This window comes from Marmota monax, unplaced genomic scaffold, assembly GCF_021218885.2.
Source record: "Marmota monax isolate L192 unplaced genomic scaffold, Marmota_monax_Labrador192_F-V1.1 WCK01_AAM20220418_F8-fsc00144, whole genome shotgun sequence".
NCBI lineage: Eukaryota > Metazoa > Chordata > Mammalia > Rodentia > Sciuridae > Marmota > Marmota monax.
The window spans coordinates 1,194-145,372 of NW_026694618.1; positions in this window are offsets into that span (position 1 = coordinate 1,194).

Genomic DNA, 144,179 nt, shown 5'->3' on the forward strand with positions numbered 1-144,179 from the left:
GAAGATGGCGCCGGCTTCCACTGTGGCCTGTGATAAACAACTCCTTATATGGAGAATTGGCACGCAATCCCTTACCACCCTATGAGAGAGATCCACGTGGCAGCTTGGGATTGGTATGCGGGAGGCTTTATTAGGCTGTGCTTGGGCGCTTGGGGGGGGGGGTCACTAGAAGATGATACTTGAATCAAGGCCTGAATAAACTGCTGAAAGAAGATTCCCGAGTTGCGTCTTCCTTGCGGGCAAGGGGTCGCGACACCCCCTCAAGAAAGAGTCTCATTAGACATTTGGATGATCTGCTATAGGCTGGATTGTGGAAGACATGAAGTCAAAAGGACCGAATGCCTAACTATGGGAAATGTAGTCAGAAGGGAGCTTCCACTTATAATTTCTAGGATTTATCTCAGCTGCAAAAATCTCTTTTCTTGAAGCCAAAGATTTCTTGAGAGTGCTGTATCCAGTGACCAAATGAAACAGGTGTAAAAAAAAAATGGCCACATGACCTAGTGGACAGATTAGGCTTCAGCGCTCCCCACTCGGTTTCCCTATGATGGATATCCATCACTGTTCAATTTCTTCCTTTTATTAATTCCCACATTTTCTCTTCACAAGTATTGCTGATAAATATTTTTGTGACCCAATTTCCAGCTTAGAATCCTGTTTTGAAGAAGACTACTAATGATATTCACCTTGTTCTGGTCATACAAATCTTATTATAAAAATAGATAATTGATCAATGTTTTCTAATAATACCAAATTTATCCTCTAAGAAAGGAGCAACTTAGCCAAAAGTAATTGACTCCAATTCAATTAATAGTTACTAAAATTGAATAAACTGAGAAAAAAATGAGTCATCATTTTAGATGTAACAGTTGTAAAAGAAAAGGATTATGAAGACAAAAAAAAATTGTTCAAGGAGACTGAGAGAGAGTTGGATTGGGCTATACAAGGAGACTGAGCCCTGTTCATGAGCACGGATTCATGCATTTGGTATATTGTCCTCTAATATTATTTCCTTCCATCTATAGTCCCTTTGACTAATTAGGATACATTCTTAATACATATAGGACACATTCTTTGAATTAGGAAGATTATTTTCCCAAGGGATATTTCTCTTAAGAGATTTTCCTAAAGAATGGCCAAATTATATTGCAGATACATTTATTACCAAGAATAATGTCTTTGTTAATGGGTATGCAAACATTTAGGCTAAGTGTTGTTAACAGATTTATTTTACAGAGGTACAGAATCAGCCAAAGAAATTTTCATTACTCTATTAACAACTCAAAAAATGAAAAATATTTATTTAATTTAATATATTATGTTGCATGCTTTCCATTTATTGGTAATAAGAATAAAAAATGTAGTCTTCATAGTGCCATTTCTATCATGGTAATGGCTTTCCCAAGCAAAATTTGAGCACAAACATGGGACTTTTGCACCAAATAATAACAGCTAAAAGGAAAATTTTTGAGACAGTGTAATGGGTTCTGGAAGACTTTGAGCTTCTGGATGTTTATTAGGTACATCTAAGAATAATGTACTATTTGTACAAAGAAAAATACATCTAGTTGCTTACTTCATAGTGATTAACTTCTTCAACTGATAAGAAAAGGAAAAACAAACCAGGCAATAAAATGTTACTGAATCTGCAGAAACAATTGCCCAACAAAACAGATCTAAGCAGAAGGTGAAGAGAGGAACTTCTAGGAATGCTCCACCAGAATGATATCCACACTTAGCATTAGCCCTTTGGATTTTTTTCTTTTCCTGCTTCTGTTTCTCTGATTGATTTCAGATATGATGTTTAGTATTACAGCCCTTTAATATATGATGTTAAGGTGAAGATAGAAAACAAGTGCTGAGGACAATAGGAAGAAAAATGAAAAAGATTTGGGTACTGATGACACAATGGAGTTGTCATACCCACCCTGGACCACCTTTCTCAAACTACTAGGTGAGAGATTTAGTCTTCATTCTTGTTAGAGCTGCTGTTATCCCTGGATGCTGTTACTATCTTCTGAATGAATCCCTAAATGATAGTGTACTTTAGTTTAGCAACCAAAACAGAAGTTCTTAATGCAATTATTAAATGAAATGGACTTTATTTTGGATATTTGATTCAAATGAAATTTTTAAATTCTATAGAAAATATTGTCTTTAATAATATATAGATAATAATATATAACATTAAAATCTTCAAATACCAAATATTTTATTAATAGGTAGAATGATTTTTCATTCATTGTAACTAGGTTTAGGATGTCAAAAATCAGAATACTTTAAGGACTCTTCAATGATCACTCATACTTTAAAATTAATCTCACACAAGAGAAAATTTTTATTAATTTTAACTGTTTAATTAGTCACTTGTCTGCATTTGGGGATTTGCAACTACATGTTGAGTTAATTAGAATGTCTTTAAAATCTTTAATTTCTGTTTTTCTTGCATACAAATGTATTATTCCATAAAGTTTTTTATATATAATAATAGAGTCTATATAATCAGGTTGAATTTCTTTTTCAAATTTACATTGGATAATTCACTATTTATGGGTCAAGTACTAAAAATGAACAACTATGTATATAAATTAACTTTGGGTCTAAATTAGGATTTAGAGGTATAGGATTTACTTAATTATATTACATTAGTTGGTATCAAGGACATTATAATGTGATAATTTACAATTTAAAAAATATAAACCTTATATTTTATTTTATTTTATTTATTTTATTTTATTAGAGAATATTATTTCATAAAAATCTGGTTCTTCAAAATATTTTCTTCACATGTTCACTGTGGTGTGCACACCTGTAATCCAAGCTACTTAGAAGGCTGAGGTGAGAATATGGCAAGTTCAAGGCCAACCTCAGCTATTTAGTGAGATCCTCAGCAACTTAGTGACACCCTTTCTCAAAAAAAAAAAATTACATATGGAGATGTAGTTCAATATTAAAGCATCCCTGGGTTCAACCCCCAGTAACCCCCCTAAAATTTCTCACATTAAAACACAAAGATACTTCCATTCTTTCTCTAATTATCATAATTCAAATAATTCTAAATATTGTTAATTACAAAATATTAGAATTATAAGCATATTGTTGACAATTATCAAATTTGCCTCAGATATTTTATTTAATAGTATACAGAAATATGAACTCTTCAGTTGGCAATGATAAAATTTTAGAAGCCAAATGGTACTGTGATTCAGAATAAAATACATAGTATGAAGCTTAAATAATTTAAATAGTTCATTTCTCTCAGATCAAAAATAGGAAAGAACAACTTTTTGGTAAAGACACAACATAAAATTTCTTTCTTCTGTTCTTCTTATAGTCTAGCTCAAATCTGAATGTAAGGCTAGTGCCATTTATTTAAGCCAAGAAAAACTCTTTCAATAACCAGCCTGATTTTAGACTTATGTAATCTATTTACTAATTTATGCTTCTCAGATATATTTTCCTCCCAGTTTTGAGTTGTGATTCTAGTGTTATATGGTAACATCTTTAGGCTAATGATTTGTAAGAAGGAGGTAACTGCTATGTTTGGTAACTGCTTTCTTTTTTTTTTTAATTTTTTATTGTTGGCTGTTCAAAACATTACATAGTTCTTGATATATCATATTTCACAATTTGATTCAAGTGGGTTATGAGCTCCCATTTTTACCCCATATACAGATTGCAGAATCACATCAGTTACACATCCATTGATTTACATATTGCCATATTAGTGTCTGTTGTATTCTGCTGCCTTTCCTATCCTCTACTATCCCCCCTCCCCTCCCCTCCCCTCCCCTCCCCTTCTCTCTCTGCTCCCTCTACTGACATTCGTTTGTCCCCCTTATATTATTTTTCCCCTTCCTCTCACTTCCTCTTGTATGTACTTTTGTATAACTCTGAGGGTCTCCTTCCATTTCCATGCATTTTCCCTTCTCTCTCCCTTTCCCTCCCACCTCTCATCCCTGTTTAATGTTAATCTTCTTCTCATGCTCTTCGACCCTACTCTGTTCTTAGTTACTCTCCTTATATCAAAGAAGACATTTGGCATTTGTTTTTTAGGGATTGGCTAGCTTCACTTAGCATAATCTGCTCTAATGCCATCCATTTCCCTGTAAATTCTATGATTTTGTCATTTTTTAATGCAGAGTAATACTCCATTGTGTATAAATGCCACATTTTTTTTATCCATTCATCCATTGAAGGGCATCTAGGTTGGTTCCACAGTCTAGCTATTGTGAATTGTGCTGCTATGAACATCGATGTAGCAGTGTCCCTGTAGCATGCTCTTTTTAGGTCTTTAGGGAATAGACCGAGAAGGGGAATAGCTGGGTCAAATGGTGGCTCCATTCCCAGCTTTCCAAGAAATCTCCATACTGCTTTCCAAATTGGCTGCACCAATTTGCAGTCCCACCAGCAATATACAAGTGTACCCTTTTCCCCACATCCTCGCCAGCACTTGTTGTTGTTTGACTTCCTAATGGCTGCCAATCTAACTGGAGTGAGATGGTATCTTAGGGTGGTTTTGATTTGCATTTCTCTGACTGCTAGAGATGGTGAGCATTTTTTCATGTACTTGTTGATTGATTGTATGTCCTCCTCTGAGAAGTGTCTGTTCAGGTCCTTGGCCCATTTGTTGATTGGGTTGTTTGTTCTCTTATTGTCTAATTTTTTGAGTTCTTTGTATACTCTGGATATTAGGGCTCTATCTGAAGTGTGAGGAGTAAAGATTTGTTCCCAGGATGTAGGCTCTCTATTTACCTCTCTTATTGTATCTTTTGCTGAGAAAAAACTTTTTAGTTTGAGTAAGTCCCATTTGTTGATTCTAGTTATTAACTTTTGTGCTATGGGTGTCCTATTGAGGAATTTGGAGCCCGACCCCACAGTATGTAGATCGTAGCCAACTTTTTCTTCTTGAAGACCTCCTGGAGGCAGCTTTTGTGAGGCTGGGAAAGCTGAACTCTTTCTGTTGCGCTGTGCAGCCCAGAGTAGCAAACAACACATTCAGGATGGTTGGAAAAGGCCCCAAGAATCAAGGAACAAGATGTCTACTTATACTTTCTTGTGAAGATGTTCAAGAAAGAATCTGGGTGTTGGGGACAGGTCCTTGTCAGTTCTGCAGAATTTTCCAAGTAATGCTTTGAGACGTGAAAGGCAATGTTTGGAAAAAAAATTCTAAATCTGAGGAAATGAGAAAAGATGCTGTGATTGGGAAGTGAAGGTTTATGCATTCACTAAGGGAGGCAAGAAGATAAAGGACCTCAGTGCTCTCAATACACCATTATTAGGATTTATCCTGTTTTGTTATGAATCATACTCTAAAATCAAATCCACAAACCCAGGCAACACCATTGGAGGGATGGAGAAAAAAATAAAAACTGGAATAAGAATATTGAAATGTTTTTTGAAGTTGCATAAACAGTATTACGGTTTTAACACTGTTATCTATTTTTACATAAACAGTATTACAGTTTTAAAACTGTTATCTATTTTTTAAGAAAAAGACATTTCCCCACCTTTCAGAGATGTTCACAGGTAAAGTTATGCTACAAGGAAGTGTTTACTATTTTCCATATTAATCAGCATGTGTTACTTAATCAAACAATTTTTGTTTGCTTCTTCAAATGTTATAGCAAATTTAATGACTGTCATGACCTTAAACTATGTTGTTTCATTGTAAGTATAATCTAGCTAGTGAACAACATAGTGTGAAATTTAAATACATAAATGAATGCATAAAAATAAAATATTCATTTGTAACCAAGAAAAGTAATGAATTCATCCTAAAAATAATGATATATTTACAAATCAAGGAATCCTTAACTTAAATTGGGTAACTCTTTGCTGTAAGGGGCTGCCATGTGCAAAAGAGTATGTTAAACAGCATTCCTTACTTCGGTAAACAAGATTTCAATAGTGCTGCCCCAGTTACAAGAACCAAAAATATATGTAGAGATGGCCAAATATCCCCAGAGAGGAGAAGCCACAAAATCTTCCTTGATTGATGTTATAGTTTGGATGGAGGTGTTCCAAAAATTTCACGAGTGAGACAATGCAAGAAGGTTCAGAGAAGAAATTATTGGGTTGGAGAGTCTTAACCCAGTCAGCGAATTAATCCCTTGGTATGGATTAACTGAGTGGTAACTGAAGTTGTGGAGTATGGCTGGAGGAGGTGTGAATTGGGGATGTGGCTTTGGGGTATATATTTGTATTTGGCAAGTGGAGACCTCTCTCTCTATCTCTCTCTCTCTCTGCTTTCTGATCATCAGGTGAGCTGCTTCCCTCTACCAAACTATTCTTCCATGATGTCCTCATCTTGAGCACCCAGAAATGGAAGCAGCTGTCTATGGATTGAGACCTCTGAAACCATGAGCATTCAAACAAACTCTTCCTCCCCTACAGTATTTCTGGTTGGGTCTTTTAGTTGCAGTGGTGAAAAAGCTGACTAAATGATTTACATAATAGTTAATCTGGATTGTCAATTTGATTAGATTATGAAATGCCTCTGATTAATCATTTAATTAATCATTCCAGAGATGATTGGCATGTGGAAGAGCTAACTGAAAGGGGACATCTGAAATGAATATGGGCAGCATTGTCCAATAGAATGGAGACAAGGATGGAACAAATGGTAGAGAAGGAGAAAATCTTATGAACTCTATTATTTCTGAGCGAGTGAATTGATGGCTGCTGCCATAGCCCAAGGATACTAGACTCCAACTTCTTTACTCTTCAAATGTAAACTCTTAACCAAAGATTCTACAGGGAGTTTTCAATATTTGGGTCTTAAACTGGAGCTGCCTCATTGCTTGTTTCAGCTTCTTGGACTGAGCAGCTATGGTTTCCTCTGGCCCTCCAGAGTGCAGAGGTTATTGGGGGACTCTCTAGTTTCTAATCATGTAAATCAATACCCCTTTAATATTATATATATATATATATATATATATATATATATATATATATATATATATATATATAATTTGTTCCTCTAGATAATCTTAATAAAGTTGATAATCAGTGCTCTAGAGGAACTAAGATACATATTTTAAAGTTTTATATGTAAATACACTGATTAAGCTTTGATATTATAAATCAGATTTAGCATGTCAACAATTTCAGATATAAAAAAATCATATTTTTACCATATAGTCTGGCTTTTACAGGAATATCTTGTAATAGCAATTTTATTTTTCTTACTGAGCTAGATGCTTGGAAAGTATGCAATTGCATTTTTCTTAGATGTAATCAGCTTACATATCATATGCTCCATTGAAATGTATGTTTGTGTAGGAGATGGAAGTTTTCTATTTAAGTTTTCTTCATATGCATTTTAATAGTAATTTTAAATATTTTTCTTAGTTTAAAGAAATGTTTCCATTTTTGTACCTGCCAGTCCACTGAAGAGAGATAACTTGTTTATGGGTTAATTGTTATTTTTTTTTAATTTCAAATGATAATTCTATTAGAGAATTAGTCTAGTTTATTACCTGTTTCTAAACCAAATGAATGAATAAATCAAACACTTATTATGCAACTTGAATTATCATAAACTGTTTTTTTTTACCTTTTCTTTGTCTTTGTTTTAATAAAAATGTTAATATTTATTATGAAACAGCATTTTCTTTTTCATTTATCATAGAAAACTTACAACATAAAAACACAGGATGCTGAGGACACAGTTCTCAGGTAGAGCACTTTCATAGTATGCACAAGGCCCTGGATTCTATTCTCAACATTGACAAAAAAGAAAAAAGAGAGAAAAAAAATAACAATTATCCAGTTTCATGAATCAACTGTATGATTATGTGTATATCTGAATATGTCACAGTGAACCCAACTATTATGTATAATTATAATGAACTAATAAAAATATAAAAATAATCAACTATACATCATCAATACCCCATATATTTCCCAAACTACCTGCATTATTTTAAGTCAAGAAACAGATATTTGGTTATTTCGTCTATAACTCTATCCGTATGCATCCCTAAAATACTATCATACCTAAAAATTAACAAATAACCCACATTATCAAATGTTTAGTCAATGTCTAAATATTCTGGTGGTGCTTTCATAAGTTTTATATTCTGAGTTTAATTAGATATCCAAGTAAGCACTACACATTGTAGTTTATCACTTTAGACTTTTTATTTATAAAATTCCACCAGTATCTCTTAGTTTTCCTTACAATTTATTTTGAAGAATACAGATTGTTTGTTCTACAGTTTCATATAATTAGGATTTGCACAGTGCATCCCAATGTTATGGCTTCCACATTCTGGCATTTATGCTTATAACAAAGTTTGAGGAAAATGCTTCACAGCTGTATTGTGCATTTCCATCTGAAGACACACATTTTGGGGGACTGTTATCAGCCTCTGGTAAGGATTTGTAGAATTTGTTAATTCATGTCACAGTGTAAAATAAAGATACTCTAATTCAATCATTTCTTCCTTATTTAGTTTTTAGAATAATTCTATACAAAGAAATTTCCCCTTTGGTTGCCCTGAGTTAGCATTTATGTGGGAAAGGTAAGATAAATTCTAACACTATATATACCCATTTTCAAAATGAGTTGCTTTGCTAGCATTCTCTATAAATGATCGAAAGACTATCATATTTAATTGTCTTTAGTTAATACTACAGTGATACCATGAATTGAAATATGTATGCTGTATTGAAATTCACAAATTATCCCTGCTGATGCTTATGTTCAACTAATCTCATCTTTGGCCATTAGGAGCCACTTTAAGTTGGCTCCTTCTGTCCTTTTGACATAACTCTTGATGCTAATAGTATTTGAGAATTCTGTTGCCTTTTGAGCATATGGCAAGTATTTCAGTTAATCTCTTCTATTTTCAGTTCCAGACTTATAACACTACTGACCCTTTGGGCAAAATATAAAATGTGTACATTTGTAAAAAACGATTCATTTGTTGAAATGTGTAGAACAAACTTCCCAAAATTACATGATTAGTAGCTTGATTATTCAGAGAAGAATTCATTTTCTACTAAAAGAATAATTATTTTCATATCTCTATACTTTTGTATTATATATATATATATATATATATATATATATATTCATGTTTATTTTATGTTAGATATTTACATGAAGTAATGATCTAAACCTATTCCCCCAAAGTTTTCTAGTAACATTTATTGAAGCATCCCCGCCCACCATGTTGTAAAATTATCTTCATGATATACTAAATATTTTTATTCTTATGTCACTTTTGGAATTTTATATTACATTCTATTAATTGATATTTCTTTCATAGTACTACCATTGTCTACATTTTGGTAAACTTTTAAATATTTTAATAGTTTCATAACATTAATTATAAGTAGTTATAATTAATGTTATAAAACTTTATAATATTAATTTTAAACATTTTTATAACTAATACATTAAATTTTACTTTAAATTTAAATATTATTTGTTAATTTAAATTAAATTTTAAATTTAAATATTTAAATATTAAATTTTAAATTTAAATATTAAATATGACACTTTAAATATTTCACTGTCACTCTCTTCTTCCTTATGTTCATTGTTCCTTCGGACCATTCAGATATCATTCTTATTTTTGCTTTTCTATAGGTAATAATTTTTTTTCTTCCATCTTCTTTTAATATATTTTCTATAAATTTGATTTTCTGCACCCTTGTAGGCTTCCTATGTATATATTTTTGTTTGTTTTATTTTGCTTTTATTCTGCATTGTATTCTCTGATGTTTTTAGTATCTGATAGCATTTTTTGTTTCTTATTGTTATTATTCTCAAATGTTTTATTGTTTACCATTGCCTATTTATCCTTCTGAATAAAATTTAACATTTCTGTTATGCTAAAAATTAGTTTGTGATTTTGATGGAGATTTTAAATTAACTTGGAGATGAAATTAGGGATAGAATGCTTTAGGAGTAATTGAAATCCAAATAATTTGAAAAGTCTGTATCCAACAGCATTGCATATCTTTGCAGTTATGCAAAGATTATTAAATGACTTTTTAAAGTATTATAATTTAATTTTTAGGAAATGTACATTTTCATTGCTAGTAAAGATGAAAATTTATTTTCATAGTGTTTTCTAATTAGTATATTTGAAGACTTTTTTGATGTCTTGATTATGTAAACAGTTACTTATTGTCAAAAACACCTTTTTGCTAGTCTGAGCAGGACCCCTCCTCATGAAATTCATGACATTAAAATAGTAATTTTTTGCTACCTACTCTCTGTTCAGATATAATCAGATTATTATGCAACTAGACTCCCTACCTATCTTTAATCAAAGCTTAGATAAAAATCTCTTATGCTGTCCATATTGGCACTTCTATTAGCTTTTTGTTACTGTGACCAAAATACCTAACTAAAACAACTTTGAGGAGAAAAAGTTCATTTTGAACATGTTCTTAGAAGTTCAGTCCATGGTTGGATGACTGCATTGTTTACGCCCAAGTTGAGGCATAGCATCATGGTAGGGAATGTTATAGGATGTTGGTGGAAATCTGTTCACCTCATGGTGGCCAGGAAGCAGAGAGAGAGAAAGAGAGAGAGGTGGGTCTGGGGAGGAAGGAGCCAGTAACAAAAGACCTAATTTCCAAGGCATGGCCCTAGTGAACTATTGCCCCCTGCTGTGCCCCATCTGTCTACAGTTACCACCCAGTAATCCATCCAAATTATTAATCCAAATGAATTAATTCACTGATTAAATTAATCTTGATCATTTTACCTCTTGCATTAATACCTCAGATATGGGGGGCCACCTTATATCCAAACCATAACAGTACTCTAATTCTATTTTAACTCAATTATTTACATTTACAAAGGAACAGTTTCTGAAATTCAGAAGAGAAAGCATCCATTGATTTTAGAACTGGTGTTCATTCAACTACTAAATTAGTAGGGGTGAGTTGTCAACAAGAATGTCAGGATTCCCACTACATGGTCTGTACTTTAGTACGGGAGGGTGCTTTTGTCCTCAGATGTGAGAATCAGTTAACCATGGCAGAATTCCCTGTCTTCTTTGAAATTTAATGCTAGTGGATAGTGCAAAAACATTGGCTCATATGAAGCTTCTAAAATCTTTAAGTGAAGTGCAGACCTTTAAGTGAAGTGCAGACCTGCCAGGAAGTGCAGACCTGCCAGGAAGGAAGGCAACCAAATTGATTGGTAAGATATGATAGTGTGATTATTTTATTTTGTAAATTTTTAAAATTATAAAACCATGAATGTATGTAGAAAGCATTTTACATATAATTTTCTCATGCCTTGCCTTTACTTATTTATTTAAAAATTTTTATTGTAAATATTTGACATATTCAACATGATGGTATAGCATATATAGAAATGTTCAAAATAGTTACTACAGTGAAGCATATTAACAACTCTCTTGTTTTTATAGTAAGAGCAGCAAAATGTACTAATTTAGCAGGAATGTCAAATATGGAACAATTTTATCGACTGTAATCTTCATCATGAGCATTGGGTCTTTCCACTGGTAGGTATATCCTATCTATCTGCTACTTTGTAATGTCTAGTCTAAATCTCTCTACCCTCAATTTCTATACATTTGATTTTATTACTTTTTAGACTCCACGTAGAGTAATGTAATGTTTTAGATCATGTAATGTTTTTTCTCTCGGTGGCTGGCTTGTTTCACTGCCTCTAATCTCAAGGATTGTGTGAGATTGATTATTACAGACATAACTTTTACTACTATTCTTTTGGCACAAATTTCTTAAATACATACCAGTTGCCATGCTGTAAACTAAACTTGAGGATTTACGCAAGGTGAAAAGGAATAAACTTTCTTCCTAGGAGCTCATAAACCATTGAGAGAAATTAATAAGACAATTGATAATTAAACAGTGTGGTGAATATTTTGAGATAGGTAAGTAGGAAGGAATAAGGGGACACACATTACCCAGCATGGAGGTATGAGGAATCCTATTCTGAATTTAGTGGTTAACAATGTGAGATATATTGAGATTTTTATATTTATTTAGATACAGTTAATAATGATGGATGAATAAAATTTGCAAAGAAGGATTATTGGTGAGGATGATGGAATTAATATAGGACATACAAAATATGGATTCTTTTTCTCTTAAAGCTTGCTGTGGTTGGAATGTAATTCTGCCACAAAATGTTCTCATCATAATCTCTCAATCTGTTGTATGTTGAATTACATGCCAAAGGGAATCAAATTTATCAATAAAATTAAGGTTCTTTATTAGCTGGCCTTAAGATAGGCAGATTGTCTTGATCCTGTATTTTCCAGATGAATCTAATGTAGTCACATGAATTCTTTAAAGTGGAAGAAGACTTGACTCCTCCACCACCAAATTCTTGCTGACTCTGAAGATGAAGAAGAGGGTCCCAAGAAATGTGATCATCTTCTAGAAGCAAGGAAAGAACAAGCCACAGGCTTCTGTCCTGGAGATAAAGAACTGAATTTTGCCAACAACCTGAGACAGCAGGAAATGTATTCTCTTTTGGAGCATCTAGAAAGTTACACAAGCCTATAACTTGATTTCAGTTCAGTGAAACCTATACCTATCAGATTTTTGATCTTCTGATCTGTAAAATAATAAATTTATTATTTTAAACTACTTGGTTGTAATTTATTATGGCACCATAGAAAAATACACCAAAAAGTTTAACAAAAAGAAAGAAAAAAATTAGATTTAATCTTGTATGTATGTTCACTCTTATTATAGTAATATTTTCTGTGTGGCGGACTTTATATTTCTTTTCAGTCATGGTCTCTAAATTTTTGCATACATTTGTAATATATATTTTCAAACAAATTGTATTTTCATTTTTGGAGATATTAATTTTTAAACATAAAATGCATAAACCTCAGTGCAGTTTGAGGTAGGTTATTAATTCCACCTTGTATGTGATGAAACTTAAGTTTAGTGAGGAAGTACCTCACCTACTTTCAGAATCAGTATTCAAATGTAGACGTGTTCTTATCCACTTTGGGATCTATTTTGTGTCCAAGTTCAGAATGGTATTAAATTCAGTCAAGAAAACCATTCTATGAATGATGCCTGTATTTTTCTTTGGTAACAGTTCAGTTTTTACCACAGAATTCTTGCATTTCCCGTGAGGACTCATGTAGTTTCTGCTCTGAATGAAGTAACAACCAGTCAATTGAACTTCATTTGAGTTCCAGTAATTCACAATGGCAATGTGACCCTACCTTTATTTTTTTTTTTCATATAATTTTTAACTTCAAAATTCTCTAGTCTGAGACTATTAGAGAGAGTAGATTTTTCTATGTATCTGCAATTGTGGTAAATGATTACTGTAAATTGTGCCCATTTATTTTGAATTTCAGCTTTAATGTTAATAATAAAACTGTAATATATTTTCACAAAACACTATTTTTTTCTGGATGGCTTATTCCCCTTCAGTTTTGCTCTCCTTCAGGCCCTATTTTATTTTCCATCTCTAAGTGAGCCTGACAAACAATGGAACAAGAGAAAATGTTCCAAATTCACTGTTTAAAAAAAGTGGTTAGTTCTTTTATAATTGTGTTATGATGAATACATGTAAAGAGGAAAAAAAATCTATAAACATTTACTTTCTTAGGGAAGCAATTCATTTATTTTATTTATTCTAATTTGTTATATATGATATCAGAATGTGATTCAATTCATATTACACACACAGAGCACATTTTTTCATATTTCTGACTGTACACAAAGTAGAGTCAAACCATTTGTGTCTTCTTTTAAATGCAAATATTATCTAAGTAAAAATACACACAAAAATCTTCACGTTATAATGACCTCATCAGTGGCATCTGTAGCAGTTGATAGTTTTCCTTTAAAAAATAAAATAAATGATTACTTTTGGAGCAAATAAAAAGTACTGAAAAGATATATATCCCAACATTTTAAATTCAGGAGTGTTAATAGCTGTTGTGAAGGAATAAACTACTTAATTCTCAACTAAGTTGGTAAATGAATCCTAAGGGGCTAATAGAGATCTAACACTTAGAAAAAGAAGATACTTTCAAATTATTGCTTCTCATGAGCAATGCACCAGGTCATCCAAGAGCTCCAATGAAGCTGTGCAAGAAAATTAATGTTGTTTTCATGCTAGAAAACATGAAATCCATTACACAGAGCATGGATAAAGGAATAATTCCAACTTCTAAGTCTTCATTATTCAAGAAATATATTGTATGAAGATATAGTTCCCTTGGATAGTGATTCTTCTGGTGGATCTGGGGAAAGAAAATTGGAAATTCTCTGGAAAAAAAATTCCATTCTAGGAGTCAAGAAATGAATGTTTAGAGGCAAAATGATTGGATTTTGAGGAAGTGGGTAATTGGGTCATACTTTTGGAGTACATAGTTTGTCCATGAAGAGTGGAGCTCTCTCTCTCTCTGCTTCTTGGTGCTATGTCCTGAACCACTTTCCTCCATCATGCTCATTCATAATGCTGTTCTTCCTCACCTGGGGCCCAGAGTAATGGAACTGGCTATCTGTGGACGGGGTCCTCTGAAACTGTGAGTGCCAAATAAACTTCCACTTCTAAAATTGTTCTTATCAGGTCTTTTGGTCAAAGCAGCAGGAAAAAAAAACTGAATAAAATGAGATCAAAATATCAACATTTACAGGAGTTTGGAGAAGTGATTTCAATCTTCATGGATGCCTTTAAGGGTTTTAAGACATCAGTGGAAGAAGTAGCTAAAGATGTACTGGAATTAGAGAATTCAAATTAAAAGTGGATCTTAAGATGTGATGGAATGGCTTCAATTTTATGAAAAAACTTTAATGAATTAGTTGATTCTAATGAATGATTATAGTATTTTCTTGAGATAAGAGTCCATTACTAATGTAGATGCTGTGAGCATTTTTGGAGTTATAACAAAGGATTCATAATATTACATAAACTTAGTTGATAAAACAGTGGCAAATTTGAGAGGACTGACTCCAATTTTGAAGAATATTCCTTTGTGAATAAAATGTAATCAAAAAGCATCACTTGCTTCAGAGAAATCTTTTGTGAAAGGGTGAATTGATGCAACAAACTTCATTCATTATTTTAAGAAATTGTTACAGTCACCCCAAATTTCAGCCAACTATTACCCTGATTAGTTAGCATCCAATGAAACCGCATCATGATCTTCCATCAGCCAAAAGATTATGAATCTCTGAAGACTCAGATAATTACTACAATTGTCTAGCAATTAAATGTGTAAATTAGATTATAAATATTTTAGACATAATGCTATTGCACACGTAATGTATTAATTATGGTATAAACATAATATTTATATGCACTGGGAAACCAAAATAAAATGTGTTTATAAAATAAGAACATATGCACTGTTTGGAAGACATTTATTCAGGTTGTTGAATCTAGACTTTCATAATCTTTGATAGATTTTAATATGGTTACAAACTTATAAAAATAATTGACAGACATAAAAATTTTATCCTGTCTGGTGAATGTTTATTTTCTTTCTTCTATCCTGTGGAAAAAAAATAGCTTTATCTTCATTTACATATTCATTTTAATATTCTTGATTCAAATATTTTTCTGTTTTCATATTCTGTTTTGAACCAATTGTAACATCTGCCTAGTTACTTTATGAGTTAAATACAGTCTTTAACATGGTCTTTTTAATAAATGAAAGTTATAATCTTGCCTTTTTATTAAAATTATCTCTTAATAGATATTGCCTACTATGAATTGTGCATATTTTATATTTCACTGACACTAATTAAATAATTCATTTTGAAATATCTTTAAGCTTTTATCTAGCCTCTAACTTTTACAGACTAAGCTATCTTAAATACTGTATTGTATATTTGACTACAGTATGATAAAAAAGCAAAAGAACATGTACATAAATGGTAGAGAAACATTTATAAGTAGGTTTTCATGCAAGAAAATTAACTTCTTCGTGATGCTATTTAGACATTGCATTCATTGGGATCATCCTTTATCTCACATTTGTCCTTTCATCTCCCATTTTCCATAATGTCTCTTCCAAACATTCATTTGTCCCCTCAAGCTGTGAACTCCAATGTCTTCTTTGAGGTTGAGCAAATATTTGCTGCTCTCTTCACAAAGAAAACCAAAGCTATTAACTGTAGTATTTCTAATAATCATAACAGTTGAAAATTTAAATATTAACCTTCTTCTTTAGATAAATACTTCTAAATTTGGAGAAGTTCACTTTTCTCAAGCCTGCATGGATTCTACCACAGTCACCATGGGCAAGAGGTAGTACTCTCTGCATAGTAGTTTGGTAGGCCTATCATAACATCACCATAGACTGGGTTTTAAACAACAGACGCTTATTTGCTCACATTTCTGGATGTCTGCAGGTTGAGTTTCTCTTGAGGCCTCTTTCCTGGGCTTGTAGGTGGCTACTATCCTCACATGAGGTTTTTTTTTTTTTTTTTTCTGGTATTTGTTCACATCCCTTGCAGTTTCCTCTGTTTTAATATTCTCTTTTTATGATACCATCAGATTGGTTTAGGGTTCACTGTAAAGTCCTCATCTGAATTTAATTATCTCTTTAAAGGTCCTATTTTCAAATAGAGTAATGTTTTGAGGTACAGGGTTTGGGGATTCGATGTAAAAATGTTGCAGGACACAATTCAGTCCATCATACATTCACTCCTCTTCCAGTAGGCTTGTTTCAAACAGTACTGCCCAAATTAAATTACTGAGTTGGGCCTTATCAATAAAATTTTATATGATACTTTTTATTTTTAAACAATGCATTTATAAGGGAGATACAAAAATAGTAGAGACATCTCTTATACCTCTTACTCAGCTTTATTAAAGTTGACCATGGAATATAGTATTAGAACAAAGAAATTGACATTGTCATAACACTATTGACTAACCTACAAACATACCCACATATTATGAGTTTCCACACTAATGTCATTTTCTGCAATGTACATCCAGGATAACACATTACATTTAAACATCATGCCTACTTTCTTTCAATCTGTGCTGGTATATCAGCCTTTTCTTGTTCTTCATGTTCTTAATAATTTTTAATATTTTCAGTCATTAAAATTTTTAAATGACCCTCAGATTGAATTCATATGTTTTTTTCTCATTATTAGATTAAAGTCCTGCATAACGGCAAGAAAGCTATAAAAATTATTGTAATTTTTTATTTTATCATATCAGAGATTATATGAAGTCAATATATAATATTACTGATAAGGTTTGCTTGGTCATTTGTTATATTAGGTTGCTAGGGCTATTGTAGCATATTCCATAAAATTGAAAGGTTATAACTACAGAAATTATTTTCTTGCAGTTTTGGAGGCCAGACATTTCAAATTAAGGTGATAGCATGGTTGGTTCCCTCTAGAGGCTCTAAGTGATAATCCAATCCATGCTTTCTTCTAACATCTGGTGATGGCTGGTGAATTTTGGTGTTCCCTGGCTTGAGACGCGTACTTAATATTACACCGAAGTCTTTTTATGGCCTCTCCTATGTCCATGTCTCAAGTCTCCCTGTCCTTAAAAGAACACTACTATGAGATTTAAAGTCCAGTATGATCTCATCTCAAGATATTTAATTTCATCAGTAAAGGATACATTTCCAAAAAGCCCAGTTTAACAAGCATACGGAGTTAGGAGTTTATGTATTTTATGAGGAGACAAATCAACAGAGAGTTATTATTATTATTTGTAATTAATAAAAACTTGAGAAAAATATTTAGAGACTATGTATCTATATCTTCCCCCAAAACTTTAATCCATTAATTTCAGGAGCCATCTGTTGACCTTATCTAAGACAAATATTCCTCTGATATTGTAATGGTAAATTTTTAATTCTCTCATTTCTTCTACATTAACTCATTGAAATTATTCTGTTATGAAATGCTGTTCTCTATATCATCCATTTTTATATCAGTATCATGATTGCCATATTTTATAAATAGGAACAGGACATGAGTTCAGTTTTAATTTCAGCTAAGCAAAACATTTTGAGCCTAAGTACATAATATGAATATTTGAAACACATTTATATAAATTATCTATTTTCAACTGAAATTAAAATTTAGTTCTGTGTCCTACATTTTATCTGTACAGTCTATTAAATATAGATACTTAGATATGTATTTTATCGTAAAAACTGTAATTCAATGCTATGATTTATTTTGTTGACCAAATTTTCATGGTACAAAAGCTTTGATCATTGGTATGTCTTTCAGATTAACTTCAATTTCATTTTAGAACATCCACTAACAGCCTATTACTTTGGGTCCCTTTAATATTTTTGTACCATAGAAGGCTGTACTGCTATCACACATTTTCAGTGCAACGTAGTTTTGAAATTAACAGCTTTCACAAACAGCTCTAAGATCCTTTCAGTAAGAATATTATTTCAAAGCCAAATTCTGGAACAGAGAGGTGTTTATTACTACTGAGGTCTTGTTGCTTACAGGCCCTCTTAGCAGCCAGAGCTTGCAATTATATACATATGTAATATAGATAGGGATTTGACATAATGTATCATAATTATATATGTGTATGTACACATGCATGAATACACATATCTATATTTATTTCTAAATATCCATTTGTGGTAGGCCAAATAATGACTCTGTGAAGATGAGGATGTCCAAATACACAGACTCTTGTGAATGGTTGCTTGCATGGCAGAAGAATCTTTTCAGATATGATTAATTTATAGATTTTGAGAAGGAGAGACTATCTAAGTGAGCCCAATGTAATTACAAGGTCTCCTATAAATGAAAGGGAGATATGACAAATATTGAAACCAGAGCAAAATTTGAAAATTCTGTGCTGCAAGCTTTAAAAGGGGCAGGATGTCACAAGCCAAGGAGTGCTGACAAGTGCTGAGAAAATGATTTTCCAGAATGGAGTGCCATCCTGCAACAACTTGGTAGTAACTGGACACTTTTGGATGTATGCACTCCAGAACTGTAAAATAATAAAAATGTGTTATTTTAACCCACTAAATTTGTGACGGTTTGTTACAAGAGCAATAGGAAACAATGGAACTATCTGCATTAATATTTAGAATCCATGAATTCATACTGATTCTTCCAATTCCAGTCTAAGAACAAGGAGTTCATGCTTGTCTTGCCTCTTTCCTTATTTTTAACTTCTTTCTTCAATAATGAGTTATCTGGCTTTAATTACATACAGAATATATATTCATATATTCAATCTAATATACCTATAATTTAACTTCAGTGTAACCTCCAGTCAGAATACTGTTTTCCAAAAATAAAATTAGATTTATTGTTTTCTTCTTTCCACTTTAATTTTCCAAGTTATTAATTTACATAACTTTTATTTTTATTCATTAACTTAACTTTAAGATTAGGAGTTTTACTAACAGCTCTAAGATCCTTTCAGTAAGAATTGTATTTCAAAGCCAAGATCTGGAACAAAGAGGTGTTTATTACTACTGAGATCTTGTTGCATACAGTCTGTAATTCATTAGGACCTTCATCCTCATATCCTGGTTAATTTTTTTATAAATTTATATAAAATCACTCTTTATGAAAATAATTCTATGAGTTTTGATAAGTGGCTAAGATCATGTATCCTTTTACGGAGACATGATACAGAACACTTCCATAAATCTGTCATTTCCTTATCCTGTGCATATGTCCTCTGTCCCATTCTTTACCATCAACCACTGGGAACCATACACAAGTTGTCCTTTCCTATAATTCTACCTTTTCTAGAATGTCTTGCTAATAAAGTAAGTGAACAATTTTTCAAGTCTAGCTTCTTTCAATTCATAAATGCATTTAAGATTTATTCATTTTATTGTGCAATTCAATAGATTTTAAATTGATAATAGTAGTTAACCTTATGAATATACCATAGTTTTTTATCCATTTATCTGTTGAAAGACATCTGTATTATTTCTGGTTTTCACAAATTATTTCCTAGGGCTTATGATATACATTTTACTCCATAGGAATTATAATGTAATATAATAATATGACATAATATTATTTTATATTATTTATGCTTATTATTATTATTATTTATTATAATAAATATTATATTAAAATAATGGCACTTGTTATAATAAAAAATTTATGACACTATTTTCTCAATTAGTTCTTATAATATATTTCTCTTTTTCATATATTTTTCTTGTGTATCTTTTATAAGCACATAGTATGTTATTGTTACTTTTTCTTTAGTCACTTCACTTTTAAAGCAATAAAAATAATGAAAATAAAAATAAGTGACATATTTAGCTTCATTGGATTTCCACAATGTCCATATATTTGTAAAACTCTCAATTTTTCCCTGGTGTTTTACTCCTGCCTGAAGAACTTTTTCATTGATTGTAGGTTTAGAGTTATAGAAGTTATTGTCATTATTTTTCTGAGAAAGTCTTATTTCTCTTCTATATTGAAATACATTTTGTGTGGAGTAGACTTCTAGTTTAAGTTTGTTTTGTAGCATCTTATATATGGCACTCCCTTCTGGCTTGCATAGAATCTAGAAAGAAGTAAATGATAAGTCCCATACTGTTTCCTATGCACGTACTGTATCTATTCTTTAACTACCTTTCAGATTTTCTCCTTGTCTATTGTTCCCAGCAATTTGAATGGCATTAAGATATCAGAGACTCAAATAAATTGTTTGCAAAAGGGATTGTGCACATTTTTCCCACCCATAATTTAGTTTGTGGTTTTATTAATTTTCTTGGTAATTAATTTGATTTTGAAGTTTCTTGCCATTATTCTTACCCTCAGAGTATCTTTCTCAATATATTTTCCAGACTTGGATTTAGAATTTTCTTTTTGCTTGTGTCTCAGAGACAGCCTAGTCTGTTTCTAAAAGTATTTTCCTCCGTATTGTATTTTTATATATGATGCTTATTATCTAGGTGGTTGGAGGGAAAGATTATCCTTTGAAATTCTGAGTAAGTTTCAGGCATGTAATCTGTCCCTAGATTGCAAGGATGTGATTTCCACAAACTTTTCTGCCCTCTTGCTATTGTAGTTTTGGGACCTCCCTACTTCAGATCAGAGGATTTTTTTTTTTCTGCTTCTTTCATAGATGTTCTAAATGTGGCGATTTTATGGTCTCTCAACCTAACAAGTTAATTATTATTCCATAGAAGGGAGAGGAAATAAGAGTCTGAGCAATTTCATGGATTTTTCTGTAGCAGCTGTTTGTCATCCTCAGGTCTGAACTGCAAGAGATGTTTTCTCAGAACTCTTCTCAGTTTTACATATAAGTTTCTTAAGGGTTTCATGGAGGAGAAAAACTTGAAATGGTGTGCTAACAACCTTTGTATCTGTAGTCCCCAGGGACTTCACATGCTCCTTTTGGTTTACACCTGACCTCAACCAATCTGCCAATTATTCTAGCTGCATTTTCCCTACTCTTGTCTTCTACATGTAAGCAAGGGTTCATCCCCTGACCTTCCTTATAGGTGCCTGCCTTTCTTCAGATTTTTGTTTAGCTGGTTGCCCTGAAACCTCAGTTTTTTGATAAATTCAGAAAAAAATAGTTTGCACTTCCAGTTTTCTCTTTTGTGTTTTAAAATTGAGAATGACACTTTGGTTTTTTTTTTTTGTCATTCTTCAGTGAAAATTGTCATAACCAAAGAAATAAAAATTTCCAAGGTTCACGCCAATCTTCAAATAACTCAGCTACCTTGCTTTTGTGATACTGATTTCTAATGCTGCTTGTAATTAATAGTCTTGTGGTCTATAGCACTAGAAATCATTGATTTTGTTTCTATTATTTTTAATTATAATTTTAAAATACCATAATCATTTATATTTGTTGTTAATAATTTCAAATTAATCATTTCTTAAAATATTTTGCTGAAATTTTTGTATGAAGCCAAATAATGATGGAACCAAAAAATTCATTAGTTGGAAATTATTACTGTATTTAGGACACACTGTATAGAATTAAACAACCTACTATAATATGTTTCCTTAAAAATCAGGGTACTGATATTCAGTATACTATCCTCTTCCTGTTTTGTCTGACTCTGAAAGGCACATTTAAAAATTTGTTCTTGAAACCTTGTCCATCTGGATCCATCTTTAAATACTATGTCATTGCTATGCCTCACTCTAATGATTTAGTGGACTTATAAATCATTAGAAATACTGATGTGTCTGATGATGCATCTAAGTAATACATCATCAGAAAAAAAGGTGCTTAAATGATCTATGACTCCAAAGATGGCACTGTGTAGAATGGAATCCAGGATCATGTGTACTTACTTCATAAGTGTTCATGTTAGAGATAGGTTCATTTAAAAAAAAATCACTGTCTTTTGGCTAAGTTTTAGTTCATCATTAAATACATTGTTATAAGACTTTCACTCTATTTGTTCCTAAAGCAGACATTCAGAAGCAATTGATCATGTTTTACAGTGAAAATGACTCTCTTTCTTCATCAAGAAATGCCCTGACATGACATTTTGGACTTTTATTGAACAATAATTTTCTACATTTCAGTGATACTATGTGAGGCCATATAATACAGATATTTTATCATCAATATTAATCATAATTCTGCATACTCTAAAATAGCAATACTAGGATAATGTGACTCTGGAGATACATTTACAATCACTATTAACAAAGAGCCATAGGACTACCATGTTAGCGTCTTTAAAATAGTATAATCTAAAAATAAAAGCATTCTCAGAAATCTTTGCATTGAATTGGGGTCACATGTAGTTTAAAAGTCATAGTTTTTCAATGTTCATAGTTTTTCAATATAATGAAATTGTAGAACATTTCAAATATTATTCAATTTCAAATATTATTCCACACGAATAATTTTTTATTTGTAAGAAAGTGTACAATGTTTTTACACTAACATATTAGACACAATATTGGTGCTTTCTTTTCTATATTTTAAGAAAAAGAATCAATATGGCAACTTAAATTAACACCTAAAGATTAGTGTAAAATGATACAATGTTGACTTTATACCAACCTCGCTCTACACTGTGAAATTAAACTTCTGAGTTCTGCACACTTTTCTTCAATGATTCAGACTCACATTTAAGCTCATTAAGCATTATTATCTAGTTTTTCAGGGCCCAGGACTTTGGAAATATTGGCTCTATGGTCTTAAAGGAGGAAGAAGTTTCTTTTATTTCCTACCAATATACTCTACTTCTACCATGCCTAACCTAGGACCCATCTAATTTCTTCCCAAAGATGCTGGGTAGAAAGGATACTCTTTCTTATGATAAATCTTTCTTTGTATTAAGAAAATGCTAAACACTTGAAACACAGTTTACAATTACTATAGCCATAGATGACCATTCTCAGGAATGTGAGCTATGCAGTATACATTGTACCTTTTGTATAGACACAGTCCCCACTCTTTGGCCAGTAATTCACCTATGTAAGGGGAAGAGAAGGCCAGCCTGACCAATCCAACTGCACAGTCCAGTCCCTTCTCTCAGTTCCCTGTCAATAAATAACATACATTCTGAGAAGAAATAATTTTTAGAAATAGGACAACTTAAATCCAAATTAACAAGAATAACATTGAAGCATCTTAAGTATGTGATATAGTGGAACTTATTTTCATTATGAACAAGAATATTTGACATATTTCCAAATTCTCCATTTGGTGAACTTTCAAACACTCAAACTTTTCCAAGGATAATAGAGGGTATTTACTTTAAGTCTACTTGATTAAATGACCTGATAAAGTGATTTTCCCCATATAAAGAAGCCGTTAACTCCAAAAGGTAAATTCCAATCTTCTTTTTACATGGTAGAAAATGCTTATAAATTTGAAATTGGCAGTTTTTTTTCTGCCAGGCTCCACAGGATATCTCATTATACAAGCTTCAGGAAAGAAATTTCGACTTATTAAAAAAAAAAAAAGGAAGAAGAAGAAGAAAAAAACATAAGAATGCTTTGTACAGAAACACAATAATTCCACTTTGAGAAATACTAAACAGATAATCCAAAATATAGGAAATCAATATTTAAACATATTCACTGAAATATTATTGACAATAATGAAATAATAGGAACGATCTACATGTTTAACAATAGGGAAAGAAAAGAAGACTCCTTGGAATGTCCTTCCATTTAACAATTGCTCAGAGGAATTTTACCTGCTTTTTAGTATGGAGACTTTATTTAATGTATGTATTCTTCATTGCAGTCATGTAGGTAAGTTTTAGATTTGTATCTCTAAAATATACACAACATTTTTACAAAACAGTATTTGATATGAATCTCATAACATTCCAAATACATCAGTATTGTAGTTATCCACTCTATAAAGTGTGCTGAATATCAACAAGGGCAAGTACACTATGGATGTGAACATAAGAGAGACATCTCAGGGTTGGACCCAATGTGCCACTGTCATGGACTTTCCTTTAAAAAGGGACCTAGTAATATTGCTTTTTAGTACTGACTTAGAAATTTGTGACTGTAGTCAACAAGAGTCAAAGTCACATTTTGCAATATTTTCATCCTAAAATATTGATCACCTCCCTGGAGATTAAGGAAAGACTTCCTCTTCAATAGTCTCCATGGACATGTCATCACTTGCTCTGTGCCTCATGATTTTTCTGAAGAAATATCCTGGTCATCATTTCAACATCAAAATTGCCCTCTATAATCAGTGACAAACAGTGAAGTGTCAAGTCTTCTCATTATCTTCCTTCTAAATTTTCTTCAGACTTTCACCTTATTGATGAATTAATCATTAATTTTCAAAATTCTGAGTCTTATACTGTGCAATGTGCATTTCCTTTACATATTTCGTTATTGACTTGTGTTCATTACTGGGCTGTATTATAAGTGTTAATGGTATGACATGCAAACTCTACAAGAACAATATTTAAATTATTTATCAGCAATGATATACATTGTCTATGTGCAAAATGGAGAAACATTTAAATTGTAACATGAGCATCCATTACTTGCCCATCTTCAAATTCAACGTGAATCTGAAGAGAGCTCTGCTACCATGCAGTCATTGAAATACCCAGGCTGACAGAGATCTTGCTATGGAGGAAATTGTGTCAACTCCACACCCACTTCATATGTTGAAATTCTAACCCCTAATATAACTGTATTTGGATATAGACTGTATAGTAAATAATTAAGATTCAATGAGGTCCTAAAGGTGAAACTATAATCCAAAAAGATTGATTGTCTTTTAAATGCACTATGAAAAGACCAGGTGAGGTAAAAGGGAGATGTAGTTGTCTGATTCTCAAATGAAGATGCCATATTAGAACCCCAAACCTCCAGAACATTGATCCAAGATTTACCAAAACCAGAACTGTAAGAACTAAATTTCTTTTGTATAAACCATATACAGTCTGTAGAATTTCATTACAAAAATCCTGGTAGATTCACACCAGTGTTATCTAGACTGATGCTTCCACAATCACAACAATCAAAGGAAGCTCAGAGGATGAGGTATCAGAAATATTCACCATTTCTATATCAACACTTTGGCTGGGGGTCTTTGTTCTTCCAACCACAGAAGAACCTTAAATGGGAAAAGAGTGACTCTCAGAGAGCATTCATGATGATCATCATGACCATGGTGCTCCTTAGTAGAAATTAACACCATTATTCTGCTATTATTTTAAATATAACATGAATGACACTGATAGCAAACATTTCTTTAGCACTTATCATGTGCAAGGCAATGTTCTATGTGCTGTATTTCATAGCTAACTTCAGCCTCACAACAAGTACTATCAGTAGTTAAATTTGTGCATGAGAAACCAAGGCAAAGGGAAGCAAATTTTTCGAGGATATTAGATTAGTAAACCAGAGATCTGTTTGCCTCTAAACCTGTGCCATCACTCTCTCAGCTATGCTAACTTCTTCTTCAATGTAGCAAGTACTTCAGAAATGAAATATTTTTTTTTTACTTTCTAAAGATTTCCTTTTTATTAATTATAACACTACTTATAGATTTTAAATAAAATTTTGTGTCAGATTTATTTTAAAATATATATGAAGAGAACTGAAAAATGAATGTGTGTATTGATATTTTGGTTTATGCTAAGAGACAGAAAGTTTTCCAACTGCTAATACACATCCTTGTTAGATTAACTAGCATTTGCTCAAAACACTATATTCCAAAAATACCAAGTACAAGTGTTATATATTTTTAATCCATGATCAATGATGAATATTTTTATTTATTAGGATGTTAAAAGTTAGTAAAGAATTTTATTAACAGAAGTAGTAACAATCAAGATAGAAAAACTGACTAAAGTTGTTTTTTTTAAATCTCTGCTTTGGCATGAATTTATAATCAGGTAATTAGAAATCAGTTCCTCTCTCATGTTTTATGATGATATCCAATATTTATTAAGCAGAACCTAAAAGCTATGTATGATCAAACAAATAGATCAGTTGATAATGAAAAGAGAATGAGTTTACATTGTTTTATTACAAAGGATATATATTTTTTAAAGTGGCCTGCATGTTAAAAAAATGATGTTTTCTAGCCTGGCAAAGTGGCTCATGTCTATAATCACAGAGGCTTTGGAGACTGAGACAGGAGGATTCAGAGTTCAAAGCCAGCCTCAGTAACAGCAAGGCACTAAGCACCTCAGTGAGACCCTGTCTCTAAATAAAATAGAAAAAGGGCTGGAGATGTGGCTCAGTGTTTGAGTGTCCCTGAGTTCAATCCCTGGTAACACCACCCCCCAAAAAAACAAATGAATGATGTTTTCTGATATTTTGGACATTTTTTAGATGTTGTTATTTTTAAGGAAAAAAATATTACAAGCATTGCTAAATAAAATTACTAGTACCCTGCTTCTGTATGTTTTGCCTCTCATTCTTTTCCTAGATGTAATCAGTATTAGGAAGTTGGCATTCCATTCTTATGCGCATATTGTTACATTTTAAACACAAGAACTATGTATATTTTATATGTAATATAAAAGCACATAAACCATATATGCTTATCTTTTATAATTGTTTATTTCCATCAATATAATGTTTTATAAAATATCCATATGACTACATATAAACATAGTTCATTCATTTTATCTAGCATATTATATTCTATTGTAAGAATAAACCATTCCCCTATATGTGTGATTTTTCAACTTTTAAAGTGTGGAATGTTACAATAAACTTTTTCCAAATCTCTCTCTGATGATACATATTTATGCTGGGTTTAGAATATAATGGAACATTAACTTGGTTACTTGTTGACAAATGGCTGTTCAAAAGCAGTTGTACCAATATACACTTCTACCAGCAATGGATGAGATCCTAGTTCCCTACAATCACTGTGGTTTGGATGTGGGATTTCTACCTCCATCTAACAGTGACAAGGTAGCAGCCCTCTACTCCTGCCAAAGCAGTGTCCTTGGAAAGCAGCCAAATCAGAAGCTTTAATAACAAGATTCAGAGTCTCACAACACAAAGTCCCTGATATCCAGGTTACAGTAGAAAACCGCTTATCATACAAAGAACCAGAAGACCCGAAATATTTTCACGATAATTTTTAAAGCAGGCATTATTAAAAATGCTTCAATGAAAATGTTAAAAGTAAAAATATAATAACAGAAGAAAAAAAATCCTCAGTGGATGACTTCAGCTGGAGAATAAAAGACCCCATGAAAGAATTGGTGAATTGGATGACAGAACAATAGAAATTTCTCAATCTGATCAACAGAGAAAATTGAGGCTGAAGCAAAACCTCAGGGACCTGTAGGAGAATGACAAAGGACTTATTCTCATAAAAATCTAGATAAATATCCAGATAATCATACTGAATGGAAAAAAATTCAATATCAAGTTATAAACTAAATCAATCTTTTTATATAGTATCTCAAAATTATATATATATATATATATATATATATATATATAATCATGAGGAGAGAGAGAGAGAGAAAGCAGATTAGTGGTGGCAGCCAGGAATCAAGGAGAGGGCTATAAGATACCATCAAAATAGATGCATGCGTCTACTAAAGAACAACATTGAAGGACCTAAGTGGTAAAAAATGATCTATCTCTTTACTGCATCAATGTCTGCATCCTTATGGTGATAGTGTACTGTAGCTTTTATCATATGCTACCACTGGGATAAACTAGGTAAAGGGTACACAAACTATATTATTTCTTACAAAGACCCATGACTGTAAAACTATTTCCAAATTATGCACTCTTCTCTAGATTCATAAATATTATAAATTTATTTTTTACATAACACATTGACTTGAGCTGAAATTGCTTGTTGCAATTGTATGTATGTGGAATTTCACCTTGATTCTACATTGGTAAATCCTTTTATAAATATGGTAAACTCATTCTATCTCTAATAATTATCATTTATTCACACTTTTTTCCTCAGTAAACTTTGTGTTAATAGGTCTCAAAGTACTGTGACAGATTTTTGGTCTTTTTAGTAGCATTTGAAAAGCATTGATTTTTTTTAAGTATTTATTTTTTAGTTCTAGGTGGACACAATATCTTTATTTTACATTTACCTGGGGCTGAGGATAGAACCCAGTGCCTCACACATGCTAGGCGAGTAGTTTACCACTGAGCCACAATCCCAACCCCTAAAAAACATTAATTTTTTAAAATATTAATTTAAATACCTCTCTCTCTCTCTCTCTCTCTCTCTCGCTCTCTGTCTCTCACACACACACACACAAACACACACACACTATGTAGTTACAAAATACCTCTTTCGCTATGATGTTTTTGCCACAAATCATTAGCATTAATCAATATTTCACTAGGAAATTTACATGGCAATGAGACAAATAGTTTTGGGACCATTCAACCATCAAGTGAATGTTACAGCAGGATGGAGGACAGTTCTTACAGAGACCTATTTCACTTTTCTGAACTTTCTTGTCAAACTTCATGACCTTGCCAGATCAGACAGCCTTCTTGTTCCCTGCCTCAGTGATACCACAATGAGGCTCAATCATAAGCAATAAAATCAAATAGAGAAGAACAATCAGAGAACCCAGAAACCAAGTGAATGATGGAGGCGTCAGCAAATTTCAATAGTTTGGGGCCACCGTCCAGAAAGCAGTCTGCAATTTAACAACTTGTGAACAATGTGGGCATCCTGAAACTCCAACACAGTTGCATAACAGCCTCTGATTTGTCTGGGGTGGTTCAGAATAGCTACCAGAAAAGTGAAGCCAAATATTTCCATTGATGTGTTATTTTTGTTGTTATCAATTACACTATTTTGATGCACATCTTTGACAGATACATTCTTGATATTAAAATCCATATTGTAACCAAGAAGAGTTATACTCAATCAAAGCACACTTTATTTTAGTGAACATTAATTCAGCAAACTATTAGGGGAAAATGAATTTGTACAGTTGATTTTAGGTTATTACTGACATTAGACTATACATTTAATATATTTATATTTAATTTATAGATATACACACACATATATATGTACATATATTCTCCCTTTAAATGAATTAAATATGTAAAAAATAAGCAATTTATATTTTGAGTCTTCATGTCATCTTTATTAGTTCATATGAACTCTAAATGTTTTAATCATTTTTATATTTTGATAATATTTTTATAAATATTTCCTGCCCTTTTGTTTGTTTGTGATATATTCATGTTGTTTTCCCCTAAAGTAGGTGTTTTGAATACATAGAGACATAAAAGATCTCTGTGTGAAACAATGTATCATTTATTCTGTGACTTTTTTTCCATCAATCTGATGGAAAGTCCTCATATAGCCTATGATAAATATCTAAGTATATTTTGCTTTGAAATTTTCATATTTATTTATATTATACATTTAAATTTATATGGTATTCATTTTGGTAAAAGCTAGAGATTTCAAACAATTCCTTCTTCATGGGAGGTAGGCAGAGTTCTTTGATTTATAACCATTTTGTAAGATAATACATTACTTTCTAAATTACTGAAAACAGTAGGGTCTGTGTCTTCTTTGACATCCTCTCTTGTATGTATTCTTTGGATAAATGTCAGAATGTTTGAAGCTCAGAGTTGAGTACATTTCCCAGGATTTTCATGTATTTTGGAGTGTATTATTTACTATTTGACACCAAAGATACTTGAGAATTGCTTCTCTCTTTTTAAAAAAAAATTTGTTTCTTTAATTTACTTTGTAGAGCATTATAATTATTCATAGTATTTGGGTACATTTTGACAAGAAAATACAAGCAATTTGATTTAATCCCTCCTCCCACTTTTCCCTTCCTTCCTCTCTTCCCATATTCTGTCTCTTGTCTTCTATTGATCTTCCTTTCACTTCTTTATCAATTTACATTTGATTAGTTATAAATATGTATATATATATATAAACTACATATATAACTATGTGTGTGAAATCTACTGTAATATATATGTATATATATATATATATATATATGAATAAAATTCTTTATAGTAAATTTGTATATGTATATTACAAGCTATTACTATTGCATATTTTATTCCATAGTTCTATTTATCTTCTTATTCTATTTTCCCTTCTTGTTCTTCTTCTTCTACTCTACTGATTTATCTTATATCTTTATGATATCCAATCTACTCTTCTGCCATAGTCTTTCCCTTATTTTTGCTGAATCTGGTTATTTAACTTAGCATAATTTATTTGTTTGTTTCCGTCCATTAACAAGCCAATGCCATTATTTCATTCTTCTTTATGACTTAGTAAAACTACACCACTTTCTTGATCCATTCATTTGTTGATGTACATCTGGGTTAATTCCATAAATTGGATATTGTAAATTGTGCTGCTATAAACACTGAAGTGGGTGGTTGTTATCACTATACTATGATGATTTTAGTTTTTTTTGGATAAACACTGAGGCATGGAATAGCTGAGTCATATGGTGGTTCTACTCCTAGTTTATTGAGAAATCTCCACATTGCTATCCAGAGTGATTGTTCTAATTTATACTCCCACCAGCAATGTATAAGTGTGCCTCTTCCCCCATATTCTCTTCAGCATTTACGATTGTTTGTGTTCTTCATAAGTGCCATTCTGATTGGGATGAGATAAAATCTTTGTGTAGTTTTGATTTGTACTTTACCTATTGCCATGGACGTTGAATTTTTTTTTTTCATGTATTTGTTGGTCGTTTGTATTTCTTCTTTTGCGAAGTTTGTATTTAGTTATTTGGCCCATTTATTAATTGGGTTGTTTTTTGGCATTAAGTTTTTTTTTTAATTTTTTATATATTATGGATATTATTTCACTGTGAGAAGAGTAGCTGGCAGAATTTTTTTTCCCATTCTGTAATCTCTATGTTCACTCTCTTTACCATTTCCTTTTTGTGCAGAAGCTTTTTGGTTTGATAGCATCCGCTTATTATTTCTTGGTTTTATTTCTTGAATGTTAGGTATTTTGATGAGAAAGACATTGACTTGCTTATATGATAGAGCTTTGACTCTCTATTTTCTTCTGCCAGTTGCATAGTTTCTGGTCTAATTCCCAAGTCTTTGATTCATCTTGATTTGCCTTTTGTGCAGGGGAGATATAAAGATCTAATCCATTCTTCTACATGTGGATATTCACTTTTTTCCAGAATGATTTTTTAATAGGTTGTCTTTTCTCCAAAATACATTTTTTGGTACATTTGTCAAGAATCAGATGGTTGTAAGCATTTTAGTTTTTCTCAGTGCCTTCTATTCTATTTCACTGGTCTTCATCTCTATTTTTACACCAGTACCATGCTGGTGTTTTTGTTTTTATTTTTTAACTACAGCTCTATACTATAAATTAAATCAGGTGTTCTGATGCCTCCTCATCACTTCTTTTGTTTGTTTGTTCATAAGTATTTTGGTTATTCTAGGTCCCTTCTTCTTCCAAATGAATTTAGGGACTTTTGTTCCAGTTCCATGAAAAATGTCATTGGTATTTTGATGGGGATTGCATTGAATATTTATGTCGTTTTGGTGAATAGGGACATTTTGATGATATTAATTCCACCTTTCCAAGAACATTGAATGTCTTTCAAGATTTTGAGATCTTCAATTTCTTGTGGGTGTTTTATCATTTTCATTTTAAAATTCTTTCACTTTATTATTTAGATTAATTCCTGATAATTAATTTTTTGAGATTATTGTGAAGGGGACAGTTCTTTTCATTTCTATCTCAATTGAATTGCTATTGATTTATGAGTATTGATCTTGTATTCTTCCACTTCATTAAAGTTGTCTTCTTTTCCAATTTGTATCCCCCACTTTTTTTTTCTTTCCTGATTGCTCTGGCTAGAGTTTCAAGGACAATATTGAATAGAAGTGATAAGAGTGGACAGCCTTGTCTTGTCCCTAATTTTAGAGGAAAGGCTTTCAGTTTTTCTTCATTCAGTATGATGCTGGCTTTGGAATTGTCATATATGTTTTAATAATGTTGAAGTAAATTCTTTTTATCCATAGTTTCTCCAGTGTTTTAAATATGAATATTTTCTGCATTTTATCAAAGGTGTTTTCTGCATTTATTGAAATGATCATATGATTCTTTTCCTTATTCAATTTAAGAAATGAATCACATTTATTGATTTGCATCTGTTGAACCAGTCTTGCATCCCTGGAATAAAGCCCACCTGATTCTCATGTATTATCTTCTTAATATATTTCTGAATGTGATTTGCTGGTACTTTACTGAGAATTTTTGTATTTATGTTCATCAGGGATATTACTATATAGTTTTCATTCCTAGATGTGTCTTTGTCTGGTTTATGTATCAGGGTTATACTAACTTCATAGAATCCATTTGGGAATGTTCCTTCCCTTTCAATTATTATTCTTGCTTTGATTTCGAGTTTTATTCCATTATAATCTAATATGATATGTGGGAGTATATCAATGATTTTGTGTTTTCTTGGGCTCACATTATGATCTAGAATATGCTTTACTTCTATGAGCTGCTGGGAAGACAAATTCAGCTGTCTGGGAGTGAAATACGTTATTTTTTTTTCCTGGAGGATTTGGGGTTTTGGTTTGGAGTTGCATAATGTTTAGGAAGGATTGGATTAATTTTGGATGAGGTTCCATGTTGCTTGGCTGAGTTGTGAGTTTTTCTCCACAGCAGGGTTTCTACTCTGAAAACTGAAGTGTTCCAGTCACTTTCCAGACCCTCTTATTGGGAGTGGGAGCCGGAATAGTACTAATGACAGTGAGAGAAGTATAAATTTTAAGATAATTGTTCAGTGTCTCCTTTGACATATGTAGCCCTAACTAATACCAATATTTTCTTAGAACCTATCTGTGCTAATACTATACGTTGAAGTAATGTTTACAGAAAAAAATTTAAAAGCTAAAAATTGAAAATGAACTAAAAACATTAAAAGCAGGGGAATGTCAAAGAAAAGAAGAAAGATAAAAGTAAAAAAGAAAAAGAATAAAAAAAGAAATTTCTTTCCAAGAAATAAAATGCTTCTTCCCACTGGGGTGGTGAAAACTACTGGCAGGGATACGCATTCTTCATATTTTTTTTTAGGCTTTGCTGCCTTTTGGTGTAGCTCTACAATTTTGTGTTCCGCACACAGCTGCCAGCCTTGGTGGCCAAGTGACACACCTGATTGTAGTACATCTGTTTCTAGTTTATAATGGTTTAGCATTATTTGGGTGATGACCAATTGCATTTTTTCTGTGACTGGAGGTGATGCTGAGGTCTAAGTTGAAGATCCAGGTAAATGGAATTTAGATTTTACCCAACTTTGGAACTCTGTGAGTGGGAGTTTGAGGGTTAATCCTCTTTCTCTGTTGCAGTTGGCTGAGGAGGCATGCTAATCTGGCCTTGTTGTCCTGTCTGGATCAACTTCTTCCTTGTTAGGAGTGTGAAGTACTGTGTGTTTCTCTTGTTGTGCCAGTGCTCCTGTGTGACCCTTGTAGCACTTGCAGGAATGTGGGCTTTCTCCATTAGGGTCTTGAGGATGAAGGATCCAGGTCAAAAACAAAATTTACTGCCTATTTCATTCTCTTTGGTTCAGGGACTCAGGGAGTGGGGCGGGGCAGGCTGCTCAGATTGCTCTCCCCTGAGAAACTCTGAGGTTGGGGTGAGCCCTCTGAACTTTGTCCCCTTTCCACTGATGTGGGGCATAATCACTGGAGGGCTGTGTGAGTACTCTGGCTGTTCTTCCCATGAGAAGGTCAAGGGCAGGTGCAGCGTGTCTACTGGAGACATGGAGCACTAAGGTGAATTCACCTTCTAGGCTGCTGAGGACAGCTGTGGTGCCCTTTTCCTGGAGATCTCCTTGGCTAGATTTACTGCCCAGGAATGTTTTCCGGGGAGAGGAGTGAGTCTGTTTTTTTTTTTCTCCTCCAAGCCACCTACATGCACACTCAGAGTCCATTAAAGTAGGGCTATTTCTATAATCCAAGGTTTCTCCAAGGCAAGTCAATTTTTCTTCTTTTTTATTAAAATTGAGATTGGGATGCTTAATCCCTGGCACTTTTTAATCTTTTAATTTTGAGACAGGGTCCTGCTAAGTTGCTTAGGGTCTTCTTAATTTACTGAGGCTAATTGAATTTGTGAAACTCCTGCCTCATCCTCCAGAGCCACTGGGATTACAGCTATGTGCCACTGTGCCACCTGGCTTCTTTTTGTAAAATAAATTATTTATCTGCCCATCATATCTTGTTCTATGTCTGGGCCACCCTGTCCCTAGCCACCACTTCTGATGGCGAGCTTGGGACATCCAAGGCATCACTTCTCTTACTATTTTTATGTTCAGGCAATTAAACCTGTATGTCTATTTTTTAAATAATTTAGTATTAAATTTCAGTGTATTATCTTAGCTACCCAGTTCACAGAGAGGTCATCCTCTGCCTTTGTAGGTCTGATGTTGAGGGACTGCCTGGAGATGCTTGTTCCCTGTTCCTTGCCATCTTTCTCCTCCTGTAGAATTTTTTGTAACTGCCAGTTCATGTGATTTTGTTTCTTTTCTTTTATTATTTCCTAATTCTATTAATTTATGCCAATAAAGAATGCCTGCTTTGTTTTTCAAAAATTAGTTTTGTTTTTCTTAATGACAAACATAATGTCATAGTTTTAAAATAATTCAAGCCTTTTTCAAATGTCTAATACTCTCTATGTGTGTGTAAGTATATACATATATGAAAAGGTACAATGTTAACATAGGAAGAAAGGTCATCTTAACATATCCTTAATACTCTATTCATTATTAATTATAAAACTAATAAATATTGGAGACCAGAAAGTCTAGAAACCCTTTGGAAATTTGTTCAATATGAAAGGAACATTTTAAAAATCTGCTATTTATAATTGTGAGAAACTGAATAACGGTTAAGAATTATTGATATTGGGATTTTTCTGTTACACATAACATTACTAATTTTACTAACAGAAAAAAATGAATGTTTCATTTTAGTTAAGTATATTATATAATTCTTTAAGTCATTTTTTAAGAGGAAATGTGTTGGGGCAGTTTAGTGCACATGAATAAATACAATTTCCCATAAAAATGTCAGCTTCCTATTTCTTGGAAAAGATGTCCTATCACTTCACATTTTTTCCTCCAAATTCAGTAGTTTGACTATGTACAGGAGAACATTTCTCTTAATTTCCTTCTGGATTATCTAGCTCTCTGGGCTTAAATTTAAAGTTTAAAAGAACCATTTGATTTTAATAACTTTTATGTGTAGTGCTCCATTGAGTTTGGGCTTTAGCACATACAACTACTTTTCCATAAGGTGATTTCTAGTAAATCCCTGTGTGTAAAACCAAGATAAACACACATCACTGAGTTTGTTATTGCAATTAAATTATTGGATTTTTACATTTGAATATGTTCTGAGCATTGAAAAGCATGACGAGACTGTTTTCTCATGTTGGTCATGGACACTTTCTGACACTTAATAATTTGAAAGAAGCCTGCCAATATTCTTAAATGTCTGAGAATGTGAAAATGCTACGTAGTTAATATAGGGAAAACAAATTCAGTAAACCGCATCTGCTTAGTGACAACCTAGATAAACTGTTCTGCAGAATTCTTCTGCAGAATATACTTTAATTTTGATTTTACCATTAAAATATCTTCCCTCTCATACATTTTTTATTATTCAGGTTTTATTTATTTTGTTCACATCAACAAACTAAATTTGCTTCCACTAGAATATCTTTACAAATGACTCTGAATGCATATTACTAAACATGAGTTGTAGGTATTCTAAGAAGTTTTCTAGGTCAGTGTAGATTTTTGCACAAAATGGGTGCTTAATTAATCTCTTCACTAATGTAGTTATTTATGTATTCAATATCATTCACTTATCTAAAATCCATTTATAAACTTGTAGAAAAATATTTATTCACTTGGTCAAGCACTACAGAATATTAGATACCTTGATGAACATAGAGGAATTTCTAAGCACAATTTTCCTTTATGCTGTGAACCATAAATAGACAGTGGAAACCTCCAGAATAATGTAGCCAGAACTATAACATGTGTGTTTCCAAAAACTTACACTGGGCCTCTGTGGTTTAGATATTAGGTATCCCCGAAATCTCAAGCGTGAGACAATGCAAGAAGGTTTAAAGGTGAAATGATTGGGTTGTGAGAGCCTTAGCCTAATCAGTGCATGAATTCCCTTATAGAGATTAACTGGGTGGTAACTAGAGGGAGGTTTTGTGTGGTTGGAGGAGGTGGGTTCCTGGGGGTGTGCCTTTGGGGTATATATTTTGTTATTGTTGAGCAGAGCTCTCAGCTACCTAGTATAATGTTTGGGGCCACGTTTCTTTACCATTGTCTTTCACCATGATGTTTTGCCTCACCTCTGGTGTTGGAAGAATGGAGTTGGCAATCTATGGACTAAGACCTCTGAAATGGTGAGGCCCCAAATAAACTTCTCCTCCTCTAATTGTTCTTGTCAGGTTTTTGGATCACAGCAGTGAAAAAAAACTGATTAAAATAGATGAAGCCAGAGTGTGTTGTTCAATTTACTGTTACAGGAATAAAATATCAGAGATAATCAACTTAGAAGGAAAAGATTATTTTGGTTCATGATTTCAAATGTTGCAACCATGGTCTTTTGATCCTGTTGCTTTGGACCTGTCTTGGCATCGTACATCACGGTTGGAATATGTAGTAGAGGAACCCTGTTCACCCCATGGTGACCAGAAAGCAAGAAGAAAGAGGAAGGATTTGGGGACCCAATATTCACTTTGAGAGCATTCCTCCAATGCCTCCTTTCACTAGGCTCCACTTCTCAAAGGTTCCACCAACTCCCAATAGCATCACAGGCAGATGTTAAGCCTTTAGCTCATGGGTCTTTGGAGATATTCAAGATCCACAATGTAACACAAAAGTTATTTGTTTATTCTCTCTGCAATTTTCTAAGAGATGTGTCAGAGTAGTGGGGGGGGGAGTAGGAGAGAAAGCACATGCTCAAGCGCATGTACATATGACAGAAAGAGAAAATGATAGGGACTCTTTTTGATTACGGTACAGTTGTGACTACCTGTGAGATAATTATTTTTTAATTGACTTTAATATTCTATATTCTATGTGATATATGAAACAGATGAAAATACAAAACAATGAATTCCATGATGTACAAAGTTTTAGGTATTGGGAGAGAAATAGCCAAAAAATGTTTTAAATTATTTATGGGTTATAATTTTATGAGAAAAATTGAAATAAAGTTAATATCTATATTTAAGATTTTGTTTTCTGTTAGGCAGGAACTGTACACTATGCAGGCACCCACCTAGAGGGTTGTAGATGATATTTGTTGTATATATTACAAAAAATCAAGGTGCACAGTAGTCCATATGACTCCTCTGGGTTGATGTTGGTCTCAAAACATTGCCTTATTGGGTGATACAGTATTCTAGTTTTCTTCCTCTTCCTTTTTCTTCATTCAGAGATATTTTTCATCTCAAATGAAAACAATTCAGGTAATAACAAAGTTCACATTTCTTGAAGAGTGAAAAAATCTCTTGTCCATTTTGAGAATTAATATTTTCTCTTTTTCTGATTGGTTAGTCTGTTGTTATTCTTATATTTAATGTAGAAGAATGGGACTCAGAATAAGGTTGACATTGCACTAAGAGGTAGCCCAGTTTTTAATATAATTCATGAGCCCAGTTTTTAATATAATTTATGAGAATTACTTTTTTTCATTATTCTTATTCTAAATATGCTTGTCTTCATTACTTTCCTTCTTTAGCTTGTAAATCAAACAAGAACTACATAAAGTTTCTCTGAGAATCCTATACAGGTCACTCTGTTTCAATTTTGAAGAACTTAGAGGTCAATGAAATGTTTTCTATTAGTGCCTTAATAGAAAATATAACGAACCACTACAGGAACAAGGAAGGTTAATTTTATCTTCATTGATAATATGAGTAATTTTTTAAAAAGAAAAATAACCTTAAATCTTAAAAGAATAGTTAATAGAAAGTTAAATATCAATATATCATTTAATAAATATATATTCACTTCCTAGTATAGAATGTGTTGAGAACACCAGTATACATAACTGAAGAAACAAATGCATAAGATTACTCAATCCCTGGGTTCCTTAGCTGGGAAATATTTGGGTTAAAAAAACAAAACAAAACAAACAGAATTCTATCTGTGTTAGGTATAAATAAAAAAATATACTGGGATTCAAATAGAATTTTAGAAACTAAAATTCTGGAAGCATTACACAGCCTTAGAAGAATCTGTAATTAGAATTTGGAAAAACAAAAGAGGTACTAGTGTCTCTTGTTTTCTAGAACATAAAGATCTGCTGCTCCCTGCCCCCCTCATTGGTTACAGATTTTTCTAGTTGAATTTTGTGTTCTTTTTCTTTCTAATGGCATCCTTCTTCCTCTGCTGACCCATAGCTCAATATTGATAAAATATGGTCTATATACTCAATCCTAATTCCTAATAAGGAATATAATGGGCACAGATTAGATCAATAAACCTTCTTTGTCTAGTTACCTGTGAGCCATGACTGGGGCAGGTCCAGCTTTTATCTTTTCTGGAGGTATCATTTCCTGGCCATGAGTGGTCAAAATATTTTGAAAAGGGATCAGAAGGGGGCAATAGTCATATGTCACCATACTCACAGAATATTTAAGTATTTGTTACAAATTGTCTAATATATATATATATATATATATATATATATATATATATATATCATGATTTATTTGAAATGGCACCTAAAATAATTTTGTCCATCTAAATTTCTTTTAACAATGACACCTACTGAACTCAGCATAAGTTTTTAAGTTTCTAAAATAGACAATCCTATATTTAAGAGGACAAATAGTTTTATTGAGTAAGGAGGAAAGAGTATCATGGCATTACAAAATAGCATAAGAGTACAAAATATCCAAGAATCTATGGTGGTAATTTAGAACTTAGTAGCCATAGTTGGAAATTAACTGATAAATGAGCATTTTCTCTCATGGACTTTATGTTACCTTCGGACATGCCATAAATCAATATGATTATACACCTGATACCTTATCTTCCACCTCAATGCATAGTGTAATCAGTAGTGATCACATTGTCATGTGTTTTCACTCATCTGAAGCAAAACCAAAACAAACTTTGATTTTCTAAGTTGTAGGCTATTCAGATAAGCTCATGGGTCAGAATGTGAAGTTTGCTGATCAATGTCCTTAAAAGTGAAGGACCACTCTGATATTTGAGTGACATACACAGAGCCTCAGTATCAATTTTTCATTTATTCAGCTTTTTTCTTTTTCAAATTGAAATGATTTTATTCACTGCCAACTTGCATAACTCTGCTCCTTATCCTACATATCAAGACTTGGTCATCCTCACAGATCATTGTATCAGAAGTACAGAAATGGCTCAGTTCTTATGAGAGAATTAAGAAGCCTAGCAATGGAAAGTTTAATGTTACTATAAATGTCTTTATTTAATATTAAGGCCCAAGCCTGCCTGAGTCAAGGATAATTTGGTTGCAAAAACTGAGAGCCACTGAGTTTTTCTCAAAACTCAGTATAAAGGGGAGTTTTATATAAATATGGGAGAATATTGGGAAATCCAAATGAAGAAAAAATGACTAGGCTTAACTGCAACTGGATATTAGAAAAATAATCCCCATTTCCCCTCTTTTCCCCTCTCCTTCTCCATACTCCCTTTCCTGACTTTCTTTCTCCCTCTCTTCAATTCAGCACCTTTCAACATCCACAACCCTATGTTCTGACTCCTTTCTTTTGTCTTCTCATCCAGGCTTCTCCTTCTCTCTCACTTACCCTTAGATGCTCCATCACATCCATTCTGAAGTGGTGATTGGTACTTGATTCATTTAGCCCTGGTTAAGGATGCAGGCAGAGTTAGTATTAAGGGTCCCACTTCTAGGACTTTAGACAAGTTTGATTCTTTAGGAAAACTTTTTAGACAAGTAAAGATAATTTACATTTCCATTATATAGCCCATGCAGTTTTGAATTAAGATTATGAAGTGTTAATTATCTGCTATATGCCAGGCACCTATTTTAAGTTTTACTATATTTATTTAACAAAATTTGCCTAACAATCTAAAATAATTGAATTATAGAAAGTATTGACACTCAAAGATTTTAAGAGTGTTTTGTCAGTGAAGTCAGGGTAAGTAGAGGTCAAAGTTAACTCAACATATTTTTTATTTTTTGGTTCAAATTCTAACATATCATGCCCAAGTTTCCTTTTCTTCTCTGCAATTATGGCAAAGTGCCATGAACTGTACTCCAAATGTTTGTATTCCCCAGTATTTTTATGTTGAAATCCTAACTTCAAATGTGACTTTATAAAAGGTGAGGCTTTTGGGAAGTAATTAGGTCATCAGGGAGGAGCCTCATTAATTGGATTAATGCCTTATCTGAAAAGACATTAGAGCTTGCTTCCTTTCTCTGTTCTCTGCCATGGGAAGATGCAATGGGAATACAGCCATCTACAACAGGAGGTAAACCCTCACAAAGCACAGGATCTGCAAGCATCTTTCTTTTGAATGCCTTGGTCTCCAGAACTATGAGAAGTAATTAAAAGTGAACTACACCACTCAGTCCATGATATATTAGTTATAGCAGTCCAAGCCAACTAAAAGACCTTGTCAAAAGATATCAATTATCATTTTCTTCTTCAGTAGCATTTTAATTTAAGTAATTTAATTACTTCTACAAAGCATTCATTGCTCATTGACCAGCATATTGAGTATTGCTTTCCTACATTCTCACATGGCAAACTATCAGCATATTAAATAGATTGCATAGTAAGTATATGTAATTCGTTTGGTTTCATTGGTTATTCAAGTGCTAAAAATGAAGAATTCATCAACTTTGTCTTGGTTCCCGTTCTTATGGATATCTGGAGAAAATCTTTGATTTGGGTTTTGATTATCAGATCAATAAAATTAAGAAGAAAATACAGAGAATAACAGCATAACAACATGGACTTTGAGGTTCAGTAAATATCTACATATGATTCGGAGAAAGTTAAACATTCTATTGAGAGGTATTATGTAATGATTTTGAGAATGAACTCAGAAAACTGAACAAAAAGTAAATGCATGATAAATGGTAGTGATTACTGAAATAAAGAAATTTTCATACAATATACAGCCCTCCCTGTAATGGCTCTTCACCATGAAATTGTCAAAATAAAAAAACAATATTGAAGGTGCAATTTCTTGGCCCCATTCTTAGTTTTTTTTTTTCTCCTTGTATCATTCTTGTGTTTGAATTTGAGTTTTTTATTTGTTTCTTGTCTATTTTGTCTTTTTACACTACCTATCAATGTTAATTCATACATTGCATGAGTTCTTGCATTTGGTTTATAATTTCCTAAACCTCAGGCTTAGTACAGAATATGTCTCAGTGTCTTTTCCAGGAATAAGAGTTTTATGATCCCATGCTTCCTTTGTCAATATAGTAATATAAAGCCACATCAAATACAAAAACAAACAAACAAAACAAAACATAAATATCCCTGCAACAAACAGGAAGTACAGCTTCCCAGTTAACTTCTTTAAATAGAAATGGATTTTTGTATAGACTTCTGTGAGGCCATATACTCCACAAACTTGGTCTTTTATTACTTTCATTCTTACTCTGTCTTCCACAGCTAAACATGAACTCATCTCACAGCCTCTGATCTCTGGGGGAGCCCCATTTCCTCCTGGCCTTCTGGAGTCCTGTGAAAGGCATGAGCTAAACATTTCCCTGGATACAGCTGAGATACATTAGAGATTTTCCAAATGATCAAAAATTTGACCATAAGGGGATAACAAGTTTGGGGATATTACAAAGAAAAGAATGTATCTTTCATACATTTTGGAAATAAAAGTCATTGAAAGAAATTACTACTCATCTTCTTCCACAAGAATATAAATTTGTGTTTTCTAATCTTGGCTGATTAAAAAAAAAAAGTTACCATTGTTGCATAGTCTTACTCAAATTGTGTTCTTTATACTAGTAGGTGTCACACAACAGTAAAATTCCATGATAAAGAAAATATGGAAATGCTGTATAATCTTCCAAAATATTTAAATGGTATTTTTTATTGTTAATATCCCAAAAAGTTATAGTAAGTGGTATTTTCCAAATGATTTGATGTTAATTCTTTGTTTCTGAGTAAAAGGTCTTGAAAATGTTTCTCAGAAACTACTTGGGGAGCTGGGGTTGTAGCTCAGTGGTACTGCACTTGCCTAGCATGCATGAGGCCCTGGGTTCGACCCTCAGCATCACATAAAAATAAACAAATAAAAATAAAGATATTGTGTTCATTTACAACTAAAAAATATATTTAAAAGAAGAAAATACTTGGGGAAATTCTGTTCAGAAATTGTTGCTTTACAGATGGAGAAAGTCTTCTCTTGAATTACAACCATTTTTTTTTTAAAGCCAGGTCATGCTTGTGTCCTTGTAATACATTAAACTGGGTATCACAGGATCTTGCTCTATTGAGGCTTATTTATCTTGCTAGCATTTTTAATTAGTTCTTTCTAATAAATCTGTCCCTTCTTATCAATAAAAGTACATAGTTCTCCATACATATTTTCACTTTCAAAAAAAAAGAAGTAAAAATTGAACAATAAAGACATTCTGTTTTATTAATGTTTTTATTAGTGCATTGTAATTATACATAATAGCGGGGTTTGTTTTGACATACTCATACATAAATGGAATGTAATTTGCCCCATTTCAGTCTCCAGCACTTCTTCTTTCCCCTTATCCCTCCCTCATTTCCCTTCTATTCCACTGATCTTCCTTTATTTATTTTAATTAGTATTTTAAAGGTAAAATTCACTGTGGTATGTTCATATGTGTACATAGCAAAAATGGTCAGTTTCTTTCCTCAGTTCCTTCTTTTTCCCTTCCCTCCTTCCTACTCCTCAATATGTTTAAGCCAAGTTTTAATTTTTATTTATTTATTTTTTTTATTTTAAGGACAGGAGATTGTGCTTCCAAAGGACACTTAGCAATATGTGAAGAAATTTGGAGCTGTAACAAACTTGGCTAGAGGAGGTTCTTTCTATTGGAATTGAGTGGGTAGAGAGACCAGGCGTGTTGCTAAGCCTTCTACAACATTCAGAACACCTTTGCACAGAAAATGCATCCAATCCAAAATTTCAACAATGTCTCGTCTGACAAAATCTGATTTATGGAAATATATCAAATTTTTTTTTTCTAAAGAACAAACACCTTGAACTCATTTGTTAAACCTACTCCATTCACATGTTCACCTTTTTCTCCCTAAATCTCGTAATTTGATTTCCACCAGATTTAGAAATCATGGTTGAAGGAGCTCAGGTAGTTGAGCATATCTGTGTTCAAATCTCAGCCCTAACAAAACTAGCCACAAGCAGGTTAAAAGGTTTCCATGGACCTCAGCTGTTTCATGTGTAAAGTTGGGATGCCTAGCTGGCAAGACTGTTTCAAGGCTTAAAGCTAAAGTTCAAGTAAAAAGAAGAAAAGAAAACACTGAGAAGATGTTATATAAAATTATTACTGAGACATTGATTTGCTTTCCCACTATCTTCTCTGAAGTCATAATGGGAATAGTAATCACCACATCCTGTGACATGCTCTCAGAGGCTGCCACTCTGGTCTGTATCTGTTTTCCATCGTTGCTGTGAACATCATCATAAACTCTTGCTATTGGTTCTTTTCTGAGCATTTTCCTCTCTCTTCACCAAGTTATTTTTCATATAATTCAAAGTTAGTAAAAATATATTTGAAATGTTTCTTTTACCCACTCCTTCAGTCAGGCCAAGAAAGGGCTGTTATAATGTATGATTGAAGGACATCTGTAACTTGTATCCATTCATTAAAAAACTCAAAAAATGAAAAAGAATTAACATCATTAACTAGAACAAATACTGGATAATGGTAGATATTTATGATAAAATGCAGATAAAGGACTTTTTGAGCCCAGAACCAAAACAATGACTTAAGGTGCATTTCATGAGAGAAACTTAAATTTTGTCTTAAGGAAGCAGTAAGACATGGCCTATACAAGTGTGTCAGGATAGAATAAGGGAGACGATCACAGGTATAAAGAAAGATGGGCAGAGTAGCAGAAGCAGGGACTATGGATTAAAAAAAAATCTGCTGGAGTAATGATTTTCTACCATATCAAATTCAGTCCTGATTAGAAAATATTACAAAAATTACTATCCTAAAATAAAATTCATAAATAATAATTAACCTATTTATAAATGAGTAAAGAAAAAAAATCAACTCAATAGCTTAACTGTTTATGTTAACTGCATATAGGGAAAAAGTATCAAAAGTAAAACAGCATGTATTGCAATATGTAAAGGCTACTTGGATATAGACACTTCTAATATCTGGCCATCTGTATCTTAGTGTATTCTATTGGTCTCTTTTATATTAAAGTTGCTTAACACTCTGTCTTATTATGTATGATATTATGAATATAAATACTTATTCTATAAATATAAAATCTATCATACTGTTACTAAGTAATCTTAAGTATTTTAATAGAGTTTTGATAACTGGAATTGATATAATTACATTTTTAGCTCTCTTCAGTTTAATCATTGCATAAGTACATGTATGCATAAGTACACCTACACATAGGAGGTTAAATATGGGTAAAGACAAAGCATTTCAACCAACACGCTGCTTTGGATATTTGCTTGCTGTGCAGCAGCATAGTCCTTTCCAAATCTTCACTCCAACACGACAGGTTGTTCCACTGCAGCTATCAGTGGAAAAATGGTAACACAGCTATTCTTAAAGAGATCATCATCCCTTGTTTAGCTGTGATGACCCCAGTTAATGCCCCTGCTCTGTTTTTCCATTTGATTTATCATTTATCTGAATGTCTTGATAAGTTGTTAACCATTACCCTAAAATAATAGAGAATAATTATGATAGACCTGCACTTTTTACATCCTTAAATTTTCCATGACAATACTCTTTAGGGTTTCCAATGTATGTTTGGGAATGAAAAGTTCTATCATCTGTTCATATTTCAGACATGACCAGAAACAACTCCTATCTCATTTACAATGTATGTTTGGGAATGAAAAGTTCTATCATCTGTTCATATTTCAGACATGACCAGAAACAACTCCTATCTCATTTACTGACAACTCCTATCCCAACTGCATGACTAACACCATGTTCAAGTGCATGACTAACACCACATTGTGGAAAAATGAAGCACCTGTTGATAAAATAAAGAGGTTTGGGACAGCCATGGTTGGGGTTAATACCTCCTCATTTTCAGTGGCAGTAGAAAAATTATTGTATATTGATTGGTGAAAGAGCCAATGGGATATGTCACATGCTGTGTGGCATGGGAGATGTCAAGCACCATAGGCCCCCAGTTATAGGATTAATAAGATATGTGGGTAATTAGAAGTTCACTGTATCTAAAACACATGCAGTAGATAGAGACTGAACATTTCTGCCAAAGCTCATGTACAAAGAAATCTAAAATCTCTTGAAAGGTATTTTTGTCTTTTGGCATATAGGGGTTATTAAAAATCCATTTATTTGTTTTCTTACTTGCCAATAATTTTATTAAAAATTTGCCCTAAATTACTGATAGAAATGAGATAAAAACAAAATTGCATGCATAAATATTTTAATTATTTTCTCTTTCTTATAAATCAATAATAACTTAGACAATAGCCTAGATTGTTTACTGAATTTACAGTCACCTCTGGGGTGCACAGTGTTCTCAATGACCAAATGAAAACCAAAAGACAAAAGCTGTGAATAAAATGGCAAAATCTATTTCCACCCCCCAAGAGTTAGTGAAGAAAAAATTTTGTGAAGAGGATAATTTAAGAGGAGCAGCTGCAGCATACATATTTATACACCACTCCATGGAGTCTGTACTTTCACTAATTTAGATAACTTTTAAAAAAATTAGTTTTGCTTAATTTTGGCTCTGAGTGGTTTTTGTAAAAGTAGGCAAAATAAAGACATAGCCATTGATTTATTGGCTACATTACAAGATAAAAGTTATGAATAGTTAATTACATGATGCTACTTTGAAGTCAATGTCATCATGAGCTTTAAATACAAAATTAATCCATCTCCAAAATAGAACATTACTTTTAATTGAATTTATGGACCACAGTTACCTAGACATTCACTCAGTTTAATGTTAAACATCTGACATTAGTGTAAATTCAGATATAAAATTTAACAATGAGGATTCAGTTTTTTTTTTTTTAATTTTGTGGTGCTCACATGAAAATAAATCTTTATATTATACTAAGCAGAATTGTCTTAATAAGTTCAGAAACTTAAGGATCATGGTTGTTATAGTAAACAAAACTTAGATTCAAACAAGTTGAAATAATAGTTTTTATGAATCAAAATAGAAGCTATCATTTACAAAATCCTATATTTTTATATATACACATTAAGAGTAATCAAACTATGTCAAATTTGAATCAAATTGATGCTGAGAAATGAACACATTCTTCTCACTATGGAGGTATAAATTCTCTGTTGTTTATCATCAATCAGCTTTTAGAACTATTTGATCACTCAAAAAATCACTTTTGGTTAATCATTTTTTAAAAATGTCCTACAATGGTATTGAGCATTTTTGTAAATAATTCATAGACTTTGTTTTTTTTTGTTTAAAATCAGAAATGTTTAATAAAAATATTAATAATGAAACAGAAAAATTTTTACTTTTAATGAATGTTACTGAATGTAAGGCACATCTGCCACAGACATGTTGGGATGTTCTGGGACTCACAAAGTTGCTGGCCATAAGGAACAGCAGCCATTGAACTTATTCATGTCTGCTTGCAATTGATAAAGAGCTGTAAGGGGCACTAGCCATAGGCATGCTTAGCAATGACTGTTTACAATTGATAGAGAGCACAGCTGCATGGACATGCCCAGTTGCAATTATAGCACCTCACTGGACATAACCAATGAACATTGACTTTCACTGGGTGTAGCCAATCACCAACATACACCACCAACTTGGAACTGTATTTAAATTGCTGCTCTTGCCACGTTGAAGAATTTTGCTCCAAGGACATTGGTGAGACAGGCTGCCTTGCTGTCTGTTCCTGGACTGACACCATCATTCCCTGACATCCAGCCATCAACTGGAGAGAACCACCAGTCAAGGAAAATGTCTGCTCTTTGGCTAAGAAAAGTCTTATGACATCAGAGGTATTTTAGGGCTCCTGGTTGCCCTAGGATTGAGTGATTTGCTAATAGTGTTTAATTACTGCTCATTGAATGCTAGTTGGGGTGCTCCCATAAGTCAAACACTTTTTGCATTAATTTTTTATATTTGATGATTGGTGTGATTGAATATATGCTTGCATTTAAAGACAATCCATCTCCAAGTAATTATTAATAACACTGCTTGTGGCACTGAAAATAAATTTACAAACAGGACCATACTGAAATTTACTTTATAAATTTAAGGCTAACTTAGAATACATTCAATTGTCAGCACTAACAGAAAAAATATTTTAAAATTCTACAATGTGTTTTGGAATTACATGACTTTTGGGAATAACTTCAGTCTGTTAGCACAATTTTCATTGTTGAAAGTTACTTTCTATGCTTAGAATGGAATGAAATTTAACAGGTCTTATAATTTTTTGTATCTAAATTTGACTATTTCTGAGCCTGTGTCATTATTCCATGCTGTACTTTCCTAAGGAATAAGCAATTTCATGAAAATAAAAAATTTCCAAGGAATTCCAGGAAGCTTATGTCTTGAGTTTAGTTTTATTTTCCTCTTTAAGGAACTCAAAAGAGAGAGAGAGAGAGAGAGAGAGAGAGAGAGAGAGAGAGAGAGAGAGAGAGAGAGAGAGAAAAGAAACCTCAGATTGTGAGATTCTGACGTGCTGCTACCATTCAACAAACCCCAATCTCCCTGGAGTCCCTCAGGTTCAACTGAGAGAAATAACCCTGGTTTAATTGGAAGTTCTGAAGAATCCTGGTTTATACTTCCTAGCTCAGAAGTTGATCCCACTTGGACTTTCTTATTTACTTGAATTCCCAGAAGCTATAAACATCAGAAAAGGGATGACAGCAAAGACTTAGGTTACGATAATAGTTCTCAAAAATGAATGTGAAGAGACTGGGGTTGAAAAGAAGGTTATAACATATGTAAAAATCATATTTTATCTTTTACGAATGCAGAAATTCTCAGAAGTTCAAGCACCTGTTCAATCAAGATGCTCTGAAATTTCTTTGAACTCTCCTAATTTGGGTTTGATGCAGCCCATTTGTTTAAAGATGTTTAATAACTTATGCACTAATTGCTTGTTTAAATCCACACTGACTGGCAAGCTTTCTGTTACAACTGATAAAATATAGATCGCCCTGAATATTTATGCATGTTTTGCATGTGAGTGACATTTATAATTAATACAAACTTACTTTAAATCAGTGAAATAAAATTTAAAAATTTCTTTATGTGTTCTACTAAAATGATTAGCAGAGGCCGTTAATCAAATAAGTTCCTTTTGTTCTTAATTTATGTCAGATGAATGAATAAAGACACAAGCAGTAGAGTATTTGGTTAATTTTGAGCTCTCATTAGAAAGACTTAATTTTTTAATGAGACAGATAATTTCAGTCTAAGCTACTGTGAGAAAGTTAGACATTTTAGAAAACTTCATTAGCATTTTAATATCAAGAAATAACATATGTTCATATGTTGCCCAAATCATTCTTTTTTACTAAAAAAAATTATTTGGTGGGTCTCTATGTATTTTCAATAAATATGTATTTTTAAACTACTTCATTGCTCCTTGGAAATCATTTTAAAAAGGCATTTATCTCATGTTAAACAAACTAAAGTTTGAATGAAGTACAACAAATTAAGGGAAGAGGTTCTTAAACACTAAGAAGTACTGAAATCACATTTTGCAGGCCAGTTTCCTTAACGCTCCAGATCAGGTCTTTTTTTAATATGAATTTGATAAGCTATCATGATCCTGACATTAAAATAATATATTAGATGATTTATATGGCTTTACTCATCCTAAATCTCTCTTTGCCTCTCATTTCCTGAGTAAATATAGGCTAAAAGACTTTAGTTTTCTGGTAAAGTTAGAAAATTTTCTTGCAAAACTATTGATATTGGCAGCAACAATCACCAACTTAGAAAGTTTCAATCTTTCTGAGCACAGGTGTCACTTGAGTATCTCTTAAGGTAAGAAACCCTCTATATTCTATCATTGTTTAAAACATCAGATCCTATATTTGAGGAGCAAATATTTTCTTCACTTTTTATACTTGCCTTGTTACCAAATCAAACAAGGGGTTCAGAAATTTTGTTTTTTGGAAACACGAATCCACTATGAGTAAAGCAGGAAAATGTAATTTTACTTTTACAAGCATTTAGAAGACATGAAAATCATATCAAAATTACCATAGAATGGTATGTATTCTGTCTAACAATGTTGGAAAATATGAAATGTAAGTAGAATAAATAGAGATGAAGATTGAAAAATACATTTGATTTTTTTGGTTCACAGACAAAAAAGATCTTATTTTGGGTTATTAGACACTGTTTTGTGTATAGAAATGGACATGCATATAGTGCTAGAAAAATGATTCATCATGCTACAAATAAGGTTGAACAACCATCATATACTGTAAGAGAGTTCAACTACTTCTTTGGGTAATTTTTATTACATTTATACTGTGTTTTCCTCAAGATTATTCCTTATCCTACCCCTAGGGGCCAACTGACATTCTTTTCCATGACAAAATTGTTAAATGTCAAATTAAATATCAATTAAATCAATATCAAATTAAAATTTTTGTTTAGCACCATTTAATATTGATTTTCCAGTGTATCTGCAAAGACTAATCAACTTTTAGATGAATAGTAATTGGATTTTGAATCTATAAGTGTGAAGAATCAGACTATGAATTAATGGAGAATCCTAACAAGGTAATGTTATACCTAATCCCTGTATGAACAGTACTTTCCCTAACTTTCTAAAGAAAATGTAAGTTAAAGAGAGGTCTTCCTTAGGATTATTTTGTAATCAGTTTCACTAGGCCAAATGACAAGTCTTATTTTAAGAAAAATTAAATTTCTTAAAATTTCTACATATTGAATGCAACATCATCAATATCTAAGATCTTCCCCTTAATAAAGGAACTAGGTTAAATACCAACAGTATAAACAGCTGCATAACTCATCCATCATTCTTTAACAATTTCACTATAGGAAGCAACAATTTGACTGAAAGATGAATAATAAACATGGTATATGTTTGTTGATGAATGACCACAGGGACTCTAGGTTACAGAAAGAAGTGACTTGTATCTTTAGGTAGTCAGAGTATTTCACTGAAGTTAACTTGAACAGACTTCCTGAATTTTTGCTTGACCTTCTTTATCTCTTCTGGGATCCTACACTAGATTCCATGCCAAATTAACCGTATATTTCTTAGGCTCTTCTTGATTGTGACCGTTTCTCAGATTTTATTTATTTTTTTAATGTTTGACTTTCACAGTTTTAGGAGGATATTAGTCAAGTGTTCTACAAACTTTCCCTCTCCTGGCTTTTGTCTTATGATTCTGTCATGATTGGAGCAATGGGTTTGGGGGAGAAAAATCACCTGGGGAACCTGCTATACTCATTATGTCATATTAAGAGTTTATAAAATCAACATGACTCTTCACTGTTACTATTGACTTAATCACATCGCTGAGGTAGTATTTGTCAAGTTTTTTTTTTATTGTAAAGTTGTTATTATTTTACAGTTTCACACATTGTATTTTTTTGAGAGGAAGATAGGAAATGCCACTCACATTAAGGAGTGAAGAGCTACCACACCTTCCTTAAGGATGGAGTGTCTGTATAAATTAATTTTGAACTTTTCACTTGGGAAATGTGTCTTTTTGCCCCCACTCACCAATTGGCCTAATAATTTATATGTGTATGAAATTATGAATATTTATTTTGTGCTTTGAGTTGTAATTTAATATTGCTTTATGCATTTTGTTGGACAACTTATCGAATTTTAGAAATTGGCAACTCTTTTAGTTGGTTTCCATGTCCCTTTGACATGCTCTGTCACTGAAGAGGATCATTTTCTGGACTTTTCTGACACATTTTTCTTCAAGTCTTAGAATTAGCAAGTTCTTTAAGGGATGTTGATTCCTTTTAATGGAGAATACTATAAGAAACAAATATCTAAGGACTAGGTATATTAAGTGCCATTGAAACTCAGATTGTTTTTTAAATTTAATTCACATGTGTACTTTCTAATATAATTTATTTATTTATTTATTTATTTATTTATTTATTTATTATTTTTTTATTGCTAAGGTGTGAACCCAGGACCTTACATAAATACTCTACCACTGAGCTACATCCCCAGTCTTAAAATAAACTTCTATTTATTTAATTTTTATAATATCTATATGTTCTACTTCCAATCTATTTATTAATATGGAGAATATTTTTCTTTATATCACTGTTATGGTTTAGGTAATAAATATCCTCCCAAAACTCAGGTGTTGAAAACTTTGTCCCTACCTAATGGCAGTATCAGTAGATGGTGGAAACTCTGGTGAATGTGGCTAACTGAAAGAAGTAGGTCACTGGGAGCATGACTTTGAGGGGAAAATTTTGTCCCTGACCTCTGCCTCTTTTATTTGCTCCCTGGTTTTCATGATTTGAGCAACTCTGCTCCACCATATATTTTCCTTCATAATGTTCTGTCTCACCAGAGGCCCAGATACCATGGAGCCAAGTGACCATGAGCTGAAATCTCTCAAATTGTGAAGATTCAATATTTTTTCATTTTAACATATTTAGTTCAGGGCAACTTGTCATAGCGTTGGAAAACTAAAATAATTGCTGAATATAACATAGGAACTTCCATAAAATATCTACTTATTCCTAAATCTGAGTCATCTTGTGAGTGGTCTTCACTAATTTTCTTTTCTGTTGTGAAACAGTCATATGTTTCTGAAACTTTATATATGGTATAATTTTGGACTTAATCATGTCATTGTAACTATATATAGTAAAGATTTTGGATTCTTTTATATTCTAATGAACACTCTTTCTTTTATGTTATCAAGCAATTAACTTGGTTAGACTCCAAACTTGGTTAGACTACAAACTCCATTTCTTGGGATGCACCTCAAGTTTCAGGTTAGTTATGATTTTCTCAGCTTGGGTCTCATATACGTATGATTTGTAGCTTAGTCAGGAATTTGAACAGTTAGCACTTGAGCAGTTGGCACTCATCTTTCACTTTCCAGTGACTGTTTTCCCTGAAATCTGCCCTCTATTTCTTTAAACTAGAAAACATTGGCCTTCTTTTTAGAATTTAAACTCTTCTGCAGGGTAGCACCTTTGGAATGCGGAAGGCTAAAACCATGAAAGTTGATCACTCACCCATGTCACTCCTTTTTAATCAGTTCTAATCCCACCTTTTGAATTCACTTGCTTTATTTTTCACTATCCAGTGCCCTCAATTCATTGTTAATTCATATTTTTTTTTCGTTAGCTGTTACCTGCAGGAAGAAGTGGGTTAGTAGGCACTTACATGTACATATTTATAGTAAATCCCCTTCCCTATTTTAGATTCTCATTTTGAATATTTTAATTTTTGTTTCTTTTTGTTTAGTACAACCCAAATTATTTTCTGTTGCAATTTTGCTAAGCCATCATGTGGTTAGCAATCTTGTTATTAAGTCTCTTTTCTTCGCTACCCCAAACGAAAGTATGTGCCAAGTGATTGAATAAATTAGATTTATTTCTGTTTCTTTCATATAGTTGTGCATTCTTCTTTGGAATCATAGATTTCATGAAGGGGTGATTAACTCCATGAGGGCTATTTCCCCTTGATTTGCTAAGTTGGGCATGCCCTGGTCTCTTTCTCCTACTGTTTATGCCCTGAAGGCATAAAAACCAAAATTCATATTTTTTCTTAAGATAAAGCCAGATTTGGTGTTCTTTTTATAACTAGCTTCCTGTTACTTCTTCATTGCTCAGTCTTATTTTTCACTTCCAAAGTCAAAATTTTGGTTGGTTGTATTCAAAGCAACAGTCTGGGATCAGTCAGGTAATGAATGACATGTTACTGGAAAGAGCACACTCTGATTTATGATTCCTGCTACTTTAGCAAGTTTTGCTCTTGATGGTTTATTGTTCTCTCCTATCAGACATATACAGTACATCCTGTTGTTATTACAGACTATGTGAATATTGTTAGAAATTAGAATATTGTTAGAAGTATGTATTATTGTATATTAAATCATAACATAGAGTTGCTACCAATAATAACTAATAAATAGTTAGGTTACTAACATTTTAAAAATACTACCAGGATAATAATAATAGACACATATATAGAAATTGCATTTCATCAATTAGAATAAAGAGAAATGAAGCCTAAAGTGAAAGATAAATAGCTTACTCTTAACACATTAGAGAATAATCTAAAATATGGCAAATGGGGGTGTGGTACAAATGTTTAAAGTGGTTTTAAAATGATGTTGGATAAGTGTTCTTATTTTGGGGAAATTTAATGGAATTTACATCCTCTTCCTTGTAAATAAACCAACACTTTAAGAAAATAACTATATTACTAGAAAATAAAGTTGGCATGAATTAAATAGTTGAAATATACATTTATATACTGACATATTTTTTCTTCTATGGACATTCTTATTCTATTGAAATAAGACTCATATCACTTGTTTAAAATGATAGCTTATATCATCACAGTGAAAGTAATGTACTGAAAAAAAGAAAGTGTTTATAAGGTGAGCATTTTTGCCTTGTACCTTAGAGTACACCTAACTTTTTATATGTGATGTGTAAGATGCATTGCTTTATTTTAAAAATAGTTTATCTCTTAAAAGTAAGCATATTTTATTAACCATAAACCATGAATAACCCATAGTATGCAGTATAAATGGTTGGATGACAAACAACACACTTTTAATCATTAGCCAAACTAGTTTTTTTTTTTTTTTTTCTCTCCGAAAAGAGCTACCATTATGTTTTGGAAAAGTCATGATGCCTTTTGGAAAATAATATAAAGTACATTAATGAAGCAGTTTTTTAAGATAATGTTTTAGATAGATATGATGATGTAAATGATAATGGAGTTAGACTGAGGGATATAAAATTTAACATATATTAACATAAAAGTTTTGAAAAGAAGTTGAAATGACATTGGGTAAATAACACTATGTCATGGAAGTAGCTTGTGCAACTAATGGACAACACTTGCTTAGCATATTCAAGGTGAAGATCATTTGTGAACTGGGATTATTTTTCCAACTACCTATTTTCTCAAACTCTGAAACAGGGATATTAAGTAATGGAACAGATTTTAGTTCATAACTCAGTTGCCTTTACAATGAGACCTTTCATTTTTTTCTCTGTTTCTGTTGTTTCTGGATTATAACTGCTAAAATGTGTTTTGGCTAACAATGTGTTTTTGGACACAATTTCATATATAACTTCTACTACAAAAGAGCTTGTGAGCGTGGTACATGTCAACCCATTTTCAATTAAGTTTGACTTCAAAATGTCACTAAGTAAGCATAATGCATCCATGGCCTCTTACACTGCTGCATTTCCTTTTTATTTTTAATTTCTACAACCATAAAAATCATGCCTATGAATGAGGAACAATGTGATAACTCAATATTAGTATATCGTATAATCTTTAATCAGGTTAAATATGTCTCCCTAAACATTGATCATTTCTTCTTGGTACAAATATTTAATCCTCTCTTCTAGCTTTTTGACATATAGAGTACACAATTGCTATCTGTAGTTACCCAACTGTACAATACCTCTCCAAGCTGCTCGCTCCTATGTAGGTGTAACGTAGTATGCATTGATCAACCTCTCCTCACCCTTCCTTCCCACCATCTTCCCGGGCCTCTAGTAACCACTACTCTCCCTGAGCTGCAGTAGCCACCATTATACTCTCACCACATCAATTTTTTTTTTAAATTGCACATATGAGTGAGATTATGTGGTACCTTTCCAATCATGGTTTGAACCTCCTTCTTTATGACCTACTGCTCTACTGATCCACATTTTTTATGAGTTCTCAGTGATTTATTGAATGGTCTTACATATTTTCTCTATTTTTTTGGTATGAAGTTAGTATTACTAGAATGTTACTAATGCCATAATGACATTGAGTATTTCCTTCTACCTATTTGGATATTGTTTTATTTTTGTTATAGTTGATTATTTTTTTCATTCCTCTTTTCCTTCGTTATCTTGTTCCCTCTCCCTTTCTTTCTCCCTCCCTTCTTTTGGTGTTTTCCCATTTCTTTTCCTCCTTACTTCTTTCCTTTATCCATTCAATACATATTTATGGGGCCTATGCTTTATAAAAACATTAAAGTAGGAATTTTGTGATGAATGTGGTAATCTAATTATTAATCTCATAAAGTGAACTCAAATAATCAATTACAATACAATTTATTAAATATGACGGCGGTGTACATAGTACTTAAAGAATGTAATAAGGGTGTATAGGCCAGTGAACAAATGAGATCCAAAGATGACTTTCTGCAAGAGTTAATATAGAGTGTGATTATTGAGGGGTAATTGGATTTAGGTGAGCTAAGTTTGAGGATGGGAATGTGATGCTAAAAGGTAAGGAAATAGGTTGACTTCACTGCAAATTGCTTATATAACTAAATTCTCATGAGAGTGGCAGAGTAGGAAATGTGCTTCAGAAAGATCAGTAATGGTATGTAAATTAAGGGGAGGGGGGAGAGAGAGAGAGAGAGAGAGAGAGAGAGAGAAGACAACTAAGTCCTATGCATTTATGCCTGAGGATAGAATGCAAGAATAACATATGTCTGAAAACATGATTAGCTAGCCTTCAGGCTCCTAATTTAAAATGAGAGGTCAAGATTTTCTAAATGAACACATTTCTTTCTTTCGTTTCTTTTTTTTTTTAGTTATATATGAAAGTACAGCATATATATTTATACAAACATGGAGTACATCTTATTCTAATTTGGATCCCAGTCTTGTGGTTGTACGTGATGTTGAGATTCACTGTGGTGTATTCATATATGAACATAGAAAAGTTATCAGCTTCATTCTACTGTCTTTGCTATTCCTGTCTCCACTCTAATCTACTGAACTTCTATTCTTCCCCTAACCATCCCTCCCCCTTTTCATTGCCTTCTTGTGTGTTCCCATCCACATATCAGAGAGAACATCTGATCTTTCATTTTTGGGGATTGATTATTTCTCTTAGTATTAATCTTCAGATCCATCCATTTACTGACAAATGTCATAAAGTCATTCTTCTTTATGGCTGAGTAATATTCCATTATATATATATATATATATCTCACAGTTCTTTATTCATTTATCTATTGACAGATACCTAGTTTGGTTCTATAGGTTAGCTTTTGTGAATTGAGCTGCTATAAACATTGATGTAGCTATATCACTGTAGTATGCTGGTTTTAAGTCCTTTAGTTATACACCAAGGAATGGGATACTAGGTCAAATGGTACATTTTCAAAGGCTTCATTTCAGGTCTATTTCTTTGCAATCCTAAGGAACTCATTCTAAAGTATCAAGAAATTAGTCGAGATAGTTATTAGAACCCAACAATACCCAGTATTCTCCAAATCAGGATCTGAGCATTAATATTAATATTAATATTAATATTTTCAAATTATTTTTCAACTTCACCAAGATTGATGTAAACATTGTCAATGGATTATTAAATATACTTTAGAACTAGTTTTTATAAACATCGTGTTGCTAGTTGTTTTTCAGGTAAATTATTTAAAATCTCCAATAATCTAGTCATTTATTACAAAAATCACAATGAATTATCTGCGAACTAAACAGTAAGTTGTTAGAATTTGATGAAGATTGCATTTTGATACCATACAAAAAGAGTCAGTTTGCTCTAATATATACAACTTTTGGCAATTATCCAAAATACCTACTGAGTGGAGTGAACCTCAGTTTCAGAAATGAAACTTTAGAGTTTGGGGTTTAGTTTTGGATTTTGTTGTGTCTTTTGTCTCTTTTACGCCCAGCTGTTTGTTGTTTTTATAATTATGAATTTAGCAGATATGAGCTGTTTGAGTAATCTTATATAAGGGAACCTATTTTCATCAATAGTATTGTATTCTGTAAGCTTTCAAAATTTAATCTCTAAGACATGTATAAATTGTGTTTCACATGTGAATCACCCACACCACACTAAAGCAAATATAGCCGTGTTACCATATAGTTCCATAATTTTTGTGTTGCTGTGGCAATCTAGTACCAAGGTATGATTGTAATTATGTGTTTGTTAAATAATTTGCAATAATGTAATTGCATGCAATTGAATTGTTAGGTAATTTAAGTATAATGAATGGCATGGTTCTGCTTTTTGTTTTGTTTTGTTTGGGTACTGAGGATTCAACCCAGGAACACTTACCATTGAGTTACATCCCTATTCTTTTTACTTTTTTTATTTAGAGACAGGGTCTTACTAAATTGTGAGACTGTCCTTGAACTTGCAGTCTTCCTGCCTCAGCCCCTGAGTCACTAGAATTTTAGGTTTGTATCACTTTACCTGGAGACATGGTTTTATTTTTTCTAAAATCTTTGTTTGACTATCTCTTCCTATATACAATATAGTGTGTAAATTTGAAGACAGCATTTTTATGGAAAATTTATCTTTATTTCAAAAGATCATACTTCCTATCTGCATGGGTCTCTATTTTTTCCATGGAAAATTATGGAAACCACTTCAATCTACCTCAAGCTGAAAGGATGCTTATTGTGTGTTTAGTTGAGAAGCATCCTCATAGAATGAAATTAATAAGAAAACTAGGAAACTAGGACCTGAAACAATGATTCACTGCCACCAGTAGTCTATCTCAAATCTCAGTGTTCCTTCCTGGTTCTTTATATTTATTGTTTTTCAACAAGTAGCAGGAAACAGTCATTGACTGTCTTGATTCTAAACACTTTGTATTTGTAATCAACAATGAAAATAGAAATTCTCTCTCATTCTATGTATATTGAGAAAGTTTGGGAAAAGAACTCCAGTTGGTCTTGCTTACATCAAGGGCCCATCTCTGTGACTGGGAAGGCACAAAATATCACTGACATTGCTGCAAGAATCACTGAGATGGAAAAGAGGTTTTTAAAGGAAAGTGTTTCATAAAACCAAGTTTTTCATAAAACAAACAAACAAACAAATAAAAAAAAGCACACAAACAGGAGACAAAAAAGCCTAGAGATTTGGAATGAAATGTCCATTGTGGTGTACAATACATCTGAATGGTTCCCTTAACTCTCCATCTCCTTTCCTGTGAACAGATATATTAACAAAGTAGTGAGATAATTATATCTTTGTCTCTAGCCCTAGGTCCAACCCTCAAGTATGCAGATTTGTTCTTTTGTAAATGCCCTTTGTGGTTAGTTGATCTATTTTAATTTAGAAGGACTTAGAGGGTATTTAGTGAATTGGTTTAGCAGTCATGTGCAAGAGGTAAGTACTGTGAGAAAGAGCAGTCCCAAATAAAATGGCTGAGGAACTAAGGGATGTGAGTTGCCTAATGAACAAGAAATGAAATAGTATTTTGTTCCCAATATCTAGCTATTTCAAATATTTAGTTTGGAAGAAATTCTATCAGTTTACATGGATCCATTTTATCTAGCACTTGTTCTATCTCTATCAACATTCTCCATACTAGTCTATTTAACACCAAGATGAAGAAGTTAATAAAATGCAAATCTATACATTATATTAAACCATAAAGCCACTTTTGTGACATGAAGGCCATCTTTATTTCCAAAACTAATATACAAAAATATATTAATAAAATGAAGTATTTGTGAACATCTTTAAATTGTATTTAATGAATAAATGGAGGAAGCTATTTCTTATCCTTCTCTCTAAAAACGAAAAAAAATGTACCAATTATTCCAACATCTTAGGTGATTTATCTCTGATTTCAGAGAGTTGTTTATTCATAGGACTAATTAGTTTCCTTAGTAGAAAAGTGACCATAGTATGGTCATTTTATTGCCTGGTAAAAAAAGAAATTGCCAGTTATTTTTCTTTGCCATACTTGTTTAAATTTGTTTTCTTGCGTCTGTCAAGCATGAATTGCTTTAAGCTTATTTTTTTGTTTGTTTTAAAAACCAACACATGTAACAGCAAAAAAGCTTTCAATAAAATATAGATATGTTGCCTTTATACAGAAGTAAACCACTTTGCTGCCAAATTCCATAATATCATTTAAAAGTATATATACACACATGTAATGTGAAAACAAATGCTGGCCCAATATTAAGAAAGCAAATGCTCTGTTTGCAAGCTGCTGGCAACTGGCTTTAGAGAAATAAGAGTAGAACACAGAATCCCCAGAAGCATTGATTATACCAGCTTCACTCCAGAGTTTAGTGTCGCGCTTGCAGGAAACCTTTAACAAAAGCACAGACTTTTACTGTTACTAGAATTTTAAAGGATTAAATCAAATTTGAAGTAATTTTTTACATTGCAGAGCCCAAGAGATCCTAACCCACATGAAATGCTTGACAGAAGTCCTCATTTTCTGTTTATCTGGCATGTTGTCATAGTTAAGACAAGGAAGGGAAGTGTGAAACATAGTACATGAAATTGTTTTCTATAAGCCCTTCAATTGTGATCTATACTAATAGCAAGTAGTAATGATATATCTCCCTTTTTATTTTGAAAGTACTTAAGAAGAAGCTCTAGCACACTGTATAAAATTTAAACAGTATAAAGTTTAGTGTTTCTCATTCCTCTTTTCCAAAGTTTTAGTTTCTTACACCCAAAGACAACTACTGCTATTAGTGATTTATTGTGCTTTCTTTTGTGCTAAACTGTATACAACTGAATTTTTCTTTGCTATGTAAGTTTAGCATCCTGTATACACTGTTCAGCAACGTGCTTACTGAGAATATTATTTGGAGTTGTTCTATACCAGTGCATACAAAATGACTCTTGTTTATGCCTTGTATTTCACAATGTAAACATTCTATAGAATGTCTCTATTCATAGGCATTTTGGGCTCATCTAAATTTTTGCTGTTACAAAAAAAAAGAGGAAATGATTTGACTTGTGCCTCTGTGCTTTTTTATGTGAATGTTCCAATTGGGTAACTTCAGACAAGCAAAATTAAAGAGCAATATAAGGATATTTATGTATATAATTTTTTAATGTTATAACAACTCTGTAAGAATGCTTGTGCCTTCAACTACAGAGTACATTATAAATATTTTTGATCTCTACCAATCTGTGTAATAACAATAGTATCCCATTTTAGATCTAACTTATGTTATTTTATTATTATCTTCAAAAACATTTTCATGACTTTTAAACTGATACACAATTAATAAAATTGATGTTATAACTTCCATCAGTTCCAGTGGCACACACCTGTAATCCCAGCTACTCATGAGGCTGAGGCAGGAGGATAGCAAGTTTGAGGTCATCCTTAATGAGGCTGTCTCAAAATAAAAACTCAAAAAGGCTGGGGATACACCTCAGAAATAAAATACCCCTGGATTCAATACCTAGTACTGCGTAACTCTGTGTCCAAACTTTATTTTACTTTGTACTGACATGGGATCTAGTTCCCCACAGATCTTTCTATATTCTCCCTCTATCTCATGCTGATCTCCCTTAACATTCTATCTCTGTTTTCTCTCCTTAGCTGTGAGCTTCAATACTGCTTTGTCAGATACTGCTCTGCATTGAGTATATGGCTTATACATGTATTTGAATGTCAGTTACCATCACAGGGCCTTCCGTGATTGTATCCTTCTCATGGGTTAGTATCTTCTCCTAACAGTCGCTGTGGTTAGCAGCCTCTGGCTACTTCATGTTGACATTTCTGGTTTGATAGCTACAATAATTTTGATTTAGTTAAACTTTCACCTCCAAGAAAACTTAATTTTACTCTGGATCATAGTCACATAGTCTGACAAAAGAGGATAGCTTTTATAAAGTCAAGGAGAGAATGCTTGATCCTTCTTTGGTTCATCTTCCTTATTTATTCACATTAATAAGGTAGCCTTCTAGTCTCCCTCTCAAGAGCCAGAATCATCTCCACAAGTCTATAGTGTTCATTTCCAAGGAGTTACCAAGTAAGATTCAATTCTCCCCCACGGCAACTCCCACTAACTAGTTCTTTACAAATATAACAGATATTCAAATAAAAATGCTTACACTTGAATTCAACAATTCTGCAATTATAAGTAATTCCATTTTTTTCCTGAATTTTCTATTACATATTTCATGGGAAGAGGAAAAACTTAGAAGAAAGGTGATAAGTTTGCTAAGACAGAATCTGATGTAACACCAAATTAAAAAAAAAATACAAGGTAGGATGCTTTCATGAAATAATTTGGAAGCTTATAAGCCAGTGGGATAATTATTGAGTGGCATTCCGAGAGTCAGAGTTATTTAATTTCAGACTGTATCTATAAAATGACGGAAAGTCCTTGGAAAAACGCAGTCCAAAGTTTCACCAGACAGTATGGGTATACCATCAACAAAAAGTGAAATCTTTATGTACATAGAACTGATTTTCACTCATTATAGTCTGAGGAGATGAATTACTATGAAAGTTAGAGTCAGAATTTTTACCTATAGGTTTAACTAGTAGCTAAGGAGAAACAGCATTCAATACAGGCCTACCTAACAAAGGTGCTGGATGTTGTTGTGGAGCCCCACCATGTTAGAACTAAAACATGAGGGAGGAACAATCTTATTTCCCTGAATTGTTTTAGCCATCATTCTTCATAATTTGAGGCCTCAAGCATTTACGAGGTACTGTCCTCGTCAAAGATAAAATTGATGAGGAATATGCATTACTTTGTGTTTCTCCTTCCAAATTTCCTCATACTGCCATATGGAACATAGAAATGCTTTTTTGTTGTTGATTTGTTTGTCTTGGGGTTTTGAATTAGGGAACTATGAAAATGGCTGACATTGATGTGTCTGTACATGTGGCAATGGTAAAATTTCTGGGAATGGAGAGTTCTAATACAGACAATCATATGACTACGAAGCTTCAGTCCCAAGCAAAGCAATGCAAAACAACTACAAATAACCTCTTTGTGTGTGCTGTTCCTCTACAGCTTCATCTGTATAGTGTCAGGGACAGAGTGAGGTCCCAGCTGCCTTTATTCATTTAATAAATTGTGATAATTAATAGCTATTATTCATGCATTTCAGCCCTTTCACATTTAATAACAGTTCATACCAATCAAAAACATAAAAACATGATCAGAATGGAGCATGTGTGGGAGTCACAATGCAAACAGTAGATTGGAAACCTGCTTATGTCTATCATTGGATTTCTTTCCAGCAGAGAGCATTTTTTTATTAGCTTTGGAAAATGAAATGGGAAACATTTCTGTGTAATTTTAAGAAAGGTCTGACTGGCATCATAGTCAATTGGTTTCTTTTTTTATTTTTTATTTCCTCCTGCTCATTTTTTTCCAGATATAATTACAGATTATTTGCAAAATTTCAATGTCAATCCTTATTAATCTCTAATTTCTAATCATAGGCATAAGGGATTTGGAAACTGCATTTCACATTTCAGGGCTTTAGAGGGAAAATTGACATGCTCTTGGTTCAGTGAATTCCTGACTACATTCCTCTCCATCTTACCCCCCAAGGGACAGTGAGAATAAAATGGACTTTGTGGGAAGTTGAAGCCGAGTTCCAGCTCTTAACACAATTATGGCTAGATTTATTGGTGGGCGTGACAGCTCCTGGTTGTACAGCTCCAGTGAGAAAGAAGATAAATGAGGCTGCAGCACCTGTGAGACGTAGAGGCAATATCAGCCAAGAATTAAGAGCCTCTTCTGAGAGTCACAGGAACCTCTGAAAAGCCTGACAAGAGCTAAATATTTTAGGGGGCGGCGACGAGGACAGCAGGGTGAGAAAGTAAAAAACAAACAGGCTATCTTTGGATTGCTGCTTGATGTGATATCAGATATTGATACTTTAGCTCGGGAAAGGACCAATAAGGAATTTGGGGCACATGATTGAACACTTGCTATTAGACAATTACACCTAGTTACCTCGTCCATATTTCTAGAAGAGTCAAAATTCTTGGCAGTGATTCAACAGTGAGTCTCTATGAAGATGCATTTCCTGTGATCACTGGTTAGTCTACTAGAATTGTAATATTTTTCTGTGATTTTTAAAGGTATATAAATTTTCTGTGAGAGTGATCTATATAAAATTAGTTTTTTTAATGTTAATTTTTTTAAAAAAGGACACAGTTTAAGAAGAGATTTTGGTTCATGACACAAATAAGAGAATGGTACAGAGATATCTCATACATATGTCCCCAAACATATGTAGTCTACACTCTATCAAGATTTCCCAACCACAGTGGCACATATGTTATAACTGATGAACTTCTATGGATGCATTTTCATGCAAAGAACATATTTTACATATTATACCTCACTCATGATATTACATGTTCTATTGGGTATGGACAAATATGTAATGACTTCAATCCACCCTAATATTTTCACACCGAGTATTTTTATTTCCCGTAAAGTCTTATCTTCTCTGCCTATTGAGTTTTTCCTCTCCACTAACCCCTGGAAACCATTGGTTCTTTAAAAAGTAATGCATAGTTGTGCTTTTCCAGATTTTCATTCATTATATTAATCGACTTTTCATTGCTGAGACCAATAACTGACAAGAACAACACAGAGAAGGAAAAGTTTATTTTGGGTTTACAGGTTCAGAGGTCTCAGTCCATGGTTGGCAGACTCCATTGTTGTGGGTGTGAGGTGAGGCAGAGCATCATGGTGGCAGGGCTGGGCAGAGGAAAGCTGCTCAGCACAAGGTAGCTAGAAAGCAGCAAGCCAGCAAGGCACAGAAATAAAATATAAAACCTCCAAAGCATTCCCCAAATAATCTACTTACTCCAGCCATGCCCCACCGCCTAGAGTTACCCTTAGTTAATCCACTTAAATTATTAATCCATGTAATGAGTTAATCTACTGATAGGTTTCAGCTCTCACAGTCTAATAATTTCACCTTTGAACATTACTGCATCAACACAGGAACTTTTGGAGAATACCTCATATCCATACCATAGCAGCCGTATCATAAAGTATGTATTTTTATATGTTCTGCCTCACCTCATACCCACAGCAATGGAGTCTGCCAACCATGTCTTCTGTCATGTAGTCATATGAATTTAGTTTCCATCATGTCTTTTTATGGCTTAGTAACTCAGTTTTTCAGCCCAAAGTAATATTCCACTACCTGGATGAACCACATATTATTTTCACATTCATCTTGAGTGCTTCCAAGTTTTGAAAATAGATGACTAAAACTGCTATAAACATCCATGTGCCAGTTTTTATTTGAACATATTTTTCAGATTCTTTTGTGAATACTGAGAAGAATGATTACTGGTATTACAAGTTAAATTTTATTAAAAAAAATTCCAAACTGTGTTCCAAAATGGCTATGCCATTTTGCATTTCCAACAGCAACAGATGGCAGTTCTTGTTTACACTCTTATTAGGATTTAGTATTGTTAGTGTTTAGGATTTTGGACATTCTAATAGATCCATAGTGGCATGTCACTGCTTCACTTTGTAATTTCCTGATGGCATACAGTGTTTGAACTTGTTTTCATATGCTTACATAAATATATCTTCTTTGGCAAGGTGTCTGTCTGCTTAGGTTTCTTCACAATCTTTGAAAAAATCGTGCTGTTTTCTTATTGTTGAGTTTTGAGAGTCCTTTGTCTATTTTGAATAGCACTTCTTTATCAGATATGTCTTTTTCAGGTATTTCCTCTCAGCCTATGGTTTATGTTTTCATTCTATCAACATTGTTTTTCACAGCTCAGGTGTTTCTAATTTAAACAAAGGGCAGTTTTATCTACTCTTTCTTTCACGGATCATGACTTCAGTGTTGCATCTAAAAGCTCAAGATGATACTCCATGACCTCTAGGTTTTGTCCTGTGTTTTCTTCTAACAGTGTTTTACAGTTCCACATTTTACATTCAGATTTATGGTCTATTTTGAGTTAATTTTTTAGAGCATATAATATTTGCATCTAGATTCGTTTTCTTTATGTAACTGAATCCACAGTTGTTTCAGCACCATTTGTTAGAAGGATAGTCTTTGTTCCATTGTTCCACATTTTCTCTTTTGTCTAGCAGACTTTATGTGACATACTGGTTTATTTGTCAGTTCTTCTGCTTATAGTATACTTTCTTGAATACTGTTGCTTTTTTATAAGTCTTGAAGCTGGGTAGTTCAGACCTTTGGCTGCTCTGTATTAAATTTATAGATTATATATATTCAAAAATGCTGATTTTGGTTGACATTGTGTTGAATAAACTCTATTTAATTACTTTTTTTTTTTTTTTTTGGTACCTGGGATTGAATTTAGGGCACTTGATCACTGAGCAACATTCCATACTTTGTACTTTATTTAGAGACAGGGTCTCATTGAGTTGCTTAGTGCCTCATTTTGCTGAGGCTGGATTTGAATTGTCCTTCCTCCTGCCTCAGCCTCCTGGGAAACTGGGATTACAGGTGTGCACCACCACACCTGGCTTGTTGATTAGCTTGAGGTGGTAATCATCAGTGTTTTATAGTTTTCCACATATAGATCTTTACATAATTTGTTAGTTTCATATATGAGTATTTTATTATTGGGATTGCTAATATAAATGAGAATTCATTTTCTTTTTAAATTTCAAATTCTAGATGTTAACTGTAGGACCATTGAAAATGAAATCCTAAAATATTTGAAATTATTTTTATAAGATTAAACATTTATTTAATCAGATATCTATGTTATAAATGAAAATTTATCATGATCCCATATTTAGTCACATGAGAAATTTTGTTTAATAGAATACTCAAGTAAAACAAATAATTTTTATTAAAAATCATTTTCACATCAATTATTACATTTTATTACTATTAAATATTAACTTGTATTAAATAATACTTATTAATATCATGTTAAATATTCCATTATTATTAAACATTTTGTTACTCATAGCATGGAAACTTTTTTTAAGCTGTGTATAATCACAATACCTTTATTTCTTTTATTGGTTTTTATGTGGTTTGAGGATCAAACCCAGTGCCTCACACATGGGAAGCAAGCATTCTACCACTGAGCCACAACCCCAGCCTACCATGGAAACATTTTTAAACTTTAATTTGTACACTTGGTGCCTCAATCCCCTATGACTTCTGATTCTCAATATTTTCATCTATGGTGAAAAAAAAATTTAATCTTGTGGGTATGATGTAAAGATTAAATGAAGTAAAGTATGATAAAGCCTCAAAACTGTGCTTGTAACATAAAAAAAAAAAATTATCAACAAAAATTAGCTGCTTTTCTATTATAGACACTACCACTAAGAATACCACGACAACTGATGCAAGAACTTCTGCTACATAGCCAGGCACTTGAGAACTCTGGAGGGAGGGCAGAAGAACTGGCAGTGCTCTAACTCTTTGTGTAACCTCCGGTATGTCAAAATATTCATGGACTCCAGGATGATCTAGGTGACATAAAATTTATTTTTTCAGTCCTCAAAGTATATGACCAACTATAAAAAAGTGTTGTAAGGCAATGATGTTTTTAAAAAAGATACATTGATGTGAGAAGAAAATTATAATGCAAAGAGGATGTTTGTTGAATGTTTCACTTAGTTAGAAGGCAAAGAGAAATGTGTAATGAACTAACTAACGAGCAAGAGAAGTTATTAATGTGAACAGTGAGACTGTAGAGAATATTAGAAAATTCCTAGGGTCAGTCATCAATGAGAATGAAGTGTTTTCTATAATTTTTTATTTTTATTTTTAGATATTTAATTATTACATAGTTATTATTATTATCACCTCTGAGTGGAGGCCTGTTTGTTTCTAAGACTTGTTTAGTTTCAGGCCTTACATTGAAGGTTTGAATCTATTTTGAATTGATTCTGTGTGTGGCATAAAATAATTCATTTTTTTAAAATATTAATATCCATTTTTTAAAATACTTTAAATTAAAGTTATCCTTTCCACATTGTGCTTTCTTGGTTTCTTTGTTAAAAATTAGGTTACTGTGTATGTAAACTTTATTTTATGTAAAGTAAAATCTGGGCTCTCTATTCTATTCCATTGTTCTATGTGTCAATTTTTATGGCAGTACCATATTGTATCAATTACTATAGCTTTTAATATATTTTAAAATCAACATTGACTATAGTTTAAAATGTGTATTTGAAATTTGCTAAGAGAGTACATCTCAAGAGTTCTTAACACACACACACAAAGGCAAATATGTGCAGTATGGATATGTTGACTAGCTTAAGGTGGTGATCATTTCAATCCATAAACGTACAGCAAAGCATCACATTTTCCATCCACAATAAATACATTTGTATTTGTAAATCCGACCTCAGTAGAACTTGGAAAAAAATAAAGTAATAATTCATCTTTATTAATATTTAAAATAAGTTTGTGTATATATATATATATATATGTAAGTAGTATATTTATATAAGTAGTATACAATTATTGTGTCTATACATATACTCAAAAATTTTAATGGATTTATGTTTAAATACTTTGGATGCCACTGCTTTTGAAACTTAGTGCCACTCCCATTCTGTATCTGATGATAAAGGAGAGGAGTTTCACAGGGACTGTTGTGGGAAGAGAAACACATTCATAAATAGCAAGAAAGGATCACTTCCTCATTGAAGAGCCATTATGAGGATCTCATGGAAGCAGTTGTTTTTTATGAAGTACAAATTAAGAGGTCAGACATCTTTTTGCACATTTGGGATTTGAAGAGCAAATAATAGGTGAACTATTTAGTCTATGCAGAAGTTCATCTTTCCCATGATTTCCTTTTTAACACAGTCAGCAATTAAAGCTTTGAAGAATTTTATCCCAGATTCTGTTGTAAGAAAGAATGAAAGAAAAGAGTTCACGTACTAGCTGCAGAGAGACCTGGTTTGAGTCTAGGCTCTGTGACTTTTGGGAAAATGACCTTGATAAGTATTTAAGTTTTCCAAACATCAGCAAAGCAATAATTTTGTATTAGTTATTTTGTAGTTTAAAACTCATATTGTTAGTTATTAGGTACCATAACAAGGTACCTTTTCACACCCACTAGAATGGCTATAATAAAAGACAGTTAATAATCAGTGTAACAAGAATGTAGAAAAAATGGAACTCTTACTCTACTAATGTGAATGTAAAATGTTACATCTGTCTTGGAATGCAGCTTTAGAAAACTGTATGGTAGCTCCTTAGGAGGTTAAACAGAGTTACCCTGTGACCCAGCAATGCAACTCCTAAGTAAAGAAAACTAAAAACTTACAATCTCACTGAAAACTTGTACTTAGATATTGATGACAGCAAAATTCATATATGGAAAAAGCAAAAACAACCTGATGCCATTAACTGTTAAATGGAAAAGCCAAATCTACTGCATTCTTACAATGGACTATTATTCACCAATAAAAAGGAACGGGGTGCTGATACTTTCTACTGTAGAAATGACCTTTGAAAATATAATGTTAAATGAGAAAGTCCAGACACAAAAGGCACATATACAAATGTTTCTATTTAAATGAAATGTCAAGAATAGTAAATATTCACAGAGGAAAAAAATATTCTCTAGGGCTGGGGAATGGGAGGTGACTACATGGGGTTTCTTTTGGGTGTAATGTAGATAACAAAAATTGAAGTGATGATTGCAGAGCTCTGTAAACATACCAAAACTCACAAAATTGACTACTTTAAATCGGTGGGCTGAATGGTTTGTGAAATACATCTCAATTATACAAACACATAATGTGCAACTGTTGCTATTAAATAGAGTAAAGCTTTGTTCCTAAAAAAGAAAGAAAAACAGATTTGAAGATAAATTATGAAAAAATACACTTTGAACACTTAAGAGACTGGTTTTAGTTCTAGTTTGTTACTTGACTATTTGACTTCAGAGAACTTATTTAACCTCTCCAGACCTTCTTGGACTAATGCTGCCCTATTTACAAAGTAATTGTTTTAGCATCAGGTTACTTCTAACATTTATACTCCATGAAGCTACAAATGTCATTTGATATGTTATTTTCCCCCAGTTATATGCCTATCACATAGAAAACAATTAAATTAAAATATTCTAGGATTCCAATAGGTTTTATTGCAAATTTATAGGGGATGGCAATTGAAAAGGTGAGAAAATCATATACAAAGATACTAGGTATTCCAAGTCTAGCTGGCTTACATTATCCCACACTGAAGTACCTACTTTGATTTAGCTGTGGTTACGGCCTCAGGGACCTAGAACAAAAATGGCCCCAGTTAGGTTTCCACAAAGGTTAGTGTAAACTTCTCTTTTATCCCTTTTAAAAAGTTGCTCCTGGTGAAATCACAAGAAAAGCTTGCATCTCTCCCCCATTTGTTGCCTTCTTTTTTTAAGGGGTAAATTAAAAAAAAAAAAAAGAAAAAACTAAATTTACTCCGGGATTAGTAAAGTAGAAAACTTCAACCCTTCCTCAGTGCCATAGTATGCTACCTGGCCATGGTGTGTGGTCTGGAATTCATATCTACTTTTCACCTACCTGCCTTATCATATGCTTCCTCTAGTCATCTGCTAACCCACAATGACAGACCTTAGTTCTTCCTCTATCCTTTCATTCCAGGGTAATAACCTTTGAATTGGGATTATGCTTTATGTTCTTTAAGCAAGATTTGAGTTTTCTTGGTTACTGTTTTATTGAATTTTTTTCTTCACCCTGAAATTTGAGTTTTCTTACTTTTATTAAAATGTAATCTTCCTATATTGAGCATAACTTGTGAGTAAGCTATGACAAATACCAAAAGTTATATAATCAACTCTACAATCAGAGTATAGAACAATTCCTTGTCCCATACAAGTGCCCCTGTGTCCCATTGTAGTCAGCAAGTCAACACATTTCTCTGCTCCTATCCCTGGCAATCGATAGTCTATGTATTATTTTTTCTGTTATGTCTGTAGTTTAATCTTACAAGAATTTCACTGAAATGGAAGAATGCACTCTTGAGAATGGCTTCTTTTGTAAAGCATAACCATTAGAGATCTATGCATGTTGTTGCATGCTTTGATAGAGCATTCTTTTTCTACTGATGACTAATATTCCTTTATATGGATGTGCCTAAGTTTTTATGTTTATTTCCCTGTTGAAAGATATTCTTCTGGGAAAATTAAAACAAAACAAAACAAAAAACTTGCTATTAGACTTTACATACAAGGGCTTATTCACATAAATTTTATATCCACTGAGTAAATGACTGTACTATGATTGCTTAGTCTTATGGTACGTTTATGCCAATTTTTCAAGTATTAAAACCACCAGTTTTCCAAAATACCAATACATTCCTAATAGCAAAATATGAGACTAGATTTGCTTTAACATCCTCCCTTTAACTTGTTATTTTCAAGCTTGTTCTTTTCCTTTCTTTTTAACCACATTTGTAGATGTGTTCTGGAATCTCATTATAGTTTAAATTTTCATTTCCAATGAAACTAAATTCAAATCTTGCAATGAATGTTGATATTAAACATTTTTCCATGTGCATAACTTCCCTGTATATTCTTTTATGAAATATCAAAAATTTTTTGGCAGTATTGTTTTGTTTTTGTTGTTTGTTTATTTGTTTGTTTGTTTTTTACAATTTTGGCTATTCTAGTTCTTTGGTTTCCCCCCCACACACAAATTTTAGAATTAATTTGTCTATTTTTTAAATTTTTGCTGATATTCCAATAAATTCCTATAAAAGACTTTGGAGAATTATTATCTTAATCCTAAATCTTCTAATCTAATAACTATATATATTTATGGACATACACTTAAGGTTTTCTTTGTTCTTATTTCATCAGTGTTCTGTGGTATTAGAATATAGATCTTTTTGTAAAAAGTATATTGATTTATATTATATAAAACTAACTCAGTATGTAACCAATACATAGATGTCATAAATGACATTTTAATTTAAATTTCCAAATATTTTGTTACTATATAAGCGTAGTTGATTTTTATATTGACCATATTCCTTCAGTCTTTTTAAAGATCACTTATTGATTTTCATAAATTTTAAATGTTTCTAGGAATTTTTTCTCAACTGTATTGTTTATAGGTTTGTTTTTTTTTTTAATATCTATGTCTCTCGTTTTTTATTTTCTTTTTTGCCTTGAGGAAATGGCAAAGTATGGAAGGATGATATTGGATGCAAATAATAAGATGGGACATACTTGCCTTATTTGGGATCTTAGAGAAAAATTCACTCTTTAACTGTTAGGTATGATGTTAGTCCTCTGACTTGGTGGATGAACTTCATCATATTGAGTTATTTCCCTCTCTTCCTAGTTAGCTCTGGATTGCTATTATTAATGGCAATAATCCAAGATATTTATTACTTGACAATGTTGTGGTCTACTTTTTCTGCCTCTTCATTTTGGCCATTTTAAATATTTATCATACATCTAAACAACCTATACATTTATATTAATAATCAAATAAATGGAACAATTTTTCTAGGCTTTTACTGTGGTAAATTCTTAATTGTAGACTGTGTTGTGTTCATGAATAATTTGAATACACTTCATACCTAAATTTGTTTTAAAATATTATTCCTTTTTCTCTATAAAGAACATTTATAATTCATATATTATGGGTGAAATCTCCTGTTCTTTTTAATAATATTCCATAAAACATTTGTCCCTCAATTGACAAGTTTTATTGTTAAGTATCTATGTATGAGTATCTGTAGATCCTATTCCATTTAGATAGTAACCTGTCAGTCATTTGGGGTCCAAGCCATTTTAAAAATATTTATTGGTGATTAATTGTATTTCCTAAATACACATTGACCTTTTCTTCTGTTCTCTATTCCTGCTACAACTTAATTTAGATACTTATAATCTCTTATATCAATTGTGGAAGTAGCTTCTTAACAGTTATTAAACCTCATTCTTTTATATCTGTCATTACCATTATCTTATATGGAAAGTAAAATGTGATAATATTACAAGTAAATTCTTTGTCTCAGGATGGTGACCAAATAGCATGATTTGTATTCTTTCATGATCTGATCCTTGCATACTTACCTGGCCTCAACCTACACCTTATGTGACCAACTTATCTTTTATATTTTAAACAAATTGAATCGTGTTGTATTATTTAATACTTTTCTCATCTCTATGACATCATTCTTGCCTACTTACACTTCATTTCTTGGTGCTCATTATTTAAAACAAATTCCACCTTAAATTTTTCATAGAACTCTTTGCATAGATTTATTATGCTATCAAATAATATCTAAAATATCTGTGTATGTGTCATTTGTGGTCAAATCATACCCAAAATTCTTCAAGAGTGATACTCTAATCTGTCTGTGTAGTATTTTTCCATGCTTACACACATTCTAAGGAAGTGATTGGCAGGGTTTTAAAAAGTTCTTGCTACATTTCCTAAGCTTAATAAATATTTGTGATTTTCTTCTATTTTTTTTAAAGAGTACTTTCCTTGAAATAGTACCACTATGGATTAGTAAGGAGAAAATCATGTTCCCTAAGTTTCAAACTATTCTGAAAAATACCAACATTAATATATTTTCCTCCACATTAATTTTTAAAAATTGAAATTGAAAATATCATCTGCATGGACTACATAGCAAGTTTGATTTTGAGAGAAGTAATTTTTTTCAAAAATTAGGGTTTCTCTTTAGATTAAGTTTAAGAATTTTCTTTCTTTCTTTTTTTTTTTTTTTGCTTTGAATGACCCATTGAGCTGATTTAAACCCATTAAATTCAAAGTTATTTTAGCTTAGCTAAAATAAGTCTAAATGAAATGAGAATATAATCTGCAGATTTTAGCCAACATTTTCTGGACAAAATGCACTTTATGAATAGCCTGTTTCCCTACCCATTATCAGAAACCTAAGGATGCAATTTTTTTTTCAATGCAAAGCATTATGAAATTTTATCCACATGGTAATTATTGCCCTGTATTGAAGTTATATAAGGAATACTAAAACCTCTTTGTCCACTGAGCCCCCCTTGGTCATGGAGCACATGGAGACCTCTGTGGCATTTACCCAACACATTTTGATCCTGGTTTCTTGTGGCTGATGCAAAGTGCAGATGTAAAATTCCGCTGTGCTTATAAATTAGCTCGTTGATCTTTAGTGCAAATCAGAATTATTAGCTTTGACTGTAATTGCTGTGAACTAGAAAATGTTTTCAATCTTGAAAAGATTAGCTTTCCTTCTGAATGTCTAACATCATTCTTTTAATTTATCTCATTTGTGTTTACCCACCTTGTTTATTTTTGTAATCATTTCAACTTTTAGCTACTGAATTTTTTACATAAGAAAAAATGAAGTCTGAGTAATGTGTGATTCTTTATGCTCCTACTAATCACTGTGAGATGAATTAGCATATGTTTTGTTTTTACATGGATGTATGCAGGTGTTCTACAAGTATTTATACTAAGATTAAAATAAAATTTTAAGTATTTTCTATGACAAAGATTATATTATCATGAAAAAAGATAATTGAGGAATTTATCATAATGAATTTTATAATTATATATCTTATATGCTTTTTAATTATGTTTAAGGATAAAGATAAGTTATGAGAAATGCATTGTTATATTATTTCATTTTTGTGACAATCATAAAGTATACTTATACAAGCATAGATGATATCAAGCAATCACTTGTGGTAGCCTCTTGATGCAATAAAGAAACATGGCAAACATGAGATGTATTAGGCTTCTGTCAACATAACATGGCATATTGTTTAATAATAAACATTTTATAAGTAGTAGTACATTCTAAAATTAGGATAAAGAGTACAGTATTCTAAATGCATACATCATTAGCATAGTCATTTATAATCATAAACTATTTTTATTGTATATAATGGTATATGATACAATTTTATATACCTGGCAGTGCAATTTAATTTTTATACCATCATCACCACAAACATGTGACTAAAGATACAACCTTATGGTACTAGGCAATGGTATTTTTCAGCTTTGTTATAATCCTATGAGATCAGGGTTATATATGAAGTCTGTTGATAACAAAAACATCATTAGACAGTGAACGAATGTGTGTCCTTTCAATGTTACAATCAAAATTTGTGCAATTGTAACTGTTGACCTCTTTGAGTGAGACAGGGGTAGGGAGAGAGAGATTTGAAAGAAGAAAGATTTCTCATTTTGAGATTCCTAGTTCCAATAATGCTGTAGCTAGAATTAAATTACAGAGAATGAGCCATAATATAAGTTAAGCCACTACAATGGCTCTCTGAGGGCTCTGTTCACTAATAACATATGCTCATTTGTGTGCATTTTCAAGTGGCTTGCTTGAAAGGGCCTCATGACCCACCACTTCTTAGGAAATTATAGGCCAGTAATAGCCCTTTCCCAAGGGGTTACTTGCTATGTGATGTTTCTTTGCAGCCTTATTTAGAGCATCACAAAAGGAAGGGAATGATTAGTAAAGAATAAAGTAAAAATAAAATGAGGAACAGCAAAATGGGGTAGATTATATTTTCAACTGTATATAAATTCTTGAGGGGGACAGAAAAGATATTTAATGGGAATAATCAATTCTTGAAAGTTGCCCATTGTAATATAAATCATTCAAAATTTAAATGTACCCTTGCTATTATAAGAGGAAAAAAACACACAAATGCATTCATATGAAAGCAACAGGAATGTGTTTAGTCTGTGAAAACCACATAAAGAAGTATCTAAATCAGGCTGTCTTCTCAGAATCTGATTTGATGGATACCTGAATTCAAGCTGCAAATATTTAGTCACTAGTTTCTGAATGGCTTCCAAGATTGATGTCTCCAATTATTGAATGAACAATTGTAAGTCTAAAGCAATAACCAGATGATATTTCAATCTGGTAAAATCCAGAGATAGGTATCAATGGAATTCATTCTATTCTGAAGGAAGACTGAAAAGCATTTCTATGCTCTGAATCCCAAAGTTGACATGTCTCAGAAGTGGAGCTAAACAAGATGGCTTTAGTCTCCATCTTCACATTCTTGGGAGAAAACCTACTCTTCCAAAAGGAGATTAATATCCAGAATGTATAAGGAACTCAAAAAACCTAACAGCAACAACAAAATCCAAATAACTCAGTCAACATATGAGCAAATGCACTAAATACATTTCTCAAAAGAAGAAATGTAAATGACTCATAAATACATGAAAAAAAATGTTCAACATTCCTGCAATCAGGAAAACGCAAGTCAAAACTACATTGAAATTTAATCTCTCCAAAGATAGAATGGCAAACATCAGGAATACAAATAACTATAAATGCTGGTGAGGATATGGGAGAAAAGATACACTTATATACTGTTGGTAGAACTTCAAATTAGTGCAATTGCTTTGGAAAGCAGTATGGTGATTTCTCAAAAGACTAGGAATGAAACCACTATATGATCCAGCTATCCTACCTCTTGGTATGTATCCAAAAGGACTCAAATCAGCATAGTGATACATGCATTCTAATGTTTATGGAGGCAAGTTCACAATAGCTAAGTTATGGAATCAACCCAGATGTCCATCAACAGATGAATGGATTGAAAAATTGTGCTATATATACACATTGGAGTTTTACTCAGCCATAAAGAAGAATGAAACCATGGCATTTGCCAGTAAATGAATGGAAATAAAGAACATCATGCTAAAGGAAATAAGCCAAACTCAGAAAGTTAAGGGGCAGGTGTTATCTCTCTTACATAGAAACTTGTTATCTTTCTTACACAAAAGATAAAAGTAATTTTTTGAAGAGGAATTTTAAGAAAACAGAAGCAAACCAATAGAGTGTAGGAAGGATATTAAGAGGGAGGGAAGAGAGCAGGGTATGGGCAAATGCTGTGGAAAAATATCTGCCAAATTATGCTATGTTCATATATGAATATATTACTATGAATCCCACTTGTAGGTATAATTATAATGCACTAATTGAATTAATACTACTACTATTAAAAGGCAGATTAATAGAAAATCAAGTGAATCACAGGGAGGAAGAAGAGGAGAGAAAAGGAAGATATTAGGGAATGAGATTAGTCAAATTATCTTGTATGTATTGTTAATATGGTATAATGAATCCCAATGTTATGCATAATTATAATACAACAATATTTTTTTAAAAGAGGATGGCTATGCTGATTATCCAGTATGTCAAATTCATGGAGGGTACAGAGAATTTGAAGCAATACTTTTCAGGTAAATATAAGACAATGGGAAAAACATGTAAGTGGGAGTAGAATGAAGAAAAAAGACCATACCATCAGAAAATATGCAGTTAGAGAGAAACACAAGTATCAGACAAATGTCATAAAGATATGATGCTGGTTGAGGAGTCTGTCTATGATAAGCACAAGTTGGAAATGCAACATTTACAAAATTGCATGTAATTATAATTAATGTTCAGGAATTTTCCACCTTATTCCAATGCATAAAACCTTTAAAAAACTCCTCATGTCTCATTTGGGTAATGAATATTTGTTGAGTGTATACTAAATGCCAGATTTAATACTTCATGCAATGGTGAACAAAGCAGAAAGAGTTGAGTGTTGCGGTAATATATAAGTTAAAACTCCTAGTAAGGGTTTGCAAAACTTATTAGCTTCCTAATGGTATAAAAAAAAACAACATAAATGTTATAGCTTGAATCAACAAAAATTAGATATTTCACATTCCATAGTATGGCTACCCATTACCTGGGTTCTCATCTCAGGTTCTTATAGACTGAAATCAAGATGTTGACTGGGATTGACACCCAGGTTCTTTTTTCAGTCTTGTTCAAGTTGTTGACACTAGCAGAATTCAGTTCCTTGTGGCTTTAGGTCAAGAGTTTACTTTGGCTTTTGCCAAAAATAGTTTATCATGTGACAATCTAGTTTCTTCATGTCCATTGGAGAGACTTCTCTGACATTTCACCTCTTTTTAAGTCTCCTCTAGACAGGTCAGGTCCCCCCAGATAACATTCTTTTGGGTTCAGCCAATTTTAACTTATTATTAACCCAATTATAGAGTAATATTTCATCATGTTCACAGGTCTTGCCCACACTCAATGAATATAAATTATATACAGTATAGGTAATTATGGTTCATATTTGGATTCTACATAATATAGTGAAGCTTTACTAAAAGTCACAAAACAACTCTACTTCCATACATTGCCTGCATAACTTCAAAATTATTGTTTGGAGTTATTCAAGCAATGTATGGAAGTAGAGTTGTCTTAGTCTGAGAAATTAATGCTCACAATTCTTCTTTTATGCAGAGGTAGAAGAAACCACAGAGTATATAATAAATTTGGAGTAGCCCAGCTTAGCTTTGTAAAAGAATTCTACATGTTATAAAAATGTACAAGACTAGGTACAACCTAACACTATATGCATCATCTGTCTTATCTATCACTTTTTAGGCTTGATCCCTATATTCAAGTTACACCACATTCCATTATTTTCTTTCATGTAGTCATATATAAGCTACACTAAAATATCATACTTTTTAAAAATTTCTCCAAAATAACATACTTTCCCTTACTCTAGTTTTACAATATAACTACTGACCGAAAGAATAACCAAATTGATATATGAAGTATATGAAGGATGAATATGAATCATTTTATTGAAATGTTAGACCCACAAATACAAGCAAATTGTCATTGTTTTGTACTGCATTCACATACTATAATGTCAAGTATCATCATATATCACACTATATTGAAATAGCTCATTTTAGTTTGCTGTAGTGAACATAAGATATGTATTGACTATGTGCTATGGTCTGAGTGTCCCCAAAATTCATGTTAAAACTTAATCCCTACTATAATGGTACTACAATGTGAGGTTTTTAGAAAATGATTGAGTTATGAGGACTAGGCTCTTTTGAATGATATTTTAGTCAACCTTTTTGCTGCTGTGTGTAAAGGATCTGATCAGAACAACTGTAGGGGAGGAAAAGTTTCTTTGAGGGCTCACAGTTTCAGAAGTCTTAGTCCAAAGGCCAGCTCCATTACATGGGGCTTGAGGTGAGGCAGAACATCACAGCAGAAGAATGTGGCAAAGGGAAGCAGCTCACATCATGGTGATCAAGAAGCAGAAATAGATACTCCAGTTCCAGATACAAAATATATACCCCAAAGACACAATCTCATTTAACCATTTCCTCCAGCCACAACCCACCTGCCTCTAGTTTATCACTCTGTTAATCCCATCAGATATTCATTCACTGATTGGGTTAAGACTCTCGCAATCCAATCATTTCTCTTCTGAACCTTCTTGCATTGTCTCACATATGAGCTTTTGGGGGACACCTCACATCTAAACCATAATGAATGGATTGGAAAGAACTCACTTAGGTCCATTTTTACTCCTGTCTTTAGCCAGCTGATGACATAGCATTCAGGCATTGTATTGAAGGAGCGAGACAAGGCCTTCAGCAGACATTGAATATGTTCATTGATACCTTAATGTTGAACTTCTCAGCCTCGAGCAATATGAGAAATAATCTTCGATTTTTTTAAAAAAAATTACCTGGTCATTGGCATTTCATTATAGTCATATAAACAGACTAAGACACTATTATAACCATGTTACCTGGCCCACTTTCATCATATAATGATGAGGATGGTGGTGATGACACAGACAACAACAATGTGGTTAAGAGAAATGAGAACAGAATTAAGAACAATGTTATTTTGTTGTTGTTGATGTTTAAAGGTCAAATATTTAACAAGAGACCATACAGGTATTTCTTCACTTGTTGATAAATTGTAGCTAATTTCAGCAATTATGTGGGTCAAAGAAATGCTTAGGCACATTATTTCTGGCCATCAAAAGCTGTTGACTTCATGTGTGTTATGTTGTTTATGCCTGCAGTAGAAATAAGAGTTATATGCATGGATAAATTGTGAAGTTGAAGGCCTGCTGTATTTGGAATGCATTTAAACAGGCAGTGTCTTTATAATCAATTTTTGCTTAATGATTATTGTGCATCAGTCTTTTCATAAAAGCAGCTTAAAGGCTAGAATGCTACTGAAGATATTAGTGCCTATCTCAAAACTTGGAATATAAAAATCAAAGCAAAAAAGGTTGCTATCGCAGGGTCCCCTTCCAGCTCTGTAGGCTTCACTTTTGGCCTTGGCAGTCAATAAGTTGGAGTTAAGTTTCTTTTTTTGGTATTGGTTTCACAACATTACATTGATTACTTTTTTAAAGAACACTTATGAAAATCTTCAAATAGAGATTGCTTCCCTAGGAGCAATTATTCTTTTTTTCCCCCAAAGCTCTCAGAATTAAAATAATTCCATCAGTCAAAATGTTTTGTTATTAGATTTAGAGGCTGTAACAGAGAGGGAAACTCAGAATCAACATCTGTCAGCCAGTGAGCACTTGTTCTGTGCCGATGGTTAATGTAGTATATTCAAAGCTGCCAAGTATTAATGACATAGTAGGAAAATACATTAATAGTAACTATTTTAACCTCTAGACTTGGGTGTTGTTTTCCCAAACATTTCATAATCACTATTTATATTACCTTGGAGTAATTACTTTTGACATGTAATACCACCACCTATATTTATTTCAAGAAAGATGAACTCTTGCATATTGTAAAGTATTTTTCTATATTTTCAATTGTCTTTGTTTCCCTGGGCTGCCCTAACAAGGGTATTACAAACTGGAGGTAGGTGTGCATAAAACAACAGATATTTATTTTTTCCCACACTGGAGTCTAGAAGTTCACAAATCAGAGTGCATCAGGTCATGTTTTTTTCTGACAGCTTGAGGGAAGAAAGCTTCCTTATTTTTTATATCTTCTGGTGGCTCCAGGCAGTCCATAGAACCCTGTATTTGCTCCATTACTCTCCCTCTGGTGTCACATGTCACAGGGCTTTCTTCTCCAATATATCTTCATATGACTGTCTTATAAGGGAACCAGTCTTTGGGTGTACAACCCTCCCAAACTCAATGTGACTTCAGCTTAACTAATTACACATACAAAGAGCTACTTCCAAAGTAAGATCACATTCAGGAATTCCAGGTGGGAATAAAGGACGATGGTTATAGTGGATAATGGACTTCCTTCACCAATGCTATTATTTTTATTTTTCTCTCTTATTCTCTCCTGTCTAAAACACATACCAAAAACACATTTATGTAGTTTCTTGTTTTGATTTTTTTTCTATTAATGCACCAAACTCTAGACTTTGAGCTTCAAGGGAGGCTCAAGATACTTGCTTTACTTAAGAGCACTAAGGGAAATAAGCCAATCCCCCAAAACCAAAAGCTGACTGTTTTCTCTAATACGCAGATGCTAATTTGCAGTAAGGTGGGGGCGGCCAGGGAGGTGGGGCTAGAGAAGATTGGCATTACCTTAGATTAGGTAGAGGCAAGTGAATGGAGAGGAGGTGAGGGGATGTGGGGATAGGAAAGATGGTAGAATGAAACAGACAATATTACTGTATTTATACATGTGACTGCATGACCAATATGATTCTACAACATGTACTCAGAAAAATGAGAAATTCTATCCCATCTGTGTATGATATATCAAAGTGCAAAAATGCATTCTTCTGTCTTGTATATCTAATTAAAATAAATTTAAAAATTAATAAAAAAGAGAGTGTTCCTAGTGATTAGAATAGTGCCTTCAAGAAATGAGAACACAATAAACATTTATAGAGCATTAAGAGTACATGCAATAACTTCATAACTGTTTTTTTTTATATTAAAGAGCTCTTAAATCAATTTGTTGTATAGTAATAGGAAATTCTTTCAATGTGATACTGAGTTTTACTTATTTACTTACTTTCTTTCTCTACTCTTATTTTTATGTAAAGGAACACCTGTTAAGAAAACCTGTGAGGAGGCACACAAAGAACACAAAGTTCAAGCAGACAAACAGGGTGGAGCAGAGAGGAGTGAAGTATGGTAGTGAAGAAGTGCAGAAGTGAAGTGTCCACTCCTCCCTGCCTGGGAGTTTATTGACTCAAAGAACACATACTTCCAGTTACCATGACTTCATTCTAATTAGTACTTCTTTAACCTTAAGTCCTAACTGAGATAAGGTTCAGGTAAGAACAAACATGGGGCTCCTACCTACCAAGGACATATCCATGGAGACCAGAAAGTGCCTGCATAGTTGTCTTATCACCTCAGAAGGAGGAGGCTGGGCATCAGGATAGATTTGTGAAGGACAATGTTATGGCAGCATCCATGCTTTTGCACAGGAGTTTCCCAGTCTCCAGGTACTACCTAGTAGCGGGACATTCTGCGTCTTTGCACAGAAACTTCCCAGTCACCAAGCATGTCACAATCACGAAGATTGTAGACCTCAATCCCACACAGAGAACTCCTACACTTTTAGTTAATTTCTTTTGTCAGCCTTGTTAAATTTTGATAAATATTAATGCCTCTGAGATTTTCTATTTTTGTTGCTTATCTTTTCTTTAGATATTTAAAATGTGTTTGCCTTTTTCTAACTTAACTAGAGGCAAACATGAAACTTCCAGAAATATATACTTAGCATAGCTTTAAATTGAAAAAAAAAATGATGCCCATAGAGGAGTCTTGATGAGGAACAACTTATTAAGAAATAGACACCATTGGCTTTTGTTAGCCCAGAAATCAGTATGTAATCAGTTTCCATTTCCATTTCAGATGTGTGTCTTTTTTGTTTGTTTGTTTGTTTTTAAATAAAGACAGGGGCACATAGAATAGATGGTTCAAGAATTTCACTCCTTTCTTCCCAGTCAAGTTATTCTGGCTTGTTCAAGAAACTTATGCATTACAAAAAAAGTAAATTATCTGAAGATTCTCAAGAGCTTTTAAATTTTTAATCTGTAGTGTTGAATTCTGTTACATTTTGAGTACAGCACATATATTTCAAAATAAAACTAGGAAAGTGTTAAATGATTGTTAAGCAAACTTTTTTTTTAAGAGCTCATTGATTTGTTCCTTGCCATTTTTTGTGACTTCTTTTTAAATTTGTTTTCTTTCTTCATTTTCTATTGGTGCATATTATAATTGTAGATATTGATGGGACTTGTTATGCATTCACTCATGCACACAATATAACAATATGGTTTGGGAAAAGTCTTTCAATTAAACTTTTAAGATGAATATAGATATCTGAACATACTTGGTGAAACCTTTGCTATTGTTTTAAGCATGCTGTTATAAATTTTATTATTAACTTTGTTTAATATGATGGAAAATATAAAGTTATATATATATATATATATATATATATATATATATTTCCAAAATCCTTTTTATTGTTGTAGTTATGATTTAGGAATAACATAAATCTAAAGAGTTCTCACAGTATCTTACATGAATTTGTTACATACAGACATAAGTTCTAAAGCATTTTTTAAATAGTTTTAGTCCATCAACAGTTTTCTTTAGAGACCGATTTTCTGTCACATCATGAAATTTTACAAGATGACAAGACCAACCATTGTGCTGGCCTGACATTTTATAATAAAGGAAATTAATATTCAGAATAATGTATATTCATTAAATGGCTATGTCTTTTGCAGACTATGGCAACAATATGATACTAATGGGGCTAATTTCTAGTTTATTGTAAAATAGCTTTCACTTTTCCAGGCTGGAAATCTGAAGCATTTGAATTACATTGTTTGCTATTCACTTTTATGTTTAGTATCTTGTTAATGAGCTTACATAAAAGTATCTAGCAATAGCCAAAAAAATGGTGGATTTGCTTTTATTCAGGCTTATCTGGAAAATAAGAATATGTATCTACTGAAGAAGAAAACTAAGCCTGTCTCGATTTTCCAAGGAGCATTAATTAGATCAGTACTTTCTAATCTCAATAAATGCTTCTTAGATTGAAGTGAATTTACCTCCTATATATTACATATTGGTTTGTCAACACATCATATGAAGATGTTAAAAAATAATTGAGCTTTTAGTCAACTCAGACTCCCCACTTGGCTGTGTTGCTCAGCAAGAGATAAATGTTACAGATGGGATTCATAATTACTTTCAAGGGCATATAGAATCTTTTTAATGATTTCTAAAATTTCATGAGTTTTACAGCTCATCTTAATACCTGAAAATGTCACATGCACCATCTTGTTGGCCATATTTGTGAACTAGAGTAATGTTAGTACCTATATTTGCCATTTGAAAAGCCATCAGTGGATTGCCTGCCTATGTTTTAAAATTTTCACTTGTTTTCTAAAGACACAGCAATTAGATTTATGATGTAATGATACCTCCATGTAAGCTTTATAGTAATTATTGGCTTCATATATTTAGTTTAGTTATTTCTATATTGATAGGTTGGAAAATGGTTCCAGTTATTTTGAAAAGTGGAGTCTTCAGCCACAAATAAAGGAAGGTAGCCTGTCATTTGTGACAACATTGTTAATTTGAGACATAGTCAAATGCCCAAAGACATGAAGATGTGGTCAAACACAAGAAGACATATAACACATTAACTCACTTATATTGGAAATCTAAAGAATTTGATATGATAAAAGCAGAGTATAGAATAACTGTTACCAGGGCCTTTGGATGTGGGCAGGATTGGTCAAAGGATACAACATTTCAGATAAATGACAGTAATATATTCAAGAGCTCTATGGTACAGCATGGAGACTGCAGTTAAAATAATCATATTCTTGAAAATTTTGGAGAGTGAAACTGGTGTTACCACCACATGAATGATTACTATTTGAGGTAATAAAGATGTTAATTAACCAAATTTAATAATTCCATCATGTAGGTATAGTTCAAGATGTAACTTTATATACAATAAATAGAAATCATTTTTATGTGCCAATTAAAAAAAATAAACAAAGATGAGATGTACTATATACCAAGAACTATGTACCAAAAACTATATACTCAAAAACTATATACCAAGAAAATTCTGGAACTACCTCAAAATTTGGGGTCTGACCTGTGTCATAAAAAGAAAGAAATGTTGGAATGATATCAATTATGCTATATACTTATAGGATTATACTACCATGAATTTTACCTGTATGTGTAGCTATAAAGCACTAATTAAAAAAAAAAAAAACACATGGCATCATGCTGGTCTCTCCAAAGGGCTTGTATAGCAATTGAGTAAAGGGACAAATAGAGAACAAAAGGTAGGAGGAGAGGAGGGAATGGGGAAGTACTGAGGACTGAAATGAAGCAAATTCTATTCCATGCTTATTTGATTATGTTAAAATGACCCTAACATTATCTAAAACTATAATGTACTAATAAAAAAGAAAAAAAAAAGAAGTAGGATTGCCAAACATATGTACATGAATTTTCATGTACATATTACAATCTTCATGTCTTTGGGCATTTGACTATGTCTCAGTAACTTTAACATGGAATCAGTGGACCTTAGAATCACATGAGTAGGCTTCAGATGGACCTTCTAATCCCTGGATCTGATCTGATACATTGCTGATAAGCATGCATTCCAAACATTATATAAAACTTCCAAAAAAGGGCATTGACTTTAATAAGATTATCATTTAAAAATATTATTTAAAATGTCATCACATGTATTTACATGCGATTTCTAAATACCTGTTATCTGGACTAGATAATTCCAAGATTATTTAACAATTGTTCACTTAATAGAGTATTTTGTAAAAAAAAAAAAAAAAAAAAAGTGAACTTGAGTACTAAGATTAAAGACTGCTAGTTCCCCATTCTCACACCAGAATCGCTTTTTTTTAAAAAAAGACATTATAGGGTTCTATGGTCAAATTAGAAACATAGGGTTAAAAATTTGTAATCTGTGTTTCAAAAGTCTTTAATGAGGGTACTGCAACCATGGTCCCAGGTAGCTTGGCTACTGCTAAGCTGGCCACAAACCTTGACACCAAGTGTGTGGTGCTGGTTCTACAGAAATGCAGGATGTTTGAGATTTCAAAGGAAGGTCTGAGAGGCCAGGCAAAGTGTAGAATGGTTGGAATGCCTGCAGGCAGTCCTAGAGAGGGCAATGCATGAAGATGTGAGGAGAAAGTGGAGACCCTGAGTTAAGAGATGCCTGTAACATAGAATGTATTGTGAAGAAAGCTGTAGAAATCAAACAGAGAGAAGCCAAGGGAGAAGTCATATGTGTTGTAACCAGCAAGACCATAAAGGAAGAGCTATACAAGCCCTTTGGAGAGACCAGCATGATGCCATGTGCCCCAGACTCTGGATGTGAAACTACAGAACTTGTTTGCCCAGACAAATTTCAGTCCCATCTTGCTTTGGTCCCATCCCTTCTTTCTATGCTCTTATTTTTCCCTTTTGGGGAATGTTTACTGTGGACCTTTATATATTGAATATACTTAACCTGCTTTTGATCTTAACTATCACAAAAAGAGTTTGCCTTGAGTCTCAGATAAGATTTTGGACTTGGACTTTTGGATAACCCTGGAACTGTGAAGACTATGGAGACTTGAAAATGGACTAAATTTTGAAGTATGAGATGGGCATGAATTTTGGAGGACTAGGGGTTGAATGTTATGGTTTATATATGAGGTGTATCCCAAAAGATTATATATGAAACAAAGTAAGAATTTTCATAGATGAAATGATTAAGTTATGAGAGCTTTAGCCTAATCAGTGGCTTAATATACTGATATGGAATAACTGGGTGAAAACGGGAAGCGGGAGGGTATGACTGGAAGAAATGGTCATTCAGGTTGTACTTTTGGCGTTTATGTTTTGTTCCTGGAGAGAAGAGCTCTCTCTGCTTCCTGGTTACCATGCCTTGAGCTGCTTCCTTCGCCATTCCTTTTCACCATGATCGTCCACCTCACCTTGGATTCAGAATTATGTAATTAAGTAACCATGGAATGTATCTCTAAATCCATGAGACAAAACAACGTTTTCTTCTTCTAAGTTGTTCTTGAATGATCTTTTGGTCACTGTTACACAAAGCTGATTAAAACATGGAATAAGCAATTACTGGACACTCAACCCAGTAATGCCAAGGTATTCTAAGTCCATACACTTGACACCTGAAAAAACAAAAAAGACTATGTATTTTCTATAAGCAATGTCCCTGTTATTATAGGTTTAAAAAATAATCATTATTCATAAATAAAAATGTAATTTGGATAGATAGACATAAAGATCAGCAATGGAAATATTTACTAAGGCTTTTAGCTCTCAATGGATTTAAAAATCTGTTGTTTTGGTTGCTTCCTTTCTTCTCTAACTTGTACAAATGAGCTTTATCTTTTTTATTATAATGTAAAATTTAAAATTGAGATACTAACATTTTGATCCAAGTGAGTACGATCATTTATATGACAACTCATAATCTCTATATGTTTTCTATAAATGAAAATAATAATTACTTCAAGCATATCTCCCTCTTTAGAAAAGAAGACAATTTATTGGCAAAACTAATTGTTTTTTTTAAGTTTTTCTTCTCAGAGACTCCCATCTTTAATGAAAAAATGGCTTATTTCTTAAACTGCCTAATCAACTTAAGGCAAGTACTGTCTGTTATATTGTTATTTTTGTTTTCTTGCAAATGATATCTTTTTTATTCTAAATTGTTTAAGCAATACAGAAAAATGCAAGCCACAAATTATTAAAACTGTCTCAAATTCCCAAATAAATCTTAAAACAGACCATTTTATTTTTAGATAGACATGGCCTATGCACATGTTTATAACTCTCTAGATTTCCTCTATTGGAAGTTACAATTGCTCAAACATACTTTTAAAGTAGTGCCTGAAGGGATTGTCTGAGAATATGATTTATTCCTAAGCTTCAAGTGAGTGTAAAAGTTGGAGTTTCACTGCTTCTGTTGCAGAGATATTACAACTATGGACCAGATGTGGAGGAGAGGGCTTGTTTCTCCTGGAAGTAAAGGGCAGAGCTCATAGATCAGAATTCCCTGAATGAGTAAGGGCTGTCATGAGTGCTGATTGATCCTTTCTATTTAGACAGGCCATCCAATTCTGTTGACCTCAGTAGGACTGGAGGAGGTTGCTGTGCCAGATGAAATTCCTCATAGCTTCTTTCACATAACCAAATGTCCTCTCTCACTAACTGCACAGAAGAGTTCCTGGGGGCCACATGCACACCAATCCAAGGTAATGTAAAATTTTACAATGTGCCAATATCACGGGCATGAATCATATATTGGAATAATGAGGTATATATTATAAATTCATATTTATGCATTATATATTTTATAGTTTATATATGCATTATGTTTATATTTTATGTGTATATTATATATTTCATGTGTTCATTACAATAATTTTCATTTTGTTCTTACTATTGAATTTCTATTTGAAGTTTCCTCTAAAACTACATAATTTGACTTGCATTTACCTCCTTTTGATAAATGATGACTAGAAAAAATTAGAGTAAAGAGAACAAGCATGTCTGACCTGTCCTAAACATCATACCAAGCTCTGTGTGATTCAGAGCAGCCAAGCCAACAGTGTTGTTTAAATCAAAAGCTATGCATTGGTTATTATCTTCTTGGACCATGAGGCCCATTATTTATTCTCTCTTTCTCTGTGCTTTAGGAGGCTGATGATATTCTCTTGCATCTGACCCATCTGGTCCTTTTTTTTTTTAAATTTAGGTTTGACCATATAAATTCTCAGAAGGGTAGAAAAACTGCTCTATCCCCTCTCCACTTTAGCCTTTGGTAAAATGTCAACTTCTAGCTGCTAGTCTGCATGTTTTACAAGTCATGTCCCACACTAAGCCATCCATTCTTTAAACTCTTCTAATTACTACTCTGTACTTAGATGGACTCTGTCTGATAGTGGCAATCATGAGAATTTCTTAAAACACATTTGGCAGAATTTTATTTTTAAATGGTACCAAAATACAAAATGTAAATATATTTCTTCTTGACAGTTCACTGATAGAGCTACTGAAACTTACTTCAAAGGGTGGGGGAAAACCTTTTTCAAAAGTCAGCCATTGTTTTCTTAAAGTTTTACCAACCAGACTATGTACTGGGTCTCCATGGTCTTCAGGGTTGACTTATTTATAAACACAATCAACTGAGCCTACGATATTGGATATTGACCTTGATCTTAAGCAATAGTGTCTATGGAGCAACTTTGCAACCAACTGAAAATTTCAGGAAAGATTTGGAACACACTCAAATATAGACTTGAGCAGTATAAACTAAGATTTTTAAGTCTGGGCTTAAACAAAAAACTCTAAAGTAAATGAGATAAAACTGGAACCTAGAGTTATTAATAGAGACACCAAAGAAAGCCGTATACCAAATATATAACTAAAAATTCATGCTTTCTGCCATGGATGAGCTTATACTAACTTAGAAGTTATCAATCTCCTACTAATAAAGATAATATTATTCTTCTATATTTTGGAGATGTATTTAAGGTACTGTTATTCAGAAAGTGTAAGAGCTGGGTTTCAATTATTTTCTCCCTGGCTTATTTGGTAACAAGTGTCATGAAAAATTATGCTATTTTCTATGATATCAAAACAAAGCCAAAGAAATTTATTCCACAACTATTTAATCTCTTCCTGTGTGTTGGAACATTTTAACTGTTTCAGCTATCTACTGCTACATATGTACAACAAACTTTAGTGGTTTAGAGCAAACATTTTATTTTGTTCACATTTTTGTAGTTCAGGAAATTGGAAGGGATTCAACTAGGTGGTCAATGTCTGATCCACATAATGTCACTTGGATACTTGGTGATCAAAGGTGCACTTTCTAAGGCACTTCTTTTTCCTAATATTATCTGGCACCTTAGTGCTTCTCCACTGCTGGCCCAGAGATCATTACAAAAATGTCTCACAGCATTCAGACTTCCTGAGTGATGGGCCCCAATATACTAACATATAAGCTTCCAGGTCTCTGGAATGTTGGTTCAGAAGTGGAAAACTGTTACTACCATCATGTGCTAGTGATCCAAGCAGTTACAAGATAACCCAGATTGATAGGAATACAAAATGGATTCTACTTATCAAAGGGAGGAGTGTCAAATAAGTTGTGGCCTTCTTATAATACAGAATTTTAAATTTTTAACATGAACTGAGGCTTTACTCTGTTCTTAGCAGGTATTGGGGTTACAGTGTAATTCTGTTTCATTAAATTCTCTTAACAGTACTGTACAGGAATTATGTTTTAAAATTAACTGTTTAAAGATGATACAGAACTTAAATAACAATTATGGCCCTACTGTGGTTTCCAGAAAATATTCATTCTATTACTTATTATGATCTTTAGGTTTAAGTTGAGAAGCTCAGAGTCAGAGATGTCAGAGATATTTTTTAGTGAAAGAGTCTGGAAGAATTTTATTTGATAGTAATTCTGCCTGATGTAATTCTTGTATTCCCTAAGAATTTCCAGTTACATTTCTGGGAAAATAATTCCATTGTTATGCAATATAAAAGTTACATTTACTTTATTTTGTTCTGTACTTGAACTCTGAAAAGTACTCACTTTGTGTGTGTGTGTGTGTGTTATCATGCTTTTTATGGATAGGAATGTCCATTTTGTGGTTGTGTTGGGTCAGGCCCTGCAGGAAGCCTCACTAAGACAACATTAGTTATATGGAAAAATAAGATACATGTTGAAGGGAATGCTTTTGAAATATTAAGAGGGAGGAAACACAAGTACATATGAAGTGCCTTCAGAACATAATGCAGACATTCTACTTGTGAAAGAAAAAAAAAATGTAGGAAGGTCTGGGTTTGAAGTGTCTTATACCACACTGTATGCAGCCAGTCTGGTGTGGAGTATCCAAGCAAATATTAAATGTGGAGGAGACCCATGTCAGACAGGAATGGACCTATGCTAATGTACTCTATCCTACTTACTCAGAGACTAGAAACAGTTGGGGATTAGTGGAGCATCATTATGAATACTGTGGTGGATAAAAAAGAAGGTAGTTGGAAACAATCAGAGAACTGCTTCCCATGGCAGTAACTTAAGTGAGATCCGAGCAGCGTATCTCCAAGGACATCAGGGGCCATACCTTGCTCTATGGAGACCCATTGTTCAATATATTTGGAAAGCAGCTTCAATGTGGTTTTCAAGGTTCTTTCCTTCTGAGGGTAATGTTGAAGAAGGACATCAATGAAATGAACAGTAGCCTTCAACATGGCAGTTTATCACATGGTTGCAATTAAAACTCCATTCTTCCATGTCCTGCAGACTCTGTTATCACCTTGGCAGGTGATGGATGCTTACCTGGTAGTATAAAATGGGTCTTCATTTCTTAGGGTTCTGAGCATATGGCAATCATATATTCTCAGTGCATGATACTGCTTACAATTAAATTTACAATTAATGAAGGAAATTCCAAGAACCACCCAAGTACATCACTTGAGTTTTACATATGTTCTATTATCTAAATGTCTCCTATTAACAAGGAGAATCACCAACTCTGAAGGATAGTAAATTTTCTTCTTGCTCCAAGTTTATTGTAGCCCCTTTTGTGCCTGACAATAGCATGACTCATGAAGGGACTAAGACCACACATTGTAGAACACACAATTGCAAGATGGAAAATACAAGGAATTATTCTATCACTCCTCCTTCCATGATTTCCTTACCAAAGTGTTTTATTCTTACTGGGGATAGAGAGATATCTGATTTATAGCATCCTCAGCTGACTACAATCAAAAGCAAACCCATACCCAGAATAATGTGTCTTTTTCTACAAGGACAAGCTGATTCCCATGAAGATCACAATGAAGTCCACTTGACTTGCATCTAAGTGTCTGGTTTTTGTTTCCTTAAAGGGTCTTGCAATTTTATTAGTTTAGCACTTGCTCTGTTGCTAGCAAGAATGACATTTATCCATAATAAAAGCCAGGTATTCATTATATCCATGAGCCCATTGTGCCAATTCTGAGGTGACCAATTAGGAAAGCTGAGTACTATCAGCTGAATGAGTCATTTTGTCTATTAGGTTTTTCAATGCCTACCACATCAAGGATGCTATCTGGTGGGCATGAAAGTGACAGTTTTTTTTTTTTTTTATCATTTGCTATATGGGCCATTGTCCTATTACCAACAGAGAATGTGTTGTCTCCAAACCAAAAAATGGCGCACCAAGCACTGTGCTTTCTTCTTTGCAGCATAAAATGTCAAATGCCATGACTTTTGTCTCACATGAGGCAGATATAATTATCATGCCCTTGATCAATAAACTTCTATCTTCACTACAGTCCAGACTCCTAAATCATTGCAGGGAATATCTTTTATTCTCTGAAAAATATGCATATCATGATAAAAGCTTTGATACACTAGTCAATTTTTGTTCATGTTGTTCAAAGAGCATGATATCACTGGTATAATGATTCAGTGTGATGTCTGAGAGATACGCAGATAGTCCAGATATCCTTGGGACATGAAAGGACAAAGGGACACAAAGCAGGGCCATGGGTAAAACTGTAAAAACTATTGACTTTTCCATATGAATGTAAACTGTATCTGATCTTCTTTGATGATAAAGTGAAAAAGAATACATTCAGCAATTTAATGCAGCATCATATGTATCAACACAAATTTCTCTTACAAGGTGAGCATCAGCTACAACCACTAAAGTGAAAGCTACAACTTGGATAAGTTTGCAATAGTTTATAATCATTCTCCAGATTCCATTTGATTTTTTTATAGGAGCCAGATAGGTTAATTAAAATGAGAAACTCTATGCATATTCTTCAGATATTTTGGGGAGTGGAGTACTGGAGATTGAACTCAAGGGCACTCAACCACTGAGCCAAAATGCCCAGCCCTATTTTGTATTTTATTTATAGACGGGGTCTCACTGAATTGCTTAGCACCTCATCTTTGCTGAGGCTGGCTTGGAACTCTTGATCCTCCTGTCTCAGCTTCACGAGCTGCTGGGATTATAAGCATGCCTGACTATCCTTCAGATTTTTAAATGTGGTATTAATCTCTGCCATCTTCCACAGAATATGTTGTTCTTGATTTACTATCATTTCCAAGGAGGGAGTAGGGAATGGGGGTTGTAGTTTTAGAACCTTTTTATACCTTCTCTACTACAGTAACTCTATTGCTTTTTCCAAGTTTGCTGGGAGCCATTAGCCAAGTAGGTATGACAATTTCCTTGCCAGCGTACCCCATGTTGCAGTGACATTGAATGTACGTGACCTTGCTCAAGGACCAAGGCAGATTAGGGTGTTCCCAGTTTTAAGATAATCGTGTTTAGGGCGTTCCCAGTTTAGGTTCCAGGTTTAAGGTTTAAGATTATTCCTGCTGGGAATAGGGCGTATCCTGCTGCCTGAGTTCCCCTTGAGTTCTCACGGGATTCAGACAGTATATTTTGGAGATAGAAGCCCAGTGGAGGTGGATTTGGGCAGAGAACGTGGATTTGGGCAGAGAACGCGGATTTGGGAGAGAACGTGGATTTCCCCAGAACGTGATTGTAGACGGCTGGTGTGAGTTCGGGAATAAAGAGTTGCTGTTTGAATCTACAAGCTGTGTGGTGGCTCGTGATTGTGTGCCCAGCCAGACTGAGGCATTTGTGCCCAGCCAGACTGTGGCATTTGGTGGCCCGTACGGGGAACTTCTGAATCTTAGAGGTAAGTGAAATTTCTCACCCTTGAGGAAGAGCGAAAGAATGGGTGACCAATTCAAAAAACAATATGCTCTTGTTTTGATTTATTTTGTTTTTATTTCAAGTTGCCTGTTCCTAGAACTTTCTCAGGCAAACTGGGGAAAATGGTTGACTCAAGGTTTGAAGTTGTTCGCCTCCGAGGAAGAGAAATTGTTAGAGAAAGGAGGCACCCCAGTAAGACCAAGAACAGTTAAGGCATATGTTGATAAAATACAAAAATGTAGCAAATGGCTTTTTAAAGATGAGTTATTAAGTATATTAATGAGACCATCATGGTATCCTGTAGAAGGATTTTTCTTCAACAAGAAAGAGATGGCTAGTTCTGTTTGCTACACTTGTCTAAGATCTTGGTTTTTACAGACATCTGATTAATTTACAAAGCTAAAGTGTTAAAATATCAACCACTAAATATGAAATCAAGTACTCTTTACTTATTAAGTTCCATAAGGTAATATATTTAAACATTATGTGTGTTTTCATAAATTGGTAAATGGAAAAAGGTTTAATAGAAAAATTTTCAGTTGGGTTTCAATTATAGTATTATAGTATCATAAAAAACATGAAAGTCTTTCATCTTATTAAAGTGGAGTAATTTGTCTAAATCAGAAATTTTATAAGAGTTGTTTCAAAATGTGAATTTATAAAAAGGGTTAACGGTTAAAAAAGAGATAGAAAAAGATTCAAGATGTGGAAATATATTTTAATATAAAAGGTTAAAGGAAAAAGAAGTGTTTCTAGATAAGATAATCTGTGTGGTAAAGTAAAAAGTTGTAAAATGCCATTTAAAAAGATTTTGAGGAAACTAGACTTAATTTAAAAGCTTGAGAAAGGAAGAAAGAAGAAAAAGGTATTTGTACATGGCAGATTGAGACAAAGCTTCTCAATGGAGTTAAAAAAAAAGCCTTTGGTTGAAGGGCAGCCATGTAAACTAACATTAAAGCGATTTAAACAGAATCTAAGCCTCGTTTAAAAGAGTGAAGTTGTAGGTGGTGAAAAAGTACATTTAAAAGTACAGTATAGATGATAATTAAAAGGCTTTAAAAGGTTAAATTGAAGGTGGTCGAGATACCTTCATGTCGGAAAAAAGATTGCTTTATTGCATCATTCGAAGCCTAGTTAATCTTAAAGGCATTACTTAAAAAATGGGAAGATAATAGGATAAAAGATATTTAGATAAAGAAGATTAAAAATTTAAAGTGAAAAACTTTAAAGACAGAAGTATAGAAAGTTAAAAAGAATAAAGATAAAGAAGATGTAGAAAGATAAAAAAAATGTAGGAAGACAAGAATTTTATACCCACAAAATAGGAAAAAAAAAACTAGGAGAAAAATAAGCAACTAAGGGTAAAAATACAAACCTTAGGGAAAAAAACTAGAAGATAGAAATAAGATAGAAAATGGTTGAAAATGTCAAGTAAGGTATTACACAGATAGAAAATGCAAAAAGCTAAGACAACTATTAGATACAGACATATACTTATTAAAGCAAAAAGAGGGAATTGGAAGGGGGTATATATCCCCCAAAGATAAACTTAAAATAATGCTTTTTACTCTAAACTTTTTAAATTTGGATTCATCAGGACTTAGTGCTGCGGAAAGGCATATGTATCCAAAAAATGTACATAAGCCTAAAGTACTTTGGAAAGATAGTCTAACAGGACAATGGAAAGGTCCTGACCCAGTGATTGTCTGGAGTCGGGGGTCTGTTTGTGTTTTTCCACAGGGAGAACAGCAGCCCATTTGGATTCCAGAGAGATTAACTAAAACAGTTTCTACAGATCGAAAAGAAGATGATTTGACTCAAATCCATAACAGCTGATATCCAGAACTATTTTTTGAGCTCATACAAACCTAGGTTAATGTTTTTCTGATCATTTTTATTTTTTGACTGTGGAGTTTTTAAACATTGCAATGGAGATTTCACCTAGGTAAAGCTACAAGGCCTTTACTATTTTCTTATGTGTTGTACGTTTGTGTACACTCTTGTGTTTTGTGTTGTATGTCTGTATGTGCGTATGTCCATATTTCTTATATGAGGAGCGCTCATGAAAAAATGGATCCAAATTATTATTATTTTTTTTATTCACGTGATTTAAGTGGTTTAATTTAAATTATGTAAACAGCTGTTAAGGATTGTTTTTAAAGGTGGTTAACAGATCTGTTTGTTTACTAGTTTAAATTAGGTAAAAAGCTGTTAAGGATTGTTTTTAAAGTAGGTTAACAGATCTGTTTGTTTACTTTCACCTTTCCTTTTCATTATATTTAATAATTCTTTTCAGGATAATGTCTCTTTAGCATCATTGCCAGAATTCCTATCTCCATCCCAGTGCCGGTGAAGAACTCAACAAGTAATGCTCAAAGAGTCAACTTACTTTGGGAGGAAACGGATTTTGGGAGGAAATGGACATATTGATAGATTCCTCTGCTTTGAACTGCTTGCAGAACTTGCCTGGACTATGTAAGTTCGGGAATAAAGAGTTGCTGTTTGAATCTACAAGCTGTGTGGTGGCTCGTGATTGTGTGCCCAGCCAGACTGCGGCATTTGTGCCCAGCCAGACTGTGGCACAAGTTTGTAATACCTGCTTGGTTATCAATACAAATGACAAACTCAGGCAACAGGGAGTTACCTGAGACAATTTTCTGAGTCAGCAGACCTAAGAGACTCACTGTAAACTAGACTTTAGTCAAAATTCCATACCTGGCTTCTATAAGCCCCTGAACAATTCCCTTTTGGCTGGTATATGACAACATAAATTTATTGTTCACCATTGTGGAATTTGGGAAGGTCAACATCAAGACACCAGGAGATTCTTCGTCTTGCAAGGGCTTGCTTCCTCAATGACAGCACCTTCTGTGTCCTCATAAGATAGAGTAAATCAGGTCTGTGGGGACTCCTTTATAGAGACATTAATCTTAGTCTTAAGGGTCCAGTTCTCATGACCTAATCGCTTCCCAAAAGAACCACACCCTGATATCATCATGTGCGTTAATACGTTTCAACATATGAATATCGGAGAACCAACACTGTCATACCCCAGCATAGGCATTCTATCTGTGAATGCATAGGCAAAGTCTTATGGTGCTCTTTTTCACCACACATCCAAAGAAACTCAGACATTGTGTCCATTTATTCTCTAAGAAATCCCTTTCTCTCAATGGACAACCACGAGAGTAAATAGTGCTAAATCATTTAGGAGAAGGCTGAGGAAATCATTGTATTTCATATTGAAATCTTATAGAATTATTATTTCTGGGGATCTGGTCACCATTTTGGTCCATGGATTTTAAACCAAAACATGGCTGAATTCCAGAATCTGAGCAAGGGAGTATGACTGTGTATTGAAGTTAGCACTCTCAGCCTCATCTTGCTATTCTTGCCATCTTTTAGTTGCAGGAATTGAGCTGTACTCTTGAACCTTGCTGTGATAATCGAGATATGAGGAATCCCCCAAAAGGTCCTGTGTTGATTAAGGAGGTAAACTTTTTTTGGATTATGAGAAATGTAACTTAATCCGTGCATCCATCTTGGACTGGGTTATAACTCTAAGCAGATGGAGCTTGGTTGCAGGCGGTAGATCACTAGAAGCATGCTCTAGAAGGGGTCACCTTCCTGGTAGTCCCTTCCTCTCTCTTCTTGCTTCCTTGTTTCTATGACTTGAGTAGCTTTCCTCCACTGTGCCCTTCCACGCTGATGTTCTATATCACTTTGTGCCCAGAGTGACAAAATCAGATAATCATGGGCTGACAATCTAAAGCCATGAGCCAAAATAATCTTTTCCTCCTCTGAGTTTTTTCTTGTTTGGTTTTTTGGCAATGATGACAAGAAGCTAACTATCACACTTGTTAACTTTTACTATTTGCAATTTACCAATTTATGGTACATAATCATTGTTACTATGTCTCTATTTTTAAAGGCCTTACCATAATCATGCATGTTAATGAATCCATCTCCATGGTCACCACCCTTACTGGCAGATCTAGTATTAGTGACAGAGGGGACTAAACTTGTGCATTTCTGACAGGCTTGGACCCTTGGGAGGATTATGGCCTTCAAAGGGAGCATAATGCTCTTGTGAGTCTTCAGATTTAACATAACACATCCACTGTGGCATGATTGCATTTCTAAGGATTCTTTTTTTTTTTTTTTGATGATTGCTTTCCCTATCATCTGCCAGCATAACTCAGGAATTTCTGCTTCACTTAGTATGGACAATTTTCTTGTTTAGGCTTCTTGGAGTACCTCAGAAACTAACTTGTCTACTCATTCAGAACCTTTGAGCACAACACCAAAATCCAACCTCATGTTTCCTCTAAGTACATGCTGCCTAATATTTACAATAGACTCAGGGTTTTTTTCCTTTCTTCCCTTTAATTCAGCCTTCCATTGCCTAATTATCAGGAAAATCATCATGAGAGGAGGTGTGGGAAACTCCTAAGAGGGAGACCAACCACGTCCTTGAGGTGTGGCCTTTGTTGCATCTTCTTTCCTGGGTTAAGTATTGACCATAACTAAGTAGAGGTGGTGTTATATTTCAATCTGGAATGTTCCCCAAAAGTTAATGTGTTGAGAGCATGGCTCCTAATACAACATGTTTCAAAAGTGGGGCTTTTAGGCAATGATTGGTCATGAGGGTTCTGACCTCATCCGTGGATGGCCCATGGGGAGACAGGTTTCACTGTAGGAAGTAGATGAGTGGGAATGTCCCCTGAAAAGATTTATTTTTCCCAAACACTTCCACTCTCTTTCTCTCTCTGCTTCCTGGCTGCCATGAATGGAGTAGTTCTCCCCTACCATGCCCTACTTTTATGATATTCTTTTTTTTTTAACTTTATTTTATTTTAATTTTTTATTGTTGGTTGTTCAAAACATTACAAATTTCTTGATATATCATATTTCACACTTTGATTCAAGTGGGTTATGAACTCCCATTTTTACCCCATATACAGATTGCAGAATTACATCAGTTACACATGATATGGATATCAGTTACACATGATATTGCATATGGATTTCCAGTTTTCCCAGCACCATATCATATTTCACACTTTGATTCAAGTGGGTTATGAACTCCCATTTTTACCCCATATACAGATTGCAGAATTACATCAGTTACACATCCATTGATTTACATATTGCCATACTAGTGTCTGTTGTGTTCTGCTGCCTTTCCTATCCTCTACTATCGCCCCTCCCCTCCCCTCCCCTCCCCTCTTCTCTCTATACCCCCTCTACTGTCATTCATTTCTCCCCCTTGTATTATTTTCCCCTTTCCCCTCACTTCCTTTTGTATGTACTTTTGTATAACCCTGAGGGTCTCCTTCCATTTCCATGCAATTTCCCCTTCTCTCTCCCTTTCCCTCCCACCTCTCATCCCTGTTTAATGTTAATCTTCTTCTCATGCTCTTCGTCCCTACTCTGTTCTTAGTTACTCTCCTTATATCAAAGAAGACATTTGACATTTGTTTTGTAGGGATTGGCTAGCTTCACTTAGCATAATCTGCGCTAATGCCATCCATTTCCCTGCAAATTCTATGATTTTGTCATTTTTTAATGCAGAGTAATACTCCATTGTGTATAAATGCCACATTTTTTTTTATCCATTCGTCTATTGAAGGGCATCTAGGTTGGTTCCACAGTCTAGCTATTGTGAATTGTGCTGCTATGAACATAGATGTAGCAGTGTCCCTGTAGCATGCTCTTTTTAGGTCTTTAGGGAATAGACCGAGAAGGGGAATAGCTGGGTCAAATGGTGGCTCCATTCCCAGCTTTCCAAGAAATCTCCATACTGCTTTCCAAATTGACTGCACCAATTTGCAGTCCCACCAGCAATGTACAAGTGTACCCTTTTCTCCACATCCTCGCCAGCACTTGTTGTTGTTTGACTTCATAATGGCTGCCAATCTTACTGGAGTGAGATGGTATCTTAGGGTGGTTTTGATTTGCATTTCTCTGACTGCTAGAGATGGTGAGCATTTTTTCATGTACTTGTTGATTGATTGTATGTCCTCCTCTGAGAAGTGTCTGTTCAGGTCCTTGGCCCATTTGTTGATTGGGTTGTTTGTTTTCTTATTGTCTAATTTTTTGAGTTTTTTGTATACTCTGGATATTAGGGCTCTATCTGAAGTGTGAGGAATAAAGATTTGTTCCCAGGGTGTAGGCTCCCTATTTACCTCTCTTATTGTTTCTTTTGCTGAGAAAAAAACTTTTTGGTTTGAGTAAGTCCCATTTGTTGATTCTAGTTATTAACTTTTGTGCTATGGGTGTCCTATTGAGGAATTTGGAGCCCAACCCCACCGTATGTAGATCGTAGCCAACTTTTTCTTCTATCAGACGGCGTGTCTCTGATTTGATATCAAGCTCCTTGATCCATTTTGAATTCACTTTTGTGCATGGCAAGAGAAAGGGATTCAGTTTCATTTTGTTGCATATGGATTTCCAGTTTTCCCAGCACCATTTGTTGAAGATGCTATCCTTCCTCCATTGCATGCTTTTAGCCCCTTTATCAAATATAAGATAGTTGTAGTTTTGTGGATTGGTTTCTGTGTCCTCTATTCTGTACCATTGGTCCACCCGCCTGTTTTGGTACCAGTACCATTCTGTTTTTGTTACTATTGCTCTGTAGTATAGTTTGAAGTCTGGTATCGCTATACTGCCTGATTCATACTTCCTGCTTAGCATTGTTTTTGCTATTCTGGGTCTTTTATTTTTCCGTATGATTTTCATGATTGCTTTCTCTATTTCTACAAATGCCATTGGGATTTTGATTGGCATTGCATTAAACCTATAGAGAACTTTTGGTAATATCGCCATTTTGATGATGTTAGTTCTGCCTATCCATGAACAGGGTATATTTTTCCATCTTCTAAGATCTTCTTCTATTTCTCTCTTTAGGGTTCTGTAGTTTTCATTGTATAAGTCTTTCACCTCTTTTGTTAGGTTGATTCCCAAGGTTTTTTTTTTTTTTTTTTTGAGTATATTGTGAATGGAGTGGTTTTCCTCATTTCCATTTCAGAGGATTTGTCGCTGATATACAGGAATGCCTTTGATTTATGCGTGTTGATTTTATAGCCTGCCTCTTAGCTGAATTCATTTATTAGCTCTAATAGTTTCTTTGTAGAGCCTTTTGGGTCTGCTAGGTATAGAATCATGTCACCTGCAAATAGTGATAATTTAAGTTCTTCTTTTCCTATTTTTGTGCCTTTAATTTCTTTCGTCTGTCTAATTGCTCTGGCCAGTGTTTCGAGAACTATGTTGAACAAAAGTGGTGAGAGAGGGCATCCCTGTCTTGTTCCAGATTTTAGAGGGAATTCCTTCAGTTTTTCTCCATTCAGAATGATGCTAGCCTGAGGCTTAGCATAGATTGCTTTTACAATATTGAGGTATGTTCCTGTTATCCCTAGTTTTTCTAGAGTTTTGAACATAAAGGGATGCTGTACTTTGTCGAATGCTTTTTCCGCATCTATCGAGATGATCATATGGTTCTTATTTTTAAGTCTATTGATGTGGTGAATAACATTTATTGATTTCCGTATATTAAACCAGCCTTGCATCCCAGGGATGAATCCTACTTGATCATGGTGCACAATTTTTTTGATATGTTTTTGTATCTGATTCACCAGAATTTTATTGAGGATTTTTGCATCTAGGTTCATTAGAGATATTGGTCTGTAGTTTTCTTTCTTTGAAGTGTCTTGGTCTGGTTTAGGTATCAGGGTGATGTTGGCCTCGTAGAATGAATTTGGAAGTTCTCCCTCTTTTTCTATTTCCTGAAGTAGCTTGAAAAGTATTGGTATTAGTTCCTCTTTAAAGGTTTTGTAAAACTCTGCTGTATACCCATCCGGTCCTGGGCTTTTCTTAGTTGGTAGTCTTTTGATGGTTTCTTCTATTTCCTCAATTGATATTGGTCTGTTTAGGTTGTCTATATCCTCCTGACTCAATCTGGGCAGATCATATGACTTAAGAAATTTATCTATGCCTTCACTATCTTCTAATTTATTGGAGTATAAGGATTCAAAATAATTTTTGATTATCTTCTGTATTTCTGAAGTGTCTGTTGTGATATTGCCTTTTTCATCCCGTATGCTAGTAATTTGAGTTCTCTCTCTTCTTCTCTTCACTAGCATGGCTAAGGGTCTGTCGATTTTGTTTATTTTTTCAAAGAACCAACTTTTAGTTTTGTCAATTTTTTCAATTGTTTCTTTTGTTTCGATTTCATTAATTTCAGCTCTGATTTTCATTATTTCTTGCCTTCTACTTATTTTGCTGTTGTTTTGCTCTTCTTTTTCAAGGATTTTGAGATGAAGTATGAGATCATTTATTTGTTGTTTTTTTTCTTTTTTTAAGGAATGAACTCCAAGCAATGAATTTTCCTCTTAGAACTGCTTTCAATGTGTCCCATAGATTCCGATATGTTGTGTCTGTGTTTTCATTTATCTCTAAGAATTTTTTATTTTCCTCCTTGATGTCTTCTATAACCCATTGATCATTCAGTAACCTATTGTTCATTCTCCAAGTGATGTATGCTTTTTCCTTCCTTCTTTTATCGTTGATTTTCAGTTTCATTCCATTATGATCAGATAAGATGCATGGTGTTATCTCTACTCCTTTATATTGTCTAAGAGTTGCCCTGTGACATAATATATGATCTATTTTTGAGAAGGATCCATGTGCTGCTGAGAAAAAAGTGTAACTGCTTGATGTTGGGTGGTATATTCTATATATGTCAATTAAGTCTAGGTTATTAATTGTTATTGAGTTCTATAGTTTCCTTATTCAACTTTTGTTTGGAAGATCTGTCCAGTGGTGAGAGAGGTGTGTTGAAGTCTCCCATGATTATTGTATGGTGGTCTATTAGACTCTTGAACTTGAGAAGAGTTTGTTTGATGAACATAGCTGCACCATTGTTTGGGGCATATATATTTATGATTGTTATGTCTTGTTGGTGTATGGTTCCCTTAAGCAGTATGTAGTGTCCCTCTTTATCCCTTTTGATTAACTTGGGCTTGAAATCTATTTTATTTGATATGAGTATGGACACTCCTGCTTGTTTCCGAAGTCCATATGAGTGATATGATTTTTCCCAACCTTTCACCTTCAGCCTATGTATGTCTTTTCCTATCAAATGCGTCTCCGGTAGGCAGCATATTGTTGGGTCTTGTTTTGTGATCCATTCTACTAGCCTGTGTCTCTTAATTGGTGAGTTTAAGCCATTAACATTTAGGGTTATTATTGAGATATGGGTTGTTCTTCCAGCCATATTTGTTTATTTATGTTACTAAACATGGTTTGTTTTCCTCTTTGATTATTTTCACCCCCTTTACTCTCCTACCTCCCACTGTTGGTTTTCATTGTTATTTTCCATTTCCTCTTCCTGTAATGTTTTGCCGAGGATGTTTTGAAAAGATGGTTTTCTAGCTGCAAATTCTTTTAGCTTTTGTTTATCGTGGAAGGTTTTAATTTCATCTTCCATCCTGAAGCTTAATTTCCCTTGATACACAATTCTTGGTTGGAACCCATTTTCTTTCAGTGTTTGAAATATGTTATTCCAGGATCTTCTAGCTTTCAGAGTCTGTGTTGAAAGATCAGCTGTTATCCTGATTGGCTTACCCCTACTTTTATGATTTTCTGACTCATCTCAAGCTCAGAGTAATAGAGGAGTCAGGTGACCATGAACAAAGACATCTGAAACCATGAGCCAAAATGCATTATTCCTCCTCTAAGGTATTTTTATCGGGTATTCTAGTCACAGCTATATTATGCTAACACAGATGGATCACCACTAAAAGCTCTGTGGGTTGGGGTGGATGATGGCAGGTTAGTCTGTAGAATTAAAATTCTTCTGATTTTCTCATTTCCAAAGAAATATGGATATTTTGTGGTCCAATATTCTTATAACCAGAACATTGACTTTATTTATAGAATTGATGTGACTGAGGGGCATAAACCTTTGGAATTCTGTAACTCAGACTAGAAAATCCTTAGCCTACTTCTAAGCTGTGTTTGTTTTTCCACTATAGGAAATGAGGCCTCTTTTGGTAAGCTACAAAAGATGTCCTCTGACTTGTACACATAGTCTTTAAGTGTTTGTTAAGCCTTTGTTTTCTCACAATTCTTCTGAAGGGGAAATAGACAATTTGATAATGACCATAAGAATTAGGTTTCCATAGACAATCTTTCAATTACAACTTACCAATACCAATTTTATAAGTGATTGAATGATCAAATTCATAAGTTAAACAAGAACATTTTCAAATGCCTGCTTCTTCAAATGCCATCAGATATTGGCTATTTCACTGGTCATTTCTATCAGTTTTAAGAACTGGATATCTCCAATAATAAATAAATATTTTCAAAACTTGAAAATAAAAACAAAAAAAACTTCCTAATTTCTTGCATGATTTAGATATAACTTTGAAACCAAAACTTAGCAAAGATTATTCTTTTAGTGAAATCCTTGATTACATTAGCCAATCAAGAATTTCATTAAAAGGATAATTTCAACTTACTAATTATGTTTTATGACAAGAATGTAGAGAAGCCTTATTATTGGCAATCTTAATAATATAATTTATAATAATAGATGAAATCATGAGTGTTTTCCTGACTTCTAGTTTCACTGAAGATAATACTTCTGTGTTTTCATTTTCCTGATTGAACTTTATGGTTTTAAGAAGAAAATCAGAAAGATGGAAAACTAAGCCGTGGCAAGGTTCATGAAGGAGGACTTTCGTTAGTTCTTACATGTTCTTGCATTTATACTGATTTACCTTAACACTCATGAATTAACCTGTGGCTGTTACTCTAATGGACTAGTGAATGATATGTTCTGCTCTTTGTTTAAAGTTTCACACATTTCCAGCAACAATTATATTTTAAAAAGAACACATAACCTGAGATATCTGACCTACTATATATTCTTAAGAAATCCCAGAAAATTTAAAACAGTGCCTCATAAGCATGTGCTATCAAAATGTCATTCACCTCTACAAATATTCAGATGTGTTGCAATTTTTCCTCATCAAACCTATGCTCAGAATTGTTAATAAAGTTAACAAAAACATTTTTCCTTCTGAAAACTAAAAAATCATGGTGAGAGATATTACAAAAATAGATTGAAACAGAGAATAACAGAGAAGAAGATATATGACACTGAAGAAACAAAAACACTATATGAAACATAGAAAATATTTAAATTTCTGACATCAGTTTTTTTTTTTCATTCTATCAACTCAGTCTATCAGAAATGTTGATTTATAGATGACTCTCTGTACCTTTAAAAGACTAGCACAAGAAAATATAAAACCGCAGTGTATCTGAAACTGGAAAGTTTTTCCTAAAATAAAATGATAACTACTTGTAAAGGCATAGTACACATTTTATCCCAAACTCACACAAAACATATTTTGTGCAATAAGCACATTTTAACAACTTAAAAATATTATGAAACAGAAATTTTTTTCTTATTATAATGAAATTAAATGAGACATAAAAACAGAAAATTGCTTGAAAATGTACAAAATATTTCAACAAATATATATTTAAATAATACATGGGTCAAAGGAAAATTTTCTGGAGAATTATCAATAATCAGGTCATGATTTCCAAGGTTAATATATAAAATATATAACAGGTTAATATATAAAAACTAACTGTATTACTGTGGACAAGTGATAGGCAATTAGAATATGCAATTTTGAAAAATCAGTTACATACCCCTTAAAAATAGTTAGATACAAAACTAAACAAAATATATACAGAATGTATGTGTAGGAAGCAGGAAAGATATATATTGAACAATCAGATAAATAAAAAAATATTCCATGTTCATTAATTTAAAGACAATGTTCATGAATTTAAAGGCAAATTAAAGGGCAGGGTTTCAAACTGTAGAAACCCGCAAATATTATTGAACTACAGGAAAATGAAAATACATGTTATCAAAATTTGTGGGATACAGTAACACTGGTTTGATGGAGAATTTATAGCATTAAAAGCACATATAAAAAACTTAGGCAGACACAGTGGCACACACTTGTAATCCCAGCAACTTGGGGGGCTGAGGCAGGAGGATCGTGAGTTCAAAGCCAGCTCAGTTAAGGTGAGGCACTAAGAAACTCACTGAGACCCTATCTCTAAATAAAATACAAAATATGGCTATTTTTAATGCATTTACTTTTTTGCAACTGGATTAACTTTCCTGAAAATTTCCCAAGTTCTGGAATTATTTACTTCTTTGTAGTGTTATTTTTAATTTTTTTTAAATTTTTTAGTTGTAGATGGACACAGTACATTTATTTTATTTTTATGTGGTGCCAAGTATCGAACCCAGTGCCTCATGCATGCTAGGAGAGCGTTCCACCACTAAGCCACAACCCCAGCCCCTGTAGTGTTCTTTAATGTTTCTCAATCCTTTTTATGAACTGAAATAGCTCTAGAGGAGTTATTAGATTCAGTATCAACTTTTTGGACAGTAATATTTCATAAGGTGAAGCCATCTGCTTCATAGTGCCTCAGGAGGCACAGAGCTGGATGTACCAACATAGTGATACTAAGATTGATCTGCGGTTTTATGTGAAGATAGAATTATCTCTCCATGTAAATTTCTTCATCACCTTTTTATCTCACTCAATAATGATTGTTATTTGAATGAATTATTCCACTAAGGGAAACATAAATTCCTCATTTTTCTAATTGGGTTGATCTTTCATTTATTACAGAGTTCAGGACAATAAAGAATTTTTCTCATCAACAAGAAGCATTTAATGAACCTGAAATGCAATTAATACAAGAAAGATAAGATAAATGGATAGTTCTTACTTTTTAATTGCTATTTGTTTTCAGAGAAGAGTCCTTCTTATAATCATATCCAGTATATTTTCTCTTTGATTCTCTCTCTCTCTCTCTGCCTCTTTGTATCTCTCTATATATTCCTCTACCTCATTCTTTCTCTCTGGCATATACCATTTTTTATTTTATAAAATCATGAGGTTTGTCACATGCAATGTACTACTACTACTACTGATATTAATAATAATATTATTAGTTCTGGGAACTGAACCCAGTGGTTCCCTGCTGCTGACCTATACCCCAGCCCTATTTAAATTTTTACTTTGAGCAAAGGTCTTGCTAAATTGCCTCAAAATTGCAATCCTCCTACTTCTGTCTCCAGAACTGCTGGAATTATAGGAGTGTGTCATTACATCAGCCTATTATTTGTTTTTATATTAAAATTTATATATTAAATTTTCATATTGAAATTTATATTCAATTTGTACATTGAACAATATGTTTTAGTCAGTACTGTGTCACTGTGACAAAAAAAATTTGACAAGATCATCTTAGAAGAGGAAATGATAATTTTGACTCACCATTTCAGAGGTTCAGTCCACAGGTCAACCAACTCCATAGCTCTGGGCCTGAGAGGAGACAGAACAGCATGGTAGAAGGGTGTGGCAGTGGAAGACTGCTCAGTCATTGCAGTCAGGAAGCAGAGAAAGAACTCAACTGCTGGGAACAAAATAGAAACCCCAAAGTAATGCTCCCAGTGACCTACTTCCTTAAGCCACACCCTGCCTGACTACAGTTACCATTCTGTTAATCAATTCAAGTGAATAAACCAACTGATCAGGTTGAAACTTTCATAGTGTAATAATTTCACCTTTGAATATTTTTGCAATGTTTCATACATGAGATTTTAGAAAATATACCATGTTTAAAGCATTTCAAAAATAACACTTAGATATTGGCTTTTGTTACCTTTTTTTCCTCCAACGTTCCTAAATAGCTTCCTTGCTCTGTGGTACACTAGGATGTTGTTGAATAATCTATCATCTTTTTTTTCCTAGGCATAAAATCTGAACTTTCTCCAAGGAATTTTCTTTCTGGTGAGAAATGACATTAGAGATCACAGTACAGGTAATAGATGTGCTCAATGCTATAAGGTTTTCAGTCTTTTAGTGGATGAAGTTAGAATATACTAAAAATGAAATTAACTCATAGTAATAGTATTGTTTGCAATTATGATATTTTAGACAGGATGATAATTTTACTTGCATATCTTTTCTTTAATATTAAAAAGTGATTTTAAAAATATTATCACAGTTACCTACTCTGTTACATGTGGAATTAATTTTCTTATATTTTTTCCTTAAAAAATCAAAGCTTTTGAGTATTTGATTTTGTATCACTATTATGTTTACTTCTAGGCATTTTCCTTTTGGTTAGGTCAAACAATTACTTTGTACTGAAGTATATGTACTTCTAAAAAGAAAAAAGAAGAAGAAAAGAGGAAAGTTTTAAAAACTGTTTTAATCAGTTATCACTAAAAAAACTAGAATGCTTCAAAAATCGGCAGCAGTGAGGATTTTATGGTACTATGTCCAGATTAAGAGAAGGAGTTTTGAAGTATCATAAATTTTTTGGAGAACATTAAAGTTTCTTCTACTATATTTGGAAAGTTATTTTCTTTCACAATGCAATCATCTTCAAAGGCAAAGGTAATAATACTATAGATATACCTCTAAACTTCAGTTTTATGCATTTGCAACAAATTATCCTGATCTGTTGTTTCCAAGACTAGTAAGTAGAATAATGGCAGCAACGATATTCTCCTGTCTCTTACAGAACTATGATATCCATTTACAAATGCACATTTGGTGATTTTATATACAGTCTATTATTATTTGTTTCTCATACTTTATTTTCTTTAAATTATTTTATAAATACTGACTATGACTAAAATGGTACAAAGAAATGGATGCTGCTATTCATACCACCAACCTAAAGAAATAGAATATTGCCTGTAACTTAAAAGTCCTGCCTAATACACCAAGTTACATTTCTTCATTGGCCTTGGAAATAATAGTTACTATTGCAGATTTAATGTTGATCATGCTTATGTAGCTTTATGCTTCAATTGTAATTCTATGAATCCATAAATAATATGTAGCTTTGTTTTTTCATGGTCTAAATCATACTGTAAAATTTTAAAAATATTATACATTAAAAAGCTTACTAATTAATGAAAAGATTTATGCTAATCATTTGATTCAGGGTGAAGGTAGATTCAAGGGCAATGTAAACTGTTGTATGAATTATTAAGAAGAAATACATGGTGTAAAATCCTCCATCAGTGACAAATTGGCCCATTGTTCTCACTAATGAGATTATAGTACTGTTTTTATAGATGAAAGGGTTCTTTCAACCAAAACTTTCCTATAATACCTTAATTTATTTTTATTAATAGCTCATAACTGGAAAGAAGTCGGAAATATAAAATTATTCAAAATAGTTTAGGTCTTGTTCTTAGATTTCTATTTTATTTCTGAAATTATATACAGGAAAATTCTCTCAAGAAAGGGAAAATGTTATAGTATATCCAATTTCCAAAAGTCATTTTCCATTCTTAGTGAAAATTTTCAAATAACCATTTGATACTATATAATAAACATATGTTGGAATATTGGGCAACCATCAAGATTCAGATATAAAAGAATATTTATGGTAAAAACAAATGAAAGATTATATGAAGTGAAAACAGAACTTGAAACTACATAAAAAGTGACACCATGCTCTTAAACAGAGCAAATAATTAATTATTACCTGGGTGGGGGTATAATTCAGTGGTAGAGCCCTTGCCTAACATGCATGAGCCCCTGGTTTCAGTCCCTCACACCATAAAAATAAATAAACAAATAAATAAATGTAATTATTGGTGAGAATTAAAAATGTTGAACGTGTTTTTATTTCCCATGATTTTTATTCTCCATTGAAATTTTATTATAATCAATCTAATAGAAAATCAAAAAAGGCCCTCCCCACTTTTATTTTCTCAAGGTCATAAATCATCATTTATTAGAGATATGTCAAAACAGTCTGTCAATGTTTAGAATCAGTTCTAGTTAATTACCTCATTCCTGTTCTTGGCCATGCTTTCATCCAGTAGCTTTCAAGATTTCTTTTGGAGCCTGGGAAATGTATGTGTGTGTGTGTGTGTGTGGAGGTAGCGGGGGTTGTGGCTCAGTGGTACAGGGCTTGTTTCGCATGTTTGAGGCACTGGGTTCTATCCTCAGCACCACATAGCAATAAATAAACAAAATAAAGGTATTGTTTCCATCTACAAGTAAAATAAAAGTATTAAGAGAAAAAGTGCTTTTACTATCCATTATATTCACACATACACATGCACACCCACCACCACCAAACACACACATACTACAAACCTGGGACCCATGCTTTCAATCTAACATATTCTGATACTTTCTATATTCCATACTATTCTGTTTTAATATTGGTTATGACTAGGTTGATTTATAATTTCTCATGGGTTATGATCCACAGTTTAAAAAAAATAATACAGTCCAACTCACTGGGAAAATGTTAGTCAAAATAATTTGTGTCAAGTTAATATGAATTTTTTTTTCCAATGCCATTATAAGAACTTAATAAGCTAAACTGTACACTTTGGGGTATAGCTCCAAGGTTATGGATAGCTCTTCAGGGTTTGCACTATAAAAATATCACACAAAAAAAAGATCTCTTCTAGGGTCTTCTTCTCAGCTTCTCTCCAGGGGTGGGGTTCTCATCTGATTAACTTGGATCCCATGAATAGGGGTTGTTACCTTACTTAGAATCTCAACTAGTCCAAAAGAGTGTAAAATTATATATAGTGTAATTTTAGGCTATTATTATTATTATTATTATTATTATTATTATTATTATTGAAGATTGAACTCAGGGGCACTCAATGACTGAGCCACATCCCCAGGCCTATTTTATATTTTATTTAGAGACAGGGTCTCACTGAGTTGCAAAGCACCTCACCATTGCTGAGGCTGGCTTTGAACTTGCGATCCTCCTGTCTCAGCCTCCCAAACCACTGGGATTACAGGCATGCACCACCAAGCCTGGTTTAAAACACTATTTTGATGGTTAGAGCAGTAAGAAAAAACTCATAGATCACCTCACTGGTGTATGTGTATATTGTTTTCACATTTCCCACTATTGTCTAAAGGCAGAGAGAATGTTTTGCAAGAAAAGGCAATTTTTCTTCTGTGTTTTGCAACATTTGTTTTGAATATATTTCACAAGTATAATACCTGAAAGTGGATAAGCATTGTCGATAGCAGTAATGGCATTAGCAGAAGAAAGTTTCATTATATTCTAAACAGCATAGAGTGTTCAACACTATGCATCTAAAATTTTGTTACATTCATAGATAAAAATCTTCTCTCATTTCTTTAATTTGCATATCTATTGTAACTTTTGAAATTATAGTTTACATATGCTGATTAATAATTAGTGTCTTTTCTTACATGAGCAGTCTATTCATGTTTCTCACCCCCTTCTTTATTTTTACTGGATGTTTCTTAATTTTAATTAAAAATATTTACCTCATTTAAATATTGCTGGTTCTCTGAATTTATATTTTGGAGTAGGTAAAGCACAGATGCATACTTACACATGTGTGTTTTTTTATAAATCAAGTCTAAAATATCATTCATTTTCTAAACTTTCAAAGTAGTTGTTATCAACTCTTACAAAATGCTCAGCACTATACTCTTATATTTAATTTATGTATTTCATTAAGTATTTTGCCATTTTTCTAAAGGTATCTATTTGTTTCACTTGTGTCTCAATTCAATATAACATTTATTTTGTGATTACAATGTTTCAGTCAGAAAACACTTTTAAATTTCTATGGTGTTATTTTCTCAGTACATCCTTTTTAGATGCATGATTTTGCCGTTTCCCCTTTGAAAACAGCCTGACGAAAGGACTTGAATACTGGTAGTTTATTTGGAGAAAATATCCCAGAGAGCAATAGTGAGGTACCAAGAAAGTTGAAGTAAGTAAAGATGAAAAGCAAAGAGTACTTACTTTAGCAAGTTGGTTAACTGATGTCAGGACCTTCAGATACTTCTATGAAGTGAACAGGTCTCATTAACATTTCTGACAAAAGAAATAAGAACTAAAACACTGTCCACTAGCCTGTGTCCTCCACTGGTGGAACATAGTTTCTTGAGTCAAAGTCCAAAACAAGCACCTCCGGGCTGCATATATGCCAGCGCTAAGCCAAATCACAGAGGTACCTCATACAGCTGCATCATAGAAGTGACACAAATGGCATAGCATTGAAGTGGAGTGCTTCAAGGGCAGAGTGGCTCAAAGCACAGGTGGCATTGCAGCCTCTACTGAGACCAGAGGTGACGCCAAAGCATATGCCATGCCTTGTGCACGTGCACTCTGTAAGAGACCCTCAATACAAGAACAGCTTTAATGTGAAAAACAAAAGTATTACATATTTTACACTTTACGGTCTATACTATTATATGCAATTTTAAGAAATCAATTTTTTTTCATTACTCAAGGCAGCTCCAATTAGACCAAATTTTGAGATACAAGCTGTTTTTTCATGGTATATTTTGACACTTTCATTGTGCAGACAAAGGTGTATAGATTAAACTGCATCTGATTCAAGAGCAGAGACTATCCTTTAATACTGTATTCCAATAGAAAAAAAAATGCCATTAGTATATTGTCATTGAGAAGTATTTTATCAAATAAAGCTAGTTAAATTAAATAGATGTTTACCAAATGAAAGATTGCATAGGAAATATGTTAGAAGCTGTGAGACCAGTGGGCACATTCTCCTGATCACATATTTAATGAATTTACTTTGGTAGTAAAAAAAAAAAAATCATTCTTCTTTTGTAAAATAGTTTGGTTTTATATTTCAACAGGGGCATTAAAGAACTGAAAAGCTGGGTTCTAATATCAGATGGACTACCAACAGTTTGTGTTTCCATAAAGCACAAATAAGCTACATTTTCTGTCCAGTATTTCTCTACATTTTCCTGAGTAATACATTCTGCATTTGGAGGCACTCAACTGATACTGCCCTCCATATCAGGTGTCTCTCAGAGAGTCTCCAGGAAATCAGTTCTCACACATATCTGTTAGCAGTGCACTGCCACTATGGAAAGCAGTGCATCTATCCCTCTGACAAAAAAAAAAAAAAAATACTTCCTTCTGCTGTCCACAGTGCCTGATCCCTGGGCAGCAGTACTCTCCTCACTTGATGGGCTTGTGTCCATCACCCTGGTCAATAATCTCTTGTCACCTATAAGTCATGCATCCACCACCTTGTCCATAGTGCACTAAAATCTCCCTAGTCAGCAGTACGCAGCATATCTGGTCAGCACTGAATTCTCTGAACCCAAGGGAAAGAAAGTTAAACTACTCATCTGGTCTGAGGAGAGTCATTCTTCCTAGTGCAAATACTCAGGAAGTGTGGATGTGGAGGCAACCATCTTCCAAGCATGAAGAGAAGTCACATATTTATGTCCTCCCATAGATGACCAATCAATCAACTCCAATCTGTATTTCTATGCTCCTTTGTGTTAAGAGTCGGACTCTAGAAAGCGAAGTGACAATAAGGAAAAGGATTTTTTTAAATTTCTGTGGCTTGGGCTATTTATCCGTGAAACCATAACATACTGTGGTTTCTTATAAATGAAGGGAGTTTTATACAAGAGCAACATTAGAATACTGCTAATGAATACTCAACACAGACAAGTCATTGAGAAACAAATCATACCATTACTATTACTATGATTTAAAAAATTAAAGTTCTATTATATAAATGCATGCTATTTTTAAAGAAAGAATGATAAAACATTTTCTTTATGTTCATTTTTATGCTATTTAAATTTTCTGTGATGAATGGCTTTAATATGAATTCTAATAATACAAATAATATTTACTCAATAAATACTTATTTAAGCTATCTACAACTCAGAATATCATTGATTAATTTTAAACAATCATAGTTTTTTCATCTATAAAATAAAAGTGATATACTACACTTAAAAATATGGGGAAAGAAATTTACATGAATACAATCTGTGTGCATATTCTTATAAAGACTTTCATAGATTGAAGTATGAGATGATATGCTCAATTTGAACATGGTGCTTTTTTGTCATCTATTATGCTAATACTTTACTTTAGAGAAACCAAAAGAGAAAAGTACGAAACTTGATATCTCATAGGTGAGACTCATGAAATTTATTTTCCTCCTCCATATCTAAAGAGAATTCAAAGTTCAAACTAATCTTAGTCTTTAAAAAGATTTTAAAATAGAAAGCACTAGATGTGATTCCACATTTAACAGCACTGCCTAGAAATACAGAATCCTGACATCCAAGATAAATGAACAACAAATGGAAAAGGCTACAGAAAGGGTCAAATCCATTTGGTGTGCAGACAGTTTTAAAGAATGTTGAGCTTTCCATTTTTTATTTCTTTAGAACTATAGACTAAAAATCAACTCCTGGAAATATTGCTTAATGTATCAATTAAGTAAAATAAAACAAACTCTTTTACTGTATACCATTTACTTAGTAATCATAACATACATCAACACAATATTTTATTGCAGAAAAAATATTTAAAAGCCTTAAAATTTTTTTGAAGATTTCTTTGGAAAGAAATAGGCAAAGAAGTTGGAACACATGATATTTAAAATATATTTGAATTAAATTGTTCAGTAAACAAGTGACAATGTTGGAGTTTGTGAACAAACATTTTTTCTTGAACTTCTAAAATGAGCTCTCTTGACTTCCCTCACATAAGTACAAATATTTAAGAAAATTTTAAAAAGTAGTGACATTATTATTTTTTCATTTCATAGACTAAGAGAATCCTAGGGATAAAATTAAATATCTTGCACAATAGTAAAGTTTGCAAAAGAAGGCGTACCAATGGCCAAAATGTTGATGTAAAAATGCTCAATATTACTAATCATCAGGGAAACACAAATCAAATACAATGAAATATCATCCCACTTCAGTTAGAGTTATCCTTATCAAAGAGATGGAAGACAGCAAGTGCTGTTGAAGATTTAGAGAAAAGATAATCTTTGCAAATCTTTGTGGGAGTATAAATTTGTATAGCCATTATGTAAAGTAGTATGTAAGTTTCTCACAAAAAAATAAAGATGAAAATAAAAATAGAACTACTATGTGGTCTAGCAAATCACTAAAGGATATATATTCACAGCAAATGAAATCAGTGTCAAAGACACATCTGTACACATGTTCATTATAGTTATATTCACAATGACCAAGAGATGCAAACATCCCATCAACTGAGAAATGACTAAAGAAATTGTGGTGAATATGTACAATGGGATATTACTCAGGCATAAAAAGGCAAACATCTTGTCATTCAAGACCATATGAATGGAACTGGAGATAATCATGGAAGTGAAAGAAGACAGAAAGGCAAGTGCCATGTTACCACATGATCTCACTCATAGATAAAATCCCATAAAAGTTGATCTGAAATCCCAATTAGAATAACATGTACTCCATGTTTGTGTAAATATGTCAAAATATACTCTACTGTCATGTGTAGCTATAAAGAAACAATTTTTTAAAAAAAGAAGTTGAGAGTAGGATGGTGGGTTTCAAGAACTTGAGAGAGTAGAAGGAAGAGATGAGGAAAGGTTGATCAATAGGTTCTAAGTAGTAGACAGGAGCAAGATGCTTTGGTGTTCCATTGCATAGTTTGATGACTATAGATAGCAACAATATGCTGCACATTTCAAAAAATTAAAATAAAGGAGTTTGAATATGTTTGCCACAAATAAATGATACACATTTAAGGAAAGAGATATGTTTAACTTGATTTAAACATTATACAATGTAAGCTGGGTGTGGTGATATTGCCTGTAACCCCAGCGGCTCAGGATGCTCAGACAAGAGAATCAGAAATTCAAAGCCAGCGTCAGCAATTTAAGCGAGGCCCTAAGCCACTTAGCGAGACCTTGTCACAAAATAAAAAATAAATACGAGGCTGTCGATGTGGCTCAATGGTTAAGTGCCCCCTGGGTTCAATCCCTAGTAACAACAACAACAACAACAAATTATAGAAAGTACGCACATAATGAAACATCTTGATACTCAATAAATGTCTACAAATCTTATGTTTGAATATATCAGTTAAAAAAATTTAAATGTAAAAACTTAAAGAAACTTATAATTGATGAGAGTTGAAATAATTGCATAATATCTATTAACACTTAGACGTGATTTCTTAATATTGCCTGACATTGACACTCCAAATAAAAATGTATTTTGAATAGTTGATTGTTTTACATGACTTTCCTATAGGAGGGTTAATAAATGAAATTAATAAGGCAGAACCCTTGTCTAAATAAACTTATCAACTCTTGGAGGAAACACAAAAGTGAATATTACCATAAAAAATCAGTATATAATGTGATAAGTGCTCCCATAAATGTAAATACTTGTATCTGAACATTTAAAAAATAAGTGATATTTTACCTGCTGAAATTGAGTAGGTCCTCTTTGAAAAGATGGAATTTTGATTTATTTTCATATTACCTGATTCGGTAATATGATTTTGTAGGGATGGAATGTTTTCAAGTTTCCTTATCTATGTGAGTGTGAATATAAGAAGTTAATTCCAATTTCTCTTTAATACCAAGGCTCTTTTACATTAAAATTTTTTTCAATTGCAAATGGACACGATACCTTTATTTTGTTTGTTTATTTTTATGTAGTACTGAGGATCAAACCCAGAGCCTCACACATTCGAGGCAAGTGCTCTACCGCTGAGCCACAACCCCAGCCCCTGCTCCCTTACCTTTTTACATTTCATCTATCTCTGTCTTATGTTCATATTCTCTCACTCTCTATCTGCTCCCCACCCCACGCCTTGATTTTTCCTTCCTAAGGGCTGTGCACAGTAAAAACCAATGATGGTCATATGAGAAAGAATTTGAGCTGAAGAAGTACACATTAGATTCCAGTTAAGAGGCTGCTATGATCTCGGGATCAAGTGATAAGATTGTGTGAACATGAAATGTCAGTAAATATCATTAAATGGTCATTAAGATAAAGAGAATAAAGGAGACATTAAAAATGCTTTGATTCTAGCTTTGAAAATGTAAAAATAAATGAGCAAGAGTAGAGAGTTGTGATTTCAGCTGGGCTGGAATCCATAAGGATGTACTTAAAATAGGGGAGTTTAAACCAGCATCCTCCATCAGCCCTCCTCACCACAACTTGTCTTCAGTGTTCCTCAAAGCCAACCTTCCACACCCCAATATATACTGTATAAAAATATAGTTTTAGCCAGAAGACATCTTCCTGAGTTGCTAGTCAAACGTGTTGGTGTCTCTAAATCAAATTTTGAAGGCTGCATTTTTAGGAAGCAAAAAGCTAAGTACATTTCTTGATATGTTGAAATTATTGTAAGTATCAGTCCCAGTAACATTGCCCTGTTGGAGTTTCATACATCAAACAATCAGATGAAAAGTGGAAATAGGAATCTAGTCCTGAGCATGGAAGCATTGGCTCAAAACCCATCTTAGAATATGGTTGGAAGACAAGACTAAAAGAGTGAGAATAAAAAGTTAGTAAAAAGAAAAATGATGATCTTTTAGAAAAACAGGCAAACTCATGAAACACTAATTTTGACTGACTTTTTTTTTAGGTTGTACATGGACACAATACCTTTATTTTATTTTATTTTATTTTATTTTATTTTATTTTATATGTGGTGCTAAGGATAGAATCCAGTGCCTCCCACATGTGAGGGGATCACTCTGCCACTGAGCTACACCAGCCTCTGGTTTTGTGTTTTGATTTGGTCAGTTTTTTGTTTTTTTGTTGTTTTTTTTTTTTTTTTTCCGCCAGCTGACGATATACTTGGAAGTCTCACAGTGAAACAAAGTAGGTAGTGAAAAGTGCCCATACATTTCAATATTCCAGTAAAATGAATTCATGAGCTGGGCAATCAGTATGTGGTGGCTGCTTTCTCTCCAGTGCTGTGTCCACTGGTCTCACACACTCCTTTGTCTTCGCAAAACCACTCCTTGATACATATTTCCTATCTATCTCACTGAAAATCATGATGTCCTCCACAAGCTTTCCTTCCAGAAATGCTTTTTCTAGTGAAGCTCTTTGCTTGTAAAATAGAACATTTCAAAGTAAGCTCTGCTGGTTTCTAATAGTTCCCATTTGCCTATGACTTTTTCTTTTTATTTTAAGAGTATGGAAAAGTTTTAGAAATGCTATAGACAGGGATGTTGGCAGTAAAAGGAAATGACAAATGACAACTTGCTTGTGACAGAGAAGAGAGAAAGCATGGAGAATATACTACAAAAGTGATAACAGGAAAACTTTAAAACTTGAATATATAGAATTGGTTAGCATTTTATGTAACTGTAACTCCTAAATATTTCTGTATTTACAATTTAATTTTTATGGTTGTTTGTGGTATTAATCAAATAACTGTGAACAAATAAATTGTCTCAAATATGTATTATATATATATATATATATATATATATATATATATATATATATATAATATATAATAAGTCAAGGATCTTTCACCCCAAATTAGAAATCCCAAATGATCCATGATCCAAAACTTTGGAGCTTCTACCTAACACCAAAAGTAGACAATTTTATATCTGAATCTCTTGCAACAGGTTGTGGTCCAAATGAAAGTAGATTAAAAATGTTACAAAATTACCTTTAGGCAATGTACTTAAAGTATATGCTAAACATAAATGATTTTATATCCATACTTGGGTCCCATCCCCAAGATGTGCAAGTATTTCCAAAACTGAAAACAAAAAACAAATAAACAAACAACCCCAGAAATCCTAGGTACATCTTGTCCCAAACATTTCGGATAAAGCATGCTCAGCCTGTATTCGAATCAGGAAGGGGATAGAGACTCATGACTGATCTTTCTTAATTTTACTTCATTTTCTCTCTACTCCTGGCCTAAAGGCCCTGAGCATCGTGGCTCTGAGTTTTTAATTTTTTATCCTCCACCCACTTTTCCACTGTGCTTGGGTTTTCTCCTAACCTCAGATGATGGTTGTTGAAAGATTTGACTGCTTGAAAAAGAAAATATAGCTAACTAAAATTAACTGAGTTAGAATACCTCTTGATTCAGAATGTCAGATTAAAGTTAGGTTGTGAAGTAGGAGGCAAAAGATATATTAGAGAAATTCTTTGTGAGTTATGCTTCATTTCTTCCTAACTTTCAAAACCCCAGTCCTGATGCATTAATTAGCTTGATGTACTTACCATTTACCCCATGCTTTATTTACACCAACAAACTAAATAGATGACAAATGAATTAAATATTTCAAGTAAAATGAAATGTTTCAATCTAGTGAATAGTCTGAGGGAAAACATTTTTTTTTCAATGTTCAATCTAGTAATCCAAGTTATGACTCTTTCGTTTATAGGATACATACGTTAAACTAACAGAATCGCCCAAATATTTTAAATGCAATAAAACTCAAGTTTGTGAATATTTCAGAAGAAAAAAAAATGATCCTTTATTTTGTAAACAGGAAACATCAATGGAATGGACCATTCACATTGTTTCTTGATCAAAATTCAGGGAATAGTTTACTACCTCCTCTCATTTTGCACATTGTAAGTTTTTCCAGACATAAAATTCCATGTGATTCCAGATATTTTTTTCTTTGGGAGCTAGAGAAAATGTAGGTATGGGATGGGAGGAACAGGATAACAACATAGTTCTTTTCTCTTTCTTTTTCTTTCTTTCAGTCATTCATTCTTTTTTTAACCCATCAAGACTCAAACACAGTGTGACCAAGTGGCCATGGCTGTCATAGTGTCAAATATTGCCAAGTCAAACTCTTGGGGGAGGTCTTTGTTCTTTGTTTGTAAAAATGGAGTACCAAACAATTAAAATTTGGATCATTGAAAACAATATACAGAGTCCATATGGAAAATCTAACTCAAAGATTTTTGATAAAAAACATTCCCAGTGACCCAGCTTCTTCCATTACTGAGATAACACTTCAGAGTGAAATTAATCACTTATAATAGATTTTTTCTTCAGCTTGAACTATTTAGCTACATAGCATCATCTTTGTCTATAGTTTAAGGACAGGAATCACAAGGAGTCTTTGGTACATAGTCTGTACTCCCACCCTGCAGAACCTTTGGAAAGTCAAATTTTTCCTTTCCCCTGTCAAGGTCCTGAATATTATGGACATTTCTTCCCTTATTCATTCCTGTGCCATTATGTGCTTTTGCATCTCACTTGGGCTGCTAAAACAAAACACCATCAACTGGGTGGATTATAAACAGCATAAATTTACTTTTTAAAATTCTGGAGGCTGGGAAGCCCAAGATCAGGCCAATCCAGTGTCTGGTTAGGACATGCCTTTGAGCTCACACAGGGCATCATCTTGCTGACTTGAAATGATGGAAGAAGCAACAAAGTTCCCTTGGATCTTTTTTCTGAAGGAACAAATCCCTCTCATGAGAGTCCTGCCCTCATGACTTAATCATCTTCCTAAAGCGGCATTTCCTGATACTATAACCCTGTGGGCTAGGATTTATGAATTGGGGGAAGAACAGCTCTCAATCTATAACTGCTTCCACACTTGTTGTCCTTAATCAGCAGCTGCCTCCATGACCATCCCTACAGTAACTGATGCTAACTTGTCCTCCAAGTGGCTACTTTTGATCAGATTCTGCTTCTGTAGCCAAGGTATATTCCATTTGGGGTTGGGAGGATAGGTCTCCCAAATCTAAACAGTTAGCATTGTTTTACTCTTAGAATAGTCCGGGATTATTCCTCTCGATTAAAACTTTCCAGTAAAGAACATGAAAGCAACTTGACCACAGATGGTAAAACGTTTGAAAGGCAGCATTTCATTTCCCACCCAAAGTACCTTTTCTTCTGAAGATAAGGGTTAATATCCTAGGACAGAACTCAGACAAATATATTCAATAAGAAGATTTTAATTCAAATTTAGAGTAAACTCTTTTTAATTATTCAATTCCAGAGCCTTAGAAGCCTGCTAGTCTTGTTTCAAGTATGTGTGACAGTCTAGCACTTTTCTTAGCACAAAATGGCAATGAGACTTGCATAATCATCAAGGCCATCTCCTTCACAAAATTTTGAATCTTTTGTATCAGTTACTTGCCTTGTAATATGAATCAATTTGTTCTAGGCAACCAGTAATTAATTTGCAAGGAAATAGGCAAGATTAGGGGCTGGGTTTTATGTCTGTTTTGGTTAAAGTGCTATTGTAAATAATATTAAGAACATCATCTTGGGGGGATAGTGTTATTATTTTTTGCCTAATTAGGAAATGTCCTGGTGGCCAGAATTAGTTCAAAAAGTTTGAAGAGTGTTACAGTTGCTTGCAAAATTTAGGCCATAAGTGAGCTATGGAATGGAGACTGTCGATATCCCTAATCTATCAGACTCACCTGGTCCCTTATTATTTGTCCATGGCTGTCATAGTGAAAGATGAACTCTCTTGTACTTGGTCTGTTAATAAAAATGAGCTTTATTTCACTTTGAGAACCCTTGATTGAGAATTTCTGAGATTATTCAGGTCAGTTTTCTGGGAGGTTATTCTGAGAGGTTATAACTAATTTAGAGCATACAATATAAATAGTTTAAGCTAATAATTTCAATATGACATACTTTATTTTTGGTTTGCATTTCATCTGCTGCCCTGAATTATTTAGTTAGTTATTTTTGTTTTTTAAGTCTTCCTAAAGGTCTCACAAAGTCCCAACTAACCAAAGCATAAACAGCTCTCCTAGTTATCCACTTAGATACTTTGAATTGCAGTGTGCAGTGCTAATCCCTTGGGCACCCCACTAGCAAATTCTTTGTGTCCTGAAAATTGCCTAATTATTCCTCTCCTTTGTTTCCTATCTTTTAATCACACTTTAACATCTCTCCCTATGATTTCTTTGGTGTTTTTAATGGAACTGCATGAAAAACTTAATCAAAATCCTCCATTTTAAGTTTAAACAAATCAACTATTTTTTTCATCCTATACAATTTATCTTTTATATTGTTTTTCTTGTCAAAAAACTAACACACATTCCATTTTGAAAGTCTCAAAATAGATTACAGACCTAATAGTTCACCTATTTATTTCTGTTAAATATTACTTTTCTTAATTCACAAATATTTATGAGTATGAAATATGATTCTATAATAGCCTATATGTTTTTTTATACTTTGACTATAAAATGTATTAACTTTATTGGTTTTTATCAAAGAAAATTGACAATGAACAAGTCAGAAAAGGAAGGTTTTATTCAAGACTATTGCAACAGGGGATATGGATTGAACTCAATGGTCTTGAAACAGAAAGCAGGAGAGTTTTTGCAGGGGTGAGCTAGTAGAAATGAATGGAGGACAGGGAGGAAAGGGGGTCAATGTGATTAGGTCATCTGTATTTGCTAAATGGCAATTTTGAAGTTAGGCTCTTACTGTCCTATGCACACTAGAGGAAATGGAGACCCTATTTTTCTTCATAATTTCATCTTAATGAGATGACTCTTTGGTCTTTGAGAAAGACTTTTTTAAAATTATGGCAAGAGGCTAAGAGAAAATTAACTTATCAAAGAGAAAAATAAAGAATTTATAATTGCAAGTTTTCTAATGCAAAGTCTCTGAAAAAAGGAGGTCAGATATATCTATGAAGAGATGAATATTAAATTTATCTCAGTCAGTCTCAAAGCTATTAATAAAAATTATAAGATTAATTTAATAAGACCAATATTTTCTAAAATATCTGAATATTTTCAAATTAATATTTCAGGGACATTGCATGTATAATAGTTTTTGATTTTACCAATGCAATGTCTAAAAATGAAGATGATATAATAGGTATTAACATTTTGTAAAACTTCTTTATATTTTACTGCATTAAAGTGAGAAAAATATTAGCATCATTTCTTAAATTTTTATTTGTTCCTTTCAGTTTTACATGACAGTAGTATCTATTTTGTCATATTTATACAAACATAGAATAGATCTTATTCTAATTAGGATGGAAGTCTTGTGGATATACATGATGTTGAGATTCACTGTGGTGTCCTCATATATGTACATCGGAAAGTTATGTCCGATTCATTCCACTGTCTTTCCTATTCCTATCCCTAGTGCCTTCCATGTTAATATAAGTTCCATAAATTAAAATGTTGGCAACAGTAATTAATTTGTGTCCCATTTTAAAATGTGGTATTTTTAACTCTTGAATGCTTATCATGGTTGGCTTCTGATTAAATCAGATTTTCTGCCTGTCTGCAGTGTTAACACATGTGATGGGGCTGAGATTTTAACTATTTGCAAAAATGAATAATTTAGCCTCCTAAAGTTTGTAGATGCTAATGGAAGCCAGCCTGCCAATGCTCTCTATTCTACTATGAGCAATAAAGTCCTGTGTCTATTACTCATAGCTGAGCAGGGAGCATGGGCATTTCACTCTCATCACTTCTATGGACTTTGAAGTCCCATAATGGGAAGAAGCCCAGTTGAATATTTCATTTATGGTTGGTTTGTATCATAGCTGTAGAACCTTGAGCTCAGGGAATCCCCTTTCTTATAAGAAAACTGCTGACAAATCTTTGTCCCTGACGTAGATATTATCTTTATTATGCTTGCCAGAAATAAATAGGAGGAAGAGACATTTTATATCTTCCAAGGCTGATTATGGTAACAATATCCTTGACAAGGTATTCTAATAGCAAAAGCTAATATGTCATACAGAAACATACATTACAGAAACATACAGCAAAACTGTCTCTCAACATGAAAAACTGGTATTTTTTAAACTAGATTTTTGGCATCATGTTGTACTGTATATATGATAATTGATTGTAATATAATTTTGTGATAAAAACATCTAATATTGGTATATAAGTACTATAGTGAATCTACAGTTAGTATTCATTACATCCTAACCAGGAAAACACATGTTCTAAAAGAGCTACATGAATACTGCAAATATCATTATTGAAATCTACATTACAGGAATGTTAATTAGCATAAGAGGTTCTCTGGTGAGACTTCCTTGGTGAAATTAATAGTGTTTAAAATGTATGATTGACTAGAAAGATGGTTCCAACATTATCCGTGCTTGAAGAAATTATAAGAGTTCTGAAAATCAACACATTCAGAGCAGAATTCTCAGTGACCAATTTTTATTATGCTTTTTCTATCCCTTTAGCAAGAAGGTCTCTGTAACCTCCAAAGACATACTGGTAATTCAGTTGGGTCTTCCATCTCCAAATGATTCTTCAATGTGAGTGTTTAAAATAAGGCTCTTGTTAGAGTGTAGATAGAGACTGGGCTTTACTGAGTATAGATGAACCAGTCATGTAACTATTTTTCTTTGTTATTTTTTAATTCATATATGACTGCCAGAATCTGGTCTAAAATTTGATTTAATAATAAAACACCATCTGATTGCAAAGTCCAAGAAAGGGAGTTAGGCTCTGATCACCTGAGTGTACTGACCTTTATCTGAAGAACCTGATTCATATTGTATGACTAGGTGGCTTCTATCATTTTATAATCTCAGTGCTAGGCTAGTGAATAACTAGCACCTGGTTTAAGATAGGCAAGGGAGAATTTGGCGTCTTGACAATTTCTGTGCTATAAATATTCTCAGTGTTTTCCATTCAAGATATTAAAGTGACATCACTGATCAGGGTGTTGGGAAGATTTGTGCATAATTGGCTTTCAAGGAAGAGTAAAAGCCAACTCTAGCATGCTACTGTTTAATGATCTTTTTTTTTTCTCAGAAGCCAGTTACAAAGAATGAAAATTTTTATTTTTGGAGAAAATTATTATTTTTTTCATATTTGAGAGAAATCAGTGAATTACATAACTCTTAAAGACAAAGTTACACAGCAATTTAATAAAAAAATAACATTTGTACTCTAAACTTTCATCATGCTATTGTCCAAATTGCTACATTTTATATTACATTACTGTATGAATATCTAACAACAAATCCCATCATATGTACAACTAAAAAGAACCAATTATAAAAGAGGGGGGACTTTCATCATAAAATTTGGTAAGAATTCCTAATTTGTCCATGATGTTTCCATATTTTATTTGTCCACATTTAAATATTGAACATACACAAGTACTTATCTAGTTTGAGTAGAAAGATAACAAAAAAAAATAACTTGCAACCGAATTTAACAAATAGAATCATTCCTGTGTACAGGCAGCAAAAATAGCTCAGTGGTAGAGTACTTGCATAGAGTGCACAGGACGTTGGTTTTAATCCCTACCTTTACACACACACACACACACACACACACACACACCACAAAGTTCCTGGCTCTGAAGCAAGAACTTTTAGTGGAAAAAATAGAGACTCTGCAACTGTTTAAATAGTGTAAGTCACTCCACTGAAATGAATTAACCTCCCCTTCTTACTTGAGAATCTGTGTGTCTGCTGCAGGCAGCAGTACAAAGTGGTTGATAGCTACAGTCTGAGATATAGACTGACACTTTCTGCAGCAGCAGTCAAGAGTGAGTTATTTCAATCTGTGCTAGTGCGGCTGGAAAATTTACCTTCACACAGCTGGAATTCCATTTCAAGCTGTCATGATACACTACACTGCACTGGGTTCTTCATGACCAGAGCATCAGTGCAATGTGGTGGCTGAAATTTCTAACCTCTCAAACACACTTGCTAATTCCTGACATAAAAAAGGAAGAAAACTGCTACAAAAATTAATATCCTCCTATGGGAATAGAAATATAAAAATGAATAAAGAGTGAAAAAGTAATGCATTTACTTCAATAACATTTATTTGCATTTACTTCAAAGCTTTATAGAATGCTTGAAAATTCTAAAGAATAATTGAGATTATCTGATTCTTTACATTTTATAACTCTAAAAATGATATTATAGCAAAATGTTAATTTGTAACTATAATTATAACTAATACAGTAATTTGGTTAACCATTTAATTTAAAATACTGTTTGGATAATTCTTGACAAAGTTTTTTATGCTTAAAATTGATGTTCTTAGGTGACTTTGATAATTATTTCCTTTTTATTTTATAAAAATTAATAATGAGATCTTATAGTCCTAGAGTACATGAATAGGCTTTAATGAGCCTGTGGATATTGTGAAATTGTTTCCAAAGTTTTGTAGATGTGGGTATTTGAGGATTTATCTGAAGATATTTCTAAGAATTTATCAGTTTCTCAAAGAGGAATGTGAACATTCATAATTTGGAACCCATTCTAGATTGTGTATTGTGCAGTAGCATAAAAAATGAAATAGATACACATGCACACATGTGTACTAAATAAAAGTCACCCATCAAAATAACAAGGTCGTATTTCCATCATCTAAGCTGATAACTAAACCATTGAAATCTACCACTGATTTTGATGGGAAAAAAATTGTTATTAGGAAACCAAAGAAAAGTTGTAAGAACATTTACTACAGAAATAGCACTATCATGATTTTCTCAGCACACTATCACAAATATGTGTCCTGCCTGAGAGAGTTAACATTTATGATACCAAAATGAGAAAATGTGGGGCAAATGTAGGACAGTTATAGCTTGAATGAGAAAAAGAGGAGAGGTAAGAAGTAAGAAATTATAAGATCAGTAATAGGACAAGCATTTAAGCATGAATCATTCATCAGTATTTTTGTGAAACTCTCAGTCGAATACAAGTTGCTGCCAAATTTGAGCACAATTATTCTAGAAAAAGAGGTAATTTCTTGTGTCCGAAATGGCCTGAATATTACCTTCACCTTTAGTTTTCTTCTTGAACATCCCTTTCCTAATTTACTTTTGAAAGTTTTAATTGTCAATTAAAAATTATCTGCCTCTTTGAGATATAATTTTTTTGAAAACCCTCTTGACAGTTTTACACCACCAGTGTTTCTCAAGCACCTACATCACTTTGGAACTTTGCAATGTATTTGCAAGGTAAAACCTGAAGGCAGATCATCCCTGTCAGCCAGTCTCTGTGGAAGAGCGGAGTCTAAAGTGGATTCCTTGTTCCAGTTTGTGAAACTACCTCTCCACATGAAGATTAAAGACAGCCTGTTTTCCTCTGGGTAAGGTTTAAAGTCTTTCCACCCCCGCACTTAAAAACTGCCCTGCTTTTTTGCATTAGTGGAGTTGAGTTCCAACTGCATTATTTTCTTTTCCCCCTGTTATAGTAGCCTTAAATAAGTTTGCCTGTTAAACTTTATCCAGGAAAATTTTTAAAATTGTAAGAATAAGTGTTTAGCCAATTGAACTATTATTTTCATACTTATTAAATTATCATACATATAAAGTAGATAGCAGGAGCTTTTCCTCCTGCAGATTTATAACGACAGAACATGTGAGAATTATCTGGGGCAACTAAAAAAATAAAAGACTGATGACCAGGTTTGGCCTAAAGAGAGAGAGATTTCACTTGTCAGTGAATGGGATCTGGCAGTGAGTATTTTTATATTTCTTTAACTGATAATCAAGGTGCATTTGCATTGAGAAACAATTAGATAATTATTAATTTATGCTGATGAAGACAGTCATGGAAAAGTTAAAAAAAGAGAGATGTAAAACATTTTGAAATTTAGAATTGACAGAAATTTTATTGACTATTAAAAACTTTTCTTTGGAGTAGAACTGTTATTATTCAGGTTGTATTTGTTACTATGGATTAGCTTTTTATATGATGTTTTATCTGATGACCTAAGTACCACGCAGCAAAGAGTTCTTTTGCTGTTAGTAACAATTTATAAAATTGAAACCTAAAGTAAGAAATTTGAACAGATTTCTTTATTTCTGAGGGAGTAATGTTGCTGTTTTTCTTCTTTTTCTTCATTTTATTTAGATATTAATAATGAATGAAAAAGAATTGTTTCAACAAAACATTATACACAAATTTATTTGTATCATAGTTTATGTATTAAATAAGGATGTTACAAATAATTTCCTAATAAAAAATTATACTTTGCTGTCACTTATAGTGGAAAAACATGAACTTAAGCCAGTATTTCTTCACAGTAACAGTATTGACTTTTAAGCCAGAAAATTCTTTATTACAGCAGAAGTGTTTTTTGGGAGTGGCCTTGTGCATTGCTGAGTATTTTATGTGTCCCAGCTTCTACCAAATTAATGCTTTTTACATAAAATGAATCATCCATTGAAGAGTGGCTTTGTCCAGATTGTATCAAGTCATTTCTATGAATGAGCCAGTATGTTAGCATTTTTACTTGTATTATCTCATATAACTCTAATTCTTTGACAGGTATGACCATCACCTTCCCTGATTTACATGTAAGGAAACTGAGGCTTGGAAAGGTTATGTTGCTTGTCCATATTCGCATATATAGAAAGCATGACTAGTCACACGTTGAACCAAGGCATTTGATATCAATTCGTGAGTTGTTAGCCACCTTTTATTCTTTAGCTTCATCTGTTGACTTCTTCTATAGTAAGATTTTCTTAGCCTTCTTTTCGTGTACTAACATTGCTGTACTTCCTTCAATTTTTCAAAGACATCACTCATTTTCTATTAATTCTAAATGATAGGCTATAGCCTACAAAAATAGAAATGTGACTTACATTTCTGTGTGAATTCAAGAAATACACTAACTCATCAGAACTAAAGTTAAATCAGTTTTAAATATACAGCTGTCTTATAATATTTCAGTGAATGATGATATTACTTCTATGGATGGAGAAAGTTACAGGACATAAAAATAGAACTGTAAAAATTTATGATAGTTTCTTTATTTAAAAAGCAGTGTACTTCTGCCTTATTCGATATACATAGAGAAAAAAACAAACAAACAATGCTTTCTAAGCAAAAAAAAAAATTAGCCTGCCTAGATTAACTATGTCATTATGCCCTATATTCCTGTTCCTGTCTATTCATGTATTTATCCAGAGTCATGCTTGAAATACAGAGTGTTAAAATTCATAACCAGTGGGAGATTCAAGATGGTAGAGTAGAAGAAAGCTGCATTCCCATTTGTTCTTTTGTGGCTTGGGGTTTAAGCAGTTGGAATATTGCTTTGCAGTGAGGTGCAGGGAATCTACAGGGACACCACAAGTTTATAGGGGAAGAGACTCTATTGCTAAACTGGATTCAGTGTAGAGCTAGTACACTCTGCGTCACACACAAGTCAAAAATCAAGCACACAGAAACTTCAGCAATACTTTCATACAAAAGATAGAACAGACAAAACCTCTAAACTAATGACCAGGACCCAAGTAGAAATGGCTAGTGAAGGCCCTCAGTTCCTCTCATGAATAGCCATTCCTACAGCAAAGACAATGAAAATTAAAACAAAGGCGATGGATACCACAACTATAAGGATCTTAATCTAGATCACTAGGACACAGAGAAGGCTGGGACATAAAAATACCCACACATAAGAGTGCAAGAGCCATTCTTCCCAAAGATATGTAAAACTCAACACAGAAATACAAGAAATATGCAGAAACAAAGTAGCATAACACCTCAGAAAGTTCATTATTGACTAGCAACTGACTCCAAAGATATTGACATGGATAAAATATCAGGTGAAGAACTCAAAAGAATGATTATAAAAATTATCAGTAAATTCCAACACAGAAAATCAACTAAATGAATCAAACATGTCAATACAGGTTATGAATGCAGAATTCAATGAAAAAGAATCAAACAGATCCTTGAAATGAAAAGACAAAATAAATCAAATACACTGCTCATTTGAAAGTCTCTCTAATAGAATAGACAATGCTAAACAGAGAATCTTAGAGCCAGAAAACAAAATAGCTAACCTTGAACATTGATAAAGTATTAAAGAAAATATGTAACCATAACAATAATATTTAGGAAATCTGGAACAATACAAAGAGACCAGACTAAAGAATCACTGGACTTGAAGAGGATCATGTGATTCAGGCTAATGGAATGGATATGCTCTTCCAGAAAATAAGAACAGAAAAATTTTCAAACCTAGAGAATGACACGGACGTTGAGATACAGGAGGCATTCAGAACCTCCAAATAGACAAGATCAAAACCAAAACAAAACAGAACAAACAAACAAACAAATAAAACACCTCTTCATAACTCATTATAATTAAAATGCTTGCCATTCAGAGCAAGGGCAAAATTTTAAAATACCCAAGAGAAAAATGTCAAGTCAAATTTTAAGGCAAGCCAATTAGAACTATTTTCAATTTCTTAGCAAAATCAAATCTGGAACAAACTGAAATTTAGGAAGACTTTGAATTATGGGTTCCATGTCCTGACAAAAAACAATTGGCAACTGTGATGGCTGTATTCAGCAAGGTTATCTTTCAGAGCTGAAGAAAAAATAAAAACCTAATAAAAAAGCAGAACTTAAGAGAATTTATGTCTAGTAAGTCAGCAGTGCAGAAAATACTTAAAGAAATACTTCAAAAAGAGGAAAAAAAAAAACTTTCCGGAGCATACAAATGAACAAATCTCATTTCAAGAGTAGCTAACCAAATGGGAAACAGGACCAAATTAACCCTTAGAAACAAATCAAAATGACATGAATTAATAGACCTGTATCATAATATTGAATGTAAATGATCTCAACTTTCCAATTAAAAGCTATAGGCTAGCAGAATGGATTAAAATTTAAGACTGAAGTATATGTTGTTTGTTAGAGACTTACCTTAAAGGCAAAGTTAGCTGTAGGCTGAAGTGAAAAGATGAAAATTGATGTACCATGGAAATGAAGCCCCCAAACAAACAGAAGTAGCTACTCTTACACCAAACAAACCAGATTTCAAGCCAAAATTATTCAGAAGAGATAAAAAAGTTACTTCATACTGGTAAGTGGAAAAATTAAACAAGGAGATATGATAACTTTAAATATTTATTCCCCCAATATTGATACATCTAATTATATAGCAGTGACATAACTCGATTTAAAGATATATAGCAGCACAAAATTTGGGTGGTTTCCACACACTTCTCACCAATAGATAGGTCATCCATACATTAAGTCAGTTAAGACTCTTTGATTTAAAATAGTATAAATCAATTGCACTTAACAGACATTTATGGAATACTTCACTCAACAACAGCCAACTACACTCTCTTCTCACTTACACATGGGTCCTTCTCCAAAACAGGCCATAAAGCAACTTTTAGCAAATAATAAAAAAAAAAAGATACAATTCCTGGCATCTTACCTGATGATAATGTAATTAAAATAGATATCAACACTAAAAACCCACAGGACCTATATAGGTAAATGTAAATCAAACAATACATGTTTAAATGATGAATGGGTGATAGAAGAAATCAGGAAACAAATTTTACATTTTCTTAGAATCAAATGATAGAAGAAATCAGGGGATAATTTTTAGAATTTCTTAGAATCCAATGAGAGACCTACCTCTGGGACATTAAATTTACATGTATAAAAAATTCCAAATGTTGGCATTGTCCAGATAAAACTTAAAAGCTTTGTTTATAATTGTTCTAAAGCTTTATAAGTGTGTAAAGACAAAAATAGCTGCAGGCTAAAATAAAAGATGAAAATTGATGTACCATGCAAATGAATTCCCCAAACAAACAGAAGCAAGTCAGATATATACCCTTATACCTTTCTCTCTATAAAGTTGATTCTAAAAAGAAAGTTTATAGCTATAAATTCTCACATAAAAATTTAAATATCCCAAAGGAAAAATCAAATTATGCATCCCAAACTCTTTAAGAAAAACAAGAACAAACCAGTTCCAAAACCAGTAGAAGGAAATAAATAATTAATATCAGAGCTGAAATCCATTATATTGAGAATAAAAAACAAACAAAGGATATATGGATGAGAAATTGGTTCTTTGAAAAGATAAAATAGATTTATAAGCCCATAGCCAAACAAGTTTTTCATAATTGTATATATTCAGGGCTTTGCTGGACATGCGAAGGGGAATTTGGAAAAAAAAATCTTGGGTTTTGTTAATAGGAAAATATATTTTCCCACTAAGGAAAATAAAATTACATTAGATAGAAAAACTATCCCTTAAAATTTCAGAGCTTAAAAATGTAAGGTTGATAGACATTTGAATTAGAGCTCTCCCACCTGGAAGACAAATTTTTATAACTTCCCCCTGAGACTTAAAAACAAGAATTTTCAAACCTAGACTACTTGAAACTTTTACACTAAATTCTATGGTCAAGCAGTTCTTAGAAAAAAAAAATCGTAGACTTTTCAGGTACACATATGCAAATTTAAAAAGATATTTCTCAAAGCAAAATATATTAATTATTTATAGGATACTGTTATAAATAGAAAGTCACCAGTACTAAAAAGATATTTAATTATACAAATAAAGTTTCCATATAAATTTATCCAAATATTAATGTGATATTCTTATAATACCTATTCTATTGGGAATATTAATAATTTACAATATTCCTACTTGCTCAATGAAAGTTTGATTGAATATGTATTTCATTTTTTAAGAGTTTAGTGTAAACCACACACTATTCTGAGATTAATGTATTGTACCACATTTTCTCTTATGCTAACCATTATAATGATAGGATCATAGTGAATTTAGGACACAAACAATCTGTCAAAAATAGTTTTACTAGGGAAAAAAGAAATCACCCTCTAGGTATGCTCATAACAATGAGAAAGCTATTTCCTGATTATAAAAGTTGCATTCTTGATAAAATGAGATCAACGTTGTTGTCATTGTTTTATTAGTAGTATTGGCCATCAATAAGAAATTTACTTGTTTAAAACATTCCAAATGTTGGTATGGTCTAGAAAAACTTGATAGCTTTTTTTGTAATTGTTATAAAACTGAACTAATAACACTTGCTCAGTGGAACATTTTACCTTGAACTAATGCTTTACATTCCTGCATTTATGGTGAAAACTCACTCACAAATTAAAATGGAAAACAGCCAATACCTGATTTCCTTGCCTTATTTTTTTCACCTGCAATCATATACTTAGGTATCTTTGGACCCCATTGGTAGTAGGGGAGGATATGTATATAAAATGTTCAGAACTACTAATAACAGGAAGAAGAGAACACTTTACTTTTTGGAACATAAATTGCTTCCCATTGTGGTGACTTCTTAAGCATGGTTGTCTGCATGTGCATGCAGCATGCTAATTGGATTCTTTTGGCAGGGGCAGCCCAAAGGTTGGTGTCTTCAAAAGATCAAACCAATAGGCCTCACTTGCCTCCTCCAAAGCAGGAATAGCTTCGTTCTGGAAGTGCCAATCTGTTTTAAAGTCCTGAGTTACTTCTGCATCAAACACTTCAAATTTGACTTTGAGTTTCCGATTTGAGTTTGCAAATAAGAAGTTCATTGGACTTACAAATTTGTAGTGCTGGGGATCAAACCCAAAGCCTTGTGCATGCCAGGCAAGCACTCTATCAACTGAGCTATATCCTCAGCCCCAAAACATCTTATTTCATGGAGTGCCACAGTAGCAAATCTTTGGTGGTGAGGTTTCCTCACCCTTCCAGTAGAGGGAGGTTTCTTGTCACAGGCTTTTGTAGCCAGTTGTTTATTAGGTGCTTTGTCAATAAGCAGCCAGTCTGCTTTGCAGGAACCATTGTAGAAAGAACTTATTAACTTTCCCCCTTTGGGGCTCTGGAAGTGGCACTGGCATTGGAGAGCAAGGGTAGCACCTAAATGGTCATTTAAAACTAGTGAATTATCAATTTCTTCTTTATAAACAGAACAAAGACAAAAGGGCTTATTCTGTAAGTTGCACATCAGACTTTCATTTTTAATCATAAGAACACCTTTGACACATTCCCTTCAACCCAATGACAGATAAAACACAGGTAAAAATGAGAAAGGTAAAAATGAGAAAGGTAAAAGCAGAGTCATATCACAAAATAAAACTAAAGTTTTGAGTGGTGTTGAATTATGGAATCAGTGGATTCTTCATTAGCACAAAGCAATATAAATAATTTTTTTAAATTATTTGAAATAAAAACACTTAAAAGGGTTTTAAATAATCCCAGATCCACTGCACAGAGGCAGATGTTCAGAATGAATCACTTTATTTGGGAAATTATAATATTAAACAACTAAAAAAAGAAATTAAGAAACTATCTTCAACCACCATCATCAAGATAGACTTAGAAAAACAGGAACATACAGACAAAGTCATTTCACCTGAAACTAGGCCAAATAATTCAGGACTGTATTGCCTGGAAGAGAGATATCTTTAATTTAACCATGACATGGGAGCCCCCAAATTTAACTTTAAAACCTGTTATTGAATGGGGAGTCCATGGACCAAATCGAAAGAAGCAAAAAAAAAAAAAAAAAAATGAACAAAAAAGGATGAAATCAAACAAAGAAAATGGAAGAGGAAAAAGCACTTCCTTAAAAATATCCTTTGCCCAAAATATTAAGGTGCATGAAAAAAAAAAAAAAAATTCACAAAGTCAGTAAACTCAGCCATCTGGAAATGTGTATATTTCAAAGATACAGATTTATAGAAATAGATGATGAAGATTTAAGAGTATATACGTTAAAATTGCTTAGTGAGAAAATTAAGGGTGAATTTTCCCTTTATAAAATATTACAAAGTAAAGATACAGCAAAATAAAAAAAAATAGAATAATAAGATATACAATAAAACCAATCAGAAATCTTGAGGAAAAATACAACAACCAAAACATGCAACTAATGGTATTAATTGCATACTAGAGAGGCAAAAATTTAAAAAAAAATAGTGAATGGGGGAAATGTAATTAGGAATGAAACAAGAACATAATAACTGATGCACAGTTCATCATGTATCTAAAAAGACACATAATTAATGAAATATTAAAAATTATACAGTTGTAATATTTTGTACAGTAGCAACAAGCCACATGTGACTACTTAAATGTAAACATTAACAAGAAACCAAAGGCCTAATGTTCTCACTGCTAAGTGGATGCTGATCCAAAATGGGGAGGTGGGAGGCATGGAAAAATGGAAAAACTTTGATTGGGTAAAGGGGAAGGAGGGTGGGGAGGATGCAGAGGGGTAGGAAAGATGGTGGAATGAGAAGGACACAATTACCCTAGATACATGTCAGACTGCACATAGGGTGTGACGCTACATCATGTACAACCAGAGAAATAAAAAGTTGTGCTGCAATTGTGTACAGTGAATCAAAATGCATTTTTCTGTCATATATAGTAATTAAAATAAATAAATAAATAAATAAATAAATAAATAAATAAATAAATGCAGGGTTTTAAAAAATAAGAGGAAACAAAATACGAACAACTGTATTCCATGTCATTTGAAACAGTAAGTGAAGAAATCATGTCATATTGTATAAAAAATTGTTTAATATGAAGTTTGGACATTGGAAATTGATTGGCTAAATATAGCGAACTGGAACTGAGTTTAGAAATTACAACCAATTTTTTATGAAAATCCCCTTACTTTTTTTTTTTAAATTCCTCCCTTTGGTAGTAGCAGGGATTGAACCCAGGAACTTATGAATGTTAGGCTACATTCCCTGTCCCCCAAACCCTTTCTTTTATCACATCTATGAAACTTTATTTGTTAATTTATCTGTATGATAAATGAAATAAATGTGAGAGTTTGTAGTATTAAAGGTATAGATTATTTTCTAGAGATGACTCAATTTAATATCTTTGAGTTTAATAAAATTAAATGCTTAATTTTATAATTATATGACTGTAAATTTATCTGTATTAAAAAGACAATATTTACTAATTTCAAATAAATTTACTTCACAGGTCTACTTAAACTAACTTTTATAGAAAAAATACATAATCACTATGAAACAAAAGTTTTTCTGAGATAAATGATGTATCAACACCACTCAATTTTTAAGATGTCTTATTAATAGAAAAAAAAAAGCATTTTAAGAAGTAGTTTTAAGAAGAATTTTAATATTGGTATCAAATACTAGATATAGAAAATGAACTTTTAGGTAATTATAATCCAATATACATTGAAATAAATGTATTGACTCTTATATCTATTTTGTCAAAAACAAGAAATACACCTAGATTTTAGGAACAATAAAGTTTACAATTTCAATTAAGAAGGTAAAATCCAAATGGAATATCATCATTTATAAAATCTAAGTACATATTTCTAAACTGTCTGTGGTAATACTTGCAGTAGAAAATATATACCTGAAGTGATTAAATAAATATTTTTTGTACCTTAATTATATACAAGCTTAGTGATAAAAGTTTAGAGAGTGGTTAAAAGCATTTTAACTAATGAAAAAAAAAATAGCTCTATGACCGAAACATTCTGTGACCTTCTGCAATTCAGTGAAATAATCATATAAACATTTTTTCCTAAAACATCACTGTCTTTTTATACAATGCATAAGATATTGGTGCTCTCCACTGAGAGACAGTGTACTTTTCAATATTGATGTACAAAGGGCACATGGCACACTTCCTTTGAAAATCCCTTTATGATTATGTTTAGACTATAGTTCATAATGATTCTACTGCAGTGTAATTTTCATAGAACAAGATATTTTTGATTCTTAATATTTAAAACTATAATTTTACCAATAAATTGTAAGTGAGGGGATAATAATACATACAATGATAAAAGCACATTTAATAATAAATTAATTAATTAAAGCAATATTTCAAAGAAATTAGCATGAAGGGAATAGGGATTTGCAGCTTTACATTTCTAATTCAATACATAAAATACAAACCTTAAACAATTTTGGTAAAATATTTTTTTTAAAGAGAAAGAGAGAGAGAGAGAGAGGGAGGAGGGAGAGAGAGAGAGAATTTTTAATATTTATTATTTAGTTTTTGGTAGACACAACATCTTTGTTTGTATGTGGTGCTGAGGATCGAACCTGGGCAGCACGCATGCCAGGCGAGTGCGCTACCGCTTGAGCCACATCCCCAGCCCTTGGTAAAATATTTGACAATGCTTTCCTTATAAAAATAGGATGATGAGAAAAAATTTTAAATTTGTACTACTTAGTTATACAAGAGAATAGAATGCATTTTGACACATCATACACAAATGCAGTATAACTTCTCATTTTTCTGGTTGTATATGATGTAGAATTACACTGGTTACTTGATCATATATGCAAATGTGGTAATAATGTCAGATTTATTCCACTGTCCTTCCTACCTGCATTATCCCTCCCCTCTCTTCACTACACTCTGTCTAATCCAAAGTACCTCTATTCTTCCTTAGGCCCCCTCCTCCCCCATATTGTGAATTAGCATCAGCATATCAAAGGAAACATTTGTCCTTTGGTTTTTTGGGATTAGCTTAATTCACTTAGCATGATATTCTCCAACTCCATCCATTTACTGGCAAATTTCATTCTTCTTTAAGGCTGACTAATATCCCATCATGTTTTTTTTTTTTTTTGTGTGTGTGTGTGTGTTTATCACATTTTCTTTATTCATTCATCTGTTGAAGGACACCTAGGTTGGTTCCACAGTTTACCTATTGTGAATTGAGCTACTATAATCATTGATGTGTCTGTATCACCACAGTATGCTGATTTTAAGTATAAGCTGAGGAGTGGGGTAGCTGGGTCAAATGGTGGTTCCATTCCAAGTTTTTTGAGGAATCTCCATACTGCTTTCCATAGTGGTTGCACCAATTTGCAGTCCCACCAGTGATGTGTGAGTGTACCTTTGTGTCCACATCCTTATTAACATTTATTGTTCTTTGTATTCTTAATAATTGCCATTCTGACTGCAGTGAAATGGAATGATGAAATTTTTTTTTCTGTTTCTGTTTTTGCTTTTTTATTTGTTCTTTATAGTTATACATGACAATAGAATGTATTTTGGCAAATTATACATACATAGATTATAACTTATTTCATTTAAGATCCCATTGTTGTACATGATGTGGAGCTACATGTTTGTGGATACAAATACAACACTAGGAATGTTATGATGGATTAATCTACTGTCTTTCCTATTGCTCTCCTCCTCCCTTCACTTCATTGCCCTATGTCTAATCCAATGGATTTCTAATATTCCTCTCCCCAACCTCCTGTGTTTTGGGTTAGCATCCATAAATCAGAGAGAACATTTGGCCTTTAGTTTTTTTAGTATTAGTTTATTTTACTTAGTATGATACTCTCTGATTCCATCCATTTACCAGTAAATGCCATCATTTCATTCTTTATAACTGAGTAATATTCCATTGTGTATATATATATATATATATATATATATATATATATATATATATATATATATCACATTTTCTTTATTCATTCATATCCTGAAGGACACCTAGCTTGTTTTCATAGCTTGACTATTGTGAGTTAAACTGCTATAAATACTGGAGTATGCTGTTTTTAAGTTCTTTGGGTATAGACCAAAGAGTGGGGTAACTGTGTCAAATGGTGATTCCATTCCAAGTTTTCTAAGGAATCAGAATAATGAGAAAAAATTTTGAACTATATTATCTGTAACTCTCTTAAAAGGCAATGCTTAAATTGTATGCATTTTGAAAGAAAATGTTTTAAGTACTAAATTAATTGAACAGAATTAAGAATGTATTCTAAGTATACATCTACAACTTTAGAAAGAGTTTATCAAAGAGATTCTCATCAAACCTACCACTTCATATAGCATGTATGTTAATAAAACAGCCATTATTAATATTTAAATGTTATCATAGAAGCTACCTTATAAAATGCAAAAAGTAAAATGTAAGTACTACCTTGTGTGTAAAATCATTTTATTTAATGATTTCAGTGTAATGTGAGAAATAATTAAGAAATAAATATTCAAAAGTAGATCTTTTTCATTATTGTACTTAACAAATATTTGTTCACCTTTGAGGTCAAATATGATTGTTTTTGTAATGTGCCTAAATATATTTGAGGTAAAAATCATCATTGCCTATGACAAATATGATCTAAATATTTTTATATTTTTACTAATTTCTGCTTCTTAGAATGACTTATCATTCTGAGAATGAATTGTTTTAATTAATTGTTTTCAAAATTAGAAGGATTGAGAAAGTAATCTTTAAAATTAATTTCTCTTAAAATTTGAATTCTCAAAATCTAAGCTTCCTTCAAGTTAACAGTTTGTACCACTAAAAAGCACATTGTTAACATTTGATACTTTCAAGGAAGATAGGATCATAAACAAAAACATTTGGTCCTTCTTCATTTACAATGATTCATCTTGTCCATCTGAATCTTATTTTTTTTTCCAAAGCTTTCCTTGCTGAGTTTCCTTTTCTTTCTCTTCAAGGACAATTGAGTTTCATCAGACATCACCGAGCCACAGTACATCCTTGATGGATTTCACAAGTCCACCCTCCTTACACAAGTGGATTTCATACTCAATTTCTTGACACAAAGCAAAGCTACAACATGCGTTGAGTAATTTTTAGGTGTTATGTCAATTAGAAGGCTTAGGGTCACTGATTATATAGCTAGATGTTACTAATTACAAAACCTTCTAATGGTAATTAAAAATCTATTATAATTAATGACAAAATGTTAAAAAGGAGTCGGTTATCTCATCAGTTCAAGTATTTTACATAAATTAGCACACTGTACTTCCCATTGCCAATCTAATAATGTTAAAATTATTTTATGGGAATGTACTATGATTTCAGTTATAAATTAAAACTGAAATGGGAAAATGAAGCAAGTATTTGAATATTTTAGTACATTTATATTTAAAGCCTGAATATCCATGCCTGGGATGTAGCTCAGTGGCAGAGCACTTGCCTAGCATGTGTGAAGCACTGGGTTTCATTCTTAGCTCCATATGAAAAATAAAATGAATGCATGTTGTCCATCTTCCTACTACCAAAAATATAAATAAATAAATAAATAAATAAGGCTAAATATTCAGATATATTTAGAATACTTCTCAATATACATAATATACATACACATTTTTATGTATTTCCTTTCTTTTCCTATATATTAATGAAAACTTTTGTTTATTATTTGAGTCATTTAAACCAATAAATCTGTTTGCTTTATCATGAAGACCATGTTTGCTTTTAATTTTCATTGACCTATATTTTCACTTGGCGAGTTTCCCAGGGTCAAATGTCTTCTGTTGTATTCCAGAAAAATATTTTAAAAGTGTAATAAACACACACACACACACACACACACCAAATAAGTAAATAAATAAATAAATAAATAAATAAATAAATGCTTGTTTAAGCTCTTAATATTTTGAAAAGTATAGAGATGACACTGATTCTGTCATCTAAAAGCAGGAAACAGATATAATTAAACCCAAAGACTTTATTCAGAACTGCTGCAATAAGGAGAGAGATTGAATTCATTTCCATTCAATCAAAAGAAAAAAAAAGTTTTATGCACTAGAATGAGGTAGTAGCAAAGATCTGGAGGACATTGGAGGAAGATTAATCAATGTGATTATGTTAACAAACCCAAGTTCAGCTGCTCACTGTAGAACCAACCATTTAAGTTGAAAGACATCAAGTCCTGTCAAGGAAGACAATTTTGTTGGAAAAGGGGTCTAGACAAAAAGATGGGGAACTTTTGTTATTAAGCCTATTCTGTCTGGAAAGCAGGTTGTGGGCACTTTATCATTATTTACTGGTGGGTGATAGGTATTCCCAGAACAGTGGGTGCCATCACACACAAATGGGTGAATGATGCACATTTGATTCCAATCGCCTCATCACTAGATACTTTTCATTTCTGAAAATCTCAAGAATCATGATCATTATTTCCTAGGGCTCTTCTTGTTCCTGATTAGTTTGCCAATGTGCAGTTCCTGACATATTACACAATGAGTGGGCAGGCTAGAGAGTAGGTGCTTCAAGGCCGTCTTGCTGAGTGACAAACTTATAGTTATGAAAGAAAACTGCTGTGGGAGATAAATATCAGGTAAGGTTAAATAAGGATTGTCACATAATCTAGTCTCAATGCTTGCCTTCCATTAGGCTCATAACTGGCAAATATTGAAGTTAGGCTCCTACACTCTCACAGAGACTGGGCAATAGACATGATATCTTTCTTGGTGATTTCATTCCAAAGGGATGATACCTCCCAGGTCTTTGACAGAACACATTTATAGGTGGTAAAAGGGGAAATATGATTTGCATCTCAAGAAAGCAGGAAAATAATACATAATTACAAATTTTCAGAAGTACATGCTCTAAGAAAAAAGAACAGGAGCCTATAGTCAGTAATTGTTCAGTTCAATAGTTCACTTGTGGTATAATCTTTGTTACAAAACTACAAATAGCGTTATCTAGCATACCAATAACATTGTAAATTAAATGACCTAATGTCTTTAATAGTTTTGATATCTCCATGAAGAAATACTCAAAATAAATGTAAACATCCAGGAAGCGATACAAACAGTTCCTAGGTGTATAGTCACAATGTGAATTAATTGAAAGTCATGAGCCAGGTCATTTTTGGTTTTGCTTATATCAGGACGGTTTCCATCTGTTTTTCATGAAGCTTTTTCCATTGGCATAAAATGTGCTACTTAAATACAGCATCAATGAATTATTTCTGAAAAGAAACAACATGATCTTTAGTGAAGTGAAGTGCAGCAAGAAAATCTGACTGATATACTGTACCTGCCTCTTGGGAATGAAGGTCAGTTGGAGAAATAAATATAAAGTTGTTAGGAAAGGAGAAAACTACAGCAAAAGAACGAAGAATGCTAGTAACATTTCATTGAATGATTCCTTTAAAAATTTGGATTTGCAGGAAAAATTGATTTTTCAAAAATTTACAATCATGTTTATGTTTAATTTTGTAATCAAAGTTATTTGTTAAAGATATAGCAAAGCTAGATGTTGAAATTTATATATGGAAAAGTCTTCAATATTTTGAAAATTGAAAATCAAAAAGAAAATCAAATATTACACATTATTGTTCATAACAGTTTCAGAATTATCTTGGCCATCATAATATGCAAGTCTCATTTTAAGGAACTTTCTTTTAATGAAGATATGAACTTGGCATTTCAGCCACTTTAGTCTTTTCAACTAAGAAATAATAGTCAAGCTTATTGATTCCGGCCATGATTAATTATTATCCTTCATCATTACAAAGGAAAAGCATTATAAGGAGTGCTGGAGATGGTTTCTTACAATGGAAGTTTTTCCAAATAAATACATAATAAATGATCAATACCAGATTGATATTACTTAATATTTCCTGACTGAACTTGACCTCACCTTTCTCAGTGAATCATGTAACTAAATGAGTTTTAAACATTTTTCAGGTTAGTTATAGCTATCAGTGCAATTCAGAAATTTTGCTTGACTTGAATTGTCTAAGATGGACTAAAGTTCTAGTCCTTTCCCAAGTATCATTATGCAAGGTTCTAACAAAATATTCCTCTGCCGCAGTCTGGCTGGGCACAAATGCCGCAGTCTGGCTGGGCACACAATCACGAGCCACCACACAGCTTGTAGATTCAAACAGCAACTCTTTATTCCCGAACTCACACCAGCCGTCTACAATCACGTTCTGGGGAAATCCATGTTCTCTTCCCAAATCCACGTTCTCTGCCCAAATCCACTTCCACTGGGCTTCTATCTCCAAAATATATTGTCTAAATCCCGTGAGAACTCAAGGGGAACTCAGGCAGCAGGATACGCCCTATTCCCAGCAGGAATAATCTTAAACCTTAAACCTGGAACCTAAACTGGGAACGCCCTAAACACGATTTCTTAAAACCGGGAACACCCTAATCTGCCTTGGTCCTTGAGCAAGGTCACGTACATTCAATGTCACTGCAACATGGGGTACGCTGGCAAGGAAATTGTCATACCTACTTGGCTAATGGCTCCCAGCATTCCTCAAATCATTTCTTCCAAGTTAGGTCTTGAGTCTAGAATCTAGACGCTGTAAATAAGGTTAAAACAATGATTTATTTAGTATGCTGAATATTTGAATCACATGAAGATAAGGATTAAGTCAAGATATTGGCTATGCAAAACTGTTCACATTCTTCTCCAATGTCCTTTACTTTTATAAATAGTAAAAACAAATAATGTGAACTGGATCGTTTTTTTGTGAGTTTTGTCTTAGTACATACACCTCTTTAATTATATAGTGAGTGTGATACCAGATTTGAAAAGTCATAAAACTTTGAGAAGATTTTACAAGTAATTGACCTGATTAATTCATCATATTTAAGATAGAAGACTGTATAAAGATTGAATTTTCAGAATGTTGCATTTCAACATTAATACCCATAATAAGAGAATGAAATAATCTGATTTGGAATATTAGGTAAAGTATTAATAAAATGTATAATCCAAAATCATGGGTGAAGAGTCAAGTTTGTGTACCTTATCTGGGAAATGAAAAACTTGATTGGCTGATGTATACTAAATCACTAAAGCTATCTCTTAGGTAAGTTAACTTTCTATTATAACACGATACCTCAAAAGTCAATGTAAAGGACTAAAGATTTACTTTGGTTCATAGTTTCAGAAGGTGTGATCCCAAATCCCTTGGCCCGGTTGCTTTGGGATATGTTCAATATGGCAGAAGCAAGCACATGACAGAGTAAACCTGTTTGCTTTGTGGAGTCTGGGAAGTGAAAGAGAGAGAGGAATGGATCAGGGTCCCTTCAAGGTCATGCCCCCAATGACCTACGTTCATTCACTAGGCTCCCCCTCTTAGCTTTCCACCATCTCCCAATAACACCATAGGCTGCAGACCAAACCTTCAGCATATGAGCCTTTGAGGAACATTTAAGATCCAGCATCTCTTGATATGTTCATATAAGTTTTTAGATCTGTTTATTGTTTCATATTTGTGTTTGCTTTTTGTATCATCATGTTTCTCAAGACAGATTAACTGAGCTTAAAGTCTCAATAGTTATCAATATGCAGTATTTTTCATGCAAGTTTATCAGGTGATAGATAGGGGAGAGGAAATTGTGATGCTCTATGCTGTCATATAGTTCCTCCTCTTTCCATGCTGTGGCTTCCTGTCTGGTTAGGAGTTTACTGTCCTCATCTGGCTCCTTGTTTACAGGCTCTGAGAAAGGGGAGAGAAGATGTGTGGAGGATGGTAAAGAAGTCTTACATACAACCATTCCTCAGGTGTCAAACTGTCTTCAGAACTATGAGAAATAAAATGATATTGTTTCAGTGGCCTGAGATGCTGGTCCCATATTTCACATGGTCAATAAGGCAATCAAGCCTCTCCTACATTATGGTGCGGGTATTATCAAGGGCTCAGAGACTTCTGCTGGATACTTTTGCGGCAGTCTGGCTGGGCACAATTCAGGAGCCACTTGTCAAAAGAAACGAACTTTATTTTTAAAACCACACACGCCAAACAAAACTGCTCCTCAGGAAAAAACCTCAGAGCCCAACTGCCACCACTGGCTTCCCACAAGCCTCTCTCCCAACCACAAGCCTCTCCACCTCCCACAATCCTCCTGCTCTTGAGGCCGATTGGCCGGGTCGCATGGGCAGAGCCAAAAAAGTCCCCCAATGAGCAGCTCCCGTGGTCTGAAAGGGCAGGGAAACAGCCCAATGAGCATCACCGCAAAGGAGCCAATCAGCTAGATGTTGCTGGGCTCTGTGAGCCAATCATCAGCTGGCAGTCTGAAAGTTTGCTGGGGTCCCTTTGGCTGTGGCTCTCAACATACTTTGCTTCTAACTGGCAGGCAAGGAAAAAGAGAAAGAGGGCTAAAAGTGAACATTGCTTCTTCCCACTCTCATTTGTCTTGAACTCAGTCATACAGCTTTACCTAACTTCAAAGGGGCTATACAGGGATATCTATACAGGTGTTTTCTCAAAGAGGAAATGAAACACAAATATTGCTCAGTTGTTGCATTGTCTCTCTGAATTATCATCTATTTAAAATGGTTTCCTATTTTCAATTTACTCATTAAGCAATCATGTACACGGTATGTTTTTATTGTCATTGACCAGAACCTCAATTTATCAGAATGCCCATTTAAATCTGAATTTCAAACAGAAATACTAAACAATGAACAAAGTTACATTAAAAAAAAAAAAAAAAATCATTGCTTATCTGAAATTTAAATTTTACTGGATGTTTTTCCTGGTAAACCTAGCCTGAACAGTGTAGTTTTCATTATTATTATAAGGTAGGATCTGTGAAATAAATATGAATTATTGAAAGTAGAAATATCATATATTTCCCTCAATTATATTTAAACAAATACTGCTTCAAGCCAAAATGTGAAGGCTCCTATTAA